Source organism: Nycticebus coucang, chromosome 13 (assembly GCF_027406575.1).
Source record: "Nycticebus coucang isolate mNycCou1 chromosome 13, mNycCou1.pri, whole genome shotgun sequence".
NCBI lineage: Eukaryota > Metazoa > Chordata > Mammalia > Primates > Lorisidae > Nycticebus > Nycticebus coucang.
Window position 1 is genome coordinate 42230590 of NC_069792.1, and position 144179 is coordinate 42374768.

The 144179-nt window shown below is 39.5% G+C and overlaps 3 protein-coding genes across 4 annotated transcripts in view; 2 read left to right on the top strand and 1 right to left on the bottom strand.

Annotated features, from left to right (window-relative positions):
- Positions 1–11779: 11779 nt before the first annotated feature.
- PSKH2 (protein serine kinase H2) lies at positions 11780–24056 on the bottom strand. The gene is given in 5 exon segments (XM_053558665.1): positions 11780–12100; positions 18232–18365; positions 18368–18870; positions 23873–23963; positions 23966–24056. Coding segments are annotated over 5 exon segments (1140 nt in total).
- Positions 24057–51833: 27777 nt separating this feature from the next.
- On the top strand, positions 51834–114140 carry ATP6V0D2 (ATPase H+ transporting V0 subunit d2). Of its 2 annotated transcripts, XM_053558967.1 has the most exons (8): positions 51834–52206; positions 64242–64413; positions 98673–98851; positions 101901–101980; positions 103476–103553; positions 110082–110258; positions 112043–112117; positions 113891–114140. In XM_053558967.1, exons 1-8 carry the CDS (start codon positions 52077–52079, stop codon positions 114050–114052), a joined length of 1053 nt encoding a protein of 350 aa, XP_053414942.1. In that variant the 5' UTR covers positions 51834–52076; the 3' UTR covers positions 114053–114140. The 2 variants fall into 2 exon arrangements, with proteins under 2 accessions (XP_053414942.1, XP_053414943.1); XM_053558968.1 differs by lacking the exon at positions 110082–110258.
- Positions 114141–140091: 25951 nt separating this feature from the next.
- The window catches only part of LOC128563356 (interleukin-10 receptor subunit beta-like), a 4705-nt gene continuing 617 nt past the window's right edge, over positions 140092–144179 (top strand). Inside the window, exons 1-2 of the mRNA XM_053558666.1 lie at positions 140092–140123; positions 143373–144179. The exon at positions 143373–144179 is cut by the window's right edge and continues 617 nt beyond it. Coding sequence (XP_053414641.1) covers positions 140092–140123; positions 143373–144179 — 839 coding nt within the window. The remainder of the gene's footprint in view (positions 140124–143372) is intronic.

A 144179-nucleotide genomic window follows, 5' to 3' on the forward strand; every position in this document is an offset into this window, starting at 1 on the left:
TTAACATGTACTTTAGGAAAATTATGAAAAACTAGAAATTTTAAAAGTGAAAGCTAAAAATAAGACAGACAATGGTTTTAAAATAGTTTCAATTTTATTTACTATTTATTAATAATAAAATATTTTGGGCTGGATGCTGTGGCTCACGCCTATAATCCCAGCACCCTGGGAGTCCGAGGTGGGTGGATTGCTTGAGTTCATCAGTTCAAAACCCCATCCTGAATGAAAATAAGACCCTGTCTCTACTAAAAATAGAAAAACTGAGGCAAGAGGATTGCTTGAGCCCAAGAGTTTGAGATTGCTGTATGATCCCACAGCACTCTACCTAGGGTGGCAAAGTGAGACTCTGTCTCAAAAAAAAAAAAACCAAAAAACAGGCAGCACCTGTGGCTCAGTGAGTAGGGCGCCGGCCCCATATACCGAGGGTGGCGGGTTCAAACCCAGCCCCGGCCAAACTGCAACAAAAAAAATAGCCGGGCGTTGTGGCAGGTGCCTGTAGTCCCAGCTACTCGGGAGGCTGAGGCAAGATTATCACCTAAGCCCAAGAGCTGGAGGTTGCTGTGAACTGTGACACCACGCACTCTACTGAGGGGGACAAAATGAGACTCTATCTCTTAAAAAAAAAAAAAAAAAAAAAGGAGGATCCTATTTTCAGAATCACCTGTACTTGAATATAGAAAACAGTTGCTTCTGTAAACCAGGTCTTTCATGGAAAATAGCTTTCACTAGGGCAATGCACTTCTTTCCACTAAAACTGCTTTCTGCACTGGCTTTTGTACATGGAGCACTTTAGAGTTGGCACTTGTGCACAGCTGCATTTCCAAACTGCCACTTCCCTCCCTGGCTATGCTGCAGACAGCAATAAGCATGGTCCCCTCAGCTGTTAGTGTCTCCCGCTCTGTCTGAGAGTGCCAGTGGAGACCTGCCATCCCTTGGCCAGCTGCCAGCCTCGGGTCCCCTGGCTTGGCCAGACCCTACGTCAGTGAAACTCTGAAACCCAAGTTGTGATTCACAGATCACTCTGGGTGGCTTCTCCACTCTAGAGGGTAGCTTTGTATTACATTAACTCTGGCTGTAAAATATGGCTGTGTCCTTGGCTCCTTTCCCTTTCGTTTTCTCTTTCCCTTACCAGCACAGCTCTCCTGAAAGATCATGAAATGCTCTCTCTCACACTATCCACCCACTCACTATTGGGCCCCTTCCTACCCCCAACTGGTGGGAATAGGAAGAGGGCACTGATGGCGTCAGAGAACTTCCTTAGCACTGGTGCAAGGCTGATGCAAAGCCTCTAGCACTGAACTTCACTAAGGGCTGTAAAGCTGGAGCCAGCTCTGGCACAGAGCAAAGCAGAGCTCTTCTGAAGTTGCTCTAAACTGCAGCCAGAGCCGCCACACCAAGCTGGTTCCAGGAGACCTGCCTGGGGCATGAATCTAACTTTAGACGGTTTGTGAGAACAAGGAGAGCTCCGCCTCTAGATCTGAGGCAAGAACTACCCAACTGAACCCGGCTGGCTAATCCCCTGGACAGCTCCACAAACACGGAGAAGCACCTGCACCCCACCCCCTACCCCTGCGACAGACTCTCTCTTTAAATGCTAGAGGTGTTAATGTTTAAAGAAGCAAAAGGATTTTTTTCCATTTGCTTCTTTAAACATTAACACCTCTAGCTGGATGGACGTGGAAGATATTATTCTTAGTAAAGCATCACAAGAATGGAGAAGCATGAATCCTATGTACTCAATTTTGATATGAGGACAATTAATGACAATTATGGTTATGGGGGGGGAAACAGAAAGAGGGAAGAAGGGAGGTGGGTGGGGCCTTGGTGTGTGTCACACTTTATGGGGGCAAGACATGATTGCAAGAGGGACTTTACCTAACAATTGCAATCAGTGTAACCTGGCTTATTGTACCCTCAATGAATCCCCAACAATAAAAAAAAAAAAAAAAAAAAGAAGCAAGATGTGTTTGTGGTCAAGGACTTAGCATGAAAGTCCACAGTCCTTCTGCTCATCCCAAAGCCTGGCAGCCTCACAGGAAGCAAATGAAATTGGCTTTTCTCTGCTCCTGCTGTTATATATAGTGTCCAAGGAAAACTTCATGCACTTCTCCCTTTGCTCTTTTGCTGAGACAAGAATTTTCTTTTGCCAATGAGAAGTTAGTCTCTTCTATATGTAGCTAGATCACTTATTTTATCAAGAAATGTGTTCACTGTTGATAAGGAATCCCATAAAAAATAACATCATAGAAAGCCAAAATACAGAGTAAGAGGTTCTATTGTCACAACATAGGTATGCTTTAAATAGACAGATGACCCATCTATCTGGCATCTGCTGGAAAGCAGAACTAGAGATCTATTTTAATATCAAAGTTGCCATTTTTGTCCAGTGATCCTGAACTTTTAGGCAGCATGAAGATATTCATTCTATACGACCTGTTAAAATTATTCAATGTTCCTAGATATAGTTCTTTTGCCAGTTTATTTTAGAAGAAGGTACACCAAGGAGGGACACTAACAATAAAATTCTTTGAAATTTTACTTATTTTTTTTAAATCGGAAGTAAATATTTTGCCACCATCACTTTAAGATTTTTCAAATATAAAATTATCTATGCCATCTACTGTGGAGTGTGGGTAACCTTGGTCGCCCTTTCCTTGGAGCACAACAGCAGGCTCCAATTTCTGAATAAAATCCTTGCAGTTTCCAAAGATATGCCCTCATCCTACCTGCATGAGAAGGGGAGACAGCTTCTGCCCAGCGCATGTGGGGCACAGGTCCTCAGTTTTGCCCCACCCCTGCCTGCTGAAGCAGATGGTTGTATGCATCTGGAAGGCAGTCACCCTTCATAACTGATCTCCAGCACAGCCTGAAGTTTTACTGTGCCTACAAACCAAACTGGCAGTGTGAATTAATATTTTGGGCAACTATCCCCTTTTTAGGTTTTCTAAAATTCCCTTTCTCCAGCAATCCAGACTAACATGGAACTCTGTAACTTGAACTGTATTGTTTTCAGCTCCCTGAACCTGTTTTCATCAAATTACTATTGGCCTACATTGAAGGACGTTATGAACAAGAACCTGTCAAAACTGCTCACTGTGTTTACTAGGAGAATGTTGCTAATTACATTACACTTATTAATTACATCGAACATCCTTCCTGGGAGATCCCATGACAAATTTTCTTTTGAGTCTCTGTCAGTACTGAATGTGCTGCCCTCAGGCAACTAATTAAAATTAATTTGTTTTAATTTTATGGCCACTTTAAAGCATGCACCTGCTTTCTTCTTTGTATGGATTGCTGGGAAACTGAGAGTCAATGTGATGAAGTTACCATCTCCAATTAATGGTGTTAAATTTTGAAATACTTTTATTTTTAACATTTATGTAATACCCTTATTGTCTAGGTTCATATCCCTTCTACTCACATTTTTACTTTTCCTTAATTCCTTTCCACTCAATTCAAACAAATTTTTGCCTCATTTTTATCAATTTATATAAAGTAGATAAAAACTTCTGGATAGAGAAACAAAGACTATAATGCCTGGTACTTTCAATTAATTGTTTCTCAGAGGCAATGAAAATTCTCTCATTTTCTAAGTTGATAGTCTAAAAAATAGAATAGAATTATATTATTTTATTTTATTTTTATGTTTTTTTTTGAGACAGAATCTTATTTTGTCACCCTCAATAGAGTGCCATGCGTCACAGCTCATAGCAACCTCAAACTCTTGAGTTCAAGTGATCCTCTTGCCTCAGCCTGAACTATAGGTGCCCACCACAACACCTGCCTATTTTTAGAGACAGGGTCTCACTCTTGCTCAAGCTGGTCTCCAACTCCTGAGCTCAAGCGCTCCACCTGCCTTGGCCTCTCAGAGTGCTAGGATTACAGGCATGAGCTCCCAATTGGGATTACATGCTCCCAATCAATGAATTATATAATTTTATAAAATGGAAACAATTATATAGAATACTGCTCTGAACAAATACACCATTTAATAATGCACTATTACATGCTCCCAATCAATGAATTATATAATTTTATAAAATGGAAACAATTATATAGAATACTGCTCTGAACAAATACACCATTTAATAATGCACTATTTCATGAAATATTGAAAGCAGAGGCCTGTACCCAAGGTCAGAGGCAATAGAAAGAAGAATTCAGTAGTTTAGGAAGTCAAGTATAAGTGAAAACACTAGGTATTTTCTCCAGAGCTGCAAACCATGGCTGATGATTCCCATCTACTGGTACATAGTGACTCCTGGAAGATACATCAAAGTAGAACCACAGACTGTGACTCTGTCTGGAGTTAGGATCTTTTCAAATGCAGTTAAGGTACAAATCTAGAGATGAAATCATCTTGAATTAGGACGGGGCCCTAAATCTTCGTAAAAGACAGAGAAGGAGAAGACACAGAAACACACAGAGGAGAAAGGACGAAGAGTCAGTGAAGGGCAAAAGAAGCCAGCGCAAAGGCAGAAACTGGAGGGCAGCCACAGCCAGAGGTGCCAAGGACTGCCAGCAACCAGCGGAAACTAGCAAGGAGGCTCTCTGAGCCTATATATATAATTGTTATATAGAATTGTTTATATTGTTTGGAAGGAACCAAACCCGGCAAAACCGCGATTTGGGGCCTCTGGCCTCCGAAACTGTGAGAGAATTAATTTTTGTTGTTTTAAACCACCTGGTTTGTGGCAATTTGTTACAGCAGCCCAGAGAAGCTAATGTACTATGTTAGGCCAAAATTCAAATTCACATGAACTGATGCTTTAGATTTTAGAAACTTTCTCTATGAGTTTAGCTCTTGGTCAAAATGGCTTCTGTAACCAAATTTTAAAAATTATCTCAAGCACAAATCAGTGACTGATTTGTCATATTAAATTGAAGGTGCTTGTATTTTAGTTTAAAGAATTTTTCCAGAATGTTACATACCTAAAAGACTATTCACTATCACATATTTTAACCATTACCCATGTCTATGTGGTTAATAGACAATAGTATATCTAATAGTACGAAAGGTGACTGAAGACGACACGCGTGAGCATAATATCTATAATCAGGTTGTGTAAGTCAAACATTATGGAACTCCTCAAAGTAGAGTCACCAACATTCTACATATCATTGAAAGAAGATCTTTTGGATAAACTTTTTTTTTTTGTTTTTGAGACAGAGTCTCATTCTGTCACCCTGGGTAGAGTGCTATGGCCTTATAGCTCACAGCAACCTCAAACTCTTGGGCTCAAGGAATCCTTTTGCCTCAGCCTCCTGAGTAACCAAGACTACCAATGCCCTTCACAACACCTGGCTAGTTTTTTCTATTTTTAGTAAAGATGAGGTCTCAATTTGCTCAGGCTGGTCTGGAACTCCTAAGCTCAAGCAATCCACTCGTATGGGCCTCCCAGAGTGCTAGGATTATAGGCATGAGCCACCACACCCAGCCTGGATAAACATTTTTAAAAGATGGCAAGCAAAAGTAAAAAATTTTGAAAAATAAAATATGGCAAGCAAAGATGACAATGAGCTAGGAAAGGGGGAGAAAAAGTGAAACAGAAAATATTAAGATAAAAGAACTCAGGACAAATAATAATACAAGACAAGTATTAGAGTATTAGACAGTAATGAATAAAAAGAATAAACCAGGGAAAAATAGAAGTGATTTCATAAAAGTAATAAGTGAAAAAAATTGAAAAAAAAAGGTTAGATTTAATTTAAAATGTGAGGACAAGATGATCTGAGTGTTCTTTTCATATTGATACCTGGTCATATCCAAGTATTTAGAAATTGGTTTGCAATACCTAATTTCACCAGAGGATGGTAGAATAGGGTCAAAATACACACAAGAAATGCTAGTTTATATTTTTCTCTCAGGAGTTCCCAACATGCTAAATGACATGTCAAATTTGTAGACTTATCAAAATCGTTTTATTCACAAGTAAAATTTAGAAAGATAATACAATTGGTGGGTTGGTTAATTAAAGTGTTCCTCTGTTTGGCTTGAGGTATGAAGAGGAGAGTAGGGAGAATTCCACCCTGGGACATAAATTACAGTTAAGACAAAGAAGTTCCTTGTCGTGGGACAAAGTGTAAGAGGGACTTTACCTAAGAAATCCAAGCAATGTAACCTGGTCTTTTGTACCCTCAATGAGTCCCCAACAATAAAAAATAAAAAGAGATGTTCCTTGTCACATTGAATCAACATAACAAGAAATTTAGCCTGTTAAAGAACTATGTATTTATAAGAGAAACTGTTAAAAACAAACTGAGTTGATTTCTAAGAACTTTACAAATGTTGAAGAGAAAACCACAACCTTCCATTCCAAACCTTAAGGTTGAGGGAAACAGTTAGACAAGGTCCAGGGAATACTCAGCAGGAAAGAGAAAGATTTGTTGTGTGCTAATAAAAATTTTGAGTTACAGCCTGCTAGATATCTTATGCCCTTCCCTGGTTATCACTCTCCCTTTCCCATCTCATTCCCCCAGCTTCTACCAATAGGCGAATGATTTAGAAGATCTTCAAAGGGAACTTTAGCTGCTGAGCAAGAGAAAAAGACAGAGCAAAGACAGAGAGGAGAAAAAGACTTTCAAACATTGAGCGTCTGCTAGATGCAGGATACTGGGATATGGGGCTCCAAAGACCTGGTCTCTCCCTTGAAAACTTAAAAATGTAGGAGTGGGTGACGCCTGTGGCTCAAGGGCGCTGGCCCCATATACCGGAGGTGGTGGGTTCCAACCCAGCCCCGGCCAAAAACTGCAGCAACAACAACAACAACAACAAATATAAAGGAGTTAAGAGCCACTGTCTATCTCTCTGTCCTTCCATCCTGAAGGCTGTCTCACTGATGCCTCTGCCCCCACCCTTTAAACAAGCACCCTGACCTCGCTGAAGCATTGGGGCTGCAAAGCCTTCTCCAGAGGCCCTCACACTTTCTTGTCTACCTCTTCCTGGATTCCTGAGCCTGAGTTTTCTGCATCATTCATCTGAGTTTCTTCTGGTCCCTTCTGCTCCACACAGCCTCTCCGAATCCCAAACCCCCTGACTTTGCTTGTCTCTGAGACTCCACCATCATCTAGCCCAGCCCCACTTCTCCCAGACTCCCTCCTTGCCCTGAATTTACTACCCTTTGTCACCCCAGCAATGACCTAGGCCTGTCTTTGGTTTTGAGGATGCCTGCTCGGAGGGCTCCTTAAGGCTGGCCTCACAACAAAGGCAAAGGTGAAAGTTAATTATTCGTGGGAACCATAAATATATATACCATAACATTATTTAATATTGTGTTCCTTTGTTTCTTTGTGGCAGTATAGACAAAATCTAAGACATCAGTATCTGCCTTTTGCATTCTTATTTCTTAGAAATGATCCAATACTGAGATTAAGGGACGGGTTCTGAATTTTTGATTCCAGATCTACTATTCACTAGCGGATGATAACAGACATCAGTTCCCATCTCTGAGCCTCAGTTGCCTCATATACAAAACCACACTGATGAGAGCTCATGTAGTGAGAATGGGACAAAACTGGTTTTGACCCATATACCTCATGTTTCCCATTCTTACTGTTTTGTAAATTTAACTCCCACCTTGAAGATGTTTATCTTGAGTACTTTAAAAGAATTGAATTAAGAAATTAACTTTTGAATTGGAAATGTTGTAATAAGTCACTGAGTTATGTTAATTATTATTTAAAATAAGAGTTCATATGATGTTTGCTTTATGGATAAAATTGAAATAGAAGAACAGACCAATCTTGGAGAGGTCCTGTTCTCCAGAACCACTGGCCTTCTGACAAAATCTAGTGGACCTATCCAAGTCTCTACACATTAGCTGACAGTAACAGGCAGTAGGACCCTCCTCAGTCTGGTAAGACTGAGAACAATACCACTTCATAGGTTTGTTCTGCAGAGCAAATGAAGTGATAATATATGTTAAGGTCTGAGCATGGAACTTGGCACAGAGGAAGTGCTCAAAAAATGTCAGGATGAAATTATATGGCTGCATCTTAAATCTATTTTGTAATCATTTAAGAAATGCAAATATTAGCATTACAAATTTTTATTGCTTTTTTTTTATTCTGAAAATGTCAAGTGGCAAATATATAAAATATCCAATCAAAAAGAACAAGCTTTCCCATCTGATTAGTCAGGCCCGAATTCCTCTAGGACTGCTTATTCAAGTTTCTCCCTTTCTCCCTTTTTGATCGTTTCCCATATGTTCATTTGTTTGATTTGTTTTTGTTTTGTGTTTTTGACACAGAGTCTTACTCTGTCATCCAGGCTGTAGTTCAGGGGCTTCTTCAGAGCTCCCTGCAACCTCAAACTCCTGAATTCAAGAGATCCTCCCCCCTTTGCCTCCCAAAGTGCTAGAATTATAGGCACCTGCCACAACACCTAGCCCACCTGCATTTTTAACATGATTTTCATTTTACTATAGACTTGAAGCATAAACATCGATTTCATTTTTTTTTTTTCTTTAAGAAAGTCTCACTGTTTCTCCCTCAGTAGAATGCCAGGGCATCATAGCTCACAGCAACCTCAAACTCTCTGCTCAAGTGATCCTCTTGCTCAGCCTCCTGAGGAGCTAGGACTACAGGCGCTCACCACAATGCCCAGCTACTGTTAGAGACAGGGTCTTGTTCTTTCTCAGGCTGGTCTCTGAACTTCTGAGCTCAAGCAATCTACCTGTCTTGGCCTCCCAGATTGCTGGGATTACAGGCATGAGGCACTCAATTTCAAAATTAAGGTAGAAATAGATGTAAAACAAAGAGTAAGCCTTTCCCTCCTACTCTAGATTTCTTATTCTTTTTTCCCAGAAATAATTAATACTTTTATCAAATTCTTACCAATCTTTCAATTTTCTGAACATATTTGTTTCACACAAAGGAGGTCATACTATAATACTCCTTTGCATCTTACTTTTTTATTTAACACAATACTATATTATATAACATAGGTCTATCATATCATTTTTAATGGCTGCCTATAGATCTTTGCTTAGACCTGATATACTTTAAGCCAAGCATTCCTCTACTGATAGGCATTTATTTGTGATTCCTATTGATATAAATAGCAATGATTTATACACTTATGCCCATACACATCTGCACACTCTAACAAGAATATGTATATGACAAATGTCTAGAAATAACAGTTTTACTGAAGGGGGAATCAGTGTAGAGCCAGCAAGAATGAGGGACAGGAAAATGGCCCCTGGCAAGATGGAACAACAGGAGGACCATAGCCTCACAACTTGTACAATCAACATGGGAGGGGGAAATGGAACTGTGCACCACAAATTTTATGACATCATAGAAATGGGTGAGAGGTCAACTGCAAACTAGTGACACCAAGTGGAAACTATGCATTCCCTATATCATGAATGTACGGGGATTGGGGATTGGTAAAATATGGAATCCTTACTTTGCATATAGAAAGAGACAATCAGGAAAAGAGAACCTATGGGAAAGTATATAAGCCCTTAGACAGAGGAGTTTCAGCAGTGCCAGCACAGGACCCCTTCCATTGTATTGGAAACTTTCCTGTCTGCTTTCCATTTATTTATAGTAAAATCTTTTACTTTTGCTTACTCATGGTCTGTGAATTAATTCTTTGATTTCTGAGACCAAGGACCCAGCAAAAAAATTCCAGCATCATCTTGTCAAAGCCCAGTGCATTTTTAATTTGAGTAAATATTGTGTTAAACTGTTCCGCCTCCATGAGGTGGCACCAGATTGCACTCCTCTCTCTTAACTGAGAATATCTGCTTGTCTGCAACCTTCCATGACATGCATTATCCAAATTTTAAATTGTTTCTATCTGATAGGTAAAAAAAATACTCTTTGATGTATTCTTTGTTATTTTCATTTTTATTTTGTAAATTATGAATGAAACTGAACATTTATTCAGTTTACTAGCCATCTGTATTTTTATGAACCACCTGCCAAAATATTTGTCCATTTTTCTATTATGTTTCTTAAGAATTATAAGTGTCCTTTTTCTTTTCCTAAGTGTTCTTTCTATAGTAAAGGAATTAGCCTAGCCCGTGGTCTGCCATGTGTCACATGATGTTTAAAATGAAAGTAGACCAGATATACTGGCTTACATTCCTAATCCTAGCACTCTGGTGAGGAGGCTAACTTTAGGCCAAGAGTTCAAGATCATCATGAACAACATAGTGAGACCCCATTTCTACCAAAACTTAACAAAAAAACTATCAGCCAGGTATGGCGGCATGTGTCTGTAGTCTCAATTACTCAAGAAGATAAGTTGGGAGAATTGTTCCAGCCCAGGAGTTTGAGACCACAGTGAACTGTGATTGAGCCCCTGCACTCTAGCCTGGGAGACAGAAAGAGAGTCCATCTCAAGAGACAAAGAAATTTGTGTCACTAATTATACCTTCATATCCATGCATGATATATATTGCTGTTCCATAAAGAGAACCTAAAAGAGAAAAATAAAATGAAAAAAATTACAACTGATTTTATAGTTAATGTCACTCTAGAATTTTATTATTGTACTTAATAACACAAGAGTTATCAATTAATGAATCATTTACTTACTATATTTATCCATTCATATGAGTGCCCACAGATATAATTAATAATATTTCCACCTTTATATCATTTTACAAAAATTTACTGCACTACAGATTAGGCTATATGTACTTTGCCTGGAGAACTGAGTTTTGAAAGATAACTCTTTTAATGCACTATGTATAATTATTTCATGGTTGGTATTTAGAATCGTCAAGATATTTATTTATTTATTTATTTTGAGAAAGAGTTTTACTTTGTCCCCCTTGGTAGAGTGCTGTGGCATCACAGCTCACAGCAACTTCAAACTCTTGGGTTCAAGTGTCCTCTTGTCTCAGCCTCCCAAGTGGCTGGGACTACAGGTGCCGGCCACAACGCCAGGCTATTTTTAGAGGTGGGGTCTCACTCTTGCTCAGGCTGGTCTCGAACTCTTGAGCTCAAGCAATCTGCCAGTCTCAACCTCCCAGAGTACTGGGACTACAGGCTTGAACTACTGTGCCCAGCCCTCATCAAGACATTAAATAATTCTAGAAGAAACCAATGCTGACCAAAAAAAGCTGACAGTAGCAAAAAGAAGCAAGATGATCATACTCTTTTGTAAATGGTGGTAGGTGATAAATGCTAAAACTAGAAAAAAAATTACTGATTCTGCAAAACCCCCAGTGACTAATGTCCCAGTTAGACTTTAAGTTTCTGATGGACAGAAACTGTATCTTAAGGTTCTTTATGTGCCCTATAATTAACAAATTTTCATAAATATTTCCAGACTAAATATAAAATTAACAGACATTTTTAACCATGTTGAGTATTACCTAGTTAACACTGTATATTATACCTTAAACATAAATCAGTAATTTCAGGATAAATACATTTATTCCCCATATTGACTATGCCTCCCATGTCTCTGATTCATCATTCCTTCATATGCACAACCTCTATGCCTATAGTATCACATTTTATTTAATTCATTCAATACTTAAGAGATTTTCTTTCTACCATTTCAAGTTATCTAAATGTAATTAATATTTATTATACTATCAATCTTTTGTAGCAATATATTTTGGGGAAATGAATATAAGTATAGGAAAACTTATATATCAAAAACTGTTCAAAGTGAAAGTCAACATCACCAACAATACTATATGTCCTTAGAGAATTAGGGTACCCTAATTTTGAGGAAATGGTCCTTTCAGATCAAATGGTACCAAAGAGATTAATGGATCTATCTGGCTTAAAATTGGATAAAACAGTTTTAGAGGTCATCTGCTTTTAAAGGTACAGATAGTGGTGATTCTGCTATCCTTAAGTTTCTCTTGCTCCATATATGCCTCAAGTTGTGAGAATAACATGATTTAGAAGATGGTGCAGATCCTGGACTTTGAGAGTGGGAAGCTGCCCTCTGCAGGAGGTTCCGGGAAATGGCCCTCTGAAAATTCTTCCTGGAAGACCCTGCAGCCATGTTGACTACCCAGGGGTGATCCAGGGCCTGGCCAGCTGACATGCGATGACTGGCCTCCAGAATCAGTAGTTTGTCTATAAAGTCTTTCACCAAGTGGGAAATACTTGTCCAAGGCTGAGAAGAAAAGCAAATAAATAAACTAAAATAAAATAAATAAAATAAAAATACACACAAAGAATCATATTCTTCATTGCATAGATTAATAATGCCCAGCAAATCCAAAAAAAGTGTTTTTAAGTAGACAATTTGAAAGTTGTGTCATTATATACATAGAAAACCTAAAAATCCACTTTTGAGAAAGGCAAAAAAAAAAAATTCTCTTCTAAACTCTATGTCCAATGAATGAGAATTTCTTCCAGAGTCTGCCCAGTGTGCTGTTGTTAGCAATATGAGTTCCCACATCACAGTTACAGGAGCTGGACCAGGCAAACAGCTGTTTTTGATAAACTAAATCAATATCAGGTTAGTGCTCACCACACAGTGTGGACATCTTACAGCATCCCTGTATCTGTGAGAATGAGATGGAGTGCAAGTGAAAAGTGGATGGATTCAGAAATTACCCCTGTTCTCCCTTTGAAGGCTTACTCTAAACTTGGGACCCCTCCATCTCCTCAGCCTGGAGAGAGAAGAGAAGGACAGAGGGCATTTCAGAGAAGGATGCCCCACAGCACACCTCCTCAAACACACAGGGCCCAACTGTTCCCAACCAGTTGACTAAGGTCAAGGTTCAGCATTTCAGCATTCACAGCCCAATATGCACAGCTAAGTATTTGGTGTTTCAGGGACTTATTCTGGCAATTATTTACAACAACTGTGCATACTTTAAGCACAACAGCCACAATTTGTAGTGGCATTTGTGCACATGGGAGCTGTAGCTTTGTACTCAAAGGTATCTTCTGCATCACCTACTGAGAAAGAAATAAAAACTTCTTACCTGAGGAATTCCAGCCCCTTTCAATGATCAGGCGGAGCCACACTGAACTGCAACAGCAGTCATATCTCACTCCTTAAGTTAATTACCTCTTAAAGTACCTTACTGTGTGGGCTCTAGACTGACACCAAACAGTCATAAAATGCCGTACGCTGGACACCATAACTCCTACCCTATAGTTCAACAAAATATAGCCAATCACTAATCCATGTAATTTCTGTATACCAAGAAGAATTCCTGTCAAACAGCTCTGTATCAGCCCACTGCTTGCTCTCCTTTGCCTTTAAAAACCTGCCTGTAACAAAGGCCAACTGGAGCACTTCCCAAGGCAACGTGGAAGCATCTCCCTGGCAGCTGTCCTCACTTTGGCTCACTCTTTAAAATTATAGTTTGTGCTTCAACCTTTAAGTTGGTACTACCAACAAAGCACATACTTAGTTTTGTAACCTTTGTCCTCTACAAAGGAGAAACATTGAAAAAATTGCCCATATACTCACTTATTTGTTGTATCTTACACACAATTTCTGGTTAATTAGGCTTTTTTTTTTTCTTTAATTTCAGGTTAATGTGAAAGCACAAACAATCAGGTCAAATATTTGAATTTTTTAGGTATATTCCATCTTTTAGTTGTGTCCGAAACCCAAAAGGTGTGCCATGCACCCCTACATTGTGCCCATTAAGTGGGAAGACACTGATTCCCCTCTTGCCCTTCTTCATTTCTCCTCCTCAATTCAAATTGAATTGAATTGAGTTTTACTCCTACATAGGTGTGTGTATTAGATCATCTACTGGCTTTATATTACTTTGAGTATACTGGATATTTGCTTTTCCAGTCTTGTGATACTTTACTAAGAAGAATGTGCTTCAACTCCATCCAGGTTAATACAAAATATGTAAAGTCTCCACAGTAACAGAGACATGGACAGATGGAACTACTAATGAGAATATTCAAAACATGTTATCTTTCAAGAAAGATAAGGAATTCTTACCACCAACTATCTTTGCCCTTGTGTAAGGAAAAATCAGAGTTCATACCTAGACATCACACTCCCCAATCTCAACCCACAATTTATTTTTATTCTGACATGAGGTCTTGGTAGCAATGCTGCCCAGGCTGGACTTGAACTTCTGGGCTCAAGTGATCCTCCTGCCTCAGCTTCTCTAGTAGCAGGGCCCACAGCTATATACCATCACACCCAACTGAACCCAGAATTTGAATAAAAAGAAACCAGTGAAAGAACTACTCTTCTTTTTTCCTTTCAGTTTACTTAGGTAAAAGAGATATGAGAAATTTTTATCCCAGAAATGAAGTCATAAAATAAATGAGCATACTTGCTGAATACTCAAACACAAGAAAACTAAAATGTAAACACTTCAAGTCTAGACAAAGTACATCAGTGGCTGACATTCACAATGGTATGCCCTCTGGTTCTGGCTAGACATCTACTTGGCCCTGGATTCAGACACATTTATCTGAGCTCAAGACTATTTAAATGAAGGTTAAATGAGAAGGCTCCCTGGAACATTTTAAGACAATCAACTGAATCTTTCTAAAAAGAATATGAAATATGTGCGGTAAGGTATATGAAGAGCTCATTAAGATGACCTCAAATGAATATATGTTGAAAATGCAGTTGTAGAAAATAAAATAACTGGTGTGCTGGAAAAAAAGCTCTTCAGCCAAGAGCTTTATTTAAACAGTCTTATTCAAACACAAGACATAAGTTGCAGAATTCTAGAGCCATAAAGAACAACTGAAGAATATCTAGGAATCAATTTCACATTACATATTAGGAGGAAAATGAACTTGTATTTTATTTTTATCTTCTTAATCTAAAGTTTATTTTTGTCTATGTTTAATGAAGTATAAAATATATACATACCCATGTATATTCTATACATGAATAAAAACCAATAGTGCTTGCCCCAAAGTTTTAAATTAATAGTGTTAATGTAACCAAAAACAAATAGGAAACCATAGGTTGAATCGAATCCCCACTCTGCACCAACTGACACCGTTCAATCCCTTTACTATCTTTCACATCCATTTTATGTCCAATGAAGCTCTCCCCATAATTTCCTTCATGGGTCTGGTCAACCTCACTTTGCCTAAATAGGCCCCTTGGTTTGGCTTTTCTCAGCATCTCATATACACGTCCCCAGGCCAGACTGTAACCCTATCTTCCTGTGGAAAAGTGTGAGGTCAGTGGATCTGTACTGAACAGTCTATCTGCTCGCACACCATCTCCAGGGCCTCCATATCTTGTCAGAAAAGTGGAGGTCATCATATCTCTTTCACAAGACTGTTAGTAGGACAAAATTAGATCAAGGATGTGAAAGGTGGTTTCCAAAATATAAAAGGCTGTGTAGATTTTGTTGGTGTTCTTGTTACTATTCAATCCTCACAGCTGAACTCCCTCCTTGGCCCTTTTGTGGACAATTCATTGACTGTACTCAAGAGAAAGGTGATATGAAAATTATCCAATACTTCTCAGACCAATTCCACTTACTAAGGCATGATGAAGGTGTGCTTTCAAAAAAAATGTGTTACAAGAAAGTGGACCATGTAAAAAGAAAGGTAGCACCTTTTTTTTTTATCCCAAGATCATTCAATTAATTTAGTTGCAAGTAAATTGCAGTATTTGTGAAAGGAGGTTTGACCACGAGGAAAGGGATGTTCCTACTTCTTTGCCCATAAGCAGAATACTAAATTTAAAGATTGTGTTTTTGCTTCCTTTCCGCTTTTTCTTTTCCTCTTTGGGTCTTTTGCCTATTTTCTGTCTTTTCCCATGAGACAAGCTTAACTGGATAAAACAACAATAACCAAAAAAGAAGTACAAAACTGAATTTTTTTTTTTTTTTTTGAGATAGAGCTTCAAGCTATTGCCCTGGGTAGAGTGCCATGGCATCACAGCTCACAGCAACCTCCAGCTCCTGGGCTCAAGCCATTCTCTTGCCTCTGCCTCCCAAGTAGTTGGGACTACAGGCACCCGCACAATGCCTGGCTATTTTTTATTTTTTGTTTGCAGCTGTCGTTGTTTGGCGGGCCTGGGCTGAATTCAAACCTGCCAGCTCAGGTGTATGTGGCTAGCGCCTTAGGCATTTGAGCCACAGGCGCCGAGCCAACAAAACTGAAATTTAATACTAGTAATTGCATTACTTATTGGCTTTGGAGGAATAAAAGGAATTTAGAGGGAGGGTATCTTATATGTTATGAATGTCTTGACTCTCGCTTTCAGAGGGAGGAGTAAGCAATGGTTGGACTTTATTGCTTTCTACTTTTCTGATGAACAATCTTCTAATGGCTGACTGAGTCCTAGCCCTTTAAAAAAAGCCTGGCTCTCTTAGTACTGTGCAGACTTGAGCCCCGCCTGGTGAGGACTTGCTGGATTATTCTCCAGCACTGTCCTCCCACCTCCTCCCCAGCTCTTCATTCACAGGCTCTACTCCAGCTCATCCTCTCTTCCTGTTCCCTCCTTTCTTTCCTCCTCTAACAAGCAGACCTCACTTCCCTCTCCAGTGTTCAGTGTCAGCTCACACATTAACTTCTTTGTTCAGGGTTTTCTTTATCTAGGGGTCACCCACTTGCTTTGGGCACTAGAAGCTCTTTCCCTGCACTCCTCACTATGAATTTCTGGGGTCCCCATGGAGGTCCATGGCGCCCCCTCCAGGAGACAAAACATTAACATTTTCATTCTCTTCTTTTTATGAACACCAATTAATGGGGCTATTGTAATAGTTTATGCAAAATATTGATAATCATACAAGAACTGACTAAGTAACTAGTTTAGGGAATTGGGTTAGATTCCCAGGCAATGCACTAGGCTGACCAAAATTAAGCAGCTGGCTAAAACGGTTATAAGAGTCATTTTATTATCAGTTGATTTTATACCAAAAAAAGACTACTGTGAAACAGTAGAATATAATTAGACAAGAACACATGATTCCAGACTCATTGGCAAGAATTCTTATAATTTTTCATTAGTGTTAGAATTCTAGCACCAAGCTTTTCTAACTATTCCATTTAAAAGATGAAAAGGGTACACTTGATAAATGAAGTTTGTACTGCAAAAAGAGCCCATAAAACTAATAACTTATTTAAGCAAAATTCAAACTTGCGGTCCTAGTCTTCATGTTAATAGTGACAATAGCAGTTTTATATAAATAACACTGATTCTATACATATCAACATATGGAACTTTTCTCAGCACTTACATCTATTATTAGCTCATTAGATCTTTGCAGCAACCCTGTGAGGTAGATGCCATTATGATTACCATTTTACAAATGCAGAAACTGAGATACATAGAAATTAAAAACCTGCCCAGAGTTATTTAGTAAATGGCACAGCTGTTAAGTGAATCTAGCCAGTACATTTTTCAGACGTCCAGGTCTTCCATTGATTATGACTTGTTCCCATCCTTTCTACTTTCCTGTTTTAGTTCTCATTTATCAATTTGTATGAGTTTTTCAAAACATATACATGTACAATAAAGTACTAAAGTTCTGTCACATGTAGAAAATATTGTATTTAAATTTGTTATTTAACTTTAATTTTGCTTATGTTGCTGCTATATCCACAAATGTTACATTTTAAGTAGTTATAATCAAACTACCAATATTTCTCTTTATGAGAAATTAAAAGTAAAATAAATGTGCTCATTTGCTCTACACAGAACAAATTTTCCTACTTTGTCAGGCTTCCCACACTCAAACTTTCCTTCCCTACTCAAAACAATAAAAATTAACACATTTACAAACACTGGGAGTTTCAAGTTTAAACAATGGGTAAAGATTTTACACAAGCTGTGAGGCTAAACCTTCCACTGAGAAAACACTACACCACAAAAGGGGCTTGGATCATCTAGATTTAAGGCAGAAAAATCTTTCACCAAACACCCAAGCATCGTGCTGAGCTTCTGAATACACAGGAGCTAAGGCAGCCAGCTCAGGCTCTGCACACTGATTAAAGAAAACACTTCAGACAAGCTCACATAACCACCTGATCATTCATGTCATGTGCAAACTACAGGCAGCTCAGTAACCAAGGCCCTTGCTACCTCGAGACCAATGGTTCTCTGCCCTACAGGGGACATTTAGCAACGTCTGGAGATGTTTTGGGGTGTCACAACTAGAGGAGGTGTGTTGCTGGTATCTAGTGAGTAGAGGCTAAGGACGCTGGTAAACATCCTACAATGCCCGAGACACCCTCCCCTCCCCAGTAAAGAACCATCCAGCCCTAAATGTCAACAGTGTCAAGGTGAGAAACCCTACTCTAGGCTAACACAGTAGGAATAACATAATGATCTCTTACCTCTCCTGTGTAATTATATTTGCCTTTCAGAATCTTCCTGTAAAGTCTTGTATGGCTTTCATCATCAAAGGGCAGGAATCCACTCAGTAGAACATACGTAATTACCCCAAGAGCCCACATGTCCACGGCACTGAGGCTATGTACTCTGGGGTCCCACAGAATGTCCTCATCATCCAGTCACCACTTTTGTTCCCAGAGTGTGCCAAACCAAAATTGGTAATTAAAATTTTTGACTCTGCACCTGGGTGATAGTATAAGAGATTTTCAGAGTTTAGGTCCCTATGAGTTATTTGCAAAGCATGCAAATACCTAATCCCATCAGCAATCATCCAGAGGATTCTGATGGCATCCCGCTCCGTAAAGGATCCCTGAGCAATAAGTCAGTCGAAGAGCTCACCTCCTGTAGCCAGCTCCATCACCATGTAAACGCGATTTTGGGCCTCAAAGATTTCTACGAGCTGGACGATGTAACAAAGGCAAACCCACCTCGGGATGCTGAGTTCAGAGTCACACACTTCTCTGCCTTTTGTCGCTCTGGTTTCCACCACTTTTATTTCAAAAGGCTTCTTGGTGGTCTTCTGTTCTACCCTGACAATCCGGCTGAAATTTCCCCTCCCAATAAGAGCCTTGATGTCGTATCTGCTGAGAAGAAAAATGAAAACTGTTATCCTCTGAAGTGATAATTCACAAAATTAGCTACGTCCATGCTTCATACTGTGTTTTCTATCCTGATACTCCCTCCACCAGATTTCCTTGATTATTATCACTTGTGTTTATTATTTTTGAAAGCTGCCCCAAATCCTCTTTCATAAAGGAGACAACTCATAGATAGGCGATTCGTTGGCAGAAAGTGCTAATAACAATGACTACCATAACAATAACCATTTATTATGCTAATAACAATGACTACCATTTATTATTTTATATATGTATATGCTAGGCATTTTACTTTTTAAAATTTTATACTTATAAAACTCTACTAGGTGATATAAATCTATCCCCCCTTTTCAGATAAGGAAATTAAGACTAAAAAAAAAAAAAATTAAGTGATTTCTCAGGCCACATAGATTTTGGTTAGAGTGCATGAGATTCCAATCTGACCTTTTCATATGTGTTTTACCAAAATTACCTTAATTTTAGGAGCTCATTTTATCACTTTCTTTTTGCTAGCCTTTGTCTTTATCATTCTTCAACAGCAACCATATCACATGGGGAGAATAAAGAAAAAAACTTACTCTTATTTATAACTTCTCAAAAAAGGGAGAATCCTATGTCAGGAGACAGAGCACAAACTGTTTCTTTGGTTTCTTCACTGTGAGCTCAGGCCCAGGCTCCTTTCATATACGGTAGCTATCATTAAAGAAAAAGTGAACATAGCTGTGCTATTATAGGTTTCACAGGGCTGGCGGGAGTAGTGTTAGGGCCACCCCAAGGCCAACAGTGTTCTCAGTTTCTCCCCACCCCACCTTTGTGCAGCTGCAATTTCTAAGCAGTAAAGAGAATTTTAACATGGTATCTATGTCAATGATGTGTAAACTAATTATCTCACAAAAAGGCCAGAAAGTCAGCTCAGATTTCAAAGGCTAGGATTTTAAATCTGAATTATCCATGTTAACATCCACTAATATTTAAGAATCTTATCAAATTTAACCCTCTACCTTTATTTTAGACATACTGAGAAAATGTTAGACTTAAGATCATGATTTTACAGTTAAATTTATTTAGAGAATGATTTAACTCAACCTCTAATTTTACAGATGAGGAAATTTGAAGAGCAGGTTAGCCAATTAGTTGTTTCTGTTGCAGAGTCAGAATTAGAACCCAGATCTTCTTACTTAACATCATAATTTAATACTCTTCTCACTTTATGAAAATCTTTCTCAAGGAAGGATGCCAGAGAATGGAGTGTATCCAGGAAGTACCCAGGGATAAGTCTTTTTTTATATATATATCTCATATTCAATACCAAAGATTGAAATGCAAATATCAATCTGTGGTTTGGTTTGGTTTGTTTGTTTGTTTGTTTGTTTGTTTGTTTGTTTTTGAGACAGAGTCTCACTCTATTTATTGCCCAGGCTAGAGTGCCATGGACTCATCATAGCTCACAGAAATGACAAACTCCTGGATTCAAGCAATTCTCTTGCATCAGTCTCCCAAATAGCTGGGACTACAGGTGCCTACACAATGCCCAGCTAGTTTTTCTATTTTTAGTAGAGATGGGGGTCTTGTGCTTGCTCAGGCTGGTTTTGAACTCCTAAGCTCAAGCAATCCACCCACTTCAGCCTCCTCCAGTGCTAAGATTACAGGCCTGAGCCACCGTGCCTGGCTCAATATGTGCTTTAAACTGTTTTATTTCTTTTTGTTGGGTTTATTCTTCCTATAGTTTGTTTGTTTGTTTTGTTTTGTTTTTTGGCCTGCTTATTTGTTCATTATATTTCTGTGCATACTAAATAACAATTACATTTGGCTGTTTTAGATTATAGGAAACACCTTTGTTCTCCACGGTGCATTTAATTTTCTGGCCAATTGCCTTATCAAAACAGACAGCAATTTAGTAACCTTAAATCGATTCTTTCTTCTCTTCCCTTTTCAACTTTGCTTTTTTTAAATTCACGTGTACTTCCAGTGTGTTTTTGAAGATAATCGCAGCCATTTCAAATTTTATTGCTTTGCAGACCAAATTTTACATTACTTCTAATGTGGATGAAAGTACTTTGCAAATACTAATTTATCACTATGCTCTCAAAACTGCCAGCAAACCCATTTGTTCATCAAATTAATCATCAGATATCAGACAAGCTACCATCTCTAAGGACATGCAGTCTTTTGCCTGACTAAAAGAAGCTTTATTCAATACTGTGGAGGGAGCTTCATATTCCAAATATTTGAAAAAATGTAGGTAATGTGGCATTGTACTGGAAACAGTACGCTTTAAGGCAAGATTCTAAATAATGGAAATAAATGTCTCAGATTTTTATTCAATTTGTCTCATAACAAATTATTATAGCTGTAGCCTTGCTCATGAGTACCCAGTGGTCATGGATGGTGACCATCTTTATGACTTGAGTGGCTATACCTTGTAAAATGCCTAGCACAATGCAGGGGGAGGGAGGTAGCAATGAATGCTGAAAAAAGGATCACTTATTGAATACATATTATTCCTGCATTAGCCATAGATTTTGAAAAATTAAGAATATATTTACAAGGTCTTTTGATTTCCTCCAAAAGAAGGAGGAATGGTACCTCCCTCAACAGGTACCATCAAAGTCAATTTTGTGGATAGTGAAATTTCACATTATTCCAGAGATCATGTAAATTGGAAATACTATTTTAACTTCAGCTGATACAAACTGGGAATTTTTTAACATAACTAAAATAATGAAACATGGAAATAATATCACAGCTTGTTTAATAGACATAATTGTAATGAAGTCCAAAAAAAAGTAAATACAGTCAGATTTAAATTCTATCATCTCTACTCTGCAAGTGTTATAGATGGGCTCACAATGGAGAGGAGAAATAACTATGCTTTAGGCCCCATTCTGCCATTAACTGGGACAAGTCACTTCTTGCCCTTCTGGGTTCAATTCCTCACCTGTTAAAGATGACCCTTGAGTTAAAGTTTCTGAAACCCTTATAATGTTGAGATCCTGCTTCAATGATTCCTGTATACTCTAAGGGGCTGGGACTGCCCTGGGGGGTAGGTATTAGGAGGGAGGATAAAGACTATACCAGAGGTATAGAGAAGCAACATCATCTCCCTGACTGCAGACAACCAGATATACTGCCTAACCAATTCAGTCTTGTCAAGCTCCTTATCTACTCAGATTCAAATTCAGTCACATCAACCAGCCTTGTTTGTCTCTAAACATAGCTGCTACTGGACAGATTCTCCAGTGGTCATTGTACTAAAAGTTCTCAAGGAGGCCAGGAAATGGCGCTGCATGGCCTCTGGGCAGACTTGTGATGAAGTGAGCGTAGGGTTCTAGAACTAGTGCCCTTAGAAGCCAGCTGAGCCATCCACCAAACACTCCAGAGAGGAAGGAGATTCTGCGATTTCCTCACACAACACAACGTGGAAATAATTTCTCAGGCCAACCAACCCGCAAACTTTGCTCATTTTCTACCTAGGACCAGCCAGGTTTTACCTGTACATTTTGGAGACAATAATGAACAGTGCACTAATATCTACATGAGGACTTGTCCCATGCACTGTGTGGCATAATTTATACATATTACTTTATCCTCATAGCAATCTTGTGAGATGCAGATTGTCATTAATCCCATTTTATAGAGGCAGAAATTGAGGAAGACAAGTTAAGGAACATTTTAAACAGCACATGGTAGAAAAGATGGGCATAGCTCATAAATAAGGCTGACTCAGTGGCACGTTTCTATTACACGAATTATAATTCCAATTTCTATAATTTAGTAGAGGACCCTTCACCCAACATGTTTGGTGGGACCCAGCCTCACTATAACCCCCTTTCCTCCTAGTCTGTGCCAGCGTTGGGAGTCCCTGATCTTCCTCAGCCCACAGGATGGGAATAACCAGCCACCCCACCTTTTTGGCTCTCCTTTTCCTGGCACTCTCTGCTCAGAGACATCAAAGAGAAAACGTAGTGAACGTACTGGACACCTGAAAAACTGCAAGGAAAGCTGGTTGCCAAGGCTCACACCTGTAATCCCAGCTGCCAAGGCTCACACCTGTAATCCCAGCACTTTAGGGGAATAAGGGGGGAAGATTGCTTGAGCTCAGGAGTTAAAGAGCAGCTTGGGCAACAGAGACCCAGTGTCTACAAAAAAAATAAAAATTAGCCAGGCATGGTGGCTGGGGCCTGCCTGCAGTGGCAGCTATTAGGGAGGCTGGGCAGTAAGATCCCCAGTCAGAAGTTGGAAGCCTCAGGGACCTGTGATCCCACCGCTGACTGCACTCTCTCTATTCCGGACGACAGAACGCAACTCTCTCAACCACAGCAACAAAAACACAGGGAAGACTTTATCCCAGACTCAGTATGGCAATAGGGGTTAGGCCATCTGCGTTTGCTAACTGGTGCTTATGGAAAGGAAAGTTAAACTCCCACAGAGACTGGGAAACAGTGGCCCTGAAGCTCTGAGTTGGGGAGGAGGGGTGTTTTTGTTTTTGTTTTTTTAGACCCAGTCTCACTCTTGTCACCTTGGGTAGAGTGCCATGGAGTCATCATAGCTCACAGCAACCTCAGACTCCTGGGTTCAAACCATCCTTTTGGCTTAGCTTCCAGAGTAGCTGAGACTACAGGCGCCGGTTAGTTGAGATGGGATCTCATGCTTGCTCAGGCTGGTCTCAAACTCCTGAGCTCAAGCAATCCACCACCCCTCTTCCGCCTCCCACGGTGCGAGGATTACAGGCTTGAGCACCTCGCTGGGCCTAAAGCTCTTGCTTAAACGTTTGGAAGGGACAGTTCCCGGTTTTTGAAAAAAGACATTGCTGGGTTGTAGAAGCTTTAAATCTCTAAGGGTCAGAGAAAGAATTTGGGGAATCAGTGGCCTGTAACCTCAAAAAAACCTATCCAAAGTTGAGTCAGGCTGGAGAGAACGCTAAGCCCGTGGGTCAGCGGTTCATCTTTCTGCCCAGACCCACGGCCACCACGCCACGTTTTACCTGGCCAGTAGCCGGGGGTCGAACTTGGTTCCGACGCGAGCCACCTGCATGCTCTGCGCCACCTGTGCCGCTGCCTCCCGCCCAGGCCCGCGCCTCGGGCGCTGCCGGGGCGTTGACCCTCGTGCTGGACCTGGGCCCTCAAGGGCGGCTCCAGAACCACCTTCCTGCTGGTGCCGCACCCCATGTCCGCTACCCGCGGAAACCCCACTGGGAGGGTCTTTGTTAGAAAGAAAAAACACAGATCGCCTGCCGGGAGCCAGGCTGCTTTCACCCGTCATTGACCGCTCATCTGTACGTACAAGTTGACCGGGAGAAAGCAAAGTGAACTGGAAGGCACGAACCTGGGCTTCACTTACACCATCTCTAAAGTGAGGCAGTGAATATATAGAATTATATGACTCTGTGAAGGATATTATCTCACTAAAAAACTTACATGGCTGATTCAGATCCATTTGAAATTTTTACTTTCAAGGATCTTTACCAAGCTTTCAAATGTTAAAATGATCACGAATATATTCTTTTAACCTAACTAATCTCTAAGAAAGAATAGTTCCTAAAGTAATGTGTACAATAACATGTGTGCTAGTACATAGAGTCTCCTGCTGTATTTCTCTTTATTGTGCATAATTGCTTCATTATGTGGGAGACTGCTCCAGCATTGTTGGAGACCACATGCTATTTGTATATTAATTAACTGTTTATAGTTATTTAAATTATGTATTTTAACCTAATTAAAGCAATAAAAATGTTTAAATAAGCTCTAGACGTAAGACCAGTTTGAAATGAACTTATATTTTTATATCAATATGTTTAGTGCTTGTAATTGGTTTCCAATAACACTTAAATGAACTGAATAAACAAAAATGGTATTTAGCACTCGGTTCAGTGATACAGTGTTCTTTGAAGAGAAATTAGGTTTGACTTCCAGCTTCTAAATAAAAGATCTTACCTCAACCGCTCTTATTGTCCAAAAGTCACAAATTCTTTCTAGATTGTCTGCTGTAACATTCATAACAGTATGTTAAAAATCAGACCAGGTGTGGTGGCTCACAACTATAATCCCAGCATTCTGGAAAGCTGAGGCCAGTGGATTTGCCTGAGCTGAGAAGTTAGAGACCAGCCTCAGCAAGAGCAAGACCCCCTCTCTAAAAAATAGACTGGCATTGTGTCAGGTACCTGTAGTCCCAGCTACTCCAGGAGGCTGAGACAAGAGAGTCGCCTGAGCCCAAGGAGTTTGAGGTTGCTGTGAGCTATGACACTACGGTACTCTACCGAGGGCAACGAAATGAAATTCTGTCTCAAAAAACATATATATTTTAAAAATCGTTCCACTCAGTGCCAGATTCCATCTTATACTCAGTTTTAATTTTTTTTTTTTTTTAACAGAGTCTCATTATGTTGCTTTGGGTAGAGTGCCATGGCTTCATAACTCGTAGCAACCTCAAACTCTTGGGCTCAAGTGATCCTCCTGCCTCAGCCTCTAAAGTAGCTGGGACTACAGAAACCCTTCACAAAGCCTGGCTATTTTTGGAGACAGGGTCTAGCTCTTACTCAGGTTGCTCTCAAACTCCTGAGCTCAAGCAATCCACCTGCTTTGGCCTCCCAGAGTGCTGGAATTACAGATGTGAACCACCGTGCCTGGACTTACAGCCAGTTTTTAAAAAGCAGAGTTAGAAGGGCATATATATTTAAATCCCAGAATGTGTCCTAGGCAATAGATATTCTGAACCTATAGAAATTTTCTAGAATAGCTCTCACCTTATATTTCATAAATTGATTTAATTAACTTGATTTGTGAAAGATATACTTCACAAGTTATAATGCAATCCCTAAAGAGTATTTTATTGAAAAGATTTAAGGAATTAATATCAAATCAAAAATTTATTAAAGATTAAATTATCATTTAGGGAAAACTTGCCTCTCTTTTACATGAACAGTATTAGTGGAAAACATTAAACATGGGTTTGAAGGTATTCATCTTAGTGACTTCCCTTTCCCGCAAGGTGCAGGATTTGTGTTTGTGATGACAACTAGCATGGGGCCCTTTTAAGCCAATTTCACATACACCCTGAGGTGGAGAACCAGCAGTGCAAATCCACTCTCAGAGCTTTCTTCCCATAAACAAATAATAATGAGTCAGTAAGTGGGATGTCTTTGTGTGAAATTCAGAGATGGTTGGCACTTTCCTGCCACCGTTGCCAGGCTATTTCTATTTCTCACAATCACAACACCTTACAAAAACAGGACAACAATAATTCGGACAAATCTGAAATAGTTTTTCGGTTACTGAAAATATTTTTCCTTCACTACGCTAGTTAATAATTCATGCTAACTTGCATATATTTACATTTAGAGCCAAAGAAAGAGCATTTAGCTTTTGTAGAATTTCAAGTTTTCCTAGTGATTTATCTTATAAATACAAAAAAGAAGATAAATATTAGTATACAGTAATAAGTTATAGATAAAATCTCTGCTGTCAAATAAAAACTTAAGTTTCTCTTCTTTGTAATAGTGACTCAAAGAAGTCACCAGGCATGGCAGTGAATGAAGTTTTCTTGTTTCAGTGTACAAATGAAAAAAAGATAAAGTGAGAGAATGTTTTGCTACATTTTAGCAGATTTGCCTAAAGAATTTCTGCCTTTTCAAGTTGGCAATTTGCATCCAAAGCCTTAAAAAAATGATGGCTAGAAATATGTTCAGTTACATGGAAAAATATTCACAATATGTTGTTGGGAGGGGAAAAAAAGGCCTATATAGCATGATCTCATTTTTTAAATTACTCATGAAATAAGTTCATATGGTAAGGAATAGAGGCCTCCAGCTAACAGAAAGCAAAGAACTGAGGCTGGTGTCAACTAGGGGAGTGAGGTTAAGAATTGATTCTCTGCTCAAGATGACTACAGCTCTGACCTATAGTTGGTGGCAGCCTCCTGAGGACTTGACTCTAAAATCAGACTGCCCAGATTCAAGTCCAGGTAAGACCATTTACAAGCTCTGTGGCCTTAGGGAAGTTACTTAACTCCCTTGTCCCCTCAGTTTTCTTACCTGTGAAATTAAAATAATAAAAACACAAATGTCATTGGTTTGCTGTGAACAACTCAATTCATGTGAAGCATTTAGAATAGCACCTTAGCGTATTATAACTCAATAAATATTAGCTTATATAAGTGCATGGTTTTAAGGGGTTGCATTAGTTACCTATTGCACCAAAACAAATTTCCCTCCAATTTAGCAGCTTTAAAACAATAAGCATTTATTTTCTCACATTGTCTGAAGCATAAGGATCTAAGAGGGAAGATTGGGCTCAGGGTTTCAGGAGGGAGAGGTTGGAGCAGAACAATCAGATGAGGCAGAAGTTGTCATGAAAGTGACACTTGACTGAAAGTGAATCCCCTTGCAGGCCCATGCACGTGACTATTAGCAGGCCTCGGTTGCTTGCTGGCTGTTGGCAGAAGGACTCCCCACCACGTGGGCTTCTCCATGGGCTGCCTGAGCATCCTTGAAGCACGCCAGCTGGCTTCTCCCACAGCCGGAAAGGATGTAAGCACGAGCGGTAAAATAGCAGGAGAGTGCCGGAAACAGAAGCCTCCGTCTCTCCTGACTTAATCTCCAAAGTAGCATACTTCCATCATTTTGGCCCTATGTGGCTGGTTGTACAGGACAACTCTGGTACTGTGTGGAAGGAAAGCACACAACGGTGTGACTACCAGGAGGCTGGCTTCCACCAGAATGGAATGAGGACTAAATGAGAAATTTCAGTATAAAGAGGAATTCTGAAAGTCTAAGACAGATCTAGAGATGGACATTATGCTTAGGAGGTTGCAGGCTGTCTACCACCAAAGCTGGCTGAGGGGAGTCTAGGTAGCACTTTGCCTTGCTGAGGAAAATGATATTAAAGCAGAGTATGACTGGACTTGAACATTGGAATCCCTTCCAAGCCTGGCCTTCTCTCTTTTTGTTTTATGCAGTCACTATAATGATAACTAGATAATAAGCCTGTTGGCCTTTTGGCCTTTTGAGGACCTAAATCTTTGTGTCTAACCAAGTATTAAAAACAATGGAAGATCTCTATACATTTTTTAGTTCTATAATCCAAATGACATTAAAACTATTATCAGACTAACTCAATAAGAATTGACATGTTTATCTGTCTATATATATTTAAATATATTTATGCCTTTGTGATCAACTTTTTTTTTTTGAGATAGAGTCTCACTATGATAGTAGCCCTCAGTTGAATGTCCTGGCGTTACAGCGCACAGCAACCTCAGACTCGACTCTTGGGCTTAAGCAATTCTCCTGCCTCAGCCTCCCAGGTAGCCGGGAGCCCATCACAACGCCCTGCTATTTTTTTGCTGTTTATATCATTATTGTTTTGTAGGCCTGGGCTGGGTTCGAACCTGCCAGCACTGGTATATGTGGCTGGTGCCCTAACCACTGGACTACGGGCACCAAGCCCCTTTGTGATCAACTTCTTTGCTTTTACCATAAGTTCTTTATATTCACTTCCATTTCATTTTTTTAGAGACTTCCCCTTCATTTTATAAATGTTGTAAAGGTCTAAGATAACCATGAACTCACATAATTTCAAATAAAACATCCTGCAAGGAAATGTTCAGTTGCTAGGTAATAGAAAAATAAAAAGAAACATCAAATCAAGTCATACAAGATATTTAAGAGGAGAGTGGAAAGACAAAGAAACTAAATAAATACCAGTGGCATCTCTGCACAATTAGACATTTTTACACTTTCTACCTCTTCAGTCCAGATTCTAGTTCCATATTCTTCTTTTCTGAAAAGAAATGCATTTTATATTTCTGCATCTCAAATTCAACTATAGCCTTTGATTAGAATACAATTCTGAGGGAAGAAGCTTCCCAAGAAATAGTGCTATTCCAAGATAAGACCAGATGTATAAGGATTTTATTAGATGAAATTCCTGCGTAAAAGAAAAAAAGGAGAATGGATGTGGGGCCTCAGGCCTGTAATCCTAGTACTCTGGGAGGCCGAGGCATGTGGATTGTTTGAGCTCAGGAGTTTGAGACCAGCCTGACCAAAAGCAAGACCCCATCTCTACTAAAAATAGGAAAATTCAGCCAGCATGTAGTGGGCATCTGTAGTCCCAGATACTCAGGACACTGAGGCAAGAGGATCACTTGAGCCCAAGAGTTTGAGGTTGGTGTGAGCTGAGCTCTGAGAGCTACAGCATTCTAGCCTGGGCAACAGAGTGAGATTGTGTTTAAAAAAAAAAAAAAAAAACGAGAGAGAGAGATAAAAAAAAGTAAGGAGAATAAAAAGGATAGAAAAGTCATTAACAAGGGCTGGGACAAAACGTCCTAACACGCCATGCAGAAAGTCATTGGAGAGTCCTGGAGCCAGTCAGCCAAGAAAGGAATTCCCTGCCTTTTTTTTTTTTTTTTTTTTGGAGACAGAGTCTCAAGCTGTCCCCCTTGGTAGAGTGCTGTGACATCATAGCTCACAGCAACCTCCAACTTGGGCTCAAGCATCCTCCTGCCTCAGTTTTTCTATTTTTAGCAGAGACAGGGTCTCGCTGTTGCTCAGGCTGGTCTCGAACTTGTGAGCTCAGATGCTCCACACACTTCAGCCTCCCAGAGTGCTAGGATTACACGCATGAGCCACCACACAGGGCCTGAATTCCCTGTCTTTCAGGAACACTCAGTCATCTGGTTGAGGAGCTGGTCCTGTGTAGTATGGCCTCTGGGCAAACTCAAAGATGGTTTTCAAAGCTTAGGGGCAAGGACCCCAACCAGCTGTGCTCATCATAGTAGGAGGTTTGCAATACACAATTCTCATGGCTGCCATAGACATCAAATGTTCAGTGCAATTATCATAAGAAGAAAGCAACATTTTTTTTTTTTTTTGAGACAGGGTCTCATTCTATTGCCCTGTGTAGAGTGCTATGGTATCTTAGCTCACAGCAACCTCAAACTCTTGGGTTCAAGTGATCGTCTTGCCTCAGCTTCCCAAGTAGCTGGGACTACAAGCTCCAGCCACAATGCCTGGCTAGTTTTTCTATTTTTAGTAGAGACGGAGATCTTGCTGTTGTTCGGCCTGGTCTCAAACTCCTCAGCTCAGGCACTCCACCAGCCTCAGCCTCCAGAGTACTAGGATTACAGGCGTGAGCCACCTTACCCAGCTGGAAAGCAACATATTTTTTTTTTTTTTTGTAGAGACAGAGTCTCACTTTATGGCCCTTGGTAGAGCGCCGTGGCCTCACACAGCTCACAGCAACCTCCAACTCCTGGGCTTAAGCGATTCTCTTGCCTTAGCCTCCCGAGTAGCTGGGACTACAGGCACCCGCCACAACGCCCGGCTATTTTTTGGTTGCAGTTTGGCCGGGGCCGGGTTTGAACCTGCCACCCTCGGTATATGGGGCCGGTGCCTTACCGACTGAGCCACAGGCGCTGCCCGGAAAGCAACATTTTAATAATTAAACAAACTCTTTTCGAATATGGAGTTAACTAATATTAAATAAAAATTAATTCTTCGCATTTATTTGAAGAATTTTTGCATAGTTTTCATAAAAATTTCAAAATTCATTTCTAACTTAAAGGAATAAGCATGTAACTATTCACTAAAACATGTCCTGAATTTCCCTACTGTGATGTTTAAGGCAAACAAGACTTTTAAAAGTTAACGGGGAAAAGAACCTTTACATTTGACTTGTGGTTTCTATGCATTTCCACACTCTATACAAGATACCACCCATGTATCTGTAATTCTCATATATCCTTTCTTTCCATGGAAATAGTTTTCTCTTTCTAGAACACCATACGCTGCACCCTTAACAATACTTTCCTCTCCAACTGTTAGTCTGTTACCAATCTTCTCTTTGCCACATTTTGAAGAAACCTGCTGTGTGGACTGAAATTGGAAGTCACAGTTTTCTTCCAAATCATTAGTCTCAGAATGTAAGGACCCAGCTCTACTACCCAAGAGAAGACAGTGGCCAAGCTGCAGCCCACTGTGAACATTCTCAAGACCTTATTATCTTTGTCTTATTATCAACGCCCCTGGTGTCCAAATTTGTCAAGTGCAATTTGGCTTCATGAATACCAGAGAATGTTTAAATCCAGATTTTATTCCTCCATTATGTAAACTGTTATTTCGGAAATTCTATTTGTTTTGGGTTTTGTTTGGTTTTTCAAGACACTGCTTCTGGTTTATTTACTTCAATTTCCAGCTACGTGCTGGGTACGTTAATAAAGTAGTAAATTTCTGGAGGGGGGGAGCTCTCAGGTTATTAAAATTGCCCAAGGAGTTGTCTATGTTTGTGCCTTTAAAAACATTGGGTTATAGAACCACTTGCCAGAAAAATAGCTCAAATTTGGAGTCAAATATATAAAACCCAGATTTTAAAAGCATTCACTAATTCAATATACATATTCTCATTTTTCTCTCCCTTGATCCCAGCTGATATCAGTAGTTCTCAAACTTTAATGTGTATAAAAATAACTCATGCAGATAAATATGCAAATTCTGGAACACCATTCCCAAAATTTCAGATCCATTAAGCCTGGGAACGAGCCAAGAATCTGTATTTTTAACAAGCACTCAATGCAAATAAATGGTCTACAAACCACAATCTGAAAATACGTTTTTTAGATATTCAAATTTAAAAATCGTTAAAACCAAAGATGTACCCCAAAATTCATATTCATATTCACAGCTATTACTTACAAGTGTGAAACCAGCCACCTAAACAGTAAATATCTCACTTCGAAGGAATTAGGGACAGCAAAAAGAGAAGGGGGAGAGAGAGGAGAGTCAAACGCGCAAACCTCTGCAGTTTTTGTGTTTGGCAGGTTCTGAGAGCCTTGGGGAGGCGGGAGAGTGTTTTGTATTTGTTACTGCAGAGAAGTTGCTGTGATTACTTCAGTTTTGTGGGTTTTCTGTTTTAGAGGTGCATGCATTTAATACATGCCCAGTATAAAATTTTTGAAAAAACGGAACTAACTAAAATAACTTCAATTTATACACATATGTGAATGTTATTTACTGAAGGCATTATGGTGTATATCAGGTAGTATAAATATTTTTTCCACCTAGCACTATTCTTTACTCATGAAAAGAATTATTTATCTAGAACAATACAGCTCTAAGGTCAATTAAATAATAACCCCATATTTATACAAAAGTATGTATAAGTCACTTTTAGAATAGTGGGATTAATCATAAACCTGGAGTTATAATATCTTTGTTTTACTCCCAATTCTGCGATTATTGACCTGTGATGTTTGGTTAAAAAATATTATTTAAGCTTTCTGAAGTTGGTCTTCTCTTTCTTAAAGGTAAGAAGGCTGTTTTTGATGTCCTAAGTTCTCTGTCATTTCCAATATGTTCTATAATTCTACTCTATGTGACCTTTGGGGCACTCTTACATCAAGAAATTTCTTTACAGAAAATAGAAAAGTCATTTCAAATATTTTTAAAAAGGCATTTTGTAGTAATTTAAAAAAGAATTTGGCAAACTAAAGTTTCTTTAAAAAAAACCAAACCTATAGTTTGCAATAGATGGGAGTTTTATGGGAACACGTTTACTTTGCTGGGAAAGTTATTTTGAATAGTTGGAGATATCTGAAAATTTAATCAACCTCAATGCCATGGGTTCTTCCCTTTTTTTTTTTTTTTTATTGTTAGGGATTCATTAAGTTTACAAAGAATTAGGTTACAGTGATTGCATTTGTTGGGTAAAGTCCCTCTTATAATTGTGTCCAGCCCCCAAAAGGTGTGTCACACACCATGACCTCCCACCCCCTCCCTCCCTCTCTTTGTTCTCCCCTACCCCCACCCCCACAGTGTACTATGTTATTAATTGTCCTCATACCATAATTGAGTACATAGGATTCTTGCTTCTCCATTCTCGTTCTGTCCTTTAATTTCTGAGTTCTTACTTTGCTGCTGATCTATTATGGTGGTCAGTGTGTAGAACAGGTTGAAGTATTTCCTGTAGAGCTGGTCTTGTTGTGGTGAATTTCCTCAATGTTTGTATATCCATAAATGATTTGATTTCTCTGTCAATTTTAAAGCTTAGCTTAGCAGGGTACAGAATTCTGGGCTGGAAATTATTCTATTTAAGTAGATTAAATGTAGATGACCATTGTCTTCTTGCTTGGAAAGTTTCATTAGAGAAGTCTGCAGTCACTCTGATGGATTTGCCCCTGTAGGTCAACTGGCGCTTACTCCTGGCAGCTTGCAGAATCTTTCTTTTGTCTTGACTTTGGACATGTTCATCACAATGTGTCCTGGAGAAGCTTGGTTAGAGTTGAGGTGACCTGGGGTCCGATATCCCTCTGAAAACAGTGTGTCTGAATCTTTGGTGATATTTGGGAAATTTTTCTTTTATAATATTCTCTAGTATGGCTTCCATTCCCCTGGGGCATTCTTCTTCCCCTTCTGGGATTCCTATAACTCGTTTTGAAATGCTTCATAAGGTCCCATAATTCTGACAGTGAACGTTCTGCTTTCTCTCTCTTCTTTTCTGCCTCTTTTACTATCTGATTGATGTCAAGAACTTTGTCTTCTACCTCTGAAATTCTTTCTTCTGCATGGTCTAACCCTGTTGCTGATACTTTCCATTGCATCTTTAAGTTCCCTAATTGACTGCTTCAGTTCCTTCAGCTCTGCTATCTTTTCTATATTCTTCATATCATTCATCTCTTATTTGATTCTGGTTTTGGATTTCCTTTTGGTTATTTTCCACTTTATTAGCAGTTTACTTCATTGTTTCCATCATTTCCTTCATTGTTTTCATCATGTGTATTCAAAATTCCCTTTCTGTCATTCCTAACATTTCTTTATTGATGGAATCCTCTGTAGTAGCTACCTCATGGTCCCTTGGAGGGGGTGTTCTGGACTGGTTCTTCATGTTGCCTGGAGTTTTCTGCTGATTATTCCTCATGAGTGATTTCTTTTATCTTATTTCCTTGCCCTATTTTCCTTTCACTTACTCTTGCTTTTTAAGTTCCCGTGCCTGTGGACTAAGTTTTCAATGTGTCGTTTTGGTACAGGACCAGAAGGATGAGAAGGTTGAAGAGCAAGAAGGGATGAAAGAAGGAAAGAATGAAAAGAAAATAGAGAAAGGAGAGGGGGTGGGTAAAAGGAATATTGACAAAAAGAAGAAAGGCACAGAAAGAGGGGGACAGAGCAATATAGGTGTACAGTAGGGTACTTTTACACAACCTTAAAAAAAAACCCAACTTCTGGGGGTGCCCGGTTGGGTGGTTCCCTTGAAGTCAGCAGCTCTTTGCTAACCTGATCAGACATGGTACCCCACCTCCACCAAGTAGAGAGGAAAGACAAAAATGCTATAAATCAAACCAAAATAAGCAAACAGAAAACTTTACAGGATAAAACTGGGTGAAAAACCAAATAATAGGGGTAGAAACACTAGCAAAAATGAAGTTCTAGTTATTGAATAAGGCAGCAATGAGAAATTGTATTTAAACTAGAAAAATTGAGAAAGAAAAAATCTGTATGGAAAAGGTTGAAATTAAAAAAACAAAACAACAACAACATCAAAATAAACAAAAACAAACGAACAAAAAGGAAAAAACAACCAAAAACAAAGCAGTATATATATCTTGTTGAATATTGTCTGGGCAACGGGTTGTCTTCTGGGGTATGAAATGTTAATCACAATGCTGATACGACTGGAGGCCTCCACTGATTTCTCAAACCCCACAGGGTAGACACCCTAAATCTCTTTTCATCTGTCTTAAAAGGCACTTTAAACTTCTAAACTTGCTAAGCAGAAGCTTTCCCAGGAAAGTGCTTGTTGCTGGAATCACTGAAGTGGCTATTCATTTACCCAGTGTGCCAAAACCAGTCTCACTCTGCCCTTGAGGGTTAGGGCTGTAATGCGGCTCAGTCCCCGCCTTTAGGCTGCTCAGTGAATAGGTTACTAGCTCCCGCCTGATCCTTGCTCTGCAACCCTGAGGGCAGACCTTGCTGGGGCAGTTCTCTCCCAATGGCTCCCTGCGGCCCACAGCCAAACACTATTAGCTCTGTCCGGCTCAGCGGCTCAGTCTGAGGCCCTAGACAATGCCCAAAGATCTTCGCACTCCTGCTCAAGCTCTCCCCAAGGCAGTTCAACTGTGTGTCAAGTCCAAAAACACCAAAACAGTGTTTCTGGTTTGCAGAAACCAGACACCAAACAGCCTTTCTTGTTTGCAGTCTCACTGCTACTGTACTTACAGCTGTCGGCGGGATTAGGCCATTAGAACACATGCGACCACTTGCCAGTTTTCCACTGTTTTTGTCCTCCTCTTGGGGTCCAGAAGTCTCTCGCTGACTCCCTGTATCCTCAAAGGGATGATTATAGGCAGATCCCACCAGCCAGAGATGCCTGGAGTCTTATCTCCCCAGACTCACGTGCCCAGATGGAAGGAAGCTGTTACTCAGCCGCCATCTTGCTCTCTCATCCGCTTCCCATTCTTGTGATGCTTTAGTAAGAATAATGTGTTCCACTTCCATTCAGGTTAACACAAAGGATGTAAAGTCTCCATTTTTTTTTTAATGGCTGAATAGTATTCCATGGTATACATATAGCACAGCTTGTTAATCCAAGGTTGGTGTGCATTTAGGCTGTTTCCACATTTTAGTGATTGTAAATTGGGTTGGTGTGCATTTAGGCTATTTCCACATTTTAGTGATTGTAAATTGAGCTGCAATAAACAGTCTAGTGCAAATGTCCTTATGGTAAAAGGATTTTTTCCTTCTGGATAGATATCCAGTAATGGGATTGCAGGATCAAATGGGAGGTCTAGCCTGAGTTCTTTAAGGGTTCTCCATACTTCCTTCTAAAAAGGTTGTACTAGTTTGCAGTCCCACCAGCAGTGTAAAAGTGTTCCCTTCTCTCCACATCCACACCAGCATCTGCCGTTTTGAGATTTTTGTCACATGGGCCATTCTCACTGGGGTTAGATGATATCTCAGGGTGATTTTGATCTGCATTTCTCTAATAATTAGGGAAAATGAGCATTGTTTCATATGTTTGTTAGCCATTGTCTGTCTTCTTTAGAGACGTTTCTGTTCATCTCTCTTGCCCATTGATATATGAGATTGTTGGCTTTTTTCATGTAGATTAATTCTCTGTAGAAACTAGTTATCAAGCTTTAGTCTGATTCAAAATATGCAAATGTCCTTTCCCATTGTGTAGGTTGTCTATTTGCTTTGGTGGTTGTCTCCTTAGCTGTACAGAATCTTTTCCACTTAATTAGGTCCCATTTGTTTATTTTTGTTATTGTTGCTATTGCCATGGCAGTCTTCTTCATAAAGTCTTTCTTTCAGCCAATATCTTCAAGTGTTTCTCCTATGCTTTCTTTGAGGATTTTTATCATTTCCTGCCTTAAATTTAGGTCTTTTATCCATCTTGAATCAAGTTTTATGAGTGGAGAAAGGTGTGGGTCCAGTTTCAGTCTTTTACATGTGGATATCCAGTTCTTCCAGCACCATTTATTGAATGGGAATTCTTTCCCCCCACTGTATGTTCTTGAAGATTAGGTGGCTATAGATGTTTGTTTCATTTCCTGGTTTTCTGTTGGATTCCAAATGTCTATGTCTCTATTTTTGTGCCAGTACCATGCTGTTTTGACCACTATGGCCTTGTAGTACAGCCCAAAGTCTGGTATGCTGATGCTCCTGGCTTTGTTTTTATTACTAAGAACTGCCTTAGCTATACAGGGTTGTTCTTCCCTATTTTTGCAGTTGATGTGACATTACATCAAATGACCTATAAGGTCCCTTTGTAGTATAGTAGTATTAAACCTTTTCTGATTACAAATATTTCCTCTGTGACATTTTTGCAGCCTTATAATAATGTAAAATAATGGTCTTTCTAAATAATTCATTTTTCCTAGTTCATATTTTCTGCTAGAAATAGTATTTTTTACATAATAATACCATTTATCATTCCCATTGTGAATTCTCCATCATTATTTTATATGTTTAATGTGTAAGTTATTGCTGTAGCAAGACAGTTTCTAGGATCACTGGTATTCAAATAGAAAAAAAGGGAGGGAATACTTGAGAGAGAAGAAAATACTGTCAAGCTATTAACTTTTAAAACACATGTGAATTCAAAAAATATAATTTCTTCAAGCTAAAAACAAATTGAATGTTTATAAAATAGTGTGATAATATGAATTAACTTTATGATGCTTTTCAAATAATTAATGTTATAAGTCAGAATTTCCCAAGCAATGTTCCAATGAATACTACTTTTTCAAGTTATTAATGGTATTAATTACTTCAATAAAGGAGCTATTGTCCAATCAAATGTTAGGAAAATGCTGGGTTACGGTTAAGTAGCTTTAATTTACTAAAGGGCTTCTCAGAGACTTTCCCATGTTGATACTCACCTATGCACATTGACCATCTAAGATGAGATACACGGTCTGCAGCATTCCCAAACACATTTCTTCACCAAGCTCGCTTTCCCGGCAGAGCATCTTTCAAGAATCCTTAAACCAAGATACATTAGCTGTGAATATGTAGGGTAAATGAAAACAGTGTGTGAAATAACAGACACAAATATAAAAAGTCACTGATTAGAAGAAAGGGAAGAAGGGTTTGGCATTTGTGATGAAGACCCATTGTCACTTGGGAAATGGAATAAGAGATAGAGAGTAACAGAACTCTGTGACAATTAGTGAGATATCTAAAGAATCTCTTAACAAAGGTAACTGCAAACCACTTATTAAAATTTTGATGTGACCAATTTTCAAATTAAAGATGTACCACATGAAGACATTTGCTATAATGTTATGGTGACCTCTTGTGGTTCAAAACCAAAACAACCCTTTGAAAAATGAATTCTTCTACCCCAAGAAGCAAGTATTTTGGTGCCCCAAAAACCTTTTTCAATGTTCGCCAAACTGTTATCAGGGGCTATCTCTTCAGAGAGACTTTCATCACATATATTTCTCTAATGGTTTAAGTTTTGTAAAAAGTATGAATTGCTCTAATGAGAAAAATAAAAAAAGGATAAAATAAAATATAGGAGGAAATTATCATCTTTGTCAGGTAATTATTCACTTCACTACAATTAGCATATGGAATTTGGATGAAAATACTAACTAATGCCCTTAAGCATTTGAAATAAACAGCTATACCATGATTTCAAACTTTTTACTTTTGCTTTGTTATCTAAGTATTAATAAGTGGTGATTGATTTTCTTACTTTTCTAATAGATTAAAATTTCTTTCCATAAAACAGATTTTATAATAAGAAATGAAATAGGATCACTGAAGAACAGTGAGATATTATGAAGGAAGACACGTACTAAATCAGGTCCAGGTTTAATTAATACATAAAAGCAAAAATATCATTTTGTTGCAGTATAAGAGGTGAACCATTGGGATAAACAACCCATTACAAATCATTGACAGGGCACATTTCATAGATGACCAACATCTGAAATTATTTTAGTCTTCTCTTCAGAAGAAAAGAAATATTCAAATACTCTTAAAATTTTACATTATCCAAAAAAAGTGTAAATGATCCCATTTCTGACCTCAAACATAAGGGATCCTTCCAGCTGAAGTAGCTCAGAGAGTCAATAATTATGAAGACACTAATTCTCCTCTGCTTATGAGAAGCAAGTAGATCAGGAGTGTGTCTGGCTGGGTACCATGATAGCTGTCCTCCATCAATGTCAAGGAAGCAACTTTAGTTTGCCTTCACTGTTCTTTTCCACATGTGCATCTACAAAAGCACTGTCACCAGCTGAGCACATCTGCTCTTAGAAGTCTGTTGGCCTTGGTCTCACCTTCGATTCCAGGGAGGAGTGTGGGACCATCAGATGCCTGTGCAACTGCTCCACACTGCAGGGGTTTGGCCTTTTCCTGAACTTGCATTAAGAATAGCAGTCTTCTCCAAGTTCATCCATGCTGTTGAAAATGGCAAGATTTCCTTCCTTTTTATAGCTGTATGATATTTCATTACAGTTTTGTGTGTGTGTGTGTTTGCAGTTTTGGCCAGGGCCGGGCTTGAACCCACCACCCCCGGTATATGGGGCCAGCACCCTACTCCTTGAGCCACAAGCACTACGTATTTTTATATGCATATATATGGCATTTTCTTTATCCATCCATTTATTAATAGACACCAGGTTGTTTTCATGTCCTGGTTATTGAGAATGATGTTTCAAGGAACATCTGGTATGTGAGGCCGGTGCCCTACTCCTTGAGCCACAAGCACATTACGTATTTTTATATGCATATATATGGCATTTTCTTTATTCATCCATTTATTAATAGACACCAGGTTGTTTTCATGTCTTGGTTATTGAGAATGATGCTTCAAGGAACATAAGAGTGTAAATATCTCTTTGAAACACTGATATTATTTCCTTTGGACATATATCAAGAAGTAGGGTTAGGAAGACAAATACTATATAATCTCACTTATATGTGGAATGTGAAAAAGTTGAACTCATAGAAACAAGGAGTAGAATTAGAATGGTGATTGCCAGGGGCTGGAGGAAGAGGGAAATGGGGACATGTTGGTCATTGAGTACAAATGTTCACTTTCAAGATGACTTAAGTTCTGGAGATTTAATGTACAGTATGGTGACTACAGACGGTGCCAAAAAAATGTATAGACATTTTAAGAAAGGAAAGAACTGCATTAAAACTGCAATACCCACTATATACAGATAACTTTTGTTATCATGTATACTGTATCTTGTATCTCTTATAATTGCAGAAGTCAAATGTGACTTGAATATTAAAATTTCAATACAGTTTTTTCCTTCCTTAAATTGTGTATACATTTCTTTAGCATTCTCTCTATAGTTAATAATACGGCGTTATATTGGGAGGCTAAAGTGGGAGGATTTCTTGAAACCAAGAGTTTAAAACTAGTCTTGACAATGTAGTGAGACCCTGACTCTACCAACAAATTTAAAAATTAGCTAGGTATGACAGCACATTCCTCTAGTCCCAGCTACTTGGGAGGTTGAGGCAGGAGGTTGAGCCAAAGAGTTCAAGGTTGCAGTAAGATATTATTGGGCCACTACACTCCAGCCTGGGGAACAAAGTGAAACCTTGTCTATAAAATGAATAAATACTATATTACATACCTGAAATTTGTTAAAAGAGTAGACCTTAAATGTTACAAACACAAAAAATAGATAATTATGTGAGGCGATGGATCGGTTAGTTAATCCATTGGCTTGTGGCAATGATTTCACAATGAATACATGTCTCAAAAACTCATGGTAAATATATTCAAATTTTATTTTGTCATTTATACCTCAATAAATCTGAGAGGAAAAAAGATCTGCAATGTTTAACTAGAGCTCCTCAGAGAAATAGCTGATTCCAATTCTACTGATCATGGAATATACCATCACTCTAAAAAGCAAAAGGGAGCTATCAAAGATTACCAGAGTTATATCAAAAGAACCTGTTGACTATGTTTAAAAACCCTTATTGGTCACTTGGAGGATGCTAAGGAACCAATTAACTACCTAAAAATTAGTAAGTAAATGAAATAAATTAAACCATCATTTTGCCTTTTCTATACAAAGTGTGCACTAGGGTAGTCAATAGCTAATGCTGAAAAGTTTCCTTTTATGGAAGTGTTTCAGCTAATAAATGAAAAATATATGATAAACTAACAGATAATCTTTTGTTACTCCTGATAAGATAGTGAATCTAGGTAGCCATCAGAAATGGGTGGCTTTTTTTGTTTGTTTGTTTGTTTTTTGAGACAGTTTCACTTTGTCACCCTGGGTAGAGTACCATGGCGTCACAGCTCACAGCAACCTCAAACTCTTGGGCTTAAGCGATTCTCTGGCCTCTGCTCCCAAGCAGCTGCAACTACATAGTGCCCACCACAACTCTTGGCCATTTTTAGAGACTGGGTCTTGCTCTTGCTCAGGCTGGTCTCTAACCTGTGAGCTCAAGCAATCCACCCTCCTCGGCCTCCCAGAGTGCTGGGATTACAGGCTTGAGCCACTATACCAGGCCTAGAAATGGCTGCTTTAAAGAAAGAAAGAGTGAGACAAATGTTACATTCATCCAGATGGAAATATTCAGCACTAGTGTGCAAAAAAAAAAATAATAAAATATATAATGTAAAAGTAATCTAACCTCCGGATCTAAATACCAGTTTGTAGGAATTATAGAGGACAGAACAGTAAGTTCAATCACATCTCTGGATGTAATCAGCAAATTCCAAACTGTAGAAAAGTGTATTGGATATGGGGTATATGACTCAGTTTCTTAAAAAGCAGAGCTGGGGTGGGATGAGGAAAATATACCTAAACAAAAATTAAGACATATAAACCCATTGCTATGTCTCCTATTCAAACAAACCAAGTGTAAAAAAATAAATCAATAAAAATTCAGAGGCAATTGGAAAATTTGAATATTGACTGGCATTTGTTTTGTATTTGTTTTTGTTGTCCTGGATAGAGTGCCCTGGCAACACACAGCTCACAGCAACCTCCAACTCCTGGGCTCAAGCAATTCTCTTGCCTTCAAAGGAGCTGGGACTACAGGTACCCAACTTTTTTTTGTTGCAGTTGTCATTGTTGTTTAGCAGACCTGGGCCAGGTTCTAACTGCCAGCCTCAGTGGATGTGGCCAGCTCCCTTAACCACTGAGCTACAGGTGCTGAGCCTCTTTGACTGGCTTTTGATAATATTAAGGAATAACTTTAAGTATTCCAATGGAATTGTGATTATATCGAAAAAGAATCTATGTCTTGGGCAGCACCTGTGGCTCAGTGTGGATAGGGCGCCGGCCCCTTATACTCAGGGTGACGGGTTTGAACCCGGCCCGGCCAAACTGCAACAAAAAATAGCCGGGCGTTGTGGTGGGCACCTGTAGTCTCAGCTACTCAGGAGGCTGAGGCAAGAGAATCACGAATTGCCTAAGCCCATGAGCTGGAGGTTGCTGTGAGCTGTGACGGCACAGCACTCTACCAAGGGTGACAAAGTGAGATTCTGCCTCTAAAAAAAAAAAAGAATCTATGAATCTATGTCTTTTAGAGACACTTAAAGACATATTTATAAGTAAAATAATGAAACTTGGATTTACTTGAAAATAACGCAGAGTAGATAGGAAGTAAGCAAAATTACAGATCAGAGGTTGGCAAATTATAGCCCAGAAGTCAAATCTGGCCACCTATGTTTATAAATAAAGCTTTATTGAAACATAGTCACATTTATTCATTTATGTGTGGTTCTATGGCTGCTTCTCTGCTCCAGTGACAGAGAGGATTGTTTTCAACAGAAACTGAGTGTCCACAATGCCTAAAATATTCACTGCCTGACTCTGTACAGAAAAAGCTTGTTGATTCCTGGTATGGCTGAACAAAGATTGGATGTAAGTAGATAACTATTGAAGCTAGGTGATAGATATTTATATCTAATTTATATCTGATTGTAGTAGTGTATATTTTATATATGTTAAGCAGGGTATGGTGGCTTAACACCTATAATCCTAGCACTTGGGGAGCCCAAGGCAGAGACCTTGAGACCAAGAGTTCAAGAACAGCCTGAGCAACATTAGTGAGACTCCATCTCTATAAAAAATAACAAAATTAGCTGGATATGGTGGCACCTGCCTGTAGTTCCAGCTACTCAGGAGACTGAGGCAAGAGAATTGCTTGAGCCTGGGAATTTGAGATTGCTATGAGTTATGATCCCACCACTGCACTCTACCACAGGTAACAAAACAAGACTCTGTCTAAAATAAATAAATAAATAAAAGTTTAAAAGTTTAAAAAAATGCTGATATCTGACATGGGTTCATTTTCATTTTATTTAATTAATTAATTTATTTATTTATTTATTTTTGAGACAGTCTCACTCAATCATCCTGGGTAGAGTGCTGGCATCCTAGCTTACAGCAATCTCAAACTCCTGGGCTCAAGTGAGCCTCTTGCCTGAGCCTCCTGAGTAGCTGGGACTACAAGGACCCACCAAAATGCCCGACGAGCTTTTCATAGTGAGGGGCTCTCACTCTTGCTTGGGCTAGTCTCAAACTGCTGAGCTCAGGCAATCCACCCACCTTGGGCTTCCAGAGTGCTAGGATTACCTGCGTGAACCACTGCGTCTGGCCTAGACTTGTCTTTAAGGATGGCATTCTGCAGTATGCTCCAAGATGCATTCTATACCATGCTCTGCCTTTAAAGATGCTCTCAGGAGTTGTTTTAGGGTGGACATGGCTGGCAAACACCTCACAGTGTAGCAAGGTCGCCTGCTTCAGCTGCAACAGAGACATCCAGAGGACTGTGGATGCAGCCTTCATCTCCTTGGTTTCTTCTCTGGCTTTCAAGAACCTCCTACATCTAGAATAAACTTTATGCTCAGTATAACAGATATTATTTCTCCTCCAAGGAATATATCTATTCCTTGGAAGAATAAGTTTATCCTCTAGTGCTACAAAGCTAATGACTCTTGAGAGCTTTTATCTTTTTTTTTTTTTTTTTAATTGAGACCGAGTCGCACCCTTGGCATTACAGCTCACACCAACTTCAAACTCTTAGTCTCAAGCAATCCTCTTGCCTCAGTCTCCCAAGTAGCTGGGACTACAGTTGCCTGGCACAACGTCTGGCTATTTTTAGAGACCAGGTCTTGCTCTTGCTCACGCTGGTGTTGAACTTGTTAGCTTAAGCAATCCATCCACCTTGGCCTCCCAGAGTGCTGAGATTACAGCCATGAGCCACCACTCTTGGCCTCTTGGGAGCTTTTAAAATTGACAGAAAGTCACAATAAATCTTATATTCTCAGCATATATATTTGTGTGTGTGTGTGGGCATCCATTATTATATACATATGTATGTTATGATTCAAAACCACAAAATACTCTTAGTATTTAGATATACTTTCCAAGAGTGTGTTTCCTAGAGAAGTACAGAATTAAAGATCCGATAAGAGCAATTTTAAGCCATCTAAAAAGTCAAACTCTAATTAATCCATAGAACATGCACTGAATATCTACTCCCCACAAGGCATGGTATTATGCACTTGAGACAGAATATTGAATAAGGCATTGAATATTGAATATTGAATATTGAATATATTCATAATATTGAATAAGGAACTCTTCCTATACCCGTGCAGTGGCTCACACCTGTAATCCTAGCACTCTGGGAGGCCAACGCAGGAGAATCACTGAAAGTCAGGAGTTCGAGGCTTGTCTGAACAAAGTAAGACACCATCTCTACTAAAAAGAAAAATTAGTGGTGAGCACTACTCAGGAGGCTGAAGCAGAAAGATCGCTTGAACCCAGGAGCTTTGATGGAATCAAATAGAACTGACCTGCCCAGGAAGAAATGAGTACATGAATGTCCCACCCAGGAAAGAGTAAATGTGCCAATCCCTACCCCTCTGACCCTTTAAATTCCCATTCACCTTAAGCCATGTGCTGACTTCCTTCTCCAACTCAGTCCACTTGTACTCAGGAGGAATAAAGGCTGCTGTTGCCTACTCAGAACTTGGACTCCATTTCCTTTTGTTCATATTTTGGAATAATCTTTTATTTTTGGCCTTTGACCTCTCATTTTGGTGGTGAGAATGCGGGACAGGTAGAAGCCCCATGGTGTGGAGGTGTTGAAACATATCCCATCGGACCCAACTAGACAGACTCTTGTTCTGACAAGATTAAGGGAAAAGGGTAATCTCATCTGACCCCTACCCAAAATTCATCCATGTAATGGTGAGGTGAGCATTTGTCTAGAATCCCTTTCTGAACTTTTTAAACTTTTATTTCCTTTTCTCCACTCCAACTCCTCTTTCCCTCTCCCTCCATCTCCGGGCCTCTTAAACAGTCATATATAGTCCCTCTCTCTGCTTTTTAAACTTTTCTTCCCTTTCCCTACTCTGGGCCAAAAACTTCCAGTGATCTATACCTAACCCCAGCAAGACAGACTCACCTGTCCAGTGCCTCATGTGTGGGGACAACCTCCTGTGGGCCTGGGCCACTCTTCCAGCTGGTTAAAAGTCACGCACCTGATCCCAACCTCAGCCACTTCCTTCCTCCTCCTTACGGGCTCTCTTTATATCCTAGCTTTAGCCTCATTTATCTTTTTATCTCCAGTTTCCAGTATGGGGACTGTTCAGTCAAGAATTCCCCCCTTCTTCACCTTTAAACTGCCTTTTAACTCACCTCAAGCTTCTACAGCTCTATCCTGACTTTAAAACTAAATGCCTCATCTTTTTCTATAATATTGCTTGGACTATCTACAAACTGGACAATGGCTTACACTGGCCTGAAAATGGCAACTTTGATCTCTCAATCCTCACTAATCTCAATAATTACTGTCAGAAATTAGCCAAATGGTCAGAGATTCCCTGTATCCAGGCCTTTATCCTCCTCTGAAACATTTCTTCTCTGTGTTTGCCTTGTGAACCCGCTCAGATTTTCCTTGCATGGGTCAAACTGGCTCCCCCTGACCCATCTGAATCTCCATTGTCTTCTTTCAACCTGGCAGATGACCTTCCCTCTTACTGCCCCTCCACAGCCCTCCCTCCCTCAACCTCATTCCTACCGCAGAATTCCACCCCCTCCTCCCTCCCTCTACCCTCCTTTCACTGTGTAGTAGAGAGAGAAAAGATGGCAGAACCAGGAAAGAAAAGAAACCTGGCAGACCCAATTTCCTCACCCCATACTAGGTCTGGTCACACCTTTGGGCCTTCCATTTCCAGACCACCACAACCTCTAGACCCCCTCCCAGAGGTTGCAAGAACAGAAGATGTCGAGGTTCATTTTCCCTTTTCTCTCTCAGACTTGTCCAACGTAAGTCAGAAACTAGGTTCATTCTCCACAGATCCCACAAAATACTCTCAAGAATTTAGGTATCTAACCCAATCATATGATCTGACCTGGCAGGATTTATATGATATCCTCACCTCCACCCTATTAACATGCATTTTACCTCTCAGTCGGTACCCAATATCTAAGAGAAAAAAAAAAAACTACAAAGGGCCCTCAGATGCCCAGCATTGACCTGGTCTTCAAGGTGCGGCAACACTTCTCAGAGCTCCAGTTATTGGCTTCTAACATTAGACAAAACCTGGCTACTTCTCAAAACTCCTCTAGGCAATCCAAAAAAAGAAAATCTCCCCCAGGACCGTGTTTTAAATGCAGTAGGCTGGGACACTGGGCAAAACAGTGCCCAAACCCAAACCCTCCCCAAAACCATGCCCAACCTTCAGAGGTCTCCACTGGAAGTCTGACTTCCAGGTCCTTCTGAGGATCTGGTTCACAGCCACTCCCAGGACCTAGTGGAATGTCCCAACCTCCTGGGCCTAGCTGCTGAAGAGTGATGATACCTGGAAAATCAGGATGCCCCATGGACGCAGTCCTGGAAAACTAAACTCGAGGTATTTTTGCAAGTGGAAGGTAGGCTGACCTCTTTTCTGAGAGACACAGGGACAACGTTTTCCATGATGGCATCTTATAAGGGTCCTCTAAAATAAACAGAGATCTTCGTGGTGGGGATTATCAGTAATTTACTATGCCCTCATTCTACTCCAACCTTTTGTGGTGCTCAATGACTGCCTCCTTCATTATTGTCTATGATAGGGCCATTAATTATGATTTTTCTCATTTTCAGTTTCGGACCAGTAAGTCACCCAGAAAACAACCATTTATATCCTGGCCCTACATGGATATCAATCAGTTCAGACTGAAGACCCAAGAATGTTCCTGTAAATATCACTCCCATCCCCCTCCCATTTTCCTTACAGGCAGCCCAGCTTCCTTTGGCAGGAAGCAGCCAAAGAAATACCATGTCCATCATCCTGCCTCCTTATAATAGACTAAAAAGATCAGGACGGTAGAGTGAAATAGAACCAGATCACCCAGAAAGAAATGAATACATGAATGTCCCACCCGGGAAAGAGTAAATGAACCAATCCCTACCCTTCTGACACTTTAAATTCCCATATGCCTTAAGCAATGTACTGACTTCCTTCTAGAATTCAGCCCACTTGCCCCTAGCTAGAATAAAGGCTGCTGTTGCCCACACAGAACCTGGACTCCTGGCTGGGAGCCTAGGCTCGTTAGGGAGCTGGCCACATGCTCCAGGGCTGGTGGGTTCAAACCCGGCCCAGGCCTGCTAAACAAACAAAAAAAATGGCTGGGCATTGTGATGGGCACCTGTAGTCCCATCACAATGGGAGACTGAGGCAAGAGAATCACTTGAGCCCAAGAATTTGACGTTGCTGTGAGGTATGACACCACAGCACTCTACTGAGGGTGACAAAAGTGAGACTCTGCCTCAATTAAAAAAAAAAAAAAAAAGAACCCGGACTCCATTTTCTTTTGTTTACGTTTTAGAATTATCTTTTATTTTTGGCCTTTCACCTCTCAAGTTTGAGATTGCTATGAACCAGGCTGAGTCCATGGCAGTCTACCTTGGATGACAGAGCAGACTTCATCTTAAGAAAAAAAACAACTCAATGTAATGTTAGTTGAAGGGGGTCTCTGAAAAGCAAACATGAGCCTTGTCTATTATTCAGAGACTCTCTGGGAAAAGCAGGGAGCAACCCTGAGGGAAATAGAAAGAAATCAACAAAACAAAGCATACTGCCAGAGAAGATTACACATGAATGAACTTATCTAAAGGCAGGGAGAATGGGAGGAACCAGAGGGCACCTGGTGCTGGTTGAGAGGGGGGCCATGAGAAGGTGGGGGAAGCCATCTTCCCTGCAGAGTGAATGATGCTGTGTCTGCGACTGATTTTAGAATCACCACCTTCCACAACAGGTGTTGATCTTGCACCAGGGTCTTATCTCTAGTGCCAGCCAGTCTCCTAGGAGACTCTGATGCTCCCCAGGAACACCAGCTTTGAAGGATTTACAGGAGGGTGAAAATGAGGTTGCTTGACTATGCAAATTAAGAAAGAATATCACACTAAGAAAAAGTAGCTTTAGGTATATAAGAAGTAAAGATTTGAGTAGGGGGTATTGAGCCATTTGCACCACCCTTCTACTGTTAAGCCTTGTCTTAACTTTAGTGGAGCTTTTTTTGTCTTTCAATAAACACTGAATATCTAGGTGGAGTGTACTCTTTATTTCATCCTGATTGTCCCGTCCACTTGGAAGAGGTGTGTCAACCGAGAGCCTCTGGCCAGGGTCACTCCCTGGTCTGGCTTGAAGGGCCTTCCTGGAAGGTATGTGGACTGGATGGCCCAGGAGGGGGCAAGCAGGATTTTTTTCTGGCTCCTTTTTCACAAGGAAGCAGTCCTAAGCCGGGAGCTTATATCAGCCATCCTGGTCTGTTTTGCTTTGTTGTTGTTGTTGTTGTTGTTTGTTTGTTCTGGGCCAGGGCTAGGTTTAAACCCACCACCTCTAACACAGGGGGCCGGCGCTCTACCCCTTTGAGACACAGGCGCCACCCCCTTGTCTGATTTTTTTGGCTCCATGTTGGTTAGTGGTATGTCTTTCAATTCTTTGTCTGATGACCCAAGAACCTGCTGATTAAGCTCTAGCACTCTTTCAAAGTAATTTAGATTATAGGCTTTGTAGTACAGTAGTCCCACCTCATCCACAGAGGATGGGTTTCAAGACCCCCACTAGATGCCTGAAACTGTGGATAGAACCAAACCCTGTACATACTATGTTTTTTTCCTATACAAACACACCTATGATAAAATTTAATTTATAAATTAAACGCAGTACTCTTGCACTTTTGGGGGCCATTATAAGTAAAACAAAGGTATTTGAAACCAAGCATTGAAACACAATATCAGCTGATCTGATCCCCGCACTTAACAGGCAGGGAACAACTACAACTCGGATCTGCAGAAGGAGGGAGACGGCAAGGAAATCTCAACCTGCTCAGAATGGTATACAATTCGAAACTTCTATATTCCTTATTTCTGGAATTTTTCACTTAATATTTTCAGACTGCTGTTGGCAAGAGGTAATTAAAAATGTGGAAACAGTAGGTTCCTTTTATTCAGTACTTAGCACACGTGCCCATTTCAAAGACATTATCTTATTTCATCTTTACTACAACCTATGAGGTAAGTGTTATCCTTACCATTTTACATATGAAAATGTTGGTAGTCAGAATAAATAACTTAAACCCTTGCCTGTCAACCTCCAAAGTCACTCTCCTGAACATCATTAGTAATTTAAATACTGAGATGACAGCTTGTTTCTGTTTCCACCATACGGGCCAGTTATAAAGGAGCCCCAGATCCCCCAGTATTGTCTTTCCTCCCCTCTCTCTCACAAAATTCATCCCACTTCTTTTTTTTTTTTTGAGATAGAGTCTCACTTTCACCCTTGATAGAGTGCCACGGCATCCTACCTGCCATGATGCCTGGCTATAGTGCCCTGCAGCACTCTTGCTCAGGCTGGTCTCAAACTCCTGAGCTCAAGCAACCTACCTGCCCTGGCCTCCCAGAGTGCTGGGATTACATGTGTGAGCCACCACACCCAGCCCACTGGATCCCATTTTTGACAAGTACCCCTAGCAGGAATGAGACATTTTTGCTTCTGCCAAGTTACGACAATGTGAAGGGAAGAGAGACATGTGGCCTGCCTTGTCCATCAATTTCATAATAGCAGAGAACAAAGATGTCTAGCATTTAAAAAATACACTAAAACTTGTCTCTGCATACAAACATAAAATATGGCAAACTGGAAAGTTGTTTTCCACACATCAACAAAATCCCACTGTTTTTTGAGCATGCCGGTTCTAGACAAGACTGGGAAGATGCTACAGTGCACAAGTTTAACAACTGACTCTCAAAAAAAAAGATGTGTGCACGTTTATTATAAATTTTACTTACATCAAGAGTAAATATCATCCAATTTATAAATAACATAATACTCTTGATTATAAATCCCACATAGCAAATTTATTTTTATGGAATGATTTTATTGATTTTTGTTCAGTTCTCCTATCTATAGCCAGCCTATACTTGCAATTGACAAATTAGTGTATTTCCACCATGAATGTTGGTTCATATTTTTATCTACATTAGTGAATAGTACAAAAGCAAAACAATGAAGACATAGTCAGAGATTCACTTGCTCTTCACAAGGTGAGTGGTTTCTCTGCTGAATCAGATAATTCAGTTTAGTTTTTAAATCCCAAAAGAACATTTTTTCAGATACTTAGCAATTCATGATGTAATTGGCTATAAACATCGCATACACTTTAGTTTCATTTACTTTGTTTACATTTTTTTCTGTCACTTTCTTAAGACTGGACAATCAACCAAACAATACAACAACTGTAGCATTTGCCAGTTTTCATGGGTGAAGCTACATCAGGATGTCATTAAACTTGGAATTGAGAAGAGATTCTTGAGAGCATACCATTTGGCAGGGTATCTATGTTACAGATATAATAGATATAACCTTAACTGCATATATCATAGTAAAACATAGTGAAATGAGTAGGAAAAGATAAGTTTGTTCTTATAACTTATTAACTATAAGTTTGTATTTGTTTAAACTATAGAAAATTACTGATGTGCAACCATCTTTAGGCCTACAAAAGTAATAAGTAAGGCCGGGCATGGTGGCTCATGCCTGCAATCCTAGCACTCTGGGATGCCGAGGTTGGTGGACTGCTTGAGCTCATAAGTTCGAGACCAGCCTGAGCAAAAATCAAGACCCTGTCTCCACTAAAAATAGGAAAGCTGAGGCAAGAGGATCACTTGAGCCCAAGAGTTGGAGGTTGCTGTGAGCTATGACATCACGGCACTCTACCCAGGGTGACAGAGACTCTGTGTCAAAAAAAAAAAAAAAAGTAAATAAGTAAATGTCCATGATTCACATCAAACATTCTCAGGGTGACTAAGGATGGTGGGATTGTCAGGGAGAAGCAGATAATGATAACAGTATAGTACTAAGAGCCTCGACTATTTATGAATACTTTCAAAGTCTGGGCACTGTATAAACCTAAGTTTGATTCTCTGTGATTTTCAACAATAAAATTAGAATTTACTGGATTAGATTTTATCTAGCTTCTCTTGAACAGTTTGGAAATACCAAGACAGAGACTGAAGAATTTCCAGCACTTTAACTCCAATTAAGGATCAGACACAATTCATATGTAACATTATATATGCAAATAGCATTTGTGATACTTAACACAATTTTTGAGCCACATACCGTGTATAGGAGAACAACTCTTTTTTTTTTTAAGCATTAAACTTAACAAGTCCTGTCTTCATTAATATTACACTCACTGTATGGCCAGCTGTGCATTTTGAGCTATCTCACCACTTCTGAGCTGGCTCCTGATCTGTGATTTGAGTAATAATACTATCTCTGTAGAATCACATCTCAGAGTAATCATGAGATTCAAATGAAAAAGAAAATAAAGAGTACCTCACAAATAATTTTGCAAAGGTAACATTATTATAGAATCACACATTGAGTATCTGCTTCCAGAATTATATTCTGACCTATATCCCTAGACTAGGTAGGAAACACCCACCAGCCTTTGGCAAGTTTAAGACATTTCTAGTTTGTGTTTTTGTTTTTGTAGCTGGGCTCCTTATGTTTGCTAGGCTGATCTCCCAGCCTCAACAGATCCTCCCACCCCCAACCTCTCAAAGCTCCGGGATTACAGGTGTGCCCCACAGTGCAGATGTGCCACTTCTCATCGCCCTGCCCATTTTAAATCATTCATTTTACAGAATTCCATGTTGTGTAGAATTAGCTTCTTATAATTTTTCAAATTGCTTGATCACATTTAATTTATTCATATAAGTTAAATCGCTTAATTAAAAGTTAAAGATCCTCTCTGTGTTCTTACAAATAGTCCTCCAGGAATTTAGGACAAGTCTTATTTATAATTGAAAGCTCGGGTGGAGATTGGAGTGTTTACAAAACATTCAGGCGGTTTGAAGCCTCCCAATGGAGAAGCTGGATAGGGCAGCCTACAGGAGGGTAAGAGTCGAGCCTGGCTGCTCTGGCTCTTGTGTACCTCGTGTCTCTTATTCCCAACAGTGGCTTTTTTCCTGGGTTTACTTGATTCATCTGACTGATTCACTGTTGCTATAAAAACAAGGCTGAGCACTCTGTTGAAAGTCCCTGAAACTGGCGGAAACTAGTCACAAAAACTCAATCAGCTGGTAGATTGCTTTGGCCACCTGATAACTACTACCCCTTTTCCCAAACCAGCCCAAGTCTGCAAAAGCTGACAGGACTACAAAGCTGTTCCAGCTTAAATTGGCTGCAATCTCTTCCCCAATGCTTGCGAGCGCGGAGCTGTACTTCAATGTGGACCATGGCTACCTGGAGGGTCTGGTTCGAGGATGCAAAGCCAGCCTCCTGACCCAGCAGGACTACATCAACCTTGCCCAGTGCGAGACCCTAGAAGGTAAGTGCGACTCTTCCCACCTTTTAAAAAGAAAGAAAGGAAACAATGTTGCTCTCTTGAAGAAACCATAATCCAGAGGCATGACTGGTGGGGCCAGACCTGGATTTCAAAGTCCTGGCTTTGACCTCTGCTCTGCCTAGCAAGATGACCTGGGGTTCCGAGCCTCTGGGCCTCAGCATCCTCATTTGTAAAATGTGATGGTGATGCCTGATTTGCTGAGTTGTAGAAGGAAATAAATGAGATAAGCACTCAGCAAGTGGAAATTAACTTTAAACTACAATTTTTTTAAAACCTTATCAACTACTCCACATCTATAATAGTATTTTTATGATTAAAATCAGCTACACTTGCTCATTTTGAAGCCTATTTATAAAAGTCAGTGCTTTAAAACTTTCAGATTGAGGTGCTTTAACATTTTCAGATTATTCTGGAAAAAGCCAGAAAGTGTTACAAATAAAGCCTCCTAGGAAGGATATTAGAAGGCTCAAACAAACCAAAGAACCTTCTGAAGGTGACTTTGCAGACTCCTCCTGTAGGGCTGAAGGGTCCTGTGGCCAGGTGTTCATGGTTCTGACCAGCTGAAGCCAGAGTTAAGGCAGAACTGCCCAAGTTTCTCAACCTATTTCTCCATTAGCCTTAGAAATAGCTAGAATCTTTCAGATTCTAAGTAATTCTGTTGGCTATGAATAATTATAATAAAATTCCAAATCCTAAATTGCTCCAGCATATTAAATTTAGGAATTTGATGACTGGAAAATGTCAATCAAAATAGAAAATTGTATAAATTGGGGGAAAAAAATGAAAGAACACAGGGCAGATTGAGTGTTTCTGAGAGAAGCCATTTGAATAAATTCTATTTAATTTTTAGCCAAGCTTTTAAATGAGCTAAGGAATTCAAATTTAAATGCATCAACATGTAAAATATCCTCATCATACCGACAAGATGGTTTACCCAGCTCACAAAAGAATTCAGAGAGAAATCATGGGAAGCCATATAGTAAGTGCTAGAAAGTAAAAATGTAAAAAAAATTAAAACGAGGTCAGCACCTGTGGCTCAAAGGAGTAGGGCGCCAGCCCCGGACAAAAACTGCAAAAATAAATAAATAAGTAAATAAAAATAAAAATGAAAACCGGATCAGGAGCTTTAAAGTTGCTGCCAATATTTTTTGCCAAGGACTTTTCTGACCTAAAGGTTCTATTGAGGAAGGGAGAGAAAGACAGGAGAAGGAAGGGATGAGGTTAACAGATCTACCCTCTAAACAGGTCCTTGGCTGAAATTGGTATCTTCATTTTCAGTTTCGGAAAGAAGGAAGGGTTTCCTACCTTCTGAAAGACTTCAGGAATCAACCTTCTGTCTGAGCACAGTGGATGTAATCCTAGTGCTCTGGGAGGCTGAGGCAGGAGGATCACTTGAGCTCAGGTGCTCAAGACCAGCCTGAGCAAGAGTTAAGACCCCCCCCCTTTTCTACTAAAAATAGAAAACTTAGTTGGGTGTTATGGTGCACTTATAGTCCAAGCTACTCAGGAGGCTGAGGCAGGAGGACTGCTTGAGCCCAGGAGTTTGAGGTTGCTGTGAGCAAGGCTAATGTCAAGGTACTACACCCAGGAAAATAGAGTCAGGCTGCTTCAAAAAAGAAGAGGAAGCGCCCCCGTCACGTGCACCTTGCCTTGTCCTTGCATCTCGTGGTTTCTTCCCTTCTCTTTTCTCAATAATTTTTTTTCAAACTGTTCATTTCACAACTATGTTTGAATCTATGTACCAATCTACTGTTTGGAGACTCCCAAAAATATCAGGTAGGAGTGTTATCAAAGCACGGATTATCATGGTTGTTGAGAAAATAAATCTAAACAAAAATTTCATGCCCTCAGTTAATAGCTGAGGACACTGAGGCTGAGAATGTCTGTGACCAACCTAATAGGCTGTTGGTGATGCAGGATAGGAGCTACTTCTTTTTCCACAAAAAATATGCCATTGCCTCCTAAGTATATGAAGGCCGGCCAGAAAGTATCTAGCCATGTAATATAAAAACAATAGAGACATGTGTGGCTGGATATTTTCTGGACAGTCCTTGTAAATTTAAAATACATGAATAGGTCTGTGTTGAGTTGATGTGAGCTCCATTCTGATATGGAAACTAATAAAGACTGTTCTGCCTCATTATTTTGTAGGTTATTGAGAAATAAATAGCTTTTGAAAAGCAATGGTACTATTGTATCTATGACTATACTTAGAAAGTCCCAGCTATTTTCTGAGCTAGATTCAGAGTAGAGAAAGAATTAAAGACGTTTGTCAGGACAGAATTTAAAGACTTACAGGTTTCTGTTTACTTTTGCGCAAAATATACACTGTATTAATTATGGGTAAAGAACAAGAGTGTCAAGCACTCATGTTGAAGCAGGCACTTTCCATAAAAGAAAAGCTACCCAGGCAAAGACTAAATTTGCTTTTATTCTTTTAAAGTCCTCTAGTCTGTCAAAGGAAAGTGTTCTGGTATCAGCAAATTGTTTTAAATCAACTTATAAGGCCCATATAAGATTTGAGGTAAATTTAGAAGAGAGAAAATAAGAAATTGTTCAGAAAAGCTTTGAATAGTATTAATATTCATAATTGCACTTGATTGTGTTTGTAATTGGCAGGTATGGTAAGAAATACTCATCTGTTCCAAGGCCTGCTGCCCCTGACTAACCATGACCTGATCCAGTCACTAGGACCCACCATGACTCAGTCTCTCCTAGGTACAAAAGAAGGAAGTTAGTTCCCATTGCTTTGTCACTGGGCATTGCTTTAAGGCTGTATCTGTAAAGAAACATTAAGGGCTTTCAAAATAACTTTAAACCAAAATAATAACTTGAAAGGGCCCTGAAATATTCTTTAAAAAAAAAAGATCAACACTGCTGTTTTCATCAGAATTTTTTAAAATTATCCATAAGACTTCAGAATTTTTAAATTACAACTAAGACTTCTGAAATAATCAATAAGACTTTAAGTAATAATTTTACTATCTGGCTTGGTGCCTGTAGCTCAGCAAGTAGGGCACTAGCCACGTAAACCGGGGCTGCCAGTTCAAACCCAACCGAGGCCTGCCAAACAACAACTACAAAAAAAAAAAAAAAAGCCCAGTGTTGTGGCACCTGTAGTCCCAGCTACTTGGGATGTTGAGACAAGAGATAGTGAGACTCTGTCTCCAAAAAAAAATAAATAAATAAAATAATATATATATATATATAATTTCACCATCTGAAAAGACAAGATGGTGAAATTAATACTTGAAGTTTAGTAATAAACAGTTTTTTCTAAAGCCAGGTGACAATGTCCCTGGCTCTCAGGGTACAGACAAACACTTCAGCCTGAGTTTTTACTTTGTTCTCTTTGACCAAAGGAATGAAGAAAGCTGATTATATCTCACTAACAATTACCTCCCTTCCAAGGGACTTGAGCTTCATTCCTTCTCCAACTATGCCTTCATGTGGCAATTAATTCAATAAATATTTTAAATACTTCTAGGTAGGGCCAAGAAAATAAAGTCATGAATAAGACAGAGTCCTTGCCCTAAAAGTCTCCTACCCTGGAGAATAAAAATGTTAGAAATAATAAACCCTCAAGGGGGACAATTGTGCAGTACCTACCCAAACTTCAAATGCATATACGTGTACACTTGGCCCAGGAATTCCTAGTGCCGCAGACAGACTCTCACACGTGTGCAATGACTGCTGTACCAGCTAGTCCATGTAGCATAGTTTGGAATTAGAAAAGATGAAATCGAGTTAAATATCTGTCTGCAGAGAACTAGTTAAATAAGAACATTCATGTAATGCAGTAAAAAAGGACATGAGAACAAGTATGAGGAAGCAGCCTCAGGATAGATGTGGAAAGATCGCCAAGACACATGAACTGAGCAAAGCAAGAGGAGGAACCACCTGCAGCGTGGCCTTTAATAAAAAGGGGGATAAATTTTAAAAATATATTTTCTATGTGATTTTCTAGATACAAAGAAACTGTGAAAGGATCCAAAAGAAACTAAAAATAGTAGTTTCATGGAGCTGAGAAGGAGTGGCAGGGGTGGCAGGTGGGTGGGTGACAAATTTAGTGACTTCCACTGTGTCTCTCAATATATACCTATTACCTATTTTTAAATTTAAAAATAACATACAGGAGGAAAACTTTTTTCAAAGACTTTTTTCTGTGTTTCCTTAGATATTATTTGTACCTCTAATGATAGCACTTACTTTTTCTGACTTGTATGAAAAATGCATATCCCATATTGTCACTTTCTCATTCAAAAACATATCTGTGTCTTCCATCATGCAAGATAAATGTCACTCAGCTTCAAAAGGCTGATCTCTACCACCTTGCAAGCATTTCCTCAGAACTCCTCTGCCTTTTCTAAAGCTGTTCCTTCAATCACAGGTTCCATTCTCCATCCCATCCTGTTTGCTTAGAGCAGTGGTTCTCAACCTTCCTACTGCTGTGGCCCTTTAACACAGTTCCTGTGGGTTGCGACTCAGAGGTTGAGAACTGCTGGCCTAGAGAATGCTCATTCCCTTTTCAAGTCTCCATTCAAGCCACTTCCTCCCTTTCCTGCTGTATCTGGTGGGGTGGAATTGACAAGCCTCAACTTTATGCTCTGCTGTCCCTTGTAGTGGATCTAATCCTGCCAGCATCTGTGACATTTGCACAGATGTATCACCCTGGAGCAGAAAATTTATCTCACTTGTCTTTCTAGCTCCAGAGACTAACACACAGTTAAGGGCTTACCCGATACAAGAATAAGTGGATCTACCTCCTATCTATCTGTGCGCCTTAACTTCCTAACCCCAGAAATACACCTTAACCTTTTGTCTCTCCTACCTGCCCAAGCCTAAGTAAGACTGTGTTTTGCACATAGTAAGAATCTGAAAATTCACATTAAACATGTCTGCATGTTTGGGTTTGAGTCCTGGCTTCTCCGTTTCCAGACTCTGAGATGTTAAACAAGATGGTTAACCTTCAGCTCGGTGCTTTCTTATCTGATACTTAGACAGTATCTCCCTGTCCTCACTCCCAGTACAAAAATGTCTGAGGATGTTTTGTAAACTGTAAATCTTAACTATTCCTGGCATATGCCTCTGAACTGCAGTGTATATATAACAAGAACCAGTTTTTCCTCTTCTGCTGGACTTTGGAATGCCTGAAATAGTTCTTCCATTTCATGGTCTTAGTTAATGGCACTTGGTGTATGACTCTATTTAGTTGATTCCATTCTCCTTCAGAGTTTTGAAAATATTCATGCTGGTAAATAAGAATCCAGATGAGGAGTTTCGACCATGGTTACAACCACCAAACTACTTAATGAAGTGCTTTGTGACCACTGGTATGTTGGCCCTAGATTTTAATCACAAATCTAATATTTGAGGTTCCTCTATGTGAAAAACTATTGTATTAGGTGCTGTGAAGAATATTGAAACAATAAGGCCCTATTTACTACTAAAACAACTATCTGAAAGGATATCATAAACATGTAAAAATAAATAAAAATTCAAAGTACAAAAATGGTTCAAACCTATGAACAACAAACATGCTTGAAAATGAACCAAATCTCAGGCGGCACCTGTGGCTCAAGGAGTAGGGTGCCGGTCCCATATGCCAGAGGTGGCAGGTTCAAACCTAGCCCTGGCCAAAAACCAAAAAAAAAAAAGAAAATGAACCAAATCTTGAATGATGATAGGTTGAGAAAAGGCCCTTAAAATCTGTTTTATGGAGAGAGGATTGGGAATGACAGGCAGTAAAACTGATGAATTCCAGAAGGGTAAAAATAAAGGCATATGTGGATAAGAAGTCAACCAGTTTGGCTGCAATACTAGAATTACTCAAGATAAGGCTGAAATTTAGATTGGGAAAAATTCTGAAGGATTTTGAAGGTTTGGTTATGAAGTTTCAAGATATTGAAGGTAACATTGAGTGAATCCTCAGTCAAACACTTGCCAGCGTGGAAAACAGGAATAAGTTACTTCTCTGAGCCTCAGTTCCTTCGTCTATGAAATGCAGATTATTGTTAAGGTTAAAAGATTATGTGTATTAAAATCATTCTGTCTGTGATAAACCACTCTCCAAATCTTATTTTTAATCTGCCTAAAACTTTTCAGTGTGCCAAGCTACTCGTAGGATCCTTTCAGGACCAAAACAATTCTAAGGAAAGATTAAACTTGAGGCAGGGAGCATGTGAGGAGAAATAGGCCTGGGAAAATCAATTTAGAGATTGCCACAGTAATTGAAGAATCAGATAGTCGTTCAAAATGGGGGGGTAATGAGTGGAAATCAGGGAAGAAATGGAGAGGATTTGGAGTAATTAAGCACCAAAGGGGACTTTGAAGTTTCAGCACTACAAGAATAACAATAAATTAGCAAAGAGGGAGAAAGAAATATCTGGTTTTGTAGACACACATATATTTATGAAAAAATCTGAATAATTATAAGATCTAATGGTAGATTCCAGTATGTTGGTTGGGGAAATTCTGCTTTAGAGAATCAAAGCCTTAATCAATAGAACTTGTTTATTTTGGAGGTGGGTGGGGACAAGTGAAAAGAGAAAACTTATATTTTGTAGTGGCTTCTTCAAGCTGGCTACTCACTGCCCTGCATCATCTTATTTAATTCTCACAATAACCAGCAGGCAGGAACTCTGTATGCATTTTCCAGATGAGGAAAGTGAGCTTGGCAAAGTTGCATAACTTCCCTAAGCTCAGCACCCCCAAAGTGTCAGGAAAGACTTTAGGGTGTTGCGTAGGTAGCACCCCGGTCAGGTACCTCTACGGGCTTTTCTTTGCCATGACCAAGCTGGGTGTGAAAGATCTGGACATTCACATTTGATAGAGAGGCCCAAACTGGAAGCTGCACAGAAACAAAAAGAATTGTCTAGACATTATCTGCCAACAAGTTAATAGAAGATAATCGTGAAGTTTTAGTTCCTTTCTGGACTCATTCACTAGCCATGTGAGCGCTGATAATTCCCTTTACCCACTGACTGCAACCCATAGAAAACACATTTTTGCATTATGACTCTGTGTGCACACATTTACACTCCTCTGGGATATACTCTGATGTTTGTTAAAATAGCATAATCTATTTCTTTTATTCTATTGCTGTGTGGGACCTATTAAACTGATTTAGTCCACGGGGATCCCAACATTTAGAAAACATTTCATTTCCTCATTTTAATAAAGAAGAAAAAAACACCACTACCTCCTTGGATAAAAAAGTAATATAATTTTCCCAAGTGTGCTCTGTGGGAGGCTCCTTGTTTTTTTGTGGCTTGGGAGGTTCTTACCATACTCTGTTCAAAGAAAACGTTTAAATTGGTATATTAAAGGCTGTCAGTTTCTATACAGTAAGAAGCTTATTTATTGGAAATTTATTTGACCATAAAGTCCCACTACTCACATACCCATTTAGATAAGATGATCATTTGAGGAAATGCAGGGGGAAAAAATTAAGTGAGCCCATTTTGAAAATTATAAAACCATAAGCACTACTATTATAACTATTGTTATGGCAGTCTATCATCATCTCAGAGAAAACGTTTCAGATCCTAAGATTTTCTTAGAATTTGAATGCAAGTATTTCTAGCTCATAGCAACCTCAACCTCTTGGGCTCAGGCAGATCCTTTTGCCTCAGCTTCCCAAGTAGTTGGGACTACAGGTAATTATTTACTTTTTGTAGAGATGAGGTCTCACTCTTGTTCAGGCTGGTCTTGAACACCTGAGCTCAAGCAATCCACCTGCCTCGGCCTCCTAGAGTACTGGGATTACAGGCCCAAGCCACTGTAATTACAGGGCCTGAATGCCAGTATTTCTGGGATCATTTTGGTGCTGGGAAAGTAGAGTTCTTTCTATTCCATTTGCCTCTTCACCAACTAGAGTATTATAAGATTCCTACAGGGTATGAGTATTATAAGATTCCTACAGGGAGACATTTAATTTCAGAATTTCCCTGGCAGCCGAAAGGTTTGAGAGTTATTTAAGCTTAAAAGAAACATATGTCACATGAGCAAAATATCATGGTTTTTAAAGAAATACCATTTGTGTCGCTTCTGTTGGCAAATATTCCTTGGTGCTGAGAATGCAAACTGTCAAATCGCATACAAATCTAAACTGCCAAAATAAAAGCCAAACAAGGCATGGCAACAAAATATAATTGTTTTAAGTTAATTAAATAAGTAATTGAGCAAATAAATTCTGCAATTCAGATAAATAGCATTTCTGATGTAGAATCTACTCCAAGCACTGAAGAATGCCTGTGCTTTTGAGTCTCCGCGACGGAGAACCACATTGTACCCTAATTGCACATCCATCCTGCCCGCTCTCGGAGTGATCAATGCATAGACCACAATGCTCTCCTGTTAATCCTCAGGATAAAGATGTCATACCAAACCCTCCCTGGGACAACCCTGCTTAATTTCTATGGCTTCCATTCTTCTCCTTTTCTACCACCTTTTTAAAAATTTATGAACAAAAATTACATATACTTTTCATATACAATATTACGTCTTTTTTTGTTTGACACAGAATCTCACGTTGTCACCCTTTTGCTCTTGCTCAGGCTGGTCTCAAACTCGTGAGCTCAAGCAATCCACCTGCCTCAGCCTCCCAGAATGCTAGGATTACAGGCGTGAGCCACCACATCCAACCCAGACATATTATTAATATATTCCTCAACCTCAAGGAAACTGGCAATCTGGTGGTGGAGCAAGCAACCATAAACAGGTGATCCAAACGTGTGCTAAGTTTGGCCATAAAGATTAGTCCTGATGGATGGGAACATAGAAAATGAGACCCAAGTCCAGAGGGATGGGAGCAAGAAATTTAGGAAAATTTCTTGAAGGAGATAAAGCCAGAGATACGCCCAAAGAGCTAGCTAAGAGTGGAGGAAAAGGAAGAGTGCCGAAAGCACTCCATGAATCTGCGTAGGGATGACGTGTGCAAGAAGCTCAAAGCAGTTCAGTGCTGTTGAAGCATTAAGTGGGAGAAAAGGAAATTAAAAATAGAATCTGCAAATGATCCAGCAATCCCACTACTGGGTGTATATCCAAAGGGAATGAAATCAATATGTCAAAGAGGTATCTGCACTCCTATATTTATTGCAAAATTATTCACAATAGCCAAGAGACAGAATCAACCAAAATGTCCATCAGTGAATGAACAAAGAAAATGTGATGTAAATACACAATGAAACACTATTCATCCTTTAAAAAGAAGGAAATCCTATCATTTGTGTGACAACAGCAATGAGCCTGGAGGACATAATGTTAAGTGAAATAAGCCAAGCTGAAAGACAAGTGAGAGTAGATTTTGCTGTAAAGTGAGGATGTGAGGTAATGCAGATGTTAATTCTGTTCACTGAGCCATTCCATGATTACTGGTCACATCTGGCAGGCTTTCAAATTAAATGTCTTGAGGTCTTACCATTGCTGGCTTACATCCTGTACCTGAGAAGAGAATCTTACCTTGTGTTCCTCAATTTGTTGATGTACTAATTAACCTGTAACTGACACTGAAAAGGACACGGATTTGTTTCTGAATCGTGAGCTTTACTGACCATCTTGCAGGTACCACATTTTAGGCTATATGTTGGTATCTGCAGCCAATGATTGTAATCTTTCTCATAGAAGCCTTTCAGCTCGTCGCAGATTCTGGAACATACCCAACATTGTGTGTGTGTGTGTGTGTGTGTGTGTGTGTGTGTGTGTGTGTCTTCCCAGGTCTATTTTCACATTTGGCTTCCAATAAATAGCTGTCAAATTATTTCTGCCTCAACAGCCTTAATTTCAGTCCACACCACAATGTATATATATTCTAAGTCAAGACATCATATTGAGGCCAAGAGCGGTGGCTCACACTTGTAATCCTAGTACTCTGTGAGGCCGAGGTGGGTGGATTGCCCTGAGTTCACAGACTCCAGACCAGCCTGAGCCAGAGCAAGACCTCATCTTCAAAAATAGCCAAGTGTTGTGGCAGGCACCTATAGTCCCAGCTACTTAGGAGGCTGAAGCAAGAGAATAAACAAAGCTCAAGAGTTTGAGGTTGCTGCAAGCTATGACCCCACAGCACTCTACCCAGGGTGACAAAGTGAAACTGTCTCAAAAACAAAACAAAACAAAAATAATAATATGTCTGGCCTATCTTTGGGTCCCCTGCAGGTGACAGTACATACTATATAATTAATAGATGTTTGAATGTTACATTTATACGAAGACAGTGTAACTTCCTTTTCGGGTTAACATACTCAAGACCATTTACAGTGTGTCCCAAAGTTGCCCATAAAGTTGCACTAGAAAGGAAAATAGGAAATTGTAGCTAAATGTACCTTTATTTACAAAATATCCATTACAAAATTATAAAATATTTACAAAATTTTCTTTATGTGTTCACCTCTTCGTGAAATATTGTAATGAATATTTTGTAAATAAAGGTGCATTTAGCTACAATTTTCCATTTTCCTGTGTGGTGAGACTTTATGGGCAACTTTGGGGACACACTGTACCATCCGGTAATAGGTGTCATGCTGGAGGTATTATCAAAGTACTTTGAAATTCAGGTGAGATTGAAGGCTGTAAGTGCACATAATAATTTAATTGAACTTGTTGGCAATAATATAAGGTTTTAAGTAACTTTGAAGTCAGATAAACCTGGCTCAGAATCACAGTTTTATCTACATGATCTTGAGCAGATTATTATTATTTTTATTTATTTATTTTTTTGGCCAGGGCCCGGTTTGAACCCACCACCTCTGGTATATGGGGCCCGTGTCCTACTCCTTTGAGCCATAAGTGCCACCCAATCTTGAGCAAATTATTAACCTCTGTGAGTTTAATTGTTTTTTTTTTTTTTGAGACAGAGCCTCAAGTAGAGTGCTATGGCATCATAGCTCACAGCGACCTCAAACTCCTGGGTTCAAGGGAGTCTCCTATCTCCGCCTCCCAAGTAGCTGGGACTACAGGCACCCGCCACAACGCCTGGCTATTTTTTTGGTTGCAGCTGTCATTGTTGTTTGGCAGGCCTGGGCTGGATTCAAACCCGCCAGCTCAGGTGTATGTGGCTGGCGCCTTAGCCGCTTGAGCCACAGGGGCCAAGCCAGTTCTATTGTTCTTATCTGTACTAGGGCATAAAAATAATTCCTACCTGATTAAGATTGCCGTGAGTATTAACTGAGATAATACAAGCTTAGTACAATACCAGGCACATAATAAGCACTCAATCACTGGTAACATTATTTTAATGTTATAACCAGACATCAAAGGATACATTATAATGAGCAAATCTGAAAAGAGATTGGAGGAGAAATTTAAGACAATGGAGTTGTGTCAGCACTAATAAAAATATGGATGCCAGAACACACATGGTTTATTCAGGAGGAAGTGACCATAGACGAAGCTGGCATTCAATTCAATCCAACTGTCTGGCAACTAAAACCAAAACTGACATTTAAAGGATGCATGGCATGATCTGCTGGAAAGGATGTTGGATTTTAAGAGTTAAGGAGACTCATCTCCTAGTACCAGCTCAACCATTATATAATTCCACTGGTTAGCTCCACTGAGCTTCCAGTTTCTTTACCTGTAATAGAAAGATATTGAAATATAGCAGTGATGGCTGACCATTACCCTCAGACCCAAAATAGTTATTACTAATAAATTTCTCCTTTCCATAAATTGGGATAGAGCCTTAGTATCCTTCTCAATGATTTCCCAAACAAATATATCCAAATGACTAAAACTAGGTCAGGTAAAATCTATTTGCCATCTCTGGACTACCATTTGTGATTTTTTTTTTAAGCTCTGCTAAATAAAATCAAATTTCTTAGGTAACTGAAAATCTTGTGGTGTGCTGAAATATTCATTGAATTTTTCATTGCTTTAGAAATCAACACTGACATCTACTTAAAACCTACTAAGATAAATTATGTATGTACCATAAAGTGACTATGAATTCAGTTAATGTTGAAAAAGTTACTCATGTATCCTCAAAATTTAACATGATTTGGGGTTTTATTTAATTACAGATCTGAAAATTCATCTCCAGACCACTGATTATGGCAACTTCTTGGCTAATCAAACAAATCCTCTTACTGTTTCCAAAATTGACACTGAGATGAGAAAAAGGTTATGCAGAGAATTTGACTATTTCCGGAATCATTCCTTGGAGCCCCTCAGCACATTTTTCACCTACATGACGTAAGTGATAATAAAAAGTCCTAATAAACCCCAAGGCAGTTGTACAAAGGCTCCCTAACAGTTACAAGTAGGGTATTCAGCCAGAGTGAGACCTGCAATGTTTTCATTGTTTGTGAGTTTGAAAACATTTAACTTTTAGCAACTAATAAGCTCAGAGAGACATACTTTCACGTTATAAAATAGATTTTATTTATAAACATGATTATGTAGGTAGAAAGTAGCCTCCATCTAAAGCAATATTTTCAGTTATCACTTCAGAAAATAATATGTGATACTGATTCTTAAGGTGTTAACGCTAAAGGTAAATATTATGCAACATTTTTGGATGACTTATGAGGGTGGGGTTGAAATAGCACAAATTATTCTTATGGCTATGTCTCCCTCTCTTAATTCAGGAACAGTATAAATGGCCCCTGTCGAAGTTGTATGTATTTTATTTTCATCCATCACCAGTGGTTCTAAGCTCCTTATTCTAAAAAATGTTTAAAATCCACATAATAATACATTATATTTTATTATACCTATTAATAAATTGTATTTAGTGCTCAAATGAGCCATATGAAATAGCTTTGTGTCCCTCCAGGTCTCCTAGCTGTGTGCTATGTAGATAAAGTGTAGATGTACAGTACAAAGTTAGGAAGACGAGGTGGAAACCCTAGAGTGGGGCCTGGCACCCAGGCCCTCAATATATTTGTGGAAAGAAGCTAACAGTAAAGAAAATGCTGGGTCGTATAAGCCAAAAATTAGTCAAAAAGGGAACAAAAGAACAGGATTTCTTGTCAAATGCTGTGCTCAGCCCTAAAGATAAGAAATTAGAGAATTGTGTACATTGGGATGCAAGAAAGCAGGGCTTTGGAGGATGACTTGGGATTTTCAGAAGCAAGTTCCAGAAACTAAGAGAAAGGCTGGACAAAGTAGGTGGCAGAGGGCCTTCTGAAAGTGCAGTTTCAGCCTCTGTAGGTTTAATTGTGTTTAGTCACTTGGAAAATGATGATGCGGTCCCAAGGACCAGGGAGTGAAAAGAATCAGCTTATCTGATGAGAGCCTCCCACTCCAAGTCTTATGTTCCTTCTTCCATCCTTCCATTTCTTCATCATCCATTCTTCCATTCTACAAATAACAATGGTTCTGCCTTCGAGTCCAGGGAATGAGAGAATGGAACTAAGAATTTCCTAATGTATCTGCTGCCCTATACAAAGTTAGATGGATCCCAACTGCTACACATGTCATTAAATTGAGAGGAAAATAACATACCAGTCAGCAAGATTTCTGCATAGCTGATGATGTTTCTTAGAATATAAAAATGGAATGTGGCAACCAGAAAACACTCCATGGCCTTTGGCACAAAGGAAAATGATTGTGAACTTTTTATTATTGTTCGTGGGCCAGACCAGAAGTGAACAAAGTCCCTTCTGTTTGGGATTTATATCACGTCACGCCATTGGAGGATCAACTCTACTGAAGGAATATCTTTAAGAAAAAAAGAAAAATGATTAAGAGGCATGATTATAATCTTTCAAGGGTTTGGAAAAAGATAAAATAAAAATACTGCTCTATTCAACATATGCCTTTCTTCCCCACCCAGTTCCTTTCCCAAAAGTAATGACTTCTCAGTTTCTTAGGTATGTACTGACACACACTCCCACCTCCCCCACGTTTCATTTATGCAAGTGAAATCATTCCTTTTGTACTTTTTTCCCACGTAATATTTCTTAGAAATGTCCTTGTGAATACTGTTCTTTTAAAATAACAACACAATCTGTGTGTTTTATGTGTCATGACTCCATTTATCAGTCATTGAATGACAAATGAGATTATTTTTATTTTTTTCATTACAATAGATCTTGAAATTACCTTATTTGTATGCAGATCTTGAATTTCTAAGCTCAATTTTTAGCAGTGCAAGTGGTAAGTCAATGGAATGTGTACATTTTTTATTTTGGTAAATATTGCTAAGTTTTTGTTAACAGGTAGCACCAATTTGCATCTCTTCAAAACAGATTATAAAATAGCCTACATCCTTACACTGTTACCAAGACTGAATTTTCTCTGCTTAATGTTTCCTAGTCCCATAAGTTAAAAAATGGTATTATGAGCAAAATTGATTATTTCATTGTTATTATTTTTTGTTAAGTCTTTTGTACATAGATCATAAATACATTTATGCCGTTTTCAATGTGCTGATTCTTTGTACAACTTGCAGTCATTGTTATTATTTAAGTATATTCACTACTTGATCAAATGACCTGTTTTTTATCGGAGTTGTTGGCATTTTTAATTGTTTTGTAAGGGCTGTTTTTAGAATCAGAAAATTAGCCCTTCATAGTATATGTTGCAAAACTATTTTCTTGATTTAATATAATTTAATTTCATTTTTTTGTTCTTTTTGTAGAAAAATTGAACACTTTTTAACATAGCAAGATTGTGGGTGGCTCCTGTGGCTCAGTGAGTAGGGTGCCGGCCCCACATACCAAGGGTGGCAGGTTCAAACCTGGCCCAGGCCAAACTGCAACAAAAAATAGCCAGGCACTGTGGTGGGTACCTGTGGTCCCAGCTACTCAGGAGGCTGAGGCAAGAGAATCCTCTAAGCCTAAGAGCTGGAAGTTGCTGTGAGCTGTGACGCCACAGCACTCTACCGAGGGTAACAAAGTGAGACTCTGTCTCTAAAAAAAAAAAAAAAATAGCATGTAGTCATTGTATCATGAACATAGAGCATTTTTAATTAGTACTTTCATATTTTGGCTTCTAGCTATTTTATTGTACCCTGTTTAGAAAGACCTTCTTCACTCCAAATTCATAAATAAATTCACTTGTCTTTTCTTCTTTGATTTGTTGCTACTGATGCTGTTTTATATTTTACGTTTCAGACTTGGGTCCATCCTAGAGTTTATTTTGGTATAAAGAATGAGACTAGAGAACTAGCTCAAATTATTTTTCCCAGTAGCTCTCTAGTTGTTCCTGCACCATTTCTATAAATAAACACGTAGAAGAAATGGCCATTGTTGCCGGAAGGAAAGACTTGTTGATATACCGAAAGATGTGGTTAATGCCAATATTCTTTCTTTGCCATAACCAGGCCTCCTATCAGCACTATGGGTTAGAATTATTCTCCCCATATTATTTTTAGGCAAGACACAGATGCTGACATTTTCTAAGAATTTGCAATTATACCAAATATGCAGTTAAGCAGGACTGAAGATTAGATATGAACTTGGATCTGAGTCAGTACATGGACTTTGAAAAGTTTTCCCAGAAGGGCTGTCATCGTTGCTGAGCCTGGAAATGGGGTAGAATTCGACAATGTGCGAGAAGGCTCAGCATCTGGGGTTGAAGGATGTAGATGAGAAGGGCACTACGTACATGAGTAATAGGTCACCTTGGGTGTAATGGGATGTGTGGAAAGGGAAGGAGAGAAGTGGAAAAGGAGCCTGGAGAAGCAAACTGCAGCTGGATTATAGAAAGACTTCAATGCCAGACAAAGAGGCTCAGATTATAGAAAGACTTCAGTGCCAGGCAAAGAGGCTCAGCTTAATCACATCAGAGTATTTTTCAAGTACGTGTGTGTTTCTTTTGTTTTGTAAATATTTTTTCTTAAAAATGAAAATCTTAAAGAGAAACTCAAAATGTAAAAGAGATGAATGAAGAGGCCAGTTTTGTTCATTGAATTCTTTCCCACTCCTCATAATGGTTAACGTGAATTAGAAAGTGCTCGGGCTTTGGACTGAGGTGTGTCCAAGTGCATATCTAACCTTCAGTGATTGCACAAGAGAAAGGCTTTGCAAGCATTGATGTCTCTGGTAAAAACGGATAAGTTTAATATAATTTAGTTTCTATAATATGCAAAAGTGCATAATAATGGAGACATTAAAGATTTCCAAGCAGAAGGACAAAATGACTCTACTTGTGGTAAAGTAGAAATGATAATCAAAATACTAGGCAACACTTACAGAATATTTTGATAGCCAAAGCCTCCTAGCTTGTAAAGCTAAGGGCTTCACAAACATTATCCCATTTTATCCTCTAGGCATGTCCCACTCAATCCTTATCACCATTCTAAGGATAAGGGAACTAAACCGTAAGTGAAATAATATCACAAATGTAATAAGGGGAGGAGTCACGATTTGAAATAAATGTTAGCAATACTCTTTTTTTTTTTTTTTTTATTGTTGAGGATTCATTGAGGGTAAAGAACCAGGTTACATCAATTCCATTTGTTAGGTAAAGTCCCTCTGATAATTGTGTCCCACCAACAGTACTCTTTGTAAAATTGTTTTGCTCAGATTTTAACTGAGTTTAGAACATCTGACCATGGTGATAACATGGGCAGCCTGAATTTAACAAAGTCAGAAAGCTGCCAGATTTTGTACTTTGAGCTTGGGAGACAAATCTCACATAAAGGAAATTTGCCCAAAATACACTGAAACATACTCCAGTTCTAAGATTGACTGTGAGTCGTTTGGTCAGTGGTTTCTCTTACGTGAAGATACCACTCATAGAATCTTAGAACTGGAAGGAGCCTTAGCATTAACTGAGCAAGCATCCTTATTTCACAGCAAACTGCCATGATAAAATGTATTGTTTGAAACTTCAAATATTTCTAGTCATTAGCAATGTTTCAAAATTGTATACAAGAATACAGATAGTCACAAAGCCCTAGAGAGAATGTTAATACAAAGTTGGAATTGGAAAGTATTAAGAACACATTTTAGTTTATTCTTCCTATTTGTAATATACTCTTTGGATTAGTTATTTTAGTATCTCTGGTACATGCATAATGGGCATTGTATTTTTGTTGAATCAATATATACTCCTGTGTTTAACAATACCTTACACAGAGCTAGAAAAATATTTTCTGAGAACTCAACATTCATATTTTCTATAGCACTGGAAAATTGGTTACTTATTAATCAATATGTTAGTGGTAAAAACTGAATGTCACACATACAGACACATTTTGTGAGGCCAGCTCAGGGTTTTAAAAAGGTGGCGCCTGTGGCTCAGTGAGTAAGGCACCGGCCCCATATACCGAGGGTGGCGGGTTCAAACCCAGCCCCGGCTGAACTGCAACCAAAAAATAGCCAGGCGTTGTGGCGGGCGCCTGTGGTCCCAGCTGCTCGGGAGGTTGAGGCAGGAGAATCGCAGAAGCCCAGGAGCTGGAGGTTGCTGTGAGTCCTGTGACATCATGGCACTCTACTGAGGGCGGTAAAGTGAGACTCTGTCTCTACAAAAAAAAGCAACATTTTAAAACTACTTATGTCAAGGCTTGCGTTCTTCAGTTAGCCACAGTCTTTAGCACACCCCATCATCTTACATGCTTCATATATTTAGGTGATTTATCAGATCTCTGAAGATTATTTACTCTGACCTAGATGTTTTAACTGTGTCTCTATACAAGAACTCTGCAAAACAGGTATTTATTTTTGTATTAGTTCTATTTTTTAATTAGAGAAACTGAAGGTCAATAAATTAGTGAATTTTTCAAAGTCACTAAGGTTAGAGATCTGAAAGGGACTCCATTCTAGGTCCATCAGTCTGAAGAGCTAATGATCTTCCCTCTGTCCTCGTAGTTACAAACGAAGCAAGCAAATCTGAAATATCTGTGGATCTTCAAAAGTTATGCATGTTCCTGATCTCTACCTACTTCAGGGGATTCTGATCTAGTTGACCATTGAGTGGGGCCCAGCTTTGAAAGGCACCTAGGTCATTCTGATGTGCATCCCTGATTAAAAATGTTTCCTCAGGGTGTCTCAGCTTTACCACTTGGAAGTCACATTCACAAATACTTTCATGAGTTTCTCTCAACAGTTGTCTACACAGAGAGCATTAACTCCCTGTCAGAGACCAGATAGCTCCACTGCACCAGAGCCTGGGTCTTCTGAATCTTAGTCTATGGTTTGTTCCATAGTTCTCTGCTTTCTGGAGAGCTTAGAGATTTATTACAATAACAAAAGGTGTATAAATTGAAAAGATGTCCCACAAGTCTCAACATTTTTCTTATTTCTCTTCCAGAATATTTTCCAAGGTCAAGTGTCTTTCAAGCACCTATTAATTTCCATCAAATAGAATTTCTGTCCTATTAGGAAATGTCCAGGGCAACATTATAGAAATGATTGAATCGCCTCTAATAGAGTAAGTCTAAGTTGATGTAATAAACATAATCTTAAGCATTGCACTTTTTTTTATTTTTTGAGACAGAGCCTCAAGCTGTCACGCTGGGTAGAGTACCATAGCATCACAGCTCACAGCAACCTCTAACTCCTGGGCTCAAGCAATTCTCCTGCCTCCATCTCCCAAGTAGCTGGGATTACAGGCACTTGCCACAATGCCCAGCTATTTTTTGGTTGCAGCCATCATTGTTGTTCGACGGGTCCAGACTAGATTCAAACCCGCCAGCTCAGGTGTATGTGACTGGTATCTTAGCCGCTTGACCCACAGGTGCTGAGCCAAACATTGCACATTTTATGTGATATAATTACTGTACAAGTGAAACTTGTTTTGAAAGTCTGGAATGGATATTTTTAAGTACTTAATAGCAGAAAGATCTGGAGGTTTTGTATACTATAATTATACACAGTGTGTGAAACAAAGGAGTGAATCTAATAGCATTTTAATGAAGAGAATAGAAGAGACAGTTTAATATAGGTCTGAGTTGTTTTATTTTTCCTTTCTTTCATCCAACACTTTCCAGCAGCATTTCAACTTCTCCTCCCTTTTGAAATTAGACATCTTTTAAAAACAACTCTCTCAAATCTTTAAAGTATCCTACCTTAGGGGATATAAAATTTCTGAGTATAGGATGACCAAGGAAATACAATGTTCAGTACTTACACAGTACTGTGCAATCTTAGGTTACAGACCTAAGAGTCACCTAAGATTACTGAAAACCTGAGGTGAAGTACCACATGGCGAAGAAATTTTTAAAGATTCATTCATAATGACCAGTCCAAGTTTTTGACTATCCCACTGATGCATTATAAACCACCTGCAGGCTTTGCATTGTGCTGTACATGAAGATGCTATGCACATTAGTTCATTCTGAGAAGTTAAGGATAGATGACTTTCAGTGTTGAAACCAGAAAAGTCCTCAGCAGCCCAGATAAGTTAATCACTGTATCACCTTGGTAGTCAAAAACTAAATAACGTAACTCTAGTTCACTAATAGCTTAATGAAGCAAGCAGATATGTCCACAAACAGAAACTAAGACGGATTAACAGTTATAAGAGAGGCTTAAACATCCAATGAGAGGAGCCGAGGGGATTGAAGCAACTAATTCTCACTTTAAAGATTTTGCTGAGAGGGCAGCACCAGTAGCTCAGTGGGTAGGATGCTAGCCACATACACCAAGGCTCGTGGGTTCGAATGTGGCCTGGGCCACTAAAACAACAATGACAAGGGCGACAAAAAATAGCCAGGCATTGTGGTGGGCACCTGTAGTCCCAGCTACTTCGGAGGCTGAGTTAAGAGAATTGCTTGAGCTCAAGAATTTGAGGTTGCTGTGAGCTGTGACACCACAGCATTCTATCCAGGGCAACAGCTCGAGACTCTGTCTCAAAAAAAAAAAAAAAATATATATATATATATATGTTTTGTTTTTGCTGAGAAAGTAGAATTGGAGCCAATATTTTAAAAGGGAACAGGTGGGAGGGATAAGCGAGGCATGAAAGGATTTCTTGTTTAGAAGTGACAAGTCATCTCAGATGGGGTTGGGACCTAAACACAAGCAGGAGGAAGAGGACCTGGGATGAAAGAGTAAAGAAGCTAGACAGGTTAAGGGATTTGACCCTGAGTCTAAGACAAATTCAATAAAGGAATGCTTTCTGAAAGGGCACTACCATTTGCATGCTTCTCCTGGGCTGCAGACTGCACATCAAGTATTAGGGGAGAGGAATTTTTCTCGGGGTCTGGCCATGCGCTGGAGTGGTTGAACTCTTCTGCCTCCTTTGGCCATGTGCCCAAAGGCACTTTAAACTCTAAGCATTAGTTTCTCATCTAGCTGGTAGGAGAGCTCCTCTTCTTAGGATTTCTGTGCATATAGTACTTGTTCAATAATTGGCAGTTGCTGTTATTGTGCCCAAGTAGAGAACCTCAGAGGTGTTGTCTGGTCACTCCAGATAGTATTCCAAAGGTGCTTTTCTTTTCCTTTTGTTTACCGGTATTTTGTTTGTTTTTACCTTTTAATGTTTGGTGCCTTATAAAGTGAGAGGGCTGATGTAATATATATCTTGGGAAGACAAATCTGTTGGTATTACAAAAGATGCATTGAAAGGATGGGACAGAAAGGAGAGAATCCATGGAGGAAGCTATTTTAAATGTTTACACTGGGAGGCCCAAGTAGATGGATCGCTTGAGCTCAGGAGCTCAAGACCAACCTGAGCAAGAGCAAGACACTGCTTCTAAAAATAGCTGGGCCTTGTGGCAGGTGCCTGTAGTCCCAGCTACTTGGGAAACTGAGGCAAGAGGTTGCTGTGAGCTATGACACCACAGCAATCTACCAAGGTGATAAAGTGAGACTCTGTCTTGAAAAAAAAAAAAAAGTTTAGACCAGAGCTGTCAGCAATAGACTTAGGAAGGACCAGACAGTGATTAGATACATTTAGGAGGAGACTTAACAGAATTTAATATCTTGATCTGTGACAAGTGAGAGAAAGCAGGCAATGATTCCTGGGAATTCTAAGTTGAGGGAAGGGAGGATTTGAAAGTAAGATAAAGGATTTTTTTTTTTAAGACCGAGTCTCACTATGTCACTCTCGGTAGAGTGCTATGGTGTCACAGCTCACAGCAACTACCTCCAACTCATGGGCTTAAGCGATTCTCTTGCTTCAGCCTCCCAAGTAGCTGGAACTACACGTACCCGCCACAATATCTGGGTATTTTTTGTTGCAGTTGCCAATGGTGTTTTAGCTGGCTGGGTTCGAACCTGCCACCCTCGGTATATGGGGCCAGTGCCTTACCCACTGAGCCACAGGCACTACCCTGAGGCAAAGAATTTTATCTTTATTTCTTTTTTTTTTTAATTTTAGCTTTTTAAGCCACCCAGAATATGTATTTTATTTATATCAGAGTCTCACTCTGTTGTTGCCCTGGGGAGAGTGCCATGGTGCTATGGTGCCATGGCAACCTCAAATTCCTGTGTTCTGGCAATTGTCCTGCCTCGGCCTCCCAAGTAGCTAGGACTATCGGCAGCTGCCACAACACCTGACTAATTTTTCTATTTTTAGTAGAGGCAGGGTCTTGTTCTTGTTCAGTCTAGTCTCAAACCTCTGAGCTCAAGCAATCTACCTTCCTCAGCCTCCCAAAGTGCTAGGATTACAGGTGTGAGCCACTGTGCCCAGGTAATCCCAACAATTTTGGAGGCCAAGACAGGAGGATGGCTTGAGGCCAGGAGTTTAAGACTAGCCTGGATAACATAGTGAGACCCCACCTCTAAAAAAATTTAAAAATTATCCAGGTGTGGTGGCATATGCCTATGATCCTGACTACTTGGGAGGCTGAGACTGGAGGATTGCCTGAACCCAGGGATTTGAAGTTGCAGTGAGCTATGCTCACTTTACTGCATTCCAGCCTGGGTGACAGAGTAAGACCTCATCAATCTTAACTTTTCTATATCTACTATTAGCATTTTTCCCATGTGAAACAATTTCCTAACAAATTTTAAAATGACTATATAGCCCTCCATCTGGTTATGGACATTTTAGAAGTGTGGAGTTCTGCATATCCCTAACCTCAAAGTCTGTATAATATTTAACACATTGACTGCCACACTAGAAAAAAAATTTTTTCCCCTTGGGACTGTGTTTTTTTATTAGGTCAAAATAGGCCAAAAGATGTGTGAGTTATATATGCTTTACAAGGCATCAGTCTCACTAAATTAAATTCAACTCACATGGAAGTTAATGTGTTAAATTCTGATTTCAACAATCACATTCCAAATAATATGAGATTGACTTTTTTGACACCAATGTGCATTTGTGATTCTGAGTCTCTGGCCAGCAGAGTTGTTCTGCAGTCTTAAAGATTGCACTATCTTAAGGGTTTTATATTCAGAGAATCAACAGAGAGCAAGTGCAGGGCAAAAATGTCTCAACTGTAGTTGGTGATAAGGACTTCGGTGCTTAAAACTCGCAAGGTCTTTGTGAATTAAAAAAACACTGGTGCTATTCTGCAAAAGTAATTCTTGTTCTGTTTGTAACTGAGTGATATTCATTTGATCAGGGTAACATTTATTAATTGACTGCTGTGATTGAAGGCTTATGTTAGACTCTAAAATTAGAAATGAATTGAATATAGACTTTGTTCTCTAACCAAAGGAAGAGTTACCTAAGGTGCAGATTCCAAGACTATGCTTCTAAAAATTATGATTTAGTAAATCCTGGGATGTGGTCTATGAATCTGCTCTTTTAAAAATTCTCCAGGTGACCCTGACACAAGTGAGAAATTTTTATAACTAGAAAGTAGACTCGTGGTATGTGTCACACTTTATGGGGGCAAGACATTATTGCAAGAGGGACTTTACCTAATAATTGCAATCAGTGTAACCTGGCTTATTGTACCCTCAATGAATCCCCAACAATAAAAAAAAAAAAAGAAAGTAGACTCGGACCTGAGTCTATAATATACCAGCTGTGGGACCTCAAAAGAGTCCCTTAGTCCTGCAACAGTAATGATCTACAATGCAGAGCTGTGAGTTTAATTTAAAAACACAACTAGCTACATATTTTGTGAGTCCTGATGCAAATAAAAATACAGGTCTCCTGTTTAAGGAATATTCAGTGATTTCAAGAGAACCACAACAGAGCTTTAAACCAACTGTGGGCCCTTGTGTGACCCTGACTGAAACTGGCTGATTGAGAAAACATATACAATAGTAAATATATCCACACGTGCATTCACACGTTTTAAAAAATGTAGCAAACTTTATTTGTCTATTCAAGAATAGTGTTTACCTGTAAGAATAAGAAAAGATTGCGTAAAGCTAAAACTAAAAGGTTAGGGTCTGTGTTTATATGTGAATGAGGCTGGGCCAGGCAAATTCAGCAGTGAACAGAAAACACAGGTTTAACCAGTAGAGCCTCTGGGTTACTGATACCACACAATGTCAGCAAAATTGGTGTTTGGGGCTAAGGATGTTAAGGTAATGGGCGTGAAAGAGTTTAGGATGCCTTTCCTACAACAACTCTCCCCTGAATGGACTACAAATCCGGATCAAGGCCCACATATTTTTTCCTTTGTATCTCGGCAACTTTCTGGCTAGACATTAATCGACCACCAGGGGGAGGGATTGAGCCCAGTAGTCTGTTGTCCAAATATTACTCCTTCCCAAACAATTGTTTAGTTTAAAAAAGATTGAGGCTGTACAACCTTTCTGGAAGGAAGTATGGAGAAACCTCAAAGCACTCAACCTAGACCTCCCATTTGATCCTGCAGTCCCATTACTGGGCATCTACCCAGAAGGAAAGAAATCCTTTTATCATAAGGACACTTGTACTAGACTGTTTATTGCAGCTCAATTTACAATCGCCAAAATGTGGAAACAGCCTACATGCCCACCAACCCAGGAATGGATTAACAAGCTGTGGTATATATATACCATGGAATACTATTCATCCATTAAAAAAAATGGAGACTTTACATCCTTCGTATTAACCTGGATGAACGTGGAAGACATTATTCTTAGTAAAGCATCACAAGAATGGAGAAGCATGAATCCTATGTACTCAATATTGATATGAGGACAATTAATGACAATTATGGTTATGGGGGGGGAAACAGAAAGAGGGAAGGAGGGAGGTGGGTGGGGCCTTGGTGTGTGTTACACTTTATGGGGGCAAGACATGATTGCAAGAGGGACTTTACCTAACAATTGCAATCAGTGTAACCTGGCTTATTGTACCCTCAATGAATCCCCAACAATAAAAAAAAAAAAAAATTGAGGCTGAAAGGGTGGCACTCGACAGGCAGAGATCTCACAGACCACCAAGGCTTGTACAAAAGGTCTTTATTGGCGAGGGAGGAATGCTGCAGAGCAGCACCAAGGAGGAGAGAGAAAAGAGAGAGGGAGAGAGCGTGAGCAAGAGTGAGAGTGTGAGAAGGAGAGAAGAGAGAGGGAGAGAAAGAGAGAGAGAGAGAGCGCACCTTTATATAAGTTCTGTTAGGGGAAGTCTTAGAATGGTGATGGGATGGTAGAATAGCCAATAAGGAGTTACTGCTCTGGTGGGAAGAGCCGTTAGGGGCAGGCCATAAGTTTGAAATTTTCAGTGGGTAATTGGGACAAGGAGATGAGGTAACTGGGGCAATTACCTAACATTCCTCCCTTCTTAATATGTTAAAAATAGGGGGCTGGCCTTGGGATAGGGGACTTCAAGTTCTTTCTTCTGTAGCTTCTTCCTGCTGAGAGGGGCTCATCGTAGTTTCAATTGGCCAAGTAGAGGATGATTATGATCTTTTTTGCTGGGAGGAGGTAAGTTTTTGCTTTCAGACTGCCCTTTTAGCAGTAGCTGTTTAGGAGTAGTGTTTAGCAAAGCCTGGAGTAGAGTGTAGCCCATTCACAAAGAACAGTTTCTTTTTGTTGTAGGTTGGGATGTGTATCTGGGGTGTAGGTTTAGAGCACCAACTGAGTAATTATCTGTTGAGAAAACTTTGAGAGTTGAGTTTGAATAAAATGAGTTATTGAGTAGGAAATGCCAGTTGTTTCTGTGCCTATGTCAGCCACAATTCCCACCGCTGCTAGTAAGGGAAGTATGGCAACTTGGGCAGTCGATTTCATATGGGTTGTTGGATAGAGAGAAAGAGGAGGCACTGGAACAGGTTCATCTCATGCAATAATTTTAAAATCAGGTAGTAGCAGAACTACAGAACAGAGACTCTGAATGTGGATGGGGGAATTCGGTATAATTTTTTCCCATAGAGAAACTAGAAGGAATGATGCGCTGTCTGTGTAACTTCTTTTTTTGGCTTGGAAGGGAAAGTGACTATATTTGGGCACTTTGATGGGTTTAGACCTGATAGGGGAGTGGTGTGAAGCAAAGAGGGTATGACTGGATGACTTTGATTGAGTGAGGGCACAAAAGGTTTAGTTTCGTGTATGCAAGTTGTTAAATTAAGAGATGTAGGGTCTGAAAGGTTGAAAGACAAAATGTTAGGAATCATGACTGGGGCGGCCTGAAGTTTAATGTGTAAGAGACCTTTTAACTTTCCCTGCAGATTGAGGATGGAAAGGAATATGGAAGTGCTATGGGATACCTAAGGTTTGGGTTAAGGTTTGAGAAATGGTGGAGGTGAATTCAGGTCTATTGTTGGACTGTAAAGAATAGGGGATATCAAAGTGGGGAATAATGTTTTTGAGTATGATAGAGGCAACAGTGGTAGCCCTCTTGTTTGTAGTAGGAAAGGCTTCCATCCGACATGAGAAGGTATTTATTAATATATTTATATATTAATAACGTTTATATTTATAACGTTTGCTCTTAGGCATGTGTGTGAAATCAAGTTGCCAGTCTGCTCCAGGAAGAAGTTCCCTAGCCTGGTGAATTAGAAAGCGTGAGAGGCAAGACTTTGTTTGTGGGTTGGAGCGTTGGCAGATTTCACAGGATGATGTAAGTTGATTCAGAAATTCTGAATCTATCTGTGAGAGAGGAAAGAGAGCTTTGAGAAATTATAGTAAAGTCTGAGAGTTGGGGTGAAACAACTTGTGGAGATAGACGAGGAGGTCACAAGTGGGAGGTTGATTCGTTTCTTTTACTGTAGCAGCAATAAGAGTGGAAATAAGTAGGAGGTGTTAGGAGATGAGTGTTGGAGAGTAGCTGCATGTGTTGCATGGTCAGCTTGGTTGTTACCCTTGGATATAGATGAGTGGTTAGATTGATGTGAATGGCAATGGATAATACCTATAGTTTTAGGCAATTTAGAAGCTTTTAGTAGTTTGATAATAAAGTGAGAGTTAAGAATAGGGTTATCTTTGGTGTTACATAAGCCTCTCTCTTTTCATATAGCTGCATGGGGTAATAATATGTGGAATGCGTACTTAGAATTAGTATAGATAGTGAGAGATTTATCTCATGCTCGGGTGAAGGCTCTGGTTAGTGCTATTAGTTCTGCTTGTTGGTTAGTGGTGGAAGAGGGAAGAGAATGTGCCTCGATGATCTCATTGGAGGACAAAATTGCATAGCCTGCTGTATGAGTTCCCTCATACATAAAAGAACTGCCATTTGAAAACCAGAGAGATCAGTATCAGAAGAGGTCCTTCTTGTGTGTTGGAGAGGCAAGGGAGTGTGTTTGAAGGTAATTGTGAGTAGGTGACGAGTCAGAGTGAGTAGGCAAGAGGGATGCAGGATTTAGTGTGGGACATGTGTTAAAAGATAATGATGGGCCAGATAAGAGAGAGGTTTGAAGGTTAAGAATGTGGCACGGTGGCAGGATTTGAAGATTTTTGTATGTTAAAAGATCAGATAGAGAAGAAGGGGATAAGATAGTAGTAGGGGAATTGAAAGTGAGTTTCTTTGATTCTTGTATTAGAGTAACTATGGCTGCCAACGCCTTGAGACAAGGGCCCAACCTCCAACAGTGTGATCTAATTGGTTTGAGAGACAGGCAACTGGAGTAAAGGTGGGGCCTAGCTGATGTACAGGCACACTGAGAGCAAACCCACGGTTTTCCATGGGAGAAAGCATTGAGTAAGATCAGGAAGGTGGAGGGCTGGAGCTTCTAGTAAAACATGCTGTAGAGATTTAAAGGAAGTGGAAATGGAGGTTAGGAGAGGCTCATGAGGGTCACCTCGAGTAGCATTATATAAAGGAGTAGCTAGGAGAGAAAAGTTGGGAATCCATGCTCTGAGATATCCAGCTAATCCTAAAAAGGAGAGGAGTTCTTGTTTTGTGGTGGGTAGAGGAAAGTCATGAAGAAGGCTTTTTCTGTCTATGGTAATAGCTTTGAAGCCTGGGGACAAAAGAACACCAAGGTAAGTGACTTCTTGTTGGAATAATGGAACCTTTGAGGGAAAGACCCAATATCCCCTATCTGCAAGGAAATTGACAAGGGGACAGGTGTCTCACTTAGAGTCATATAAGGTGGGACTACAGAGCAGGAGGCCATTGACATACTGAACTAAGGTAGAAGGAGAGGGATCACAGAACTGGATGTCTCGTGATAATGTCTGGCCAAATAAATGGAGGCTGTCATAAAATCCCTGGGGGAATACAGGCCAAGTAAGTTGGGAAGAAATCTGAGAAGTAGGGTCAGTCCACATGAAGGCAAACACGTCTTGGCAATTAGGGTGTAAGGGAATGGAGAAGAAGGCATCTTTGAGGTCTAGCACAGAGAAATAAATGGTCCAGGGTGGGATGGTTGATAGGAGGGTATATGGATTAGGGACTATGGGTGTATAGGAATGACCGCAGAGTTGATGAGTCTTAGATTTTGTACTAAGCAATAGGTGCCATTAGGCTTTTTTAATTGCTAGTATGGGAGTATTACATGGTGAGTGGGCAGGTTGTAAAAATTCTTTTTCTAGGAGATTCTGTATAATAGGTTGAAGTTTTAGGAAACTAGATTGGGGAAGTGGATGTTGATTTTGATGTTGAGAAGGAAAAACAGAGGGGTCTTTTAGTTTAACAAGAATTGGAGAGCAGGAGGTAATTGAGGGGGTTTTAGTATCCCAAACTTTAGGATTTACTTGCTCTGGTGGAATGGGCCAGGGTGATGGGTGTTTGATGGCTTGGGAAAGAAAGAGGCATAGTGATCCAGAAGGAGATGGGTCAGCATCTATCAATTTAAGATAAAAAGTGAGGGTGGTACCTAATTTGGAAAGTATGTCACATCCCAGAAGGGGAACTGGACAGGAAGGCAGCACCAAAAAGAAATGTATAAATGAGAAATTGCCAATCATGCAGTGTAAAAAAGAAGTTTGACATGGATGGTAAGAAAAATCCTCTACCCTAACAATAGAGGTGGGTGACAGGGAGGTAGGACCGCTGAACTCTTTAAGAACTGAGAAGCTAGCTCCTGTGTCTAATAGGAAGGTGATCATCTTATCTGCCACCATCAGGGTTACCCTTGGCTCCGCAGAGGTGATCTTCATTGGGTAAGAGAAGCCAGGGTCCCATCAGTCTTCAGAAGAGGTAAGCCTCAATAAGTCTGCTGTAGGTGCTGCAGGTTGGCTGGCCCCCCCTTAAAGGCTGTGTCTAAGATCACAGCCTGGCATGTCAGGGGTCCATGCTCCAAGCACTTCAGCTTAAGTTTGATGTCGGGGTAACTTTGGTTAAAGAAATAGGTCATAAGAACATTTTTCCCATCTATTGTTTCAGGATCTAAGTCAGTATACTTAACAAAAGCCTCAGTAAGGCGGTGGAGGAAAGCTGAAGGATTCTCAGACTTATTTTATATGACTTCCCATAATTTATCATAATTGATTTTTTTTTTTTTGGCAGAAGCTCTAAGTCTGTAAAATATGCATGTAATAAAAATGTCTCTACTTTTTCTCCCAGCATTATCATTATAATTATAATATGGCCGGGAGTTTGGGACTGCAGTGTCACCTATTGGATGCTCATTGTTTGACATGTGAAATTGATCTGCTGCCTCTTTCACCCTCTCCCACACTCATTTGTGCTCATCAGAGGTTAGGGTATTGGCTAAAATAACAAAAACATCATGCCGGGTAAGTTGATAGGACATAGTAATAAATTAAAACTATTGAATAAAATGAGAAGGATTAGAAGTAAAGGAACCTAGTCTAACCTTAAGGTGTGTGAGTTCAGTCACAGGGAAAGGAACATGAACAGAGACTACACCATCAACTCCAGCTACCCCCCTGAGCGGAGCCAGGAAGTGAGAGGGAGTTGAAAGTTCTTCTAATTTTGGAGATCAGTGGAACGGGATTGGGTGAGGGGACTGGAGGGAAGTGAAGGATGAATAGTGGACACAGTAGAATTAGTTTGCAATTTGTCTACATTGCTACATGGTGGCACTGTAGGACCATCATATGAAGGATTTGGAGGAAGAAAGGAGTAAAGAGGTCCGGAAGTGTTTCTTGGAGCAGCCAGAGGTGGACTGAGAGTGACATGGAAGAACTCTGAGGGCTAGTTGGAGGGGAAGAGTTAGGAGACAAGCTCAGATTGGTTGACGGGGAAGTAGGAGGGACAGATGGTGGAGGCAACTGTGTGGTTGAGGGAGGAGCTGAATGGCACAGCTGGAGTAGGAATTGGTGGTCCAGTTTCAGAATGGTGGTCACTTGCCTGGTAGGTGGAGGTTCATCTGCCAGGTCAAATAGGTTTGGTTTAGGGAGATAGAGAGTAGAAGAACCCTTTGCTATAAGAATTTTGGAATCACCCAAACATAAATTAGGCTTGGTTCTAAGATATGAGAAGCCCTAAACATAGGGGACCTCACTCCATTTGTCAAGGCACTCATAATAGTTATATAAGTTTTGAATTAAAGAAAAATCAAATGAACCATAGCTTGGTCAGATACTTTGGTTGTCTAGTTTGTAAAGTGGCCAAACGTGGGTAGAGAGTTTAATTAATTTTTTTGACTTTAAGTCTAATCCTAATTCTACCCAGGTGGCATAATAAGCACCCCAAGGGGGAGTTAGGTGGGATAGAATGGCCTGCACCTATAGCGATTCGTCGCAGGAATAAAGCGTAAGCAGAATCACATGAGGACCAGGACAAAGGGCGGACATCTCTGCTGCTTTGTTGCTTTGTCATCTTGCTCATGAAGATGAGAACACAGTCTAGGACAGTCATCACTTTACCCAGATCAGTATCAGACCCTTGGGGCCAAGGAGAGCTTGAGATATGGCACCAGGAATTTTCATGAGAGGCATGGAAGCTCTGTGCTAAGTCATGCAAGGTCAATGGGAATAGAGAACTCAAGCTGCAAGAAATGGGTGAATCACCAGGAATGTAAGCAACCTAGCCCACAATTAGGGAAAACTCACTTCCATAGGAATACTCACCAAGTCTGAATGAGGCTGGTGTTGAGTGCTGGTTAGAGTGCCTTGGAGGATGGACACAAGCCCATGTGGTGGTAAGCCTCGGCAGTGCAAGAAGAGGACAGGGAGCCCCTAGGAGCTAAAACCCCTCCTGGAAGGGGTGGAAGCTACCCTTGGGAGCATTCCCTAATTAGATCCCACTTCACTTCTGACGCCAGATGAAAGGGCAACACTCCACCGCCAGAGATCTCACAGACCACCAAGACTTGTACGAAAGGTCTTTATTGGTGAGTGAGGGATGCTGCAGAGCAGCACCAAGGAGGAAAAAAGAGAGAGAGAGAGGGAGAGAGAGAGAAAAGAGAAAGCAAGAGTGAGAGAGAGAGAGAGAAAAGAGAGAGCAAGGGAGAGAGAGAGCGCACCTTTATATAATAAGTTCAGGTAGGGGAAGTCTTAGAATGGTGACAGGTTGGTACTCTGGCAGGAAGAGCTGTTAGCGGCAGGCCATAAGTTTGAAATTTTCAGCGGGTAATTGGGACAAGGAGATGAGGTACGTTTTGCAACTGGGGCAATTACCTAACAGAGACTGTCTCATAACATTCATTTTCAGGATGAGATTGAAATCCACCCTGGTATTGATAATATCCATTGCTATAATTTTACTTTATTGTATCTGATTTGTTTGTTGTTGTTTTTTTCACTGAAAAGAAGCACCTGTGTATTAAAAAAAAAAAAAAAAGAGAGAAGGGTTTTTTGGTTTTATTTATTTATTTATTTGAGACAGAGTCTCACTTTGTCACTCTTGGTAGAGTGCTATAACGTCATAGCTCACAGCAAACTCACACTCTTGGGCTCAAGCGATTCTCTTGTCTCAGCCTCCCACGTAGCTGGGACTAGAGGCACCCACCACAACACACAGCTATTTTTAGAGACAGGATCACGCTCTTCCTCAGACTGGTCTTGAACCTGTGAGCTCAGGCAATCTACCTGCCTCTGCCTCCCAGACTGCTAAGGATTACAGGTGTGAGCCACTGCACCTGGCCTCAAAGAGAAGTTTTGTTTTGTTTTGTTTTTTGTTAAAACTTAGTGTTCACTACAAGCAAATACATCTATAATCACTTTACATGTATTAAATTCATTTAATTCTCATAACAACCCTATAGGATGGCATTAATATTATTTGTATTATTTGATTTTTAGGAAAAAGTAAACAGATTGAGTAAAGACTATACTTTAGTACTCATGTCTCAGAGCCTAGGGGTTGCTACGACTCATAAATTTGATGCAGTTATTTCCAATTTTTTTCTGTGTGAAAAATATTTTACATATGTACACATTTTTCACATATATTTGTGTAAGCACAAATATAAATATATATAATTAGCCTTCTTATTTGTTTTAGGACAGTGAGATCATATTATATTATTATCCACAATTTATCTTTCTTAATGTAATTTATTATGAATTTTTCACATAAGTACACATAGATCTATCTTATTTAATGAATATATTGTATCCCATTGTGTTGGGTGCACCATAATTTCTTTAACTGTTCACCTTTTTTCCATATAGGTTGTTTCATTTCTTTGCTATTTCAAATTATACAACAACTGAGGTCACTGAACAGATACTTTACTTTCTTGTTCCAGGCTCTCTAAGATGGATTCCCAGAAATAAAATTGCTTTGTCAAAGGAAATGCAGGTTTTAGATTTTGATAAATATCAGCAGATTGCTCTCTAATATTCTAGCAATGTTTCAAAGTCTTACTCCTCTCCTATCCTTTCGGCTATTTGTGTATTTTTTCCTTGTTTGAAAAAATAAGATTATCCAAAACCTGTCTGACTGGTGTTTTAAACATAATAAAGATGAGATCCGCTCACCACTGTTCTTGACCATGTGGAGAGCAGGCTCTGATAGATACCGTCAGCACGATTAACCCCTCTGACTGGCAAGAAGAATCACTCCATTGGTATTCTGAGAGTTACCGGAATATTCACATGGATGGCTGTAGGGGGGAGGGGCACTGGAAGAGTCTCTAATATTATAATTCTCCTGGAGGAAAAATTATCCTTTAAGAAAAGCAAGAAATAGGGCGGCGCCTGTGGCTCAGTGAGCAGGGCACCGGCCCCATATGCCGAGGGGACGGGTTCAAACCCAGCCCCGGCCAAACTGCAACAAAAAAATAGCCGGGCGTTGCGGCGGGCGCCTGTAGTCCCAGCTGCTCGGGAGGCTGAGGCAGGAGAATCGCGTAAGCCCAAGAGTTAGAGGTTGCTGTGAGCCGTGTGACGCCACGGCACTCTACCCGAGGGCGGTACAGTGAGACTCTGTCTCTACAAAAAAAGAAAGAAAAGAAAAGCAAGAAATAAGCAACTATGACTCCTAGAAAGGGAACTAAGGAAAGGTACCAGTTACTTCCTTCACTTTTATTTACCCAATGACTAAATACTTATGTGAATGTAGAGGAAAAAATGTACTATCAATTGAAAAATGATCATTGTATCTATTCTGTACAAAGAATAGGATTCAGGCCTCTTGGAGGCCACAGAAAAATGTATTCATTATAATCCTGTTTTCAAGGATATGTTATAGCTGATAAAGAAGGGTAAAAATTATTCGCAAATACTTTTTACCACAAAACTACACTTGAACAGTTCCAGGCCATACTACTGTATGGAGCCCGTTCTCTGAAAGGGTTTCTTGTTTCTTTGTGGAATTTTGTATCTTGCAGTGTCCTGTAAGTAAAGATGAAAGTCTACCCTTTTCTTTAAAAAAAGTTATTTGCAAATAACTACATTTAAAATGAACAAATAAAATGACTTCCTCAAGAGCATACAGTTAACTGTGGGAGAATTTGTACTGGAATTCAGTTCTTATGTCATGCTAAATAAACAATAAATATTTGTGATTGAATGAGCTAACATGAAGAATACCTCATGTTCATCACTGCTCCTGCCAATGTATACTGAAGATTAGTTTTGCCAGACATGGGGGCTAATGCCTGGAATCCCAGTACTTTGGGAGGCTGAGGCAAGGGGATCACTTGAAACCAGGAGTTCAAAATCAGACTGGGCAACATAGTAAGACCCCCATCTTCACAGAAAATTAAAAAAAAAATTATCTGGGTGTGGTGGTGCACACTGTAGTCCCCACTGTTCTGGAGGCTGAGGCAGGAGCATCACTTTAACCCAAGAATTTGGAGTTACGAGGACCTGTAACTGGGCCACTGCACTCCAATCTGGATGACAAAGCTAGACCCTGTCTTTAAAAGAAAAAAAAAATTAAAGAAAATTAATTTCGCTAAGGATAAATGTAAGTACAAAATTTTTTTAAAAAAAGATATCACTTTTATCTGGAGACATTTAAAAAGCTTAAGGGAAAATACGGTATTATTTGAATATGGCAAAGGATGGGAAGGATTTCACCTATTAACAACTGGTGGGAAAGGGAAATTTTTCATATCTAGAGTAGAGTAAGAACAAAGGCATTAATATAGAAAAAGACAAATAAGTTTCAGGAATTCTCTCCCACCCTCTTTTAGCTGTGAGTTTACTCAAGAAAAGTTTGAGGAATTCTTAATCCAAATAGTTGGGTTAGAACAAGATTGTGGGGAATTATAAATAATAAAGAGTTTTCTTAAAAATTCAGAGCTCCCAAGGGCTTGAGAAATGCACAGTGATCAGTATTCTTGTTCCAAAATATGCTATTATAGGCAATTCTGACTTCTGGATAATTTTTCAGTATTTTATTTTGCTAGAAGGAAAAATGACTATGACAGCAAAATTGATTGCTTTTTCAAATTTTTCTAATTTTCACTTCCTCTATTTAAAAAAGGGAAGCTTCAGAGAAGTAAGAAATGTTGCCAAAAACCATCAAATTTCAAGAGGGAGAAGAATGTTTATTCTAAATCTCAGCAGACTAGTTAGCAAATCAGGCAAAATGGAAGGGCTACCCCTCGCATGAGCATGTGTGGTTAGTGTTATATTGAACAAATCCTAGGCATAACAAATGCTTACTGATGTAACCAAGAAAAACTTTCATTTGAAAATTCATACATTAGAAAATACTTCTAACATGGCTTTTATCATCCACATCATAGTAAATAACTCTTGGGCTTGTTAAAAGTCGATCATCTTTCATTAAGGAATTTCGCTGAGGAATGAAATAATCTATAAAAAGTGCATCAAATATATTGGACACACACACCTCAATCCTTTTCATAAACAAGGGTCCTTAAAAATACATTCTCTCTCTCTCTCTCTCTTTTTTTTTTTTTTTTTTTAGAGACAGAGTCTCACTTTGTTGCCCTTGGTAGAGTGCTGTGGTGTCACAGCTCACAGCAACCTCCAGCTCTTGGGCTTAGACGATTCTCTTGCCTCAGCCTCCCAAGTAACTGGGACTACAGGTGCCCACCACAACACCCAGATATTGAGACAGAGTCTCAAGCTTTCCCCCTGTGTAGAGTGCTTTGGCATCATAGCTCACAGCAACCTCCAACTCTTGGGCTCAAGCAATGCTCTTGCCTCGGTCGCGTTTTCTTTTTTCTTTCTTTCTATTTTTAGTAAAGATAGGGGTCTTCATTTTGCTCAGGCTCGTCTTGAACTCCTGAGCTCAGGCAATCCACCCACCTCGGCCTCCCAGAGTGCTAGAATTACAGGCATGAGCCACTGCACCCGGCCTTAAAAAATGCATTCCATGTCTCTATTCCTGTGTATTCTATATGTACAAATGTGACCTAGCCAACATGTCACATAGTTCTGGTCACCTAAAACAGAATCCTTGCCATGATTACCTGCTGCAGCTGAACACCTGCTGATCTGGCCTCCCAGGGAGACAGGAACCGCAGCAATCAAGGCCTAAAATAAGGATGTAGCTCTTGTGATTAAAATTTAGTTACAATGCTTTAGACAATGAATCTGTTGTAATCGATGAGTTATTGACTATTCAGTCAGGATCAAATAAAGAAGTGCAGACCAAGTCTTGAAGTACCTCCAACTAGCAAAGGGGTTCAGGCCCTTTTTATATCCAGAAGCTGTTATATTTATGACACCCAGCTGGCAAGCATTGCTCTGAGATTAAAAATTACATCCCCAAAGAGATACCATGGAGCTTTTTGAAGCTTAGATATTTCAAAGGAAACTACATAGAAAATAATGACCATATAAAGACACTTCTAGAGTTACAAAATGCAAAACAGGATCATAATAGGATTTATAGTAATAATATAGGTACAAACCAGACTTGGGCACTAATACGTGTAACTCAAAGTAGCATATTTTATTGTCTTGTGGATGTTCAACCTTCCAAATGACTATACCACTTAGCTTCTTCACATCTTTGACTTTTTAAAAGCACCACGTAAATTTAGAAAAGATTGATTTAGGTAGAATTAAATGTAATACTACAGAGATGTAGAAAAGCTCAGGCTTAGTAAGAGTGTAAATGTTACAATTTTTTTGCATTAGAGATGATGTGGTTTGCAATTTTTTGCTTTCATTTCTGCAAAGTTCAGTGTATAGAAAATATCTTCTAAGAGTCCTCCTTCCTCATGCAAGGTGCTCTGCTGGTACTCTCGTATGCATTACTAATCCTAATAATTCAGGATTCAAAGTTGAATAAATATTGTTCGTATGCATTATTAATCCTGATAATTCAGGATTCAAAGTTGAGTAAATATTTCTATTTAAGTTTTTAATTTTTGTTGTTGTTGTAGTTGCAGTTTTTGGCCGGGGCCGGGTTTGAACCTGCCATCTCCAGTATATGGGGCCAGCACCTTACTCCTTGAGCCATAGGCACTGCTCTAAGTTTTTAATTCTTTAAATTTTTAGTTGTTGTAGTGCATAATAGTTGTCTTTATAAGGTATATATGATGTTTTGATACAGGCATACAATGTGAATTAATGAAATCAGGATAATTGGAGTATCCAACAACCCAGGCATTTAACATTTGTTTGTGTTGGGAATATTCCAGTTCCACTTTTTTAGTTATTTTAAAGTGTACCCTAACTTATTGTTGATTCTAGTCACTTTGTTGTGCCTCCAGATATCCTTCACTCTATCTAACTATATTTTTGTACTCATTAGTCATCCCCATTTGCCCCCCACTCCCTGCTACCCCCAGCCTCTAGTGACTGTTATTCTATTCCATGAAATCAATTGGTTTTAATATTTGACCCCCACATATAAGTGAGAACATGTGAGATTTGTCTTTCTGTGCTTGGCTTGTTTCACTTAACATAATGTTCTCCAGTTCTTTCCATGTTATTGCAGATGGCAGGATTTCATTCTTTTTTTGTGACTATGTAATATTCCATCACATACATACACCACAATTTCTTTATCCATTCATCTATTAACAGACTCTTAGATTGATATTTCCATTGTAACCTGAGGAAATGGAGCTCTTGATAAACTGGTTTTTAAGTGGCCCATCTGGGCTTGGAATCAGGTTTATCTGTTTCAAAGTGTGGACTCCTTCTACTATGACGATTTCTTTATGATTTACAAATTATTTTCATATGTAAATTGAATTGAATTTGCACAGTGACCTTGTGAAGACAGTGATAGTTTAGCCCTTCTCAGCCTATGAATCTAAAATGAATTTTTCTATGAATCTAAAATGAATTTTTCTATGAATCTAAAATGGTTCTCAAGAAATTAAATTCATGGCTCGGTGCCCTGTGGTGCCAAGTTTGTTGAAGAGAATAATTAAGCACCTGTATTTTCTTACTTGTTAACTCTCATCAGTCTTATTTCCTACTCCATCATGCCACCAAAACCATCCTAGGATATCAACCATCAAACCACCGATGAATATCTCTTTTCATCCCTCTCCCAGCTCTCCATGGGGATTGCAGCTGTTGCTGTCCTTGTTCCATTCATTCCAGGGTGACTCTTTGTGCTCTTTTTACCATTCTGACTCCTCTTTCTTCCTTGCAAAATCTCCTACTCCTTAAGAACTAAGGAAATAATAAACAACTTTAATGATAATATATACATATATATATAGAGAGAGAGAGAGTCATTAACTATAAAAGATGTCTTATACAATTTCTTGGTAATAGAGGAAACTAGGTGTGGAGTATCTGTATTATCTTGTGACTTTTTCTATGAATCCAAAATGGTTCTCAAGAAATTAAACTCATGGTTCAGTGCCCGTAGCACAGTAGTTACAGCGCCAGCCACATACACAGAGACTGGTGGGTTCGAACCTGGCCTGGGCCAGCTACACAACAGTGACAACTGTAACAAAAAATAGCTGGGTGTTGTGGTGGGCACTTGTTGGGAGGCTGAGGAAAGAGAATTGCTTAAGCCCAGGAGTTGGAGGTTGCTGTGAGCTGTGATGCCCCAGCACTATACTGAGGGTGACAAAGTGAGACTGTCTAAAAAAAAAAATAGTTACATTCATTAAAAAGAATTTTTATATGGCTGAGCATGGTGGTTCACACCTGTAATCCTAGCACTCTAGGAGGCCAAAGGTGGGTGGATTGCCTGAGCTCCAGTGTTCAAGACCAGCCTGACCAAGAGCGAGACCCCTTCTCTAAAAATAGTCAGATATTGTGGTGGGCACCTATTGTCCCAGCTACTTGGGATGCTGAGGCAAGGGAAGCTGATCACTTGAGCCCAAGAGTTTGAGGTTGCTGTGAGCTGTGATGCTACGGCACTCTACCAAGGGCAACAAAGTAAGACTCTGTCTTAAAAATAAAAAAAAAAATAATTTTTATAAAAACAGCTCTTATAATGCTGTGGCATGCAATGTCTAAGGGACAGACAGGAAGGAGGAAAGAGCAAATGGGCTGAACTCAAAGTGACCACCCTGAGAGACAGGAAAACCATAAGACAAGTTATCACAGAATTCACATTACGAGGAATGAGGAGGAAAGTGGCATGGAGCAGTGTTGAATCCCATCATGTACTGATACAAGTTTTGGCAGATCAAGCCTGAAAAGCCCTCTGTCCCCTGAATGAAGCCCTCCTTATTGCTGGTACTTAAGAGGAAGAATACATGTGTCCCACTGCCTTCCTCTGTCGTCCTTCCCAGGTGCTCTGCAGGGAAGCCTTAGAATATTTCTGCTGGCCATGACAACCTCCTCCCCAATTCTTCTCCTTTTGAATCTGTATTAAAGACCAAGTCCACCTCCAGCCCTGCTCACTCTGATTTAGTGCTCATAAGCACATCCAAGATCTTAACTCTCCCCTGCAGAAAATCAGAGACACTTAGAGATAGACCACATTGTGTCTGTGAGTTTGTTATTGTGTAGTGTCCATTGTCCCTTTTGTCATTTTATTTTATTTATCTCACTCTGTCACCCTGGGGTTGAGTGCCATGTTCTTAGCTCACAGCAACCTCAAACTTCTGGGCTCAAGCGATCTTCTTGCCTCAGCCTCCCAAGTAATTAGGACTACAAGAATCCACCACAACACTTAGCTAATTTTTCTATTTCTTTTAGTAGACATGGGGTCTCACTCTTGCTCAGGCTTTTCTCGAACTCCTGAGCTTAAGTAATCCACTGGTCTGGGCCTCCCAGAGTTCTAGGATTACAGGTGTGAGCCACCACCCTCAGCCTTCCTATTGTTCTTTTAGTTCAGTGATTGCCATCCTTCAATCAAACACTCCAATCATTAAAAAATGAGACCACCCAATATGTAAAATATTTAATGGTAAATTATATGCATTCTTTTAATATAGGTATTTTAAGACATACATAAAAATTAAAATGAAAAAAGAAATTGAAATCTATCCTAGTGAATAAAGTTGCATATCCTCTAGGATGGTAATCTTCCAGCTGTGGTACACGTCCTCCTAGGTGTACAGGATAGCTTTCTGAGGGCTATGGAGAAAAGAATAATTATAAGATGACCAGTTTCTAGACCCTGAATTCCAATATGTATATGGGCTAATATTACCTAATGGTCCCTGAAGTTAGGGCATCATGCTGGGTTCCCCTTTCACCTCTCTATTCTCAACCTCCCCCTTTCTACCATCCTTTCTACACCATGCTAGGATGCATAGTCTTGAGTCCAAAAACTTCAAGGGCCCTAAGCAGACCGTGAGAACTTTTGAAGTGGTATCTTGGAGGACACTAAAGACTGAGAAAGGGGCTCGGCACCTGTAGCTCAGCAACTAGGGTGCCAGCCACATATACCAGAGCTGGTGGGTTTAAATCCAGCCCAGGCCTGCCAAACAACAATGACAACTCCAACCAAAAAACGGCCAGGCATTGTGGCGGGTGCCTCTAGTCCCAGCTACTTGGGAGGTTGAGGCAAGAGAATCATTTAAGCCCAGAGCTTGAGGTTGCTGAGAGCTGCGAGGCCATGGCACTCTACCCAGGGTGACATAGTGAGACTCTGACTAAAAAAAAAAAAAAAAAAGACTGACAAAGGTAGAGAAAAGGCAGATGTACTTAAAAACTTGAAATCCCCACACACACTACCAACTAGATGCTGGAGAATCACACAGCCCAGAAAGCTAAAACCTGTACTCTCTAGCCAAAGGCCAGCAAAGAGGCAGCCTAGCAAACAAAACAATCTTTCAATAATAACTACCCTAGTCCAGCCAAACACCATGGGAAAAACTGCAACTCCACCCTTGTCAGAAAAGCTAGTGGGGAGCCCAGGCATCCACCCTTACCCGGCTTGTAAGAGTCATCCTTCCCGGCTGCACACCACATAAAAAGCTGAGTAGGAAGCTGGGACTTTGACCCGTCTCGGCAGTCATGAGTCCTCTTTCCTGACTTGGTGTTAATAGAGGCCACACACACAGTAGTAATGACCCCCAGAAGGAGAGGAGAAAAGAGGAGAAGCCAAAAAGTATAAAAATATTCAAAGAAATAGCAGCTGAAAATCTCTCAAATTTGGCTAAAGACACAAGCCTACTGATTCAAGAAGATAAATGAACTCCTAAATAAGAAAAATCCTATAAAATGCGAGCCAAGACACATCATCAAATTTCTGCAAAACAAAGATGAAAAAAATCTTGAAAGCTATGAGAAAGAACACCTTATCTATGGGGGAAAAATAAATCAGATGACAGTGGATTCCTCACTAGAAAACATGGAGCCCAGAAGAAGGTGGCATAGCATTTTTTTCAGTGCCAAAAGAAAAGAAATCTGAACATCAACACAGCATTTATGTCCTGTGAAAATATCCTTCAGGAGCAAACGGGAAATCAAGACATTCTGTAATGAAGAAAAACTCAGAGCTTTTGTCACTAGCAGACCCTAAAAGAATGGCTAAACAAAGTTCTCCAAATAGAAAGGAAATGATTAAAGGAGGATTCTGAAACAACAAGAAAGAAGAAAGAAAAACAGAAAGAGGAAAAATATGCATAAATACAATAAACTTTGTCCCTTGAATTTACTAAGTTATATGTGGTTCCCAGTGTACATAGAGGAAGTACTTAAACAATTGTAAATAGTGGACCAGGTGTGGTGGCTCATGAATTCAGGACCAGGCTGAGCAAGAGTGAGATTCCATCTCTAAAAATAGCTGGGTGTTGTGACAGGTACCAATAGTCTCAGTTACTTAGGAGGCTGAGGCAAGAGAATCACTTAAGCCTGAGAGTTTGAGGTTGCTGTAAGCTGTGATTTCACAGCTCTACTGAGGGTGACAATGTGAGACTCTGTCTCAAAAAAAAAAAAAAAAAGAAAAGGTAAAGAAACTTAAAAGGAGTAATGTTTTTATGCTGCACTAAAAGTGGTACAGCCACTCTGGAAAAGAGTTTCACAATTTCTTAAAAAATTAAATATACCCTTAGCATGGAACTCAGCAACTGCTCTTCTGATCATTTATTTACCCCAGAAAGATGAAAACTTATTTTGACATATACCCCACACATACATGTTTATAGCGATTCATATTTGTAATAGCCAAAAACTAGTTTAAAGAAAAAAAAAACCCAAATGCCCATCAACAGGCAAATGGTTAAATACATTGTGGTATATCAATAGCATGAAATACTACTCACCATTGAAAAGAATCAAACTATTTACATGATGCACCTTGAATGTATTATACGTATCTCAAGGGCATTAAGCAGAATTAAAGTAGCCAAACTCAAAATGTCACATATTGTATGCTGCCAGTCATATATATTATTCACAAAATGGCAAAATTATAGAGTGAGAGAACAGATTCTTATTTCACAAGCATCAAGGGTGTGGATGGAAAGGGAGTAGGTATACTATGAAGAGGCAGCACCCTGGAGAGTTTTTCACCAAACTGTGTTTTTCTTAGAAGACATTTCTTTATTTCTATCTCATGCCAGGGTACTTGGTGAATGACAATCATTTCTCAGCTACTGCTAATGCACTGAAATTTTTATTCATAGGAGAGCAATACTTCTAACTCACCAAATTATGGCTCTTTATTATTTGACCATTTAGCAACTGTTAAATCAGCAGAATTTGGTAGTTATCACACAGGAGATAGATTTATGTCTTCAACATCCTTCAAAAAGCTCAGGGGCAAGAGAAGCAGCTCTAAGATCAAGTAGCAATGTTAAAATATTGCTGAACCCACAAAGGAGCCAGTTGCTTCAGCTCTGGGTCCCCAACTCTGCTTCTTTCTAGTATGTGATCTTAGCAAGGCATTTAGTACCTCTAAGCTTCAGTTCTCTTATCTGTAAAGTGGTGATATAATGGTCCTTACAGTAGTGAATTGCTGTGATATGTGCATATAATGCTGCCACATAGTAAAAACCTCAAAAAGAGCTGGCATTATTTAAAACCTAAAATTTATGAAATTGTGTAATTTCAGAAATTACACAATTACAGCATTAGATGACTTTATGATTTTCACAGGTGCTAATGTCAAAGTTATAGAATAATACCTTTAGAAAAGGCTAAAATAAGGATGTCTGTATAAACCATGACCAGGAGAAAAATTAACCTGACTGAATGGGCAATAATCCAAGCTCTGTCCTTACTTTCCAGCACTATTATCTGAAACATGAGGGATTTGAACCATGTGAACGCCCAAGTGACTTTAAGCTCAAAAATTACCCAGGCAACATCAGCAACTATTTCCTTCCTAACCACTGTATGCATGACCCTGGAAGCCTATAAAGATCAGAGTCTGGAAAAAGTAAGCTTCTGGGCACATTATCTCCCTGCTGACCCCACAGCCAGTGATAATTATCTACCTGGAGCATATGATGATGCAGCTGAGGAAGGGGACACCCATGCCCCCCACCAGAGGCCAAGCTCTGAGTTCTCACTTCATTTCCTGAACAACACCATGAGAAATAGTGTCCTTGTCTCATTTTAGAAACAAGGCTGCTCAAAGAATGAGTTGAAATAAAATTGAATCAGTGGGGTGCAGGGGCTCACGCCTGTAATCCTAGCACTCTGAGAAGCCGAGACAGGTGGATTGCCTGAGCTCACAGGTTCAAGACCAGCCTGAGCAAGGGCAAGGTTCAAGACCAGCCTGAGCAAGGCAAGACCCTGTCTGGAAAAATTAGTCAGGTGTTCTGAGGGCACATGTAGTCCCAGCTACTCAGGAGGCCGAGACAAGAGGATAGCTTGAGCCCAAGACTTTGAGGTTGCTGTGAGCTATGATGCCATGGCTCTCTACCAAGGGTGACAAAGTGAGACTGTGTCTCAAAAAAAAAGAAAGAAAGAAAGAAAATTGAATCCAATCTACAAAACCCTTGATCTTGGGCCAGGCACAGTGTCTCACACCTACTGTTCCAGTACTCTAGGAGGCCGAGGCAGGTAGATTGCTTCAGTTCAAGAGTTCAAGACCAGCCTGAGCAACAGCTAGACCCCATCTCTGAAAAATAGCCAGGCATTGTGGTGGGTGCCTGTAGTCCCATCTACTTGAGAGGCTGAGGCCAGGGTATCACTTGAGTCCCAAGAATTTGAGGTTGCTGTGAGCTATGATGCCATGGCTCTCTACCAAGGGTGACAAAGTGAGACTCTGTCTCAAAAAAAAAAAAAAATGAAAGAAAGAAAGAAAATTGAATCCAATCTACAAAACACTTGATCTTGGGCCAGGCACAGTGTCTCACACCTACTGTTCCAGTACTCTAGGAGGCCGAGGCAGGTAGATTGCTTCAGTTCAAGAGTTCAAGACCAGCCTGAGCAACAGCTAGACCCCATCTCTGAAAAATAGCCAGGCATTGTGGTGGGTGCCTGTAGTCCCATCTACTTGAGAGGCTGAGGCCAGGGAATCACTTGAGTCCCAAGAATTTGAGGTTGCTGTGAGCTATGATGCCACAGCACTCCACCAGGGGCAAGAAAATGAGACGGTCTCAAAAATAAAACAAACAAACCAATCAACATAGCTTTCACCTCATTTACTTGATTATTGTGCTAAAATATCTATGTTCTACACTTGACAGATTTGACTAGTACCCTTTTCATATGATCTAATCATGTCAGATTGTATAAAAAAAATCAGCACATTGTATCCCACATATGCATGAATGTATTCATGATCTATGTGTATTTGACTTAATTTTAAAAAAAGAAGGAAAAAAAACAAAAGGCCTAGGGAAAAAAAATTAAAAAACAAAACAAACAAACAAACAAAAAAACCCTTGCTCTTTGCAATATAAGGCCTAGCCTTTGTGTTAGTAAAAGATGAAACATACTTGGTATACACACATGCACACACTGCACAGGCATAGCTTTGGCTGTTACGTATGGGCTAAATCCTACCCAAAAGGTTGACACCAGTTGCCTATCAGCAGTGATCTGACAGTCCCCTGTAAATTGGGGATGCTAGCAGCCCATGTGAAAGCCCAACTTTTACATTGCAGGGGTGCTGTGGGGAACAATTAAATGTCTGGAGCCTGCTAAGGGTTATTAAGTGCTGGCAATTCCCCTCGCAGGTAATTGCTTTTGAGCCATAAAGGGACAGTTAAATAAGCACTTCCATTTCAATATCATTTTGAAGAGATAAAAAGGGATTCTAAAATTCCATAGTGTCTAAATTTGGTATTGCTGTTCACGAGGTGAAGAAACTTTATAGTCATGTGCTTTTTATAAAGGGATAATTGCCTGCTTCAAAAACTTCTTCAGTTAGAATTTCTGTGGGAATATTCTGTAGAAGTTTCATAATGAAGAAGCTCGCTTTTCCAGCCAGAAATGAATCCTTATACAGGAAGTCCATCCCCATGCTGCTTGATTTTAGTGACAATGTTTGTAAGTGTCCAGGTTAATCTTTATCCAGAGAAAGCAACGTTTTTCAAGTCTATTGCATAGGAGTGGCTGATCCTCTCTCACTGTCAAACCTAGAGGACCTGAGTTCATCCACGGCCTGCCCCTGCCATCTTCTGATCTGCGTGACCTTCTCGCCTGCCTCTTTCTGCTCAGTGTTTAGGTCTATCTCTGCTTCTCTCTGATCTGTAAAACACAAATTCTAAACCTAAAAATCAAAAGCCTCCTTGGCCCCTGGATCTCCTTGCAGTTATCGTCTCTAGTCTTTAAGGCCCACTCATAAGGAGAACTCTGTTTTTAAGCCACTTTATTTCCGATTCATTTTAAACTCATAGTGGTCAGGTAGGTCTCTGCCTTCCTCCCTCTTCTCTCCCACAAACACAGCCCACTGACAGTGTCTCCACTACCTTCTCAGACGACCTCGTCACTGCTGTATCCTATGGGTATCTGCTTGAAGGTCTTGACTTACCTGTGACATTACACTGATCACTTCTTTCTAGAACTCTCTAGAACTTCTTAGAATTCTCCCCTCTGGTTTTCCTCTCCCACCCTAAGACTGGTCATTCCTCTGAGTTTCCTTCAAGGTCCTTAAATATCAGTGTCCTGGAATTCTCAGGGAAGAACTCTTTACATGCCCTCTAGGATATGACCCTAATTTTTCCTAAGACTTGGGCATCCACCTTTAAACTGCCCCCTCCTAACTCCCCACTCTCCTGTTTGTTAGCTGCGTGTGCCATCAACATCTAGATTCTTATCTTCTGGGCCAACAGTTCCTGGTCTGTAAAATGGAGATAATACAGTACCTACCTCACAGTGCTATTACCATAACTAAATAAGATAACTTTTTTGGACAGCACCTCACCATGTGTTTGTTTACCTCTCCTTCTGTTTTAATATTTATTACATAGCTCCTAAGATTCCCTTGGGCTTATTGTCATTCTGTATCTTTCATAGCACTTAACATCCAAATTCCTCCTCTTGCCTTTCAGGACCAGCACAGGCAGCCTCACCACTGGTGCTCCCCGCCTACTCTCCAGGCAAAGGAAACATGCTGAATATCCTTTTGCTCTTATCACTGGAGCTTTTCAAATGTCCTTCCTTCTGCCTTCAAACACTCTCTCCCCCAATTGCCAGCCCCTTTTGCCTGGACAGTTTCTACTCATTGCTCAAGTTTCAGCCTGAATGTCACTTCTCTAGGATGTCTGACCTCTGAACTGTAATTTCTTTTGCATAGCACTTATGTTTCATGGTCATTCAAGTAACTGTCTAGTTCCTCTCTCAAGCTGTGTTCTCTGTGAAAGAGGAACTGAGACTCACTGACTTCTCTGCCCCATTGCTTGGAATATCCCAGGCACTGAGCAAATACGTGAACAAACACACGCACCCAGAATATGGAACTTACATCTAGTTATCACATAAATTAGGAACCTATGAACTCTTAGGGGTTCAAGGGATGACAGCTAGAAAGTTCACTGTCTGATCTCATGAGAGAAAAGGAATACAGAGTATTTTTTAACATTAAATTTTAAATCCTCAGTGATAAGGGTTTGTTGAATATTCAAATATAGCAGTCAGCTTTATTTGGTTATTTTTTTCCCTTTTTTAAAATTTCAGATGTTAACAAACCATCAGGTTATATAATTTACACATAACATGTAAAATTCAGAGCTGCATCTGTGTCTGACACTTACATCCATGCATTGTACTGACCGGATAAGAACCTACCAAACCCCTTCCCTTCCTGAATTTAACAGATTTTCTCTTGTGTGGGTCCAGAAGTCAGTTTTCAAAGTAGAGTAAAATGCTCTAGGTCTGTGTTTCTCCATTTTTCAAATCTGCTGCCCATTCTGATGAGCCAACAGTTTCACACCTTCACCCCACCCCATCACATCTGACAGTTCCTAAGTGGGGGCTGTCTTCTACACTCCCACCAGCCTAAGTTTTAATAGCTTTAGTTCACTGTCATAATATTGTCATTATATCCAGTATGACTTTTCAAATTATGAAAGAGGTCAGATACGTTTCCCTACCCACATCTAAGCCCTGGAGTTCAAAATAAAAAGAGATGTGTATCTTTTATCTAGTTTGTGTGAATAGTTTCTATTTTTTATTTGTGGGATGCTTCTTCTGATTATGCAGCTGTTTTCCTAATGACTGACTTGTCTTCTAAACCAGGTGCAGTTACATGATAGACAACGTGATTCTGCTGATGAATGGCACATTACAAAAAAAGCCTGTGAAAGAAATCCTGATGAAGTGTCACCCACTGGGGCGTTTCACAGAAATGGAAGCCGTCAACATTGCAGAGACACCTTCAGATCTCTTTAATGCTGTTCTAGTGGAAACACCATTAGGTATGAATACCCAAATAATTATGTAACTGCCTGATAACACAGTTATTAGAAAATGTACTTTCAGGCTGGGTACAGAAGCTCACACCTATAACCCCAGCACTTTGGGAGGCCAAGGTGGCAGGATCGCTTAATCCCCAGGAGTCTGAGATCAGCCTGGGCAGCATAGTGAGATCACGTCTCCACAAAAACATAAAGAAATAGCCAAGCATGGTGACATATGTCTGTAGTTCCCGGTACTGGGGAGGCTGAGGCAGGAGGCTCTCTCGCTCTCTCTCTTTTCTTTTTTTTTTTTTGAGACAGAGTCTCACTTTGTCACCCTTGGTAAAGTGTTGGGGCATCATAGTTCATGGCAACCTAAAGTCTTGGGCTCAAGTGAGACTCTTGCCTCAGCCTCCCATGTAGCTGAGGCTACAGGCACCTGTCACAATGCCTGGCTATAAGAGGATCTCTTAAGACTGATAATTTGAGGTTGCAGAGTGAGCTGTGATGACTCCAATGTACTCTAGCCCAGGAAACAGAGCCATACCCTAACTCAAACAAACAAACAAAAAACCCTAGCAAACAAACAATAGCAAAAAATAAAATGTTTTTTAATTCACATTTTTCCTCTAAATACAATATTCTATCATACAGACTCCTAAAAGTGGCTGGGACATCAAGGAATCATCTAGTCTAGCTCCCTTATTTTTCAGATCAAGACAAGTAAACCAGCTTGCTCGGGGTCACATGCAAACCATCTGTAGCAGAGAAGAAACTGGGATTCATCTCCCAGCCTCTCAGCCTCCAGACCCTTGAACTTCATACCAGGCCATAGCAAATACACAATAGAACTTGTAATTCTTTTAAAAATTAATTTTCTAGCCAGGTTTTATATGATTAGTTTCTCAGCCTTTCATTTTAGACTTCTGTCTAAGTAAGTTTGCATATAGAATACATTTTGTTTTAGAAATTTGGGAATGCCATTTTTCTGAGGTGCTCAGAGTGTCTGTCAAGTGATCTGAAGCAATAATGAAATGAGTGTTAATTTCATTATAATTTGTCACTGACAATGGCTGTGGTATTAAGAATGCTAAAGGGATAATTTTGTAAGCATTATTTATCTGATAGTGTCAGGAAATGTGGATAGTAGTAATTCACTATTGATCATTTGTCAAAACAGTTGCTGTTTAAAACAGAAATTTTTAAAAGAAAAAAAAAATTCATTTATGCTGTCATTAAGTGCCTGACCCTGAGGCAGCATCACCTGGTGGGAAGCAGGTGAGTCTGGAACCAGATAGCTGTGAGTGTGAAGCTCTGCTCAGTCTTGACAAGATGCCTCAAGGCAATTCAATTCACTCCGCTTTTCTTACTTTAAAAATAATTGTATCTTGGCCAGGCTCAGGTGTGATGGCTCACACCTGTAATCCTAGCACTCTGGGAGGCTGAGGCCAGCAGATTGCTGGAGCTCAGGAGTTTGAGACCAGTCTGAGCAAGAGTAAGAACCCTGTCTCTCCTAAAAATAGAAAAAACTAGCTGAGCATTAATCACAGCCTCTCCCTAGACTCAGCCAGGAAGAAATAGAGCTCCTGAACAGACCAATTTCAAGCACTGAGATCAAAGAAACAATAAAAAATCTTCCAACCAAAAACTGCCCTGGTCCAGATGGCTTCACTCCAGAATTCTATCAAACCTTCAAGGAAGAGCTTATTCCTGTACTGCAGAAATTATTCCAAAAAATTGAGGAAGAAGGAATCTTCCCCAACACATTCTATGAAGCAAACATCACCCTGATACCAAAACCAGGAAAAGACCCAAACAAAAAGGAGAATTTCAGACCAATCTCACTCATGAACATAGACGCAAAAATTCTCAACAAAATCCTAGCCAATAGATTACAGCTTATCATCAAAAAAGTCATTCATCATGATCAAGTAGGCTTCATCCCAGGGATGCAAGGCTGGTTTAACATACGCAAGTCCATAAACGTTATCCACCATATTAACAGAGGCAAAAATAAAGATCACATGATCCTCTCAATAGATGCAGAAAAAGCATTTGATAAAATCCAGCATCCTTTTCTAATTAGAACACTGAAGAGTATAGGCATAGGTGGCACATTTCTAAAACTGATTGAAGCTATCTATGACAAACCCACAGCCAATATTTTACTAAATGGAGTAAAACTCAAAGCTTTTCCTCTTAGAACTGGAACCAGACAAGGTTGTCCTCTGTCACCTTTACTATTCAACGTAGTGCTGGAAGTTCTAGCCAATACAATTAGGCAAGACAAGGAAATAAAGGGAATCCAAATGGGAGCAGAGGAGGTCAAACTCTCCCTCTTTGCTGACGACATGATCTTATACTTAGAAAACTAGCTGAGCATGAGGCAAGAGGATCACTTGAGTTTGAGGTTGCTATAAGCTATGATGCCATGGCAGTCTACACAGGGCATCAGAGTGAGAGACTCTGTATCAAAAAAAAAATTTTTTTATCTTATTGTAAGGTTTTGAAAAGTAAGTAAAACATAAATGAGGTGAAAGCTATGTTAATTAGTTGCACTCCAAATTTGGCACTCCAATTGTATGAATAAGCAACACATTAAATCCCACAAAGACATAAAGGTATTCATGATCTATGTGTATATGACTTAATAAAAAAAAGTAAACGTATAGGGTCTCATTCCTACCTAAAAAAAAAAAAAAGAAAAGTAAGTAAAACACAGTTTTAGTAGAACTCAATGCCTGGCACATGGTAACAGTAGATGGTAAACAGTACTGTTAGACTGGGGGAGGTGACTTCAAAAAGTAAGGCATACATGAATGGGTTCATGATGCCGTGAGGACTGATAGTTCATTTAGTGTAAGAAGCAGTGTTGAGGCCTCACCCCTAATAAAAGCGTGATAAAAACCCCTGTGGTCCTTGTTCCTAGGAGCCCTATTAAGCCTGTGGATTCCAAGTCCACAGTGTTCTTGTCAGGAGTGAGCCAAGGGTGGTGTAGTCAGGACACGTTTTTACAGCTTCTGGTCTTGCTTATGATTCATTTATTTTGTATGGCAATTTCTGCTTCTAGCTCCATTTTTTCAAGACTGTATGTCTGAAAATACCCTAGATGAACTGAATATTGAATTACTGCGCAATAAACTGTACAAGGTAATGGCTTTCTCAGATATTATTTTTCTTGATTACAAAAACTTCATAAATAGAGTTCTTTATTAAATGTTACTTTGCCTGTTAGCCAACTTCTGCAATTTTGAAGGTTTGCATATTTGGAATACAGTTCTGACCTGGCTTCTACTGAAATGTGTGCATGGCACCTTCCCTCAGCCAGCAAGATTGTTGAGAAGAAGTAATTTGTCCTATTTTGCATTCCTAGTTCCTTGCAGGTGCCTGGAACATACAAGGAGTTGATTGGGTGGTGGGAGGTGAGTGGACAGACGAGGTGGGTGAACCAGCATACAGAGTTGAACCTTCTGCTATGTAGTATCCACTTCTGTCCTCAATCCTGTCATAGAGTCCCTGAATCTCACAGCTAACCTGCCCAAACAATTTTGATCAGCATACCAGAATGACCATTTTGGGGACAATACATCCAAGGTACCACTTTGCTACTACTCACTGTTTGAGTAAATCTATGTACTATAGGCTGAGCAAAGTTTGTTCATTTTTACTCATATAACCATAGCATCTTTGGACATTCTCATAGGATAATTAAATAGATACTACCATGTCATTATATATAATACATAGTACTTTATATTCAGACATGTGGTTCTCTCAAAAACATTGTACTGGTGGCTCACACCTCCCAGCAATTTAGGAGGCTGAGACAGGAGGATCACTTGAGTCCAGGGATCTAAGGTTGCAGTGAGCTATGATGCCACCAGTGCACTCTAGCCCAGACAATAGAATGAATAGATAGATAGATAGATAGACAGACAGACAGATATAGATAGATAACATTGTATTGCAGACAATTCTCCTTTTTGTAATGAGACTTATGGGTTTAGGGGAGACATCCCCAATACCTAACCAACAGAAGGCACTGTTCGAAGCAATCCACAGGCCTAAACTCAATCCACCTGACAAAACTATGGTGCTTGTTCTATCCCCAGTCCTCAGATGACAAAACAGGAATGGAGAGGCATGGAACCCTTGGTAGAAGCCAGTTAGCTATAAGCATTAGAGTTGAGATCCAAACACAGGCAAGCTGACTTCACATCCCAGACTTTTTGCCTTTCCAATATATCTCCATGTTCAGAGCCATCCCAAGTGTGTCTCAGAGAGAGAGAGAGTAAATGTCAGCACAGGGCTGAATCTAACGTCATTTGCTGGGCTAGAAAAGAATTTGGCATTCTTGTTAGAATAGCAAAAATTAGCAATGTGAAATAATCCCAAAACCATGCAAAAAAATGGTTTGTTAAGTAATTATAAGTTATGAAAAGTCTAATTTTGTTCTTTTATGGAGTTCTGTTCCAGTCTGTGCAACATGCTGCAATGTGAAACTCCCACCAAGTTTATCATAAAATATCTCCCGATGGGAGAAGTAATTCAATTTCCATTAAGGCATTTAATAATCCATGACAAGTTGTTCCAGAAATTTATAAAAGGGAAATATATTCATTTCCTTGTTTATTTCCTTTTAAAGTCTTACCTTGAGGCTTTCTACAAATTCTGTAAGAATCATGGTGATGTCACAGCAGAAGTTATGTGTCCCATTCTTGAGGTAAGAAAGACTTCTCCAAGTAGTGTGCTTACACAAATTTCATTGCTTTAGCCCTACTTATATTTCTTTATCTTGGAAATTCCTTTATGTAGAAATAAAAGAAGCAGGATATCATTGGATGTCTTTGGTTAAGAGTAATATTTTTCAAGTTTTCTACCTGTAAGAGTTATTTTGGAAGTAGAAAAGAATAATGCTTATACAAGTTTGGTCATGATTCATTTTGATGTAACATGTAAAAAGTAGATTATAATCAATTAAAAATTTACTATACTATGAGCAATGGGTAGACTATAGATACTCATAATAATCACCCAAATTCCTTCCAGTGAGGGAATGTTAAGCATCTGGGAACCCGCACAACTCAGCTCCAAAGTCCACTATGTCTTCATCCACAGAGACATTGTTCCTTACATGAATCCTAAAATAAGGCTGCCCTAAGTAACTCACGAACATTCCAGCTCTCGGAAGGAGGACTTCAGTTAGGAAACGCACAGTGGCAAGCACGTTTCTTTATGTGTCAAATGCCACCACCGATGGCTCCCTCTCTAGTTGATGTTATGCTCTTTCTAATTCCTCTTTATCACCACAGATCGGGTCTCTGCTCAGAGGTCCTCTTCTAGGAGAATGTTGATCTGGAAATTCACGAGTTTGGGGGCAGAGACCAGAACAATCTGTGGGCATCCGGGGCACAGTCTGTGCTGAGTGTTTCATCCTTCTCTTTTGGTGGCTTCCTAATTCACTTGAATAGGAAAAGAAAATACCACTCTGGGCTTTTCTAAGCCTTTGCTTTGCCCTGTAAAATTAAATTTCATCTAAAGGATATTTTAATTCATTAGATTTTCTGTTATAGTGAGTTCACTGGTGTGCAGACTATTTAGGTAGCACAAAGACTTTGGATTTCAAGAAAGACTTAATAGGCATTGCTCTGTATGCAAAAAGGTAAAAAAAAAAAAAACTGACCTCATCTGCATATATTTTAACCTAATGTTCTGAAACTGCATGTGATAAAGTTAGTTCCCCACAAAACATATAATTGTTAAAGTTTTATGTTTTGGTGTGTTTTTCTTTTATTTGTTTTTTCATGACAGAGCATTTATCTCTGTCACTCCAGCTGGAGTGCAGGGGTGTCATCATAGCTCAAGGCGAACTCAAACTCCTAGACTCAAGTAATCAATCCTCTTATGTCAGCCTCCTAAGTAGCTGGAACTACAGACCCACACTGCCATATCCAGCTAATTTTTTTTTCTATTTTTAGTATAGACGGAGTCTCATTCTTTCTCAGCTAGTCTCCAACTCCTGAGCTCAACCAAGTCTTCCTCCTCGGGCTCCCAGAGTACAGGATTATAGGCATGAGCCCCACAAATTTTATGGTTAAAAATACTTTGCTATCCCATATTGAAATTTTTTCTTTCTTTTTTGGAGATAGAGTCTCACTCTGTTTCCCAGGCTAGAGTGCCATGGCCTTAGCCTAGCGCACAGCAACCTCAAACACTTGGGCTCAAGCCATTCTCCTGCCTCATCCTCCCATTTAGTTGCAACTACTAGCACCTGTCACAATGCCCAGCTAATTTTTTTATTTTTAGTGGAGATGGGGGGTGGGGGGTTCTCACTTTGCTCAGACAGGTCTTGAACTCCTGAGCTCAAGGGATCCCCCACCTTGGCCTCAAAGAGTGCTAAGATTATAGACCTGAGCCACCATGCTGAGCCTGAAATTCTTAAAAATGAAATAGTCCTTGAGGGCGGTGCCTGTGGCTCAAGGAGTGGGGCACTGGTCCCATATGCCGGAGGTGGCGGGTTCAAACCCAGCCCTGGCCAAAAACCACAAAAAAAAAAAAAAAAAAATGAAATAGTCCTTGAAGTAAAAATCTTATCACTGCAGAACTCTAAAAAAAATTTTTTATCCTTATCTATATTACACAGAAAGTGAGCATCAAATAAGTAATATTTTTCTATGGCATACTGAATGTCAGAAAGTGAAGTAATCTCTTTCAGACATGCTAACCATGTAAGTAACACAGTGATGCTGTGAAGCTCTCTCTTTCTCATAAATTCAACTACTAGCCATGCTATAAAAAGCTATGTAAAAGTAGAGTTCCTACTCAGATAACTCCTGTAGGTTAGAAATGGTTTGTGTATTTTATACTGAACAAAATTCAAATAAAAGTTAATGTCAAAACTCAAAACCTTACAAAAGATATACAACAGCACTATTAGTAACTTACATTTTTTTTCTTTTCTTTTTTCCTTTTTTTTGGTAGAGACAAAGACTCACTTTATCACCCTTGGTAGAGTGCTATGGCTTCACACTGCTCACAGCAACCTCCAACTCCTGGGCCTAGGCGATTGTCCTGCCTCAGCCTCCAGAGTAGCTGAGACTACAGGCGCCCGCCACAACGCCCAGCTATTTTTAGAGACAGGGTCTCACTCTTGGTCAGGCTGGTCTCAAACCTGTGAGCTCAGGCCATCCATCTGCCTTGGCCTTCCAGCATGCTGGGATTATAGGCATGAGCCAGTGTGCCTGGCAAAATCGGATATTTTATTATCTATTTTTCAGGAAGGGCAACTGAGACACAGAGAAGGCTAATAACTTGCCTGACTTCTCACAGCTAATAAATCAGGATTTGAATCCAAGCAGTTGACTCCAGTTTCTATATGCTTCTTCACTATGAAAGTGAAGCAGCCTCTACATTAAATTAACCATTCACAATTCTTTCATACAAAACTATGTGCTGGGCGGCACCTGTGGCTCAACGGAGTAGGGCGCCAGAGGTGGTGAGTTCAAACCCAGCCCTGGCCAAAAACTGCAAAAAAAAAAAAAAAAAGCCAAAAACAAACAAACAAAAAATTCAAAACTATGTGCTAATTCATAAGCCAAATCACACTGTGAGTAGGGGAGAATTAGGAGAGAATTAGGTCCTCGGTGATATAAGAAAATACAGCATGGGGGAAAGGAAGAGCAGAGAGAGGGAAGGAGGGAGGTGGGGCCTTAGTGTGTGCCACACCTTTTGGGGGCAAGACATGATTGCAAGAGGGACCTTGCCTAACAAATGCAATCAGTGTAACCTGGTTTATTGTACCCTCAATGAATCCCCAACAATAAAAAAAAAAGAAAGAAAATACAGCATGGTATTAGAAAAATACTTATCACTAAGATGATTTGATCAAACTACTATATCCCTAGTGTTCCATTGTCCCTTTCCAAATCTCATGATACTATCAGAATAGCTTAGATTTTTTTAAACATTATTAAAAATAAAAATTCATTCATCTGTCTTTACATGTTTATACAGAAATAACAGCTAGCTATGGCGTGCAATTATAACCTCTGTAATGATAAGATCTGGAGAGATACGTCAGTTTTACATAAATATTTTAGATCATGTAATAATTTTCCTTTTATTTGTATAGACATAGAGCATTTAAACAATATATAAATTCTGTATATATTCTTATTTATTCTCATTTTACTGGTAATTTAAAAGATTTAATATGGTAGAAAAGAGTACTAGCCAACATAATATGTGAAAATTTGACCTATTTACAAGATTTGTAACTTCATATGAAAAAAAAGAAATTAACTGTTTCAAGACAAATTTCCTGTAGTGTACTATTTGTCTATTATTCCTGTTCTTCCATCTGTACGATTAATGGGAAAGTGAAAAATAAGCACAGAATATATTTTTTTAATCTCTACTGATCATTACATGTGGTCATAAAGTTGGGCTCCTCCATTCCTGTCACTTCAATCTCTTCCGCTGTCATCAACACGTCCGCCCATGGCACTACCCATGTATCCTTCTTCCTGTGAGGATCTAGGGAGATTGTGTGACTCAATCAGTACAACTCTGTAATGTGCAACTGATAATGATTTTGAATAAGTCAACAGCACATTATTATCTCTTACAACAACAAAAAAATAAGATACGGCTTTAATATGACCAAGTTTTTGAAGGGAAGAGTGAATGGAAAGACATAAGACCTCTGACATATGCTGTACCACACAGTGTGCCAGCTCTCTGCAGTAAGACAAGAACAGTCAAACCAGTACCACCCCATTCACTCCTCTCCACTCAGATACTGTGCCAAACCTTGCTTAGGGGTGATCAAAGAACAGTCCTCTTATAGTTCTAAAATAATAGTTCTTTTCACTAAGAGAATACCCACTCTCACAGGCCAAGAGCCTCTATACTAGAAGAGTAAGATGGATCTAAAGTCAGTAATAATAAAAGGAAAATTGAATATAATAGGTGTGCAATGAAACTCATATTCAATTAGGGAAGAGAGAGAAGGGCTTGTCATGAAAAAGATGGCAGGTAGGATTTCAATGTGCAGTAGTAACAAGGCCAAGGTGCTCGAAAGTGTACAGTGTTCAGACAACCTCTTCCTGACACAGCATGTAAAACCTTTCATGTGTTTTTCCAGCTACCCAGACATCCCCCTTCTCCAACTGCTGCCTCTGTGTTTTTGAGCGATAACCCTGCCTCCAAAGCGTCCTGCTTTATCTCCCGCAGCCCCTCCTCTGGCATGGCTCTGCTGCCCTGCATGTCTGCAGTGCCGCCTCACCCACCCTGTTTCTCTCCTTAAGATCTTAACATCCTACAGCCTGAGAGAGAGCACATTAAAGAACAAGTGGGACAATTACCTCCATTCTTTTTCCTCCTGCCCTAATTTTTGTTTTAAGGTTTCCTATTGCCATGAAATCTTCCTCTTGTATTTCTTCTCATATTCTGACAAGATCTAAAATTACTGACAGGACTGGTTATATTCAGTAGCCAGAGACAGATGCCTTTGCTTCCAAATAAGGCCACTCCCTACTTTTCTTTGGCTCACCCATAATTTCCATGACAGCAATCAAAAGGATCAGATGGAACTAACTCACACCCTCCTGATAGGAAACACCTGTTCTGACAAACGAGTTCCAGTAAAATCTGTTGCAGGTCTAGTTTTGCTATTGGTTAATTAGCCAACACCTGATTCATGGCTAGTACACAGAAATTCTTTTTAGCTTTCATGTGCATGCAAATGACCTTGGAATCTTGTGAAAATGCAGATGCTGGTTCAGTAGGGCTGGATAGTGGCCTGGGAGTTTGCATTTTTAATGAGCTTCAAGGTGATGTCAAAGCTAGTAAGCCTGAAATACAATTTGGATAGGGCAGCGCCTGTGGCTCACTGGATAGGGTGCTGGCCCCATATACCAAGGGTGGCAGGTTCAAACTCAGCCCTGGCCAAACTGCAACAAAAAATAGCCAGGCATCATGGCAGGTACCTGTAGTCTCAGCTACTCGGGAGGCTGAGGCAAGAGAATCGCTTAAGCCCAAGAGTTTGAGGTTGCTGTGAGCTGTGACTCCATGGCACTGTACCGAGGGTGACATAGTGAGACTCTGTCTCAAAAAATAAATAAATAAATAAAAACTAGCCTGTTGTGGCAGGTGGGTGGGGCGAGGGATTGAGATTCTGTCTCAAAAGGAAGAACAATGGACAAGAGAAAAGTGGTTCCTAAAAGATTTTAGAGTGTAGTGGGAGGGGGGGAATACAGGTACAGATTTCAAAATAATGTGGCAAGTGCAGGTTACTTTGGATACCAAAAGAAGAATTGGTTAACCCATGAGCACCATTGCCAACATCACAGCAGGCAGAGAAGGAGCCCCCAAAGGATAGACTGTGATAGAATAGTTAGTGGGCAAAGGGAGAACGGAGGGAGAGAGAGTAGAAACCTATAGACTGAAAGAATAGAAAAGAAATTTCAAGAAAGACTGAGTGCTTAAATGAAATAGAAAAACCGATGTGGGGGTGGGATCACAGGGGCCTAATGGTGTTCAGTACAGTGAAGACAGCTCATAAGTCTATGTTGACCTACATGAAGATCATGTAGCCAACCCCAACCCCAGCATCTTCCAAATAAGAAAACTTAAGTCTTGAGAGGAAGATAATATGCACCAAGCCACATAGTTCTTGGCTACAGAGTTAGATTTATTGGTACCTACCCTAGCACGTTAAAAAAGAAAATCAAACTTTAAAAGTATAAACAGATGGTAGTGGCCTAAAGTTTCATTAGGTAAACAATCATACTGATATCCATCAATCAAAAATGGATATTAACATATATGACTTGCACTTTTTATTTCAAACACCACACAAGGCACTTTACTTGCATTATCTGGTTCTATCCCTGACTGAACCCTAAAAAGTAGATATTCTTCCCATCTTTATGGAAGAAACATTTTGTGTTGCTAGTGGTCTACGAGACAGAGACCCGTAAGTAATTCACGGGAGGGTGCCTGGGAAACAAAACTTAGTGGGGTTTCAAGAGTCATAGGCCATCATTGCTGCTGTGTGATAACTGGCATGCAGTGATTCCATTACAAAAAGAAACTCAGGGAACATTAATAACACATGTCTGTATTATAATTAAACAAACATCCAGAAAGGAAAAAAAATCACTTCAGAAATGAACTTGTCTATTTAGAGTTCTGTTTATAGCACTTAGAACTTTATTAGATTTCACTGATTTTTGTCTTGCAAATTCAGTTTGAAGCTGACAGACGTGCTTTTATCATCACTCTTAACTCCTTTGGCACTGAATTGAGCAAAGAAGACCGGGAGATGCTTTACCCCAGGATTGGCAAGCTCTATCCTGAGGGGCTGCGCCTGTTGGCACAAGCAGAAGATTTTGACCAGATGAAGAGAGTAGCGGATCATTATGGAGTACGTGACGATGCTGGGCTCTTTAAGTGCCTGACATTATTTTATCAGATGTGTTTGGGAAACTCACATATGGAATGGCCACTTCTTATTACAAGAAGTTATGATATTTGTAAGGTAGCAGGCAGTGTCTCTTTCTGTAACTATCTCTCCATAGAAATATTTTAAATGTCTCTTCCAAGCCAGTATTTTTTGATTCCTGCCAAATGAGTACTTGTTTAAATCTCTAAGGAGTATTCATCTGAGCACTCCATTTGAAGTGCTTGATAAAGCAAGTTCCCCAAGAGACTGGTGCAGTGTTCTAGAAATGTGAGCTCATGGCAAAGTTATATAAAACAGCCTGGCCCAGTGGTCCTTTCGCTGCCCCCAGGGGAAATGGGATTAGGTATGCCTAGATAGAAGCCTCTCATCTGTGATCCCAACACTCTGGGAGGCCAAGGCGGGTGGATTGCCTGAGCTCAGGAGCTCAAGACTAGCCTGAGCGAGAGTGAGGCCCCATCTCTAAAAATAGCTCGGTGTTGTGGTAGGCACCTGTAGTCCCAGCTACTTGGGAGGCTGAGGCAAGAGGATTACTTGAGCCCAGGAGTTTGAGATTGCTGTGAGCTATGATGCCATGGCACTTGGTATCAAGGGAGACAAAGTGAAACTCTGTCTCAGAAAAAAAAAAAAAAAAGACTAGGTAGACTACATGAGAGAATGTGGATCTATTGCAGTGGTTCTCAACCTTCCTTGCCGTGATGAATTTTCATTGTTACAAAGGGGTCGACCCACAGCTTGAAAATCACTGAATTGGTTTATCCACACTCTTTGCTGAGTGGCCAGAAATTGGAAAATGAAAAATAGCTGCTAAATCCTCCCCCTGACTCCGCATCCACCTGCTCTTGGGCAGCCTGACGCTCCTTATCTCTGATTCCATTCCCTCTGACTTATGGATAGTTGCATAAACACCCTCTAAGTAACACTTCCAGGACTTTCTAGTTATTCTTCCTTTTTTCTTTTGAGACAGAGTCTCACTCTGTTGCCCCAGGCTATAGTGTCCAGGCATAGGCCTAGGTCACAGCAGCCTCAAATTTCTGGATTCAGGAGATCCTCCCACCCCAGCCCCTTGAGGAATTGGGACTACAGGCACCTGCCACAGCACCTAGCTAATTTTTCTATTTTTAGTTGAGACGGGGTCTCACTTTTGCTCAGGCTGGTCTTGCACTCCTGAGCTCAAGCCTTGAGTTGAGTCATTCTTGACTCTCATCTTTTCCTGAGGATTTCTGAAGCTCTTCAGGAAAGAAAAACCCCAACAATGAGTAAACTTTCATAACATCTCATATATAATTGCGTGAGACTCTTTAGCATAATATTAAAGTTTGCACTTCTCCACAAATTCCATCCCTTTCACAGTTAAACTTCCCATGCATTCCTTTAGTTGTCATCTCAAAGAATCCATAAACCTATACTAATCAAATCACAGACGCTGATTAGGCCTCTGTAACGTACCTAGCTGGCCCCGAGACCCTGCCTGTAGAAATGAGCTCAAACAGAATATATTGAGAGAACAATTGCCTGGATGCCTGAATAAGCAAACGGGCTAAAAATTCATCCTCACTCTTGTTATTTGGACTTCTTGGTGGTTCCTCAGGAAGTCAAAGATCCTCTTAAAATAAAATTCAGGCCTTCTGCTATAGATTAAAACAGAAGAGAGGCACATTTTCTATATTGCATCGAAACAAATACAGTTGCATACATTTGGGAAATCAAAATATATTGAAAATGAATCTCTTATCTTTGTTTCTAAGGTATACAAGCCCTTGTTCGAGGCCGTAGGTGGCAGTGGGGGAAAGACGTTGGAGGATGTGTTTTATGAACATGAGGTATGATATAAGTGAAAATGCTATTAGCTCATTTTTCTATTGTTATGGATTTTTAAATATGTTCTTACTTTGGGTTTTCTTTTTACAGTTGATCAGGCCAATTGATTAGATACATTCATAGCATGAAAGTCAATGGTGTATCAGTAATGCTGCCCTGTACAGCCAGGGCCCTGTGGCTCACATATGATGGCTTCACATGGAACTGTCTTGTCCAGATCGATGTAAAAAGAGTGAAGCTCTGGAAGAAACACAGCTGTCTAATGACTGATTAACCAGGATGCCCTTGTAATGAAGTACCGACTCTTCTCACCCCAGTGCATCTCAGTCTCTCATCTGTCTCCCCTTCAGGAAGGGTTTACCCACAGTTATAACTCATGGGCACAATTATAATGCTTAGGAATTCACCATGTGAAAATCCATCCAGTCTAGATTATTCTTTTTGCCCCTCAAAAGCAAAAGAGTACTTAACTCATTTTTAGTCAATTCCTGGGATACAGTGCTGTCAGCAAAAGTGGTTTTTGTTTTGTATCAGGTAAATCTGTAGTTTTTCTTGGTATATTCTGTTTGTTTGTTTTTGAGACAGAGCCTCAAGCTGTCACCCTGGGTAGAGTGCTGTGGCATCACAGCTCACAGCAACCTCCAACTCCTGGGCTCAAGCGATTCTCCTGCCTCCACCTCCCAAGTAGCTGGGACTACAGGTGCCCAGCCACAATGCCCGGCTATTTATTGGTTGTAGCGTCGTTGTCTGGCGAGACCAGGCTAGATTCGAACCCGCCAGCTCAGGTGTACGTGGCTGGCACCTTAGCTGCTTGAGCCACAGGTGCCAAGCCTATTCTGTTTATTTTTATGAAGTTGTTGGCCTTTACCTCTCAATCTGATTGAAATTAACAGAGAACCCTAAAATTTAACCCAACCTCAGGGTTAGACTGGCTCCTGAACCTCCTTATAAAGCCTACTGCTTAGACACTTTCCAACAGCTCTCTGGAGTCTGTCATAGAAGTAAAAACAATAAAATTATTTGCGATATTAGGGTTATTTGAAAATTCTTCAGTATTGCACCACTGCTGCAAGGGACACTGATGAGGAAGCTGCCCGTGGCAGGAAAAATGAGTATCTGGCCTCCACTTTTGACTACTTTGCTTAAGGTTTTCAGCGCCTCATAAGGGACTCAGTACCTGGTCTTCTTTACAAACAAAATAGACAAAGGAATTGTTCTATTTTAGTCTTTAGTTAAAAGACTAACTTGATAACTTCTCCAGAAAAGAATAATTCACCACATAAAGTTGCAACAGGGTATCCTATTAAAGCTCATAATAATTCTCAGACTAGACTAAATTCCAGGGGTCCATGACCCTGTCCTGGAGGGGAGTTACACAGCCTAGAAACCTTTTTAAAATTTTAAAAGTTGTAGCCAAGAAGAATTACTTTACCGAAATGAGACCATTCCACTAGTTAGAAGCCAGACAAATATTATTACAAAGTTATGCACACACTTCAAAATTCCCCTAGCAATCTTTGTGCCTAGCAATGTTGATAAGATTTGGAGCTTGTCTGCTGATCCTGTGAACTTACTTTTATAACTACTGTCGTCTCCATTTTACTGCTGCAGAACTTGCCAGGTTACCACTGTTTTCCTCTATTTTGCTCAACTTGGACATTGTGTATTTAAACACAAATAATCCTTATACAAGCACGAGCCAGTCTGTAGCTTAATATTATTTCAGAAGTATAGTATGTTCCAAATAAGTCTATGTTATTTGTTTCCTTTCTCAGGTACAAATAAATGTTCTGGCATTCAACAGACAATTCCACTATGGCGTGTTTTATGCATACGTGAAGCTGAAGGAACAAGAAATGAGGAATATCGTGTGGATAGCAGAGTGCATTTCCCAGAGACATCGAACTAAAATCAACAGTTACATCCCAATTTTATAATCCTCAGGGGGCAGGGAGCTCAAATGTGGAAAGACATAAATGTCAGAGGAAAGTTATTGAGGAAAATAAAAGAAATTGTGTTATATTATCTAGGTTGCACAAAAAATAAGCTACACTGCACTCTCAAGAATTGCAAATCCCCTGCAAACACAGTAGACCAACCCTATAACAAAACAATTCTTTTTTTTCCAGTAGCCTTAAATCTTGTTTCCATATTTATTTTTCATTCTTCACCAGGCCTTAGACATTAATTTTAATTCACCCTATGATACTTTTTCTAATCTTTTTAAATAATGTTAAACATTGGGCCTAATAAAAGTATTTATTCTTGCTTTTGCTTGTTTCTTCACAGGCCCAAATGCTCCTTCCCTAGGTTCACAAAAATACAAAACTATATGTAGCCAACCTTGACCCCATTTGATGGCAAATGTGGTTTTGATCTAGCAGGCTTGAGAAAAAAAACACAACTTCAAACCATATTCCCTGGATCCAGGCAGTGTTAAATTTGTTAATAAATTTGTTTCTTCTACCTTTCTTTAAATAAAAGGCATATATCTCTTTTTTTTTTTAAATTTTTTTTATACATTTATGGGGTATGAATGTAACTTTGTTACCTGGATATTTTGCATAGTGGTGAAGCTAGGGCTTTTAGGGTATCCATTGCCTTAATAATGTACCATGTACCCATTAAATAATTTTTCATTATCCTATCCCTCACCCTTCTGAGTCTCGGATATCTATCATTCCACACTCTCAATCCATGTGTGCACATTATTTAGCTCCACTTACAAGTGAGAACATGTGGTATTCATCGTTTTGTGTCTGAGTTGTTTCACTTAAGAAAATAGCGTCTAGTTCCACCCATGTTGCTGCAAATGACATGATTTCATTCTTTCTAGGGATGAATAATACCCCATTTTCTGTAAATACACCGTATTTTCTTTATTCAATCATCCATTGATGGACACTTAGGTTGCTTCCATATCTTTGCTATTCTGAATATTGCTGTGATAAACGTACAAGTGCAATATCTTTTTTAACACAATGATTTTTTTGTCCTTTGAATAGATAGATACCCAGTAGTGGGATTGCTGGATCAAATGGCAGCTCTATTTCCAGTTCTTTGAGAGATCTCCATACTATTTTCCACAGAGGTTGTACTAATTTACATTTCCAGCAACAGCATATACCAATCTCTTTTCTCCATATCCTTTACAACATCTGTTATTTTTTTTGTCTTTTTAATGATAGCTATTCTGACTGTCTCGTGGTTTCAATTTGCATTTCTCTGATAATTACTAATGGTGGGCTTTTTTCTTCTGTTTTTTTTTAGCTATTTGTCTTTTTTTTTAAAGTGTCTACTCATGTTTTTTGCCTACTTTTTAATGGAAGTTTTTATTGTTGTTGAGTTGTTTGAGTTCCTTGTACATTCTGGCTATTAGTTCCCTATCAAATGTGTAGGGAACTATGAGAGAATTTGCATAGTCTTATGCTCTCTTATGCTTCCTTCATATTTTACCTTAGAAGAAAATAACCTTATGATTGTATGCTATTCATTCAGAAGCAAAAATGACAGATCCAGTTCATAGGGAATAGATTCCTCATAAAACCAGTAGAACTGGCACATAGAGCTACCAGGGATAGGAAGGAATAGCTTAGAGAAAGGCATGAAGGTAATTCTCTGATTATCCCCTTTCCATCGCATCTCTGTGTGATATGGATAGGGGCCCTTAATATCCCACAAGGCTGTAGGCTGAAATTAAACTCCCCCTTTCCTTGGATATAAACATAGCAGTTTTTCTACCCTCTTCCCCAGCCACCCAAAAGTCCAACTATAGTATGAACATAGAAGAGAGGAACTTTCCTACAAACCTTCAGGCCACTCCATTGTGCACCTGGCATAGACAAAGGTACGCATGTTGAAATTTGAAGAACTTGTCTTAAAATTTCATAGTTTGGGGGGTTTTTGTTTGTTTGTTTGTTTGTTTGTTTTTGTAAAGAGACTGGGTCTCGTTCTGTTGCCCTGGCTGGGCTTCAGTGGCCTGATCATAGTTCACTATAACCTTGAACTCCCAGGCTTAGGCAATTCTCTTACTTAAGCCTCCCAAGTGGCTGGGACTATAGGAGTGTTCATATATATCCAGTGTACCATCCCTGGATAATTTTAAAATTTTTAACAGAACAGAATGTTTGTATGTGTGTGTATATACGTATTAGGAGATTCTCGATTTGTTGTTCAGGCTGACTTCTAACTCCTGGGCTCAAGCAATCCTGGTGCCTTAAGCATGAGCCACAGCTTTTAAGTAGCTGAGCAGGGATGTGGCTCCTCCATCATGCCTCAGAGAAGTGGCCTACAGTGGAGAACATGGACCTTTGAAAAAAATCTTATATAAAATGAGACAAAAAAATCAGGTCCTGCCCATAAAATGTAAAAAACAATGAGGCAAAATTTAATTTTATGTTCTAAGTGATTGGAGCTGAGGTTCCTCACCATCCCTTCCCCACCCTCCTCTGGATACCTCATCAATCCCTCAAATTCCCTCTGTCATCTTGTCTCAGAACAGTATATTCCAATGAACTCTGTACCAGAACTTGAGATCTACCCTAGAGTAGGGTCTTCTGGCCGTTCTCCACCCCTTGGGTTCTGCTTCCCATAGCATTACTCTCAAGGGTGGTTCACCAGTCTTTCTTTATTAACCTATCTCTTTCAGCTTAGGCTGAAATTGTTTGACCTCCAATAAGATTACGCAGTTGCAGTAATGTGGTGCTCTGTGGGATACAAAGGTAGCATTTACGATTCTCAAGATATTTGAAGGACATCTAGGAAGACATGCAGTCATTTCTGTTCAAATGCTTTCGGAATGAGGAACACTGACTGGGGGCAGGTAGAGATGACCATACTGAATCTGGGTGAGTTTGACCCAAGGCTAAGTATCACTGGACAACCGTGGAATTCAGTTAGCCTCCCTCTCCCCAGCATGGCAACAATGTAATAGGACATTGAGAAAGATAAAAGAGCGTGGGGACTCACACCTGTAATCCTAGCATTCTGGAAGGCAGAGGTGGGTGGATTGCTTGAGCTCAGGAGTTCCAGACCAGCCTGAGCAATAGTGAGACCCAGTCTCTACTAAAAATAGAATAGGAAACTACTTGGGAGGCTGAGGCAAGAGGATCAATCTCTTTAGCACAAGAGTTTGAGGTTGCTGTGAGCTGTGATGCCAGAGCACTCTACCCAGGACAACAGAGTAAGACTGTCTCAAGAAAAAAAGAGAGAGAAAGAGAAGTGTAAAAGAAATCTTGGTAAATAAAGATTAGGTGATAATCAGATTTGAGGCATTTTATTAATAGTAATTCTTAAGTCTTCTATTTTAAAAATGCTGTTAATAATGTCTTAGATCTTACAAACAAAACAAGAGAAAAGGGATTACTTTCACTCTGGTTTGTCTTTCAGAGGCAGTCAAACTTTTTCCTATTGTATGATCCATTTTATTTATTTTGAGTCTTTTCTTTTCAGCAAATGGAAGCATTAATATTTACATATATTGAATATGAATTGCTGGGGAATATATGTGACATTATGACATCAGGACATCATTCTTAGTGATTTCATCGTCATCCCTTAAATCTTAACAATAATAGTCCTGGAGTTTCGATGTCATCTTGAATGACTATATTCACTCATAAGTAGATGCCTTTTATATACATAGAAACAGGGTGTGTAAACTCTCATAAGGCCCAAACCATCTTCCCTAAGTGATCTCTTCTCCCTCACATCTTCATTATTCTACTTGGCTTCCATCAATTACTTTTCCATCAGCTCTCCCTTTCTCCTCAGTCACTGGTGCTGCAGTTTTCCGCTTCTGCCACTTACTCAAGGTTTGATCACTAATTGAAATCTACCTCGCTGCAGCACTGCTCAGCATGGATGACATCTGGCTGCTTATGTAAGGGAAGACAGGTTGGACTTATCTTTGGAAAGAAAGGAAAATAAGTAAAGAAGATGCTTTTTGAGACAAGTGTGAATATCAGCATATTAATAGGGAATTGTCCCCAGAGAATTGTCACTCTAACTAGAGCCACAAAATGCCATTTAAAAGCTAGAATCATTGACAAAATGTAAAAGTACATCAGAAGCTTCCTGGCAACAGTTGACTTCTGGTACCCCTGAAACTGGTGATGCTAGCTAGGATGAATCTCTTAGTAACAAAAAGATGGCAGCACCAGATACCCTGTTGTTGAACCTAACTCTTCAAAGGTGAAAGTCAATATTACTTCTGTTATCCTCTGAACAAACAAAAATTCTAGATTTTTAATAATTTATGTATTTTCTGATTCTACTTTAGTGGGCTTTTAAAAATTAAAGCATCTAATTACTTCTCTACTCAGCTGTCAATGCTGAGATGTCTATTTCCTTGAATAAGATTTTCACTATTTTATATTTTTGGCTTGTTTTGATTTGAGTATTTTTAATTTTATTTCATTTCAATATGAGTAGTTACTAACATATTTCAGTTTATTTCTGCAACATCAATAGTTTTTAAACTTAAAAAAATATTGAAAATAAACGAAAAAGAAACAGCTAAGATTCAGTAACATGTTTCTTTTTTTTTTTTTTCCTTTTTTTTTTTTTTTTATTGTTCGGGATTCATTGAGGGTACAATAAGCCAGGTTACACTGATTGCAATTGTTAGGTAAAGTCCCTCTTGCAATCATGTCTTACCACCATGAAGTGTGACACACACCAAAGCCCCACACCCTCCCTCCATCCCTCTTTCTTCTTCTCCCCCATAACCTTAATTGTCATTAATTGTCCACATATAAAAAATTGAGTACATAGGATTCATGCTTCTCCATTCTTGTGATGCTTTACTAAGAATAATGTCTTCCACGTCCATCCAGGTTAATATGAAGGATGTAAAGTCTCCATTTTTTTTAATGGCTGAATAGTATTCCATGGTATAAATATACCACAGCTTGTTAATCCATTCCTGGGTTGGTGGGCATTTAGGCTGTTTCCACATTTTGGCGATTGTAAATTGAGCTGCAATAAACAGTCTAGTACAAGTGTCCTTATGATAAAAGGATTTTATTTCCTTCTGGGTAGATGCCCAGTAATGGGATTGCAGGATCAAATGGGAGGTCTAGCTTGAGTGCTTTGAGGTTTCTCCATACTTCCTTCCAAAAAGATTGTACTAGTTTGCAGTCCCACCAGCAGTGTAAAAGTGTTCCCTTCTCTCCACATCCATGCCAGCATCTGCAGTTTTGACATTTTGTGATGTGGACCATTCTCACTGGGGTTAGATGATATCTCAGGGTTGTTTTGATTTGCATTTCTCTAATATATAGAGATGATGAACATTTTTTCATGTGTTTGTTAGCCATTCGTCTGTCATCTTTAGAGAAGGTTCTATTTATGTCTCTTGCCCATTGATATATGGGATTGTTGGCTTTTTTCATGTGGATTAATTTGAGTTCTCTATAGATCCTAGTTATCAAGCTTTTGTCTGATTGAAAATATGCAAATATCCTTTCCCATTGTGTAGGTTGTCTCTTTGCTTTGGTTATTGTCTCCTTAGCTGTACAGAAGCTTTTCAGTTTAATGAAGTCCCATTTGTTTATTTTTGTTGTTGTTGCAATTGCCATGGCAGTCTTCTTCATGAAGTCTTTCCCCAGGCCAATATCTTCCAGTGTTTTTCCTATGCTTTCTTGGAGGATTTTTATTGTTTCATGCCTTAAATTTAAGTCCTTTATCCATCTTGAATCAATTTTTGTGAGTGGGGAAAGGTGTGGGTCCAGTTGCAGTCTTTTACATGTAGACATCCAGTTCTCTCAACACCATTTATTGAATAAGGGAGTCTTTCCCCCAAGGTATGTTCTTGTCTGGTTTATCGACGATTAGGTGGTTGTAAGATGTTAGTTTCATTTCTTGGTTTTCAATTCGATTCCAAGTGTCTATGTCTCTGTTTTTGTGCCAGTATCATGCTGTCTTGACCACTATGGCTTTGTAGTACAGATTAAAATCTGGTATGCTGATGCCCTCAGCTTTATTTTTATTACTAAGAACTGCCTTAGCTATACGGGGTTTTTTCCAGTTCCATACAAAATGCAGAATCATTTTTTCCAAATATTGAAAGTACGATGTTGGTATTTTGATAGGAATGGCATTGAATAGGTAGATTGCTTTGGGAAGTATAGACATTTTAACAATGTTGATTCTTCCCGTCCATGAGCGTGGTATGTTCCTCCATTTGTTAATATCCTCTGCTATTTCCTTTCTGAGGATTTCATAGTTTTCTTTATAGAGGTCCTTCACCTCCTTCGTTAGGTATATTCCTAGGTATTTCATTTTCTTTGAAACTATGGTGAAGGGAGTTGTGTCCTTAATTAGCTTCTCATCTTGACTGTTATTGGTGTATACAAAGGCTACTGACTTGTGGACATTGATTTTATATCCTGAAATATTACTGTATTTTTTGATGACTTCTAGAAGTTTTGTGGTTGAGTCTTTGGGGTTCGCTAAGTAATAAGATCATGTCATCAGCAAACAGGGAGAGTTTGACCTCCTCTGCTCCCATTTGGATTCCCTTTATTTCCTTGTCTTGCCTAATTGTATTGGCTAGAACTTCGAGCAGTATGTTGAATATTAAAGGTTACAGAGGACAACCTTGTCTGGTTCCAGTTCTAAGAGGAAAAGCTTTCAGTTTTACTCCATTCAGTAAAATATTGGCTGTGGGTTTGTCATAGATAGCTTCAATCAGTTTTAGAAATGTGCCACCTATGCCTATACTCTTCAGTGTTCTAATTAGAAAAGGATGCTGGATTTTATCAAATGCTTTTTCTGCATCTATTGAGAGGATCATGTGATCTTTATTTTTGCCTCTGTTAATATGGTGGATAACGTTTATAGACTTGCGTATGTTAAACCAGCCTTGCATCCCTGGGATGAAGCCTACTTGATCATGATGAATGACTTTTTTGATGATAAGCTGTAATCTATTGGCTAGGATTTTGTTGAGAATTTTTGCATCTATATTCATGAGTGAAATTGGCCTGAAATTCTCTTTGTTTGGGTCTTTTCCTGGTTTTGGTATCAGGTTGATGTTTGCTTTGTCGGACCCCAGGTCGCCTCAACTCTAACCGAGCTTCTCCAAGACACATTGTGATGAACCTGTCCAAAGTCAAGACAAAAGAAAAGATTCTGCAAGCTGCCAGGAGTAAGCACCAGTTGACCTACAGACGCAAATCCATCAGAGTGACCGCAGACTTCTCTAATGAAACTTTCCAAGCAAGAAGACAATGGTCATCTACCTTTAATCTACTTAAACAGAACAATTTCCAGCCCAGAATTCTCTACCCTGCTAAGCTAAGCTTCAAAATTGACGGAGAAATCATTTACGGATTTACAAACATTGAGGAAATTTGCCACAACAAGACCAGCTCTACAGGAAATACTTTAACCTGTTCTGCACACTGACCACCACAATGGATCAGCAGCAAAGTAAGAACTCAGAAATTAAAGGACAGAACCTAACCTCCACACTGATGCAAAAGATAAAACTAAGCAATGGACTCACACCGAATAGGACGAATAGAATACTACCACACTTATCAATTATCTCAATAAATGTTAATGGCTTGAATTCCCCACTGAAGAGACATAGATTGGCTGACTGGATTAAAAAACACAAGCCTTCCATTTGCTGTCTGCAAGAAACACACCTGGCTTCAAAAGACAAATTAAAGCTCCGAGTCAAGGGTTGGAAGACAATTTTTCAGGCAAATGGAATTCAGAAGAAAAGAAGAGTTGCGATCTTATTTTCAGATACATGTGGATTTAAAGCAACTGAAGTCAAAAAAGACAAAGATGGTCACTTTATATTGGCCAAGGGAAAAATGCAACAAGAAGACATTTCAATTCTAAATATTTATGCACCCAATTTAAATGCTCCCAGATTCTTGAAACAGACCTTACTCAGTCTGAGCAATATGATATCTGATAATACCATAATAACAGGGGACTTTAACACTCCGTACAGAGCTGGACAGATTCTCTAAACAGAAATTAAACAAAGTATAAGAGATTTAAATGAGACCCTAGAACAACTGTGCTTGATAGATGCATATAGAACACTCCACCCCAAAGATAAAGAATATACATTCTTCTCATCACCCCATGGAACATTCTCCAAAGTTGATCATATCCTGGGACATGAAACAACAGAATCAAAAGAATTGAAATTTTACCTTGTATCTTCTCAGACCATAAGGCACTAAAGGTGGAACTCAACTCTAACAAAAATGCTCGACCCCACCCAAAGGCATGGAAATTAAATAATCTTCTGTTGAATAACAGATGGGTGAAGGAAGAAATAAAACAGGAAATCATTAACTTCCTTGAGCATAACAACAATGAAGACACAAGCTACCAAAACCTGTGGGATACTGCAAAAGCAGTTTTGAGAGGAAAATTCATCGCTTTAGATGCCTACATTTGAAAAACAGAAACAGAGTGCATCAATAATCTCACAAGCCATCTTATGAAATTGGAAAAAGAAGAACAATCTAAGCCTAAACTCAGTAGAAGAAAAGAAATATCCAAAATCAAATCAGAGATCAATGAAATTGAAAACAAAACAATCATTCAGAAAATTAATGAAACAAGGAGTTGGTTTTTTGAAAAAATAAATAAAATAGATAAACCATTGGCCAGACTAATGAGGAATAGAAAAGTAAAATCTCTAGTAACCTCAATCAGAAATGATAAAGGGGAAATAACAACTGATCACACAGAGATACAAGAGATCATCTCTGAATACCAGAAACTCTATGCCCAGAAATTTGACAATGTGATGGAAATGGATAAATATTTGGAATCACACCCTCTCTCTAGACTCAGCCAGGAAGAAATAGAGCTCCTGAACAGACCAATTTCAAGCACTGAGATCAAAGAAACAATAAAAAATCTTCCAACCAAAAAATGCCCTGGTCCACATGGCTTCACTCCAGAATTCTATCAAACCTTCAAGGAAGAGCTTATTCCTGTACTGCAGAAATTATTTCAAAAAATTGAGGAAGAAGGAATCTTCCCCAACACATTCTAGTAACATGTTTCTTAAGACTTGTGGCAACATGTTAGAGTGGGTGACCAGGAATCCCAGCTCCTAGTGTTCAGGCCACATGGTTGTGCACAGATTCACCTGTGCTATGAGGACAGCAGTTTATGCTGAATAAATACTTCAGAAACTCAACAGGCTTTTCAGTAAATGGACCATAGGAAAGTTCTGCAAGATCCTTGTGTGCAAATAAATAAACACATACAAATTATGTTACAGGGAAATCAAACTTTGTGCCTGTGTTGGATGTAATTCCATGAAATACCGGAGTTGTTTTAGGTATAGAATTTAATACGAGTCCTTAACAGTGACTTAATCATTTTGCTTCACTACCCTTTAAGAATCTGATGAGCACTATAGACACCTTTCCTCAAAATAATAAACATCTACACATCCTCCTGAAAGTTTGCATCATGTATGAAAAGACTGAACCCTCTAAAATCCATTCACAAGCAACCAGTGGCAACTCCATGTAACAAACCTCCATGCTACAAGCCAGGGAATGGAAGAAATGACAAGTTAGAAAGTAATAAATGGGAACGGATTTTAATTCAAAAAGAAACAAATAGACCCTCACATACATTTCCAGTCATCATTCTGTGCCAAGCAAGTAGCTCCAGGATGGAGGCACCTGCAGAATTGGAGAGGGGCTCCCCACCTAGCCAACAAAATCAGTCATGTCATCATGGGGGTGGCAGTGAGACCAAGGTTGCCACCAGTTCTCTCTCCTACTAAACTGAAACTATAATCTAAAGCATTCATACTCTACTTCCTAAAACTATTGACATTCCTATTCATCAATTGCATTACCTGTGCAAGTGCTCCTGGACTTTGCAAAAAAGAGTAGATGAAAAGTTTGTGAATCAGTTAAAAAGTAAATGCTGACCAGCTGAGGTTTCCTGAAGCACAGGAGCATTATTCCATCTCCAGGATGGAATAATCAAATGGGGAAAACTACTTTTAAGCCTTCATCTTCAGTGAAAAAGAAGAAAATTGTGTTCTCATATTCCCGCAGGGCACCTAGAAATAAATCATTTCTATCTTTTTAGTCATCTTTTATTGTCTAAAACCAAATAAAAGTAAGTCAAGAGGAAGATTAAGGAGTGAGCAGGACAGATGCATAACCTCCTCAGTAAATACTATAAATTCTGGAAGAGTAGGTAGAAATTTAAATCAGTATATTTCCCAGAAGGAAGCATATATCTTTGTGTCCAGGAAAGATAAGATAAAATGGCCTCATCAATGCAAGATAAGCTCCATCAATGCAAGATAAGCTCTGCTATCTTGCATTGATGAGGCCATTTTCAGGCACGACTATGAAGGGAATGAGTGCGTGCAAATCAGAAACAGATGGACACACTGCAAACACCTTCTAAAGCCACATGAAAACATAAATTCACGTATGACAGGAGTAATTTTAAAATATTGGAAGGCAGCAGCATGGAGAAATGGGAGGCCTCTGTAAAAATAAACTAGAAATCAGAAGTCAGTTCAGAAGAGGCCTCAACAGAGATTATAAATTTTTTGAAATTAGCTCTGGGTTAGAGCCATGAGAGTAGCTTCCTTGAAGAGATAGCTTACCTTAGGAAAAATAGTAAATGCACGTATTACAGATGTTGAATGATAACCATACTCTTTTCAGGTGAAGCTCATGTTTTAAAACTGTTTCCTCTAAATTCTTTTGGGTTTTCCCACGTATTATCTCAGTATAAAATAACTAGTATACACAATAAATTTAATTAGGAAAGAATAGACTCAGAACAAGAAAATAAACACTGGCTTTAAATGTAACTCACAGGCACTATGGAAGCAGCAGGCTTTAACCCCTCAGAGACAAAGAGAAAGAAGGCAATATGGCAACTTTTGCTGAATATCCAAAGGACTCACTCTAACCCTAACAGATCTGTAAGTACTCTACATAACAATATAAGAAGACTTGTCCCAAATGCAACAAACATTAATATTATAGAAAATGACCCCAATCTCTGACATTCTAAGAATGTAGTTGTAGGCACAAATGTTCCCTTTTTAATAAGTAGGAATTATAGAAGAGTCTGCTTACTGTACAAAGTTAATAATATAAATTGAGGGTCTCTCTTTGGGGGCTTGTAAAAGTGCTAACAGACCTATTATACTAAGTTTTAGAGATCAAATGACACTGTCAACGGATGTAATCCCAAAGTCAGAATTTTTTTTCATTTTTCATTTTTTTTTTTTTTTTTTGAGACAGAATCTGACTCTGTCACCCTGGGGTTGAGTGCCTTGGTAGCATCTTAACTCATGACAATGCCAAACTCTTGGGTTCAAGAGATCCTTATGCCTCAGCTTTCCAAGTACCTGGGACTACAGGTACTTGCCACAGTGCCCAACCAATTTTTCAATTTTTAGTAGCAATGGGGGTCTCACTCTTCCTCCGGCTGGTCTCGAACTCCCATGCTCAAATGATCTGTTCATCATGCCTCCCACAGTGCTAAGATTACAGGCTTGAGCCACTGTGCCCAACCTCCAGAGCCAGAATTTTTTTTAAAAGAGTTTTGAGCATTCATTTAAAAAAAAAATTATTGAAGATACATATGTCACATTTAATTTTTAAACCAGAGTTTCTCAGCCAATATGTGAAAGGATCCATGTGCTCCATGAGGATTATAGGGGTGTACAGAAGTTGATTCCCACAGCCTTGGCATGCCTATGGCCTCAGCCTCCTGGGATCCTCATCAGCTCTTCTCTGCCTACCCCAGATGACATACAACTGTCCCATTTTACATGCACTCAGTGATGTGAAAAATAAGGAAAGCCGTTTTAAACAAGCAAGATACGTGAATTACCCATGGATTCTCTAAAGACATAAAAGATTAGCAGAGTCCATTTTAAAAATTTTATGATAACTTTATGGAGTTCAAAACACCTGGTCAGCACAGTTGGGTTTGTATTTTCCCTAGAGATTAGTATTCTACATCTCTGTAGCTGGATCTTCTTTGCCTTACACAAAAAAAATCAAAGTAAATATCAACCTATTATAAATAAATTTATGTACATGTGTGTCAGTTTTTCTACAATAAATCAATTTACTCTCATAGTAATTCCTTGACCAGAAAACCTTAGAACATTAGGCTGAATATTCTTTGTTTTTTTTATTCAATATAGCCTTCTAAGAAACCCATCTTTATTTCCTCACTATTGTATTTTTCCTAAAGAAACTGAAAAATAAGATGTATGATTTAAGCAGGATACTGAGATATGGGCATAAAATGAGTACATAGGAATACAGAACTTCAGAGCTAGAATGAAACTCACTTTAGCTGGATACAGGATCCTGGGTTGAAAATTATTTTGTTTTAGGAGATTAAAAGTTGATGACCACCCTCTTGGCTTGAAAGGTTTCAGCAGAGAGATCTAATATTCTTCCCTTTGTAGGTTAGGGTTTTCTTATGTCTGGCTGCTTTCAGAATTTTCTTCTTCATATTAACTTTAGTGAAGTTAATTATGCCTGGGGGATATCTTATTCAGGTTGAGTCATCCTGGGGTTCTGAAACTGTCTGCTATCTGAATTTCAGAATTTCTTGGCATGTCTGGAAAATTCTCGTTCATAATTTCATGGAGAAGAGTCTCTGTGCCTTGCAAAGCCACTTTGTCACTTTCAGGGATTCCTATGAGGCAAATATTAGCTTTCTTTGAATTATCCCAGAGCTCTCAGAAAGAATGATCTGTTTTTGCTCTCCATTTGTCTTCCTCTTTGAGAGTTTGGGAGAGCTCAAAAGCTTTGTCTTCAAAGTCAGAAGTCCTTTCTTCTGCTTGATCCACTCTGTTACTGAGGGATTCTACTGTATTTTTTAGATCTTAGAGGGCTGCAAAATCTTGTCTCAATGTGTCAAAATATTTTGTGATTTTGTCTCAAAAATTGCTGAATTCTTGAGACAACTTTTGAATTGGTCCTGGAATTTCTAATTCCAACTTTTCCTCCATTCTATTGTTTGCAACCCAAATTCTGAATTCGATTTCTGACATCTCAGCCATCTGTTTATGAATGGGATCTTCACTTGCATCTGCCATAGCTTTCCTTGAGGGGGGTTGATCTACTCTGGTTATCCATGTTACCGGAGTTTTTCCGCTGATTCTCCCAATCGTTAAAATGTCCATACTATCCAAAGCAATATACAATTTTAATGCAATCCCTATTAAAGCTCCACTGTCATACTTTAAAAGTCTCGAGAAAATAATACTTTGTTTTATATGGAATCAGAAAAAAACTTGAATAGCCAAGACATTACTCAGAAATAAAAACAAAGCAGGAGGAATCATGCTACCAGACCTCAGACTATACTATAAATCGATAGTGATCAAAACAGCATGGTACTGGCACAAAAACAGAGAGGTAGATGTATGAAACTGAATAGAGAACCAAGAGATGAACCCAGCTACTTACCATTATCTGATCTTTGACAAGCCAATTAAAAACATTCAGTGGGGAAAAGATTCCCTATTTAACAAATGGTGCTGGGTGAACTGGCTGGCAACCTGTAGAAGACTGAAACTGGACCCACACCTTTCACCATTAACTAAGATACACTCTCACTGGGTTAAAGATTTAAACTTAAGACATGAAACTATAAAAATACTAGAAGAGAGTGCAGGGAAAACCCTTGAATAAATCAGCCTGGGTGAATATTTTATGAGAAGAACCCTCCGGGCAATTGAATCAGCTACTGGGACCTGATCAAACTAAAAAACTTCTGCACAGCCAAGAAAACAGTAAGTAAAGCAAGCAGACAGCCCTCAGAATGGGAGAAGATATTTGCAGGTTATGTCTCCAACAAAGGTTTAATAACCAGAATCCACAGAGAACTCAAACGTATTAGCAGGAAAAGAACAAGTGATCCCATCTCAGGCTGGGCAAGGGACTTGAATCGAAATTTCTCTGAAGAAGACAGGTGCACAGCCTACAGACATATGAAAAAATGCTCATCATCCTTAATCATTAGAAAAATGCAAATCAAAAGTACTTTGAAATATCATCGAACTCCAGTAAGATTAGCCCATATCACAAAATCCCAAGACCAGAGATGTTGGCATGGATGTGGAGAAAAGGGAACACTTTTGCACTGCTGCTGGGAATGCAAACTAATATGTTTCTTTCAGAAATATGTTTGGAGAACACTTAGAGATCTAAAAATAGACCTGCCACTTGATCCTACAATTCCTCTACTAGGTATATACCCAGAAGACCAAAAATCACATTATAACAAAGATATTTGTACCAGAATGTTTATTGCAGCCCAATTCATAATTACTAAGTCATGGAAGAAGCCCAAGTGACTATCAATCCACAAATGGATTAATAAATTGTGGTATATGTACACCATGGAATATTATGCAGCCTTAAAGAAAGATGGAGACTTTACATCTTTCATGTTTACATGGATGGAGAGGGAACATATTCTTCTTAGCAAAGTATCTCAAGAATGGAAAAAAAAGTATCCAATGTACTCATCCCTTCTATGAAACAATTTATAGCTTTCATATGGAAGTTATAACCCAATTATAACCTAAGAATATGGGGAAAGGGGAAAGGGAGGAGAGGGGAGGGGGAAGATGGGCAGAGGAAGGGTGATGGGTGGGATCACACCTAAGGTGCATCTTACAAGAGTACATGTGAAACTTACTAAATGTAGAATATAAATGTCTTAACACAATAACTAAGAAAGTGCCAGGAAGGCTATGTCAACCAGTGTGATGAAAATATGTCAAATGGTATATAAAACCAGTGTGTGATGCCCCATGATTGCATTAATGTACACAGCTATGATTTAATGATAAATAAGTTTTAAAAAAAAGACTAAGGTTTCTATTTGTTCATAACAGAGTCTGTGAAAAATGGCAGAAATCCTATTAAACTAGCTTAAAATACAAAAAGGAAATTTGTCAAATCACAAGATTGAGAAGTGGAAGAGTTCATAAAAGTTTTTACCCAGAGCTTTAAGAATTGAGATATCTCTCTCTCTCTCTCCCCCCCTCCTCGTCTTTCACCATATATCAGAGAGATCAGTGGGAGCCCAGGCTCCTATTTTACCAACTATGTAGCCCAGCAGAAAGAGTCCCTCTTGCCTAATAGCAACCAAAGCGTTTGGGTTTGCCTGTGACTGGTCTTCCAAGGCATTTCAGGCAAACCTTTCTAATCATAATCTTTATTCTTTCATTAATATTTAAGAAATCTGTAAAAATTATAAAAATAATGTACTTCCGTTTTATTTTATTTATTTATTTATTTATTTTGAAACAGAGTCTCACCTTGTCACCCTTGGTAGAGTGCCGTGGCTTCACAGCTCACAACAAACAACCTCAAACTCTTGGGCTTAAGTGATTATTCTCTTGCCGCAGCCTCCTGAGTAGCTGAGACTACAGGTACCTGCCACAACACTTGGCTATTTTTTAGAGACAAGGTCTCGCTCTGGCTCAGGCTGGTCTCAAACTTGTGAGTTCAGGCAATTTACCCGCCTCAGCCTCCCAGAGTGCTAGGATTAAAAGCATGAGCCTCTGCACCTGGCCCCAATAATGTACTTTTACTTTATTTTATTTTATTTTATTTATTTATTTATTCCTTCATTTATTTGAGACAGAGTCTCACTCTGTGGCCTTGGGTAGAATGCTTTGGCATCATCATAGCTCCCAGCAACCTCAAAGCAATCCTCATGCCTCAGCTCCTGAATAGCTGGGACTACAGGTGCCTGCCACAATACCTGGCTAATTTTTTTATTTTTAGTAGAGATGAGATCTCTGCTACTTGCTCAGGGTAGTCTCAAACTCCTGAGCTTAAGCAATTGCCCATGTTGCCCTCCTAGAGTCCTAGAATTACAGGCATGAGCCACCATGCCCAGCTTCATTTACATTTATAAATTGTTAGAATAGTAGAAATACTACTTATTTTATCTAATTATTCATTTATACTTGACCATTTACTCATTACCAGGCCAGGTCATTTCATTGTAATTTAAGACCTCTAGTTGGAATTAATTTTGTCATTGTTCAATCTCAAAATTACTTGGAATGCTAGTTATCAAAGCTTTGGTTTAAGATATTAAATTTAAAATGTTAACAATTAAGTTACATAACATGTTAATTTTTCTTGCCCATTAAATACAACCTATCAATAAATTCTCTGAAAAAAAAAATTTTTTTTTTGAGACAGACTCTCAGTTGACTTGAGGTTGAGTGCTCTGCTGTCATAGCTCACAGCAACCTCAAACTCTTGGGCTCCAGTGATTCTCTTGCCTCAGCCTCCCAAGTAGCTGGGACTACAGACACCCGCCACAAGCCCTGACTATTTTTTAGAGATGGGATCTCACCCTTGCTCAGGCTGTTCTTGAACTCCTGAGCTCAGGCAATCCACCTGCCTTGTCCTCCCAAGTGCTGGGATTACAGGTGTGAGCCTCTCCTGGCCTTAAAATTTTTTTTAAATGCATCTCCTATACCCAGTCTTTCATCATCTTTTGTCTAGATTAAGTCTATAAACTTTTAACTTATCTCTGTTCTGTCTCTTTCAACCCATTTTTCTCCCTATAACTGAGAGAGCTTTTAAAAACCTAAGACCATTACTTCCTTATCTAAAACTCTGCATGACTTGAAATAAAATCAAACCTTTACTATGACTTACAAGGCCCAGAATGGTCAGATCTTTGCCTCCCTTTTCATTCTCTTCTCCTTTTGGTTTCCTCCTATTCACTACCCTGCTTTCACTGGCCCATTTTGAAGTTGCCAATACTCTAATTTTCTCAGACTCACTTCCTGAAAAAGTTTCTCTAGTCTTAAGGAGACTTGTACCTCTCTCAAAGCACCCTGTCTTTTAACTTCATAATCCTTACCCCAATTTGTAGCCATAAAAGTATTTGTTTTGTTTGTTTTGTAATGTTGGTCTTCCCCATCCAACCACACTCTGTGAAAGCAAGGAATCTACCTTTGTAATTGCTACATATTCAGTGTTGGGCACAGAGCCTGACATATAGCAGCATTTAATATATATTTGTTTATAAAATGAATAAATGAACAAATACTTCTACTTGTAAATTCTGATTTATGTCATAGAAGGAAAGGTCAAAACATAATGAGGCAAATGGATTCATAAATTTCTATGCATCACAGATGTTTGGTGCGCAGAAATGAAAAAGGCAAAACAACTGAATATTAAAGATTGACACTGCCTCCCTCAGTGAACGTAGGGAAACACATTCAAAGGTAGGGACCCTGCTGGCTCCTTCACTAACGAATCACTGGAGTGAATAAATCCATAACTGGGGCAAACACTGCATCAGCACCTATGCCTGACCCCTGCAACAAAAGTGGGTAATAAAGGCTCAGGATCCATACTAAGCTCTATGTTTATTCAGAGAGTGGGAGCAGTTAAATGGCCTTTCTTACCCCACAGTGACACTTGTCATGGTACCATCACTCAGAGACCAAGCCAGTTCCATCACAGAAACATACTTTAGCCAAAATCTACTTAATACACCCTTCTTCCCATGATCTACAAATTCTGTCATCTCCAAAGGACAGGGAAATTCACTGAAATTGCTCTGTGGAGTTCCCTGAATAGCAAGACAAACCTCGGCAATGATTCTAAAACCAATTTGCCTGACTGATCAAGCACTGAACATCTACCTTGAAATTCACAGGAACTTAGAATACATGAAGAACTGGCTAATTCTCTCAGTTATGGAGTGTATTAAAAAAGAAAAAATTAGACTGAATTATCAAGGGAAATTTACTCTGCCATATACTGTTTGTTTATTCAACTAATTATATCTCTCCTTCAAAGAGTTCAAGGCATGTAGATAAAAGCAGAAGCACAGAATATTCCATTTCATTGATGAAAATTAATGGGTATGCTAAAGGGGGAAAGGCAAATGATATATATATATACATATACATATAAAGGAGAGGGACAGAAATTATTTCCAACAACCACAAATGGTATTTAAAGTTAATTCCAAAGTCCCCGACATTACTGAACCTGATGTCTGTTCACCAGGCACCAAGCCACAAACCATTCTTTCATCCTGTTTACAACAGGAAGGTACTCAGATAAGCTGCTATTAAACTAGAAGAATATCTAATATTTTCCAAAATGATTGTTTGGGGGGTTTCACACTGATTACATACTCATATTATGCGCCCCTGATTACTAGGTAGCATTTGGGCATTTGTTCAGAACAACTTAGTTAAACATGGAACCTTTAGAGAGGTGGAAAAGGACATTTCATAATGAACTCCTTCAGACTCAGATTAAGATTGAGGCAAACCATGTCCAAACACAGACCAAAAGCCACATGAACGCCCAGAGTTTTATGAAACCTCTGTAGTTGTGCAATTCTCTTTCAAGGTGAAGAATGATGAAAATGTACTCACTGTGGACTAGCATTGTTTTTCTCAGAGACACCCACTCCTAGGCACTCAAACAATAAATCTAATCTCATCAAATATTTGTCAAATACATCATTCCAAAATAAAAAAGGATTAAGGAGATACTCCCTAACTAAACCAGTTTAATAGTGCCAATACTAAAACATACAGCAGGAACTTGATAAATTGACCACCCAAGGGACTGTAAGAAACTAGTCACCATACAAAGATGATCAACAAAAAACTAGGCCTGCTGTACTGATACGTAATGTGGTTCATGACCGGTCTATGAAAATTAGGTCAATGTAAAAAGGTAGTCAATATAGGGAGGTGGTCAACTATGGAGGTTCTACTGTATATACATTTAGAAAGACATGTGAAATAAGAGCCTGGATTAGCGAACTCAGAAAAGATAGAGCTATTTTAGGGGGGTCCTCTTGGCCAAGAAAGGGTCAAGCTTGGGGGAAGCCTTGAGGCCAAAAGGACCCCTAAAACTGAGTTGCTAGCCGTGAGAAAGGAGATCAGACTTGTCTCATCCTGCCCCCACCCCTGCTTAGAGATGTCCTTTGTGACTCACTAACAGGCCAGAGGCTATGCAAGACCTACCTGCAGGTTCTCAATATGCATAACAAATCACTTGAGTCTGTCTGGTACTTTGTCTCTAATTAACAGACCTTTATCTTAAGCATTCCTTTTCACTGACTCTTGGTCTTTTTTTGGTTGTTGTTGTTGTTTGTTTGTTTTGTTTTGTTTTTAGTAGTATTAGACTCCTGGTTTTTTAAACAAAGCCTACTCTTTCAGCTGATTGTGAGCTTAAGAATGTTTAAACCCAGCCAGGTGTAGGGACTCTGTAATCCCAGCATTCTGAGGCTGAGGCAGGTGGATTGCTTGAGTTTAGGCGTTCCAGATCAGCCTGAGCAAAAGTGAGAACCCCTTCTCTACTAAAAACAGAAAAACTAGTCAGGCATTGCTGTGAGCTATGAGGATGCCATGGTACTCTACCCAGGGCAACAGAGTGAGACTCTGTCTCAAAAAATAAAAAGAAAGAAAAGAAAAGAAAAAAGAATGTTTAAACCCACCTATCACCTGTAAGCCCCCCACTTACAGATGTCCGTCCCACCTTTTGGGGGTCAAACCAATGTATGTTTTCCATGAACTGATTTATGACCTCACCTGTAATTCCTGTCTCCCTAAAATGAATAAAACCAAACTATAACCCCACTACCTTAAGTTCACTTGCTCAAAGCTTTTTGGGTGTGGTTCTGGGTCATGGTCCTCAAATATGGCTCAGAATAAAACTCCTTAAATTATTTTACTGAGTATGCCTCTTTTTCTGTGGACACTAGTTATTATTTGTTGCTCATTTAACCATTTGTACTTAAATCTTTTCACTAGAGCCTACGTTAAAGCCATGGAGAAATTCTTTTGTTTCTACTATGCTTTTAATGTCTTTCAAAATGGAAAAATTTTAAAACAAAGCTACCTTAAAGATTATGATTTGCCTTGGTAATACATAGGAATGAGGTTTAAAATATCAAAGTGCTAACTATTTCAAAGATGAGCTCCCTTCTCCATATTTACCCATCAGAATAATGGAAAGGTGTCCAGCCTCCAGGAAGGTCCCCTCCTCTCCACATATTATCACTCTGCCCTCTACAATGGATTGCCTGTGCTCTGGAAAGCCCAGCTGAGTAGGACCTTATAAATAAATGCTCCAAATCTTATTGGGCATAAAACAAATAACACTGATTCTAAGAAACTAACTGGTTATGAGAGCACATGTGGTGGAAATAAGATGAAGTCAGTCTGGCTTGGGCCAACAACCCGCAGCTGGTCTGCTCAGTTGGTTTAGGTCCATTCTTTCTGTTTTGTAAATTCAGCTTTAACCTGAAAGTGTAATATTTTGAGTAGTTTAGGGCAACTGATTTAGGGGATTAACTTTTGAATTGGAATGTTATTTTGGGTCATGGGTTATGCTGATTGTTGTTTATTATGGGTCATGGGTTATGCCAATTATTGTTGTTTAAGAAAAGGGTTAACATGGTTTTGCTTTGAATTTTCTTTTCTTTTTTTCTTTTTCTTTTTCTTTTGAGACAGAGTCTTACTTTGTTGCCCTTGGTAGGGTGCAGTGGTGTCAGTAGCTCACAGCAATCTCAAACTCTTGGGCTCAAGTGAATCTCTTGCCTCAGCTTCCTGAGTAGCTAAGACTATAGATGCCCACCACAATGCCTGGCTGTTTTTAGAGATGGGGTCTTGCTCTGGCTCAGGCTGGTCTTAAACTCCTGAACTCAAGTGATTTGCCTGCCTTGGTCTCCAAGAGTGCTAGGATTATAGGCATGAGCCACCATGCCCAGCCCTGAACTTTCTTTTTTTTTTTTTTTAAGACAGTCTCAAGCTGTCACCCTGGGTGGATTGCTGTGGCATCACAGCTCACAGCAACCTCAAATTCTTGGGCTTAAGCTCTCTTACCTCAGCCTCCCAAGTAGCTGGGACTACAGGCATCTGCCACAATGCCTGGCTATTTTTTTTTTTTTTCTGGTTGTAGTTGTCATTGTTGTTCAGCAGGCCCAGGCTGGATTTGAACCCTCCAGGTCTGGTGTATGTGGCTGGCACCCTAGCCACCAAGCTACAGGTGCCAAGCCCCAGCCCTGAACTTTCATGTGTAAAACTGTGGTTTTGGAAAAGGAAGAACAGAACAAGCCTTGGAGAGGCTACTGTCACTGTTCTCCAGAATTGCTATCCTCTGACTAATAAAGTTTGGTGAATCTATCCCTGTCTCTGCATACTGGCTGACAGTGACAATTGGCCGAACCCTTTTCATCTGGTAACAGAACAAAAAAGGAAACAAGCCAGAGAGTGATAGAAATTTGAATCTATCTTTTCTAATTTCCAGAACTTTGTGGCTTAGGCAAATTACTAAACTCTGAAGATTCAATTTCCCCATCTGTGAAAGTGAGAGAATTATACCTCCTTGAAATTTCTATAAAATTTAAATTATGTAACATGCTTGAAAGCTTAATACACAGCTTGACCCAAAGTAGTGGTCAGTTAATGTTCTATTCATATCCCCTTTGGACAAACTAGCATGACTTGGAATGACTTGTGTGTGTGACTATCGCAGTTGCTAGATTTAGTACTCCTGGAAAGTGAACACCATCTCTTGTCAGTTTTCATGTCTCCATTAGTTCACAGCACAATGCTTACTCAAATCGTACATGCTTTTTAAATAAAATCAAACATTTGGTATTAGATATGACATTTCTGTATATATATGGTGTGTGTGTATATATATATATATATATATATATGACTAAAACAATTTTACTTTATTCCCAAATTATAGCTGATTAATTCTAATCAATGAGGACCTTCACCCTCCATATCAACTACACTTGATGGTCTTTTTCTTACAGTAGTTTCTCCCATGACCTACCCAAGGACTTCCTTCCCCCCATCCCTGGATCAGTTCATGTGCTTGACCTGCAATTCTAGTTACTCCTCCAATTCCAATTACTCCTCCAACTTTCCTTTCCCTTTCCTCTCCCAAGTGCTTTATGGTATTACCTGCTCCAAGACAGCTGAGCCTATAGACACATATATTTTCTTTTTTTTTTTTAAGAGACAGTCTCACTTTGTCACTCTCGGTAGAGTGCCATGGCGTTATAGCTCACAGCAACCTCTAGCTCCCGGGCTTAGGAGATTCTCTTGTCTCAGACTCCTGAGTAGCTGGGACTATAGGTGCCTGCCACAACACCCAGTTATTTTTTTGCTGCAGTTTGGCCAGGGCCAGATTTGAACCCTCCACCCTCGGTATATGGGGCCGGCGCCTTACCGACTGAGCCACAGGCACGGCCCACATATTTTATTTTCTAAGACTCACTGCTTCTCTTCTTTCAGTATCCTCCCCTTCTTTATGCCTCAGCTCAGTCTTGTCATAAATTCCTTTTTTTTTTTACTCTGTTGCCCCAGGCTAGAGTGCCATGCCATGGCATTAGCCTAGCTCACAACAACTTGTAACTCCCCAGTTGTTCAAGCAAGCCTCTTGCCTCCTGAGTAGCTGGAACTACAGATGCCCACCACCAGGCCTGGCTAATTTTTTCTATTTTTACTAGACACAAAGTCTTGTTTCAGCTGGTCTTGAACTTCTGACTTCAAGCAATCCTCCTGCCTTCACCTCCCAGAGTGCTAAGACCACAGGCATGAGCCTCCACACTTGGTCCCAAGTCTGTCAATAAATGCTTACAAAAATGTAAATAAACATGCTGGGGTCCTGCCCCCAGGGCAGGGTCCTTTAAAACCTGTGGAACCAGTGTGTTTTCTTTTGCCAAAAATGGAGTCTTCGGTCCCCATTCTCCCTGCAAAACATGTCCCTGCCTTTTAAAACAGACATCTCCATGCAGGATATACTAAACTCTTCTTAGCCAGGCATAGTGGCATGTGCCTGTAATCTCAGTTACTTAGGAAACTGAGGTAATAAGATCGCTTGAGTCCAGGAGTTTGAGTCCAGCCTAGGCAACATAGTCAGACCTCTATAAAATAAATAAATATAGTAGAATCACCTCTGTAAGTTTGTTAGGTAGTAAATTAGGAAACAACTCTCCTTAGGAAGGATGACAAGGTTGGGGCTCCCATCTCTGTGCCACTCACCTTAATTCTGTCCCAAGTGATTGATCATACCTGGAGAGGAGGGACCACCTTAGCAATCTATCAGTCAGAACTTAGTGTGCCAAAGGCAAGAGGATGTAGAAGACTCTCTAGCCTGGCAATGGGTACAGCAGAATCTTATAGGAGACCTAGAGCAATCTTAAAACTAATTATCATATGGTCCACATCCCTCCATGCGCTCTCAGAGAAGCTCCTGGGAGGTTCACATGCACAGTCAGGCTCTGGTTCCAAGTTGACTTCTGAACCATAGAAAGGCCTGACCCATGTGATATAAAAGAGAACTGCCAGCCACTACCCTTTGTTTCTTTGCCTGCTGGCCCTGGCCAGCCTGTTTGCTGCCTATGGTGAACTTATCTTGCCCCGTAAGTCTATATTATGCTCTTACTCATCTACCTCTCTCTTTCTCAATAAATTTTGTCCCCTGTTTATCTTACTTTGGGGTGGCTGGTCATTTTTCAACCAAGAGCACTCTGAGGCAGCAATTTTCAGGCAGCTGCCTAAAACCCCAAAATTTTAAGACAGGCAGCTAGCTGTCCTGATCCCCAACAAGCTGACCACCCAAGAGAATGTAACAAATTGCTCAACAGGGCGGTGCCTGTGGCTCAAGGAGTAGGGTGCCGCCCCCATATACGAGGGATGGTGTGTTCAAGCCCAGTCCTGGCCCCCCCAAACAAACAAATAAAAACTGCTCAATGTATGGAAATCATCAACATAAGGAAGTAGACCTACTATACTGACACATACATGTCCAGTCCATGAAAATTAGGTCAATGTAAGGAGGTGATCAATGTAGGGAGGTGGTCAACTGTGGAGGTTCTGCTGTAAATAAACAAACTCTTCTTGACGGCTCAGAATGCCCCCTTTCCAAAATAATAATGCAGAATTGGCTTGAGGGCAACTAAACTAAAGAGGACTATCTGTTCTTATTTGAAATGACTCCAGGTAAATACATATTTTGTAGTTTTATGCAGAAAAAGAATGCATAATGCTTTTTCTATAGTTTCTTAAGTAGAAAAGTATATGCTTTTTCTATAGTTTCTTAAGTAGAAAAAGTATATGCTTTTTCTATAATTTTCTTACCCCTTCTTTCTCTATTAGTGTAATAGAAGGTACTTTGCATTACTTCTCTATAGCTTCCCTCTGTTGCTTCTAATTTGCTGCTTATTTTCTGGAAGCCATAAAAGTAAATTTGTACATCAGTTAGAATTAGGTCCGAAGTAAGAGTGGGCTGGGTGTGGTGGCTCACACCTGTAATTCTAGCATTTGGGGAATCTGAGGCAGGAGGATCACTTGAGACCAGGAGTTTGAGACCAGCCTGGGCAAGAGCTAGACCTTGTCTCTGTAAAAACTAGAAAAATTATTCTGGTGTAGTGGTGTGGGCTTATAGTCCCAGTTACTTGGGAGGTAAAGGAAGGAGCATCACTGGAGCCCAGGAGTCTGAGATTGCATTGAGCTATGATAACAACACTGTATTCTAGCCCTGGTGACAGAGCAAAACCCCCCAAATAAATAAATAAATAAATAAATAAATAAGTAAAATTAGAGTGAGGAGAGATCAAATAAGCTTTAGCATCTGGTTTTGTCATGCTGCTTTGAATTCTCGATAAGCTTTTTAACTTGATGGATGATTTTCTATTTCCTGAGAGCTGAGATTACTTTGTTAAACAACCACTGGGTACATGAAGGGTTTTTATAATATTATCGTTGTTGTTGACAGGAAGTGGTGGAGCTGAATCAGCAGGCTGATATGTCCTCTAAATCAGCATGAAATATTGTCTTGTGACGATATGTAGAGACCTTGGGTACTGGAGACAAAGGTTGCCAAATTGCATTACAAAACATTACACAAAAATAAAGCTTTAAATTCCTTCCTATTATTAAGTATTCCACCGAGTGTTTGTGAGATAACAAAACAGTGAAGGATACTTTCTTCCCCATGTTCTGCCAGATCTCAGCTTGAATTTAACATGTTGGCTGAGCATATTTCCCCTTTCTGTTTCATCTGGTTAAATTTTGCTTTTTTGGCTTCCTGTCATATAAGGTTATGTTTTCGAAAAAGCCATATCTTATGACTTCCCATCTTTGGGAGAAGGAATTTCATAGTGTGCCATCAGCTAACGAGGAAGTAAAGCTGCTCAGTGTTAACTGCTATGGAAACATCAGATGCACAAACATCAACCCATGTCATTTCAACTGGCACTGGGGGAAATAGACCTGATATCTAGGAATTATTTAAGCCAACATCTTTTACTAACTTGACATGGCATTTTAAACTCGAAGGGGAAAAATAAATTCTTTTATGAAAATCATGAAAAAAGAATACCTGAAAAGAAAAGATTATTTAAATTGTATTCATGTGGTTTGGGCAGACTATTGTGAGTTTGTCTACCTTTGTTTTTGCTAACTAATAATCTCTTAGAAGGCTATAAAAATTGTATGGTCAAAAGGCTTCACTGTGTGGGCTTATTAGAACCTAATCTTTAACCCACAGAACAGAGAATCGGCCAATAGTGTTTTCAATCTTTTAGTACTTTTACAGTTGGTGCTTTGATTAAGATTCTTTTATTTACAAGCAAAAGAAACTGAGTCTAGCTTATCCCAGTGAAATAGGGGAGTATGTGAAAAAGGCTATATGTAAAATTAAAGGAAGAATGGGGTACACAGTCCTTGAACAACACAGAAATGGGAACAGATCTAAGGAGATTATTGGGGCTGGTTGCTCATGAACTTTCTCTGCAGGACACTCACATCAGATGACTTAGCTCTGAGAACCTTCCATTTCTGTATATCTCAATTCATTTTCAAATGCTGCTGGTGAAATTGACATTAGATAGCCAATGTCAATAATATGGGATAAGCAAAAAAGGAAAGATGATACCAACAGAAACACTCAAGAGAATTAGGTACTGTGTAGCAACACAGTTTGAGTTTACTATTATTGGTACTCGTAATCAGGCTCTAGTTCATGTAGCCTCATGTAGCCTAAACAGAACTTTGGTTTTCCTATATTTTTATAAATGAGTAATTTCAACACTTTATTAAATACTTGCAGTGTGCCAGGAAGAAGATGACACTCCAGGTCTAAAAAGACAAGCTTGCACCCACGTGAGAGATGCAGACAGTAGCTACAGTGATTAGTATCATAGCTGATACACTGTGTTCTTGCAATACACGGAGTTATCAGAAGCTTTGAAGAAAAGTATCAGTCTACATATTCCTGAGTAGGTCAGGGAAAACTTCCTAGAGGAAACAACGTTTGGGTTGAATTTCTTTTTTCTTTTTTTTTTTTTCTCAAAACATAGAAATGTTTATTAATAAAACCCAGTAAATAATTACATCCAAAACCAGAAAGCCACCATCACAGCCCAAATCTAGAGATTCTCTTTATCGCTGGCATTCCTTCAATCAGAAATTGAGTCATTGTCTTCCAAATTCTGCACCAAATCCCAGTGACAATGTTCTGGACATTAAGGTGTTGCATCCATCTTGAACCCAATGCTTTTTGCTTTTGAGCCATGAGTTAACAGGAATGATGTGATTACATTTCAAATGCTGGGAGATTAATTTAAACTTTACCTCTTGATTAGCTATGTAGCCTGTGGCTTGTTACTATTTTTCTTTCTTTCTTTTTTTTTTTTTTTAGTGTTCAGGATTCATTGAGGGTACAATAAGCCAGGTTACACTGATTGCAATTGTTAGGTAAAGTCCCCCTTGCAATTATGTCTTGCCCCCATAAAGTAGTGACACACACCAAGGCCCCACCCTACTCCCTCCGTCCCTCTTTCTGCTTCCCCCCCCATAACCTTAATTATCATTAATTATCCTCATATCAAAATTGACTACATAGGATTCATGCTTCTCCATTCTTGTGACGCTTTACTAAGAATAATGTCTTCCACTTCCATCCAGGTTAATACGAAGGATGTAAAGTCTCCATTTTTTTTAATAGCTGAATAGTATTCCATGGTATACATATACCACAGTTTGTTAGTCCATTCCTGGGTTGGTGGGCATTTAGGCTGTTTCCACATTTTGGCGATTGTAAATTGAGCTGCAATAAACACTAGTACAAGTGTCCTTACGATAAAAGGATTTTTTTTCCTTCTGGGTAGATGCAATCCAGTAATGGGATTGCAGGATCAAATGGGAGGTCTAGCTAGAGTGCTTTGAGGTTTCTCCATACTTCCTTCCAGAAAGGTTGAACTAGTTTGCAGTCCCACCAGCAGTGTAAAAGTGTTCCCTTCTCTCCACATCCATGCCAGCATCTGCAGTTTTGAGATTTTGTGATGTGAGCCATTCTCACTGGGGTTAGATGGTATCTGAGGGTTGTTTTAATTTGCATTTCTCTAATATATAGAGATGATGAACATTTTTCATGTGTTTGTGAGGTGATGGACCTCTATAAAGAAAACTATGAAATCCTCAGAAAGGAAATAGCAGAGGATATTAACAAATGGAAGAACATACCATGCTCATGGATGGGAAGAATCAACATTGTTAAAATGTCTATACTTCCCAAAGCAATCTACCTATTCAATGCCATTCCTATCAAAATACCAACATCGTACTTTCAAGATTTGGAAAAAATGATTCTGCGTTTTGTATGGAACTGGAAAAAACCCCGTATAGCTAAGGCAGTTCTTAGTAATAAAAATAAAGCTGAGGGCATCAGCATACCAGATTTTAATCTGTACTACAAAGCCATAGTGGTCAAGACAGCATGGTACTGGCACAAAAACAGAGACATAGACACTTGGAATCGAATTGAACACCAAGAAATGAAACTAACATCTTACGACCACCTAATCTTCTATAAACCAAACAAGAACATACCTTGAGGGAAAGACTCCCTATTCAATAAATGGTGTTGGGAGAACTGGATGTCTACATGTAAAAGACCGGAACTGGACCCACACCTTTCCCCACTCACAAAAATTGATTCCAGATGGATAAAGGACTTAAATTTAAGGCATGAAACAATAAAAATCCTCAAAGAAAGCATAGGAAAAACACTGGAAGAGATTGGCCTGGGGAAAGACTTCATGAAGAAGACTGCCACGGCAATTGCAACAACAACAAAAATAAACAGATGGGACTTCATTAAACTGAAAAGCTTCTGTACAGCTAAGGAGACAATAACCAAAGCAAAGAGACAACCTACACAATGGGAAAGGATATTTGCATAATTTCAATCAGACAAAAGCTTGATAACTAGGATCTATAGAGAACTCAAATTAATCCACATGAAAAAAGCCAACAATCCCATATATCAATGGGCAAGAGACATGAATAGAACCTTCTCTAAAGATGACAGACGTTTGGGTTGAATTTCAAAGGATAAGTGAAGGATTGTTATGAAGGGAAAGAGAGGCATTCCCTATAGAAAAACCTGCATTTCAAAGCATGTCATACTTATAGAGAGACTGGTTCATTTGGAATCTGCAAATGGGTTCAGTATCATTGTAGCATTGGAATCTGAAGTTACTAGAAAAATGAGTCTGGAGAGAGGGGCTGTCCCTGAAGTTCCATTATGCAACTTTGATGTGAATGAACTTGATGCTTTAGACAATAGAGACTCATTGAGAGATTTATGATTCGGGGAAACAATATGATCAAAGTTGGGTTTTAAAAAACCATTTGGGTGGGAAAGGGAAGAGCAGAGAGAGGAAAGGGGGGCAGAGGGAGGGAAGAGCAGAGAGAGGAAAGAAGAGAGGGGCAGAGGAAGGGAAGAGCAGGGAGAGGGACGGAGGGAGGGAGGTGGGGGGTCACGGTGTGTGACACACCTTTTGGGGGGGCAGAACACAATTATAAGAGGAACTTTACCTAACAAATGCAATCTATGTAACCTGGTTCTTTGTACCCTCAATGAATCACCAACAATAAAAAAAAGAAAAGATGGGCAGTGCCTGTGGCTCAGTGAGTAGGGTGCCGGACCCACATACCAAGGGTGGTGGGTTCAAACCTGGCCCGGGCCAAACTGCAACAAAAAAATTAGCCAGGCATTGTGGTGGGCGCCTTTAGTCCCAGCCACTCGGGAGACTGAGGCAAGAGAATCACCTAAACCCAAGAGGAGGTTGCTATGAGCTGTGACACCAAGGCACTCTACCAAGGGCGACAAAGTAAGACTCTGTCTCAAAAAAATAAATTAATAGGGGTGGCTGGCTGCTGGTGTCAGCATTGGGAATGGTGCCACCTCCTGAAAATGTCAGAGTGAATTCAGTTAATTTCAAGAACATTCTACAGTGGAAGTCACCTGCTTTTCCCAAAGGGAATCTGACTTTCACAGCTCAGTACCAAAGTTATAGGAAATTCCAAGATATATGCACAAGAGCTGCCTCAACGGAATGTGATTTCTCAAGTCTTTCCAAGTATGGGGACCACACCTTGAGAGTCAGAGCTGAATTTGCAGATGAGCATTCAGACTGGGTAAACATCACCTTCTGTCCTGTGGATGACACTGTCATTGGGCCTCCTGGAATGCATGTAGAAATGCATGCTGATTCTTTACACATGCGTTTCTCAGCCCCCCAAATTGAGAACGAACCTGAAACATGGACCATGAAGAATATTTATGACTCGTGGGCTTATAATGTGCAATACTGGAAAAATGGTACTGATGAAAAGTTCCAGATCACTCCTCAGTATGACTTCGAGGTCCTCAGAAACCTAGAACCATGGACAACTTACTGTGTTCAAGTTCAAGGGTTTCTTCCTGATCGCAACAAAACCGGCCAGTGGAGCGAGCCTGTCTGTGAGCAAACAACTAATGACGAGACGGTCCCCTCCTGGATGGTCACCTTGGTACTCATCGGGTGTGTCTTTGTGGCCGTCCTGGTGTTCCTGGGCTGTTTTGCTCTGCTCTGGTGCATTTACAAGAAGACAAAGTACACCTTCTCCCCTGGGAACTCCCTCCCGCAGCACCTGAAAGAGTTTTTGGGCCACCCTCATCATAGCACACT

What these genes read in the sequence shown, in the direction of transcription:
- ATP6V0D2 (XM_053558967.1), top strand. Translation starts at nt 52,077, where the DNA reads ATGCTTGCGAGCGCGGAGCTGTACTTCAATGTGGACCATGGCTACCTG. An exon ending in ACATTTTTCACCTACATGAC is followed by an intron (nt 64,414 to 98,672) that starts GTAAGTGATAAT and finishes CTTCTAAACCAG; the next exon opens with GTGCAGTTACATGATAGACA. An exon ending in ATGTGTTTTATGAACATGAG is followed by an intron (nt 112,118 to 113,890) that starts GTATGATATAAG and finishes TTCCTTTCTCAG; the next exon opens with GTACAAATAAATGTTCTGGC.